General features: G+C 41.5%; 1 protein-coding gene across 2 annotated transcripts; it reads right to left on the bottom strand.

Annotated features, from left to right (window-relative positions):
• Positions 1-3,131: 3,131 nt before the first annotated feature.
• PRIMA1 (proline rich membrane anchor 1) lies at positions 3,132-75,289 on the bottom strand. Of its 2 annotated transcripts, none has more exons than XM_020802200.3 (5): positions 75,090-75,289; positions 73,173-73,303; positions 56,067-56,214; positions 25,586-25,715; positions 3,132-5,947 (listed from the first exon to the last, which is right to left on the bottom strand). In XM_020802200.3, the coding sequence occupies exons 1-5, from the start codon at positions 75,115-75,117 to the stop codon at positions 5,845-5,847; spliced, it is 540 nt and encodes a 179-aa protein (XP_020657859.1). In that variant the 5' UTR covers positions 75,118-75,289; the 3' UTR covers positions 3,132-5,844. The 2 variants fall into 2 exon arrangements, with proteins under 2 accessions (XP_020657859.1, XP_020657860.1); XM_020802201.3 differs by lacking the exon at positions 75,090-75,289 and adding an exon at positions 73,993-74,865.
• Between the last annotated feature and the right edge of the window lie 68,890 nt (positions 75,290-144,179).

Consider the following 144,179-nt stretch of genomic DNA (forward strand, 5'->3'; position numbering starts at 1 on the left):
ATGCAGAAAGATGCCTCTTCCCATGTCTTCTAGACTGGTCATATAGTCCAGTGGTTCTTAACCTTGGGTTACTCAGGTGTTTTTGGACTGCAACTCCCAGAAGCCTTCACCACCAGCTGTGCTGGCTGGGGTTTCTGGGAGCTGCAGTTCAAAAACACGTGAGTAACCCAAGGTTAAGAACCACTGATATAGTCCTAGGGCTGTATCACAATCCTCAAAATGTTTAGATCAGGTTTGACCTCTGAATTTAGCATATTATTCATCAGATTCTTCATAAACTTTAAAGCATGTGAAGCTAGTAGGATTTACTTAGTGTCTTGTAACAAAATCCTGAAGTCTATCGAATAGAACCAGGTACAAACGACATACACTCAGAATAAAATAATGTGAAGCCTCAGAGCAGCTGCTAAACACACAACCAACCTTCCACACAAAGATTTATTTCTGATTACCCATATCTTTCTTCATTTCAGTGAACATCCCTTGTTACTAACATAACCAATTGGCGCTATGGCCAATTGGCACTGATCTACTTTCTGCTTTATATATCCTAAGGGTTTTCTTCAGAAAAGTTGCTTTTTGGAGCACACTCCTATAATCCAATAGTTGTGAAATTCTGGAAGGCACAGTCCCAAAGGTTAACCCTTTCAAGCTCTGGACTCTTTTTGAGAAGCAACTGACAGTGGCTTTGCTCAAAATGCCATCGCACGCATTACAGGTCTGCTCCTACTCACCATGCAGTTACCCTTAGTGGTAGGTAAAATTTTAGGCAATTTTAGGCTGATGTTAGGATAGAGTGTATTTAGTGCTACACCATATTTGCTACTCTAGCTTTTATTGACAATTTATTATTTGAAACAAGATTCCTGTCAAAGTGCATATTTCAATAAGTGTTTAAACTTTTGGGGAATTACAGTTATTTTGGGGGACTACAGTTCTCAGATGCTATCAACTATGCTGGCTATGGAATTATAGAAGCAGAGTAACTTTCCCAAGCTCTAAGTCAATTGTCAGTGGAAAATTATTATATTACCCTCACATCTATACTAGGATCCTTGCCCTACCTGGTTTTATAAGCTACTGTGCATGCTCAGCAATACACACTGTAAGATATATTTTTGTATAGATGCTTGTGAGGACACGCCTAAGAGACTAAGAGAAATAGAAGTATCCCATGCATTCCAGAAGCACAGTCTTCAAAATTCCCAGCAAAATAGGAACAGGTGTCATTGTCTAATGTTTCTCTGAGGTTTGTTGTTTGAGAAGACAGAATAAAATCAGAATGGAATTTCAAACAATTTAAAGGCGCCCAGTAGTTTGTATGCTTAGCAGCTTATATTGAATAAACGCTGTGATAATAAGGACAATAATACAAATAAAAAGAATTTTTTTTATCTTAAGGGTAAGAAATAATTGACTTTTCCCATCTTTTTAACTATGGCTTCCACAACCTGTTATCACTGTTCATGCTGCCTGTAGGGCTAAAGATTCCTCAGCTTAGCTACTATGCAGCAGGACAGTCTTCATTACAAACATTTGACCGACACAATACATAATATTAGAATGCCTTTTTTAAAAACTTCAAGGTGCTTTCAAGGCAAGGTTAAACACATAAGACCATCTGTCTCTCCAGAGGCATTTTGAGTAATAATGAATTACTTGGACACTATAGATAGATGCTGCATCTGTAGACAACCAATGACAAGGTGCCAGTTTCACAGGAATCCATAATAATGATTCCCAACATTGGGTGCCCAGATGTTTTTGGACTAAAACTCCCAGAAGCCTTCACCGCTAAGCTGTACTGGCCAGGATTTCTGGAAGTTGCAAGTCCAAGAACATCTAGGGACCCATGGTTGGGAATCATTGCTTTACAACATTCTCCTTTTATTGAAGGAAATAACAGCCAACGTATTTGGCTGCGTAAGTGCCAAATTGAGAATGATTTCCAAGTTTCCCTTCTATGTATGCTGACTGAAATTCCTGTAGGCTTAAATCAGGAGTGATTTTATTTCCACAAGGGAGACTTCTACCATCTGTCACGACATGCTGAGTAGAAATGCTAGAAATTGTAATCCATCAACCTCAGAGGGCCAGAAATTGACTATTCTGGCTTGTAGGCAACTGACAGAGGGGATTTTTGCTGTGGTTAATATGAGAACAGCTCAGTGGTACAGATGATGTTCTGCACACAGAAAGACCCAAGGCCAAGCCTTGAGACCTTCAACTGAAAAGGTCACTTATGAAAAAGAGAAGCTTCTCTGCTCCAGTATAAGACTTTTCCTAATGTTGCATGGGAGACATCAAGACTGCCTTGCCTTTTGCTAACCAAAGTAATTAAGAGAACAAATTAAGGGCCAGATATGACCTTCACATTGGGACCATGTAACCCTGACCTTTCTGACACAGATGAACATTAGCTGACCCCTTCATAAGACTCATGCATAATAATTGTGCATACAATACAGTATTTCTCAAACCTATGAACACCATATGTGTTGGACTAGAATTCACATCACCCCAGGCAGCACATCCATAGTGACTCAAGGGGTGAGGATTGTAGCTTTAATCCCTCTGGGAGGCAATACACTAGAGATGGATGTCCCAACAAATTGAAAACTACACCTTTTAGAAAATAATCTAATGATTGCACCCAGAGATGGGAAATGTTACCTTTTTGGGTAATGATAGAGACAACTTATAAACAGCAACCACCACAGAAAGCATCAAGTTCTGCATAATCTAATTCGCAAATATTGAATTTCTAAGAAAACGTGGTGCATATTTTGAATAATTTGCAGTAAAAAGCTAATTCTCAGTCACTTTTACTGGAACCTGAAAATATCCATGAAACCTAAAGTACATAGGTTTACATTTGTAGCTGAAGGACTGATGCCCATGTTATAAAATAGTCTTTTACTACTCATGGTTTGCTTGCTGGGCCAGAACAGGAAGCTCCATTATACCAGGTCATACAATTTCCAATCTAGTCCTATACCATCTACTCTAACTGACATCAGCTCTCCAGGATTTCAGTATATAAGTCTTTCTGGTATATAGACTGGGAGGCATTTGTTCTCAGGTCCTTTTGCAAGCAGACCATGTGATCAACACAGCACTTGGAAAATTAGTTTTTCAAATTATAACTCTCACAACACCCCAGCCATGCTGGCTAAGGGATTCTGTGAAATGTAGTTTAAAAAAACTAATGTTTTCTATCTGAGTGTATGTGCCACCCACAAAACCAGAAATCACCTGGAGGAAATGATAACATCAAAATAAATTCTCAGTGTAATTTTTTTTAAAAAAACTGGGAAACACTATTTACAGCACTGAGAGGGAAAATGCAGTTCTAAATATAAACTACAATGGTCCTTTTAAAGTATCTTGGTTGACATGACTTATGTCAAAAATGGCAATTAATTTTTAGCAACTCTGTGTTTCAAGAACCCAAACAATCTCCTCTCAGTAAATGCAGAGAGCACTCTTGCACTTAAGTGATGGGAAAGAAAGGATATGCGTTCTCTGAGAAGAGTCAACAATATTTTCTAAAAAGTCTACCTTCAGCAAATCTTGACATTTGAAGGGTTGTAAAAATTCTTCCTGCCTATATTTCTAGATAGGGAAGAAAGGTCAGACAAGGAAATGATTGGACTTTTAAAGTCTGTGGATTTCTCTGTTCAAAGCGAATAGTAACTTCTTTTTCCCCCTATTACAGAACACACATATTTATACATATTCTACTACTATAGTTATAAAAATATGATTTTAAAAATATGTATTTGAACACCTGAAGACTTTCATGAAGGACAGAATCCCAAACCTAGTCAAAAATTCCTTTTAAATGTGATAATAACAGGTAAAAGGAGACATCCATTTGCCAACCTCTTTCGTTACCACTTTTTAAAAAATTCTAAGCAGTATATCCAGAAAGAGTACAATGTGAATAAGACTCTACATAAAGATATACATGACAGACCTGTGTTATTGGAGAGGAGATATACTAGCACTCAGCCTCCTTCCCTACTGTTGTATATATTGAATTTCCTAGTGAAAAATGGCGATGAAACTCTCAAGTCTCCAGATTTCACAATTGTTTTATCCACATGCTGAACAACTGGACACTTGAAAATTCACATTTGACATTACAGTCTCATCACCTTACCCAGGGGCAGTGTTAATCTTCTTACAAGAGTGCCCCATGTTCCTCCTTTGCCAACAGGATCGAACATCTCCATACACATGCATCTCAGGCATACATGGCCATAGACAGATTATCATTCAATTCTTTGGAGAGTCAACATAGGTTTTGTAGACTGGGCCCATTCATATGATAAAATGAATTGAAACAACAGCTTTTAGGCTCTAACAGGCTATTATTGACAAGATTGTGGTTCTACCCGATGGCACTGCGACAGCTTCTTTCAAATTGCTTGAATACACAAAGACGAAATCTCACTGAAACTTGACATCAAGACAAGATGCTGGAAATGGGCACATTTTTCTTTTTCTTTTCTGCTGGTGCAACTCTTGTAACAGTGACAGACGAAGGCATAGGAAGGGAAAAGACAGGAATGTTTCTAACATCTTAATTCGGGTGAGGGCAAACAAAGATGGCTGGACATTGACTTTTTAAAAATTAACGTGACAGAGCCTAATAGGGTACCAAGTGGAAATGGGATAACAGGTTTTTTAGTCCTTATCACAAAGTGGTACAGCACATAACTATCACATACAATTTGGCACAGTTGGCAGTCCCTTGTCAAGAGAGCTATCACAGCTTTCTCCTTAAAGTGGAGAGTCCCTCATTTAAGAAGTCTCTTGAAGAAACCAGAAAGCAGAAAGTTTCAGGAAATCTGAGCTTGAAAAGAGCATAAGGAGGACTGCAATTGATACTGTAGCTTGTCTTCCCCAACATTCATACCCAAATCTTTTAAAGCCATTCTAAAGAGATCCTCTCTACTCATCTATATTGTGTAAATCCATGTGCAAAATTGTGCAGAATTGAAACAAAGGAGCATAAATAAATGAGTTTTTATATCTAGGGCAAAAATACTATATGGTGATTAAAAAGGGAAATATAACTGGATGAAGAGTATTCAAAGCACCTTTAAACGTTACTATCATTAGTATTTTTTTTTCTTTGACTCGCCGATCTTACATCACTACAGATCTTATAGTGACTACTCTATATGAAAAAGTCTCCAGGCATGGAAATTGCAGTCACAAGGCTGTAGGTGTACTATCTCATAAGATCGTGCAATGTGAGAGAGGGGGAAGCCTGCCTTTGTGTCAATGGAAGCTTTCTTACTTTAACCACGTCACTGTGATAAAGCTTGGAAATGGCTGTGCTCTGGGAATGAAAAAAATGAAAATGCAAAGCCATGCTAGTAAGGCTTGAATTCTTCAGACCAACTACAGTACTGCTGCTGTCTTGGCCAAATCATCCTCCTCATCAAAGGATTCATACTGAAGCATTTTTAAAAAGCCACCATCAATCAAACCGAGGGAGGGAGGGAGGGAGGGAGAAAAGAAGGAAGAAAGATCAATAAATCTGGATGCATTACAATGTTGCTTTCCATGGGTGTGGCATGTAGAGAATATGCCTTTACTAGCGTGTTTTTTTTCCTCAGAGTAGCCCTGACTGGCAACTTTATCCCTCCCTTTGTGACAATCAGCAAGCCAAAGAGGAGTCATCCGCTTCTCTTCTCGGATTAACTGATGCGTGCGCTATTTCTGAAATGAAGTCTTCGGCCACAGAGCTCCTTTTGTTGCTGTATTTCACCCACCTTGCATATGCTGCATGTGCTTTTAATATTTACTACTCAAGGGAGGTCTCGGAAATTATACCACGGCATTGTTAGCCTCAACTGTCTTGTTGTTCTGGGCGGAGGTCATTGCATACTCAGCTTGACTTGTTCCATTCTCTTCTTTTCTCAGTGGTTTCCTTTGTTGATTGCCAGCAATAGTGATAATTTTTTAAAGTATGAGACAAGAAGGGAGGGGAAAAGAAGACAGAAAAGCACACGCATCAGTGAGAGTTAACATTTCAGAAGCATTCCTGTTCAAATTAGAGAAAAGGGTTGTTGGCCACAAACATCTATTGTTTTTGCTAGTTTTTTTGGGGGGGGAGGAGGTGCAGTTCCATACTTAGAGAAATTTTTGTCTGTTTCACTCCTAAAAGGCTGAGCTCTAACGGAGAACTCCAATGTTCTACAGCAAGACTTATGCAGAGTTCGAAAGAATCCCACTGAAGACATATATGGAAATCCAGAAACAACCCACCTAGTCCACAGTAATCCATTTCTGTTTGATTTGAAACAGACAAAAGAACAGGAAGCATAAAGCTGCATAAACCAGGCCTCCAGTAAGCATGCATATAGTTAATTCCTATCATCACTTTTCTGTTGAATTAATTTTAAGGAGCGCACACCAATTATAAATGGACCAACAGAAGACTTTCTTAAAGAGGGATCCATCCACATTACAAACACTGCATATCATTTATCTGTACAGTTGTGCCCCGCTTTAACTGCAGCATGCCAAGGGCACAGTGTTTTCCCCCCAATGCAGTCAAGAAACTTTTAGAATTCATGTTGTATAAGACGAGTCACGCCTGTCCGTCATATGGAGCTCTAGGGCAGGAGCCTATGGCAGGACAGGAGGGGCAGAGTCAAGAAGGACAGTTGGAGATTAGAAAAGAAGTTTCTGAAGTGTTAAGACAGAGATTGGAAAGTTGGTGTGTGTTAGAGAATAGATAAGAGATTAAAGTAATAGAAAATAGATAGACAGTCATAAGATATTGTTACAGTGGCTAATGTGAATGAATACAAACAAGCAAACGTGTAATCCTATCCAAGTTTAATGATTGAACAATAAAAGAACATCTATGACTTTACTTCTGTGATTTACCAATCAAACCATAAATAAACCTGTTATATTTGGCAGCCTGGGTCTAAGAAACATATTTGGTACAGGGTGGATAAAGATCCACTGGTGGCAGCATGCAAAGGGAGAAAATAGTACATCGTGTCCGAAGGTGGACCTGTGTTTGAGGGAGAACAAACAAAGGACACTGAGGGAATGCGGCAACAAGTCTAAAGATTGTCTTCATTCATTGTTATGTAGCACAATGTGTTTTTTCTTCAAGTCTGACTAGAACGCCGAAGCACATCTTAGTAGCAGTTAACAGAAATGCAAACCCCCCCCCCCCATTTTCTGAGCTAACCTGGACAGCACCATTTCTGTTGGGGGTTAAGTGCACCTTGCCATATCATCTGAATTCAAACCATGGTTAATTTTAATTATGATTATTGAAAAATTGCCAGCTTCAGACCAAACAGAGGAATGTGCATGAGTTCTAAGCTCACTGGTGCGCATGCTCAGCCAAAAGTAACACTCTCTGATACCTATAATCAGAAACATTAATGAAAGTTAGAACTCTGAAATGGGCTACTATAATTTACCCCGTTTAACAACAAATCCGCTTGATGGTGAGGTTTTTGCAATTGCTTTTGCAATCGCAAAACAATGGTTTGAATGGGGGTTTTCCGCTTTGTGATGATTGGTTCCCTGCTTCGGGAACCGATTTTCGCTTTACGAAGATCAAAAACAGCTAATTGTCGGGTTTCAAAATGGCCCCCCGCTGTGCTTAGGGATGGATTCCTCACTGCACAGGCACCGAAAATGGCTGCCCCTGTGGAGGATCTTCGCTGGATGGTGAGTTTTCAGCCCATTAGAATGCATTGAACGGGTTTCAATGCATCTCAATGGGCTTTTTTATTTCGTTTTACAACGTTTTCGCTCTACAGCAATTTCGCTGGAATGAATAAATGTCATAAAGTGAGGCACCACTGTAATGGCCTCAGCCAAACACAAGCACTTTAGGAGTTGTAGTTCAATGAGTATAGTTAAGACAGTTACAAAATAAGGACCCAAATCCTTCTGCCCGCACAAGCCTATGCTATCATTGGCTGCTGTCTTTTATCCCTCATTAAAAATTTCCTGTTCCACCTCTCTCTCTCCCCCTCTCCTCCAGGCTCCCAAAGGCTTTTAAAGGTCAGAGAGGGTCCCAAGGGAGCCTTGAAACTGGAGGATGGTGGAATAAGAAACTTTTAATGAGTGCTAAAGGCCCATGGCTAAGGACATCATAAGTTTGTATGGGCGAAACTCTACAGAAGAGAATGTTGGCACATTAAGTAATCACACAGAATTCTTCCAAGCTATACAAATGAAAAAACATGCATGTTAGCATATTCAACATAAGGCTGAGCAATCAACTCTGCTTCTCCTGGCCACGCTCTTCAACAGTGCACACAAAGCAAAGGTCTGTTGCAGATTTAATGCTTCCTCTCAATTTGTCTTCCCTGCCCTATGTTAATTTCTTCTATCCTGTCATCACGATAACCATAGATTTTTGTTTGCATCACTGCTAGCAACAGTTAATGCTAACAAAAACAAAACAGGGGTAGCAAAATCTGCCCCCACCCAGGTTTCCAAGACTCGTTATGAAACTGACAATGTAGGTTTCAAATATCCAAAGTAATTTCAAATATCCAAACTCTTTGCAGCAGCAATCCTATACCCGCTTACGTAGATAGGAGTCAGTTGCTTTTTCAGACTACAATTCCCAGGCTCCCAGATTTTGTAAGCTGACATCCAAAAATTAACTTTCTTTACCTGTGCTAGGAGCAAGCTTCATTGCACTCAGGGGGACCTCTGAGCATAAAAGCACTGTAAATATAGTATGCTTCAGTTGGAAGAGACTGTAAATATAGTATACTTCAGTGGGAAGAGACAACTGGATTCATAATTAATTAATACCAGGGATACTCGAAGTGACAGAGTGAGAGTGTCCCCTAATCAAATCTGAGAAGAATTTCTGCCTTCAAAACACCTTGCTGCCATTTTCTTGGCAAATCAGAACAATGGGCTAGTCATGTTAGTTTCAGTTTCAGATGTATAGGCCAGAATCCTGCTGGTATGTTACACCAGCAGATGTAAGGGAACAAATTATAGCAGTACCTTGCTGGTTAACAAGCTGCCACTTGCATTCTTCATCATGCAACTTACATGACTCCAAGGAGAGATGCAACTGGCAAATCATTAACTAGCAGTAATTTATTCCTGCACTTACACTAGTTTAGTTTGGTGATTTATGTGTAAATAAATTACAAACTAACGAGGTACCAGTCACATTAACAGGCACATATCTGATTGCACTACATGATTAGCAATGCACTGTACTAGGGGACAATATATTGAAATAATAAATAAATAAATACATAATACAACCAACATCTAATTAGTTAGTGGACATTTGTTGCAGTGACATTTGCTGCAAAAGTTATGCACATGTAAATCAACAACAGAATTCTGGTCTCAGAAATGGAACAGTACCGGACGAGGCAAATCGTAAAGCAATGGCCATCTTAAAAGAAATACTGGAAATGAAACATTATATTTTTAGATCTAATTCCTAATTAATTTTTTCCAAATTAAAGGGAACATATCAAACATGTTCTTTTTCCAGTCTTTGCCATAATGTACCCTTTATTTCACTACAAAAAATTTAAAGTTACTCAAAAGTATGAACATTTAAGTCCCTCCCACCTGTCAGATTTCTGAAAACATCATGCTTTATAGCATGGTTAAAAGTCAGTCTAAGGACTGAATTTGTAAGCAAGCTCTATGCTTTGCAAGTCATCTGCAGTTGCCTTTTATCTATGCAATTCTGAAATGTGGTTGTGAAAGTGTATTTTTATTCCTGCTATGTCTCTTTCTTCCTATTACATACATTCTCCTTATTGCTCTGAATTTACTTTGCTTTTCTGCCTACCCCAGAGCATTTTTAAAAGAGACAGATGCGATACAATTAGTATAGGTAAGTGTTAAGGATTCAGAAAATCTACAGTACTCACTGCATAGCTGGAAATACAGGTACAGTAATTCCTTACAATGCATTTCATCCATCTGCTATGAAGTTTTCTATTTTTGCTAACCAGAATGTCACTGACTGAAGCTTTGTATAAGTTTGTTTCAAATGAACAGAGTAATCAGACTCTAGATAAATGAAGCATTATAGTGCCCAGAAAAGATACTTTGGTATCTATAACCTCTTCAGCACTCACATGTATGAATGTCCATGAGCCCTAAAACCAAAAGAATATCATTCAGAAGACATTTTAATCCAATAGACCCAGTGGATTAATCCAATGGAACAACATTAAGGTGAATGTATATTTCTTCAATGTTGTCCTTCTTGGCATGCAAACGATTAAGTGCTGCAGAAATATCAGGCATATATTAAAAAGGCATTACATCCCTCAGTTGACCAATTGTAAATAAAAGCAAGTTAATTTACCATAAATAGATTGAAGCAAATACGTATCAGAATAAATACCAAGTCCTTTTCTTTTGAAGGTGCACTGATTCTAGATATGGAGTCAACATCTTTTCTAGTGATGGATGCCCTCTGCCTTATCAGCATATAACTAGGGGAAGGATTTCTATGATATTGCATGGTTTCTCTGCGACCTACATTTGAAGCCATAAACACATTCAAACATGCTTATGAGTAATCTGGCCTTTCTCACCAGATTACTCATAAACATGTTCAAACCCATCCATAAATTAAAGCATAGGTTGCGGGGGGGGGGGATGGCATGTCAATAGAAATCCTTCCCCCTGCATAGAACAAATCAGGTTTCAGAGAGACAGCTAAGAGGATATGCCACCAATCCTGAAAGCAATTGAACATGCATTTTATTTTACTCCTCTCCCTATTCCCCATGATATCAGAAAACAGCAGCACATGTGAATATTTTACTTATCTGGTTTGGCTAACAGAGATGAATTGGGCCCATAAGGCTGGAAAACTTTAATCATTTAAAGCAGAGAGAGGGCAGAAACTGCAAGTGATGTGTGTTTCCTATTCTGTGCTGTTGGGAAAGATAGGTTTGTAGTGTGTTTGAGCTGGAGAAGAACATCTGTGTTTAGCCCAACTGGAGGACATGTAGCAAGTTGCGTTAAACATTTCTTGTTAATGTGGAAATCCAATACTAATGATACCACCTTTTCAGAATTCTGCCTGTCTACCTGCATTTCCTATTCAGAGACAGTAACTGTCCATACTAATTCTCCAAATAGTTTAAAGACACATTTACTTTCAGCTGGCCTTTCAACGCCCTGACCTTAAACGACCTTTCGCTGTTTATGTGATAGGTGAAATTTACAGGAAACAGGCACATACCTTTAAAAAAACAACATGTGATTTTCACAAATAAGAATAAGGAGCTTAAGGTGTGTGCCTTTCAACCCCTCTGAGACAGGAAAAGAAGGCTGATGTATTCTCAAAGGCTTTCATGGCCGGGATCCGATGGTAGTTGTGAGTTTTCTGGGTTCTTTGGCCATGTTCTCAAGGTTTTTCTTCCTAACGTTTCACCAGTTTCTGTGGCTGGCATCTTCAGAGGACTGGAGTCAGAACTCTGTCTGTACTCTGGTGCAGTTTGCTTGGATAGTTGAGTATTTACAGCTGTGGGATCAAATTTTGTCCTGTTCAGGAGATTGGGTGATTATGCTGATCAGTGTTTTTTTTCTTGTGGGTGTATTGTTGTGATAAGGGGGAGAGATTATCTGTCACCATGATTGATGGGTGTTGTTAGCAGGTCTTTTGTATGCAGTGGTTTCTGTGGTTGGGTAGAGTTCACTGACCTTTTGCAGGCTGTATTTTTCAGTGCTGGGAGAAAGGCGATGTGGAGTTTTAAACTTTCTTCTTTTTTGAATTTTTCCAGTTGTTTTAGTCTGCAGGTGGAGTGGCCATGGGGAGCCCCCTCAGCCCAGTTATAGCAAACTTCTACATGGAACATTTTAAAAAACAGGCACTGGCTTCGGCACCCTTCACACCCACGGTCTGGTTCCAATATGTGGATGACACCTTCGCAATTTGGAACCACAGTGAAGAAAAACTGGGAGAATGTCCACCAGTGGTTCTTAACGTGGGCGATAATGCCCCCCAGGGGGCGATTTCATTTTTCAGGGGGGCGGTAGAACGAAAACCATCTCAATAGCATCCACCCAAATATACAATTGACCATGAAAAAAGAAATAGAGGACCAACTCCCTTTTCTTAGATGTCATGGTCATACACAAAACTGACCTCCTATGGAGACACAAGGTCTACAGGAAACCCACGCACACAGACCGGTACCTACACAAAAACTCCAACCACCACCCACAGCAAAAAAAAGAGGCATAATCAAAACACTGCTAGACTGTGCAAATTGGAACTGTGAAGCTCAGTTTCACAACACTGAACTCCACCATCTGAATTAGGCCCTACAAGCAAATGGCTACTCCAAGAATGATATCACATGAGCCATCAAATCAAGAAAACAACACCGAACTGAAGAGGAAACACACTCACCCACAAATTTCTGCCATACATCAAACAGGTCATGGATTGCATGGGGAAACTTTTGAAAAAACACAACCTACAAACAGTATTCAAGCCCACCACAAAAGTACAACAAATGTTACTGTCTGCAAAGGACAAAAGGCACCTCCTCAACACTGCAGGAGCAAACCGGATACCTTGCAGTTGCGGCCAGGTATATATTGGATCCACAAAACAAAGCATCCACACTAGAATCAAAGAACATGAGAGATACTGCAGACTAAAACCGGAAAAATTGGCAGTAGCTGAACATGCTCTAAAACAAGGTGGACACAAAATTCTATTTCAAAATACTGAAGTACTGCACAACACCAGCAATCGTTATGTTAAACTGCACAGGGAAACCACTGAAATCCACAAATGCCAGCAGAGCTTCAACGAAAAAGAAGGAAGTTTAAAACTCAACAAAGCCTGGCTCCCCGCACTGAAAAATACAGGCTGCAAAAGGACAATGAACTCTACCCAACCACAAAGACCACTGCACACAAAAGACCTGCTAACAACACCCATCAATCATGGTGACAGATAATCTCTCCCCCTTATCACAACAATACACCCATAACAAAAAAACACTGATCAGCATAATCACCCAATCTCCTGAACAGGACAAAATTTGATCCCACAGCTGTAAATACTCAACTATCCAAGCAAACTGCACCAGAGTACAGACAGAGTTCTGACTCAAGTCCTCTGAAAATGCCAGCCACAGAGACTGGCGAAACATTAGGAAGAAAAACCTTAAGAACACGGCCAAACAACCCAGAAAACCCACAACAACCAAAAGAAGGTTGTTGTTTTTTTCACTATAATACACTGTCATAATCTCATCTCAAATTAATTAAATAGCTTTAATGCATCTGCCGTGAATTCGAAGGCTACAAAGACTAATTTTATGTGACTGGAGATTGTTGAAGAGAGATGTGTACCCTTAAGCATATTTGGTAGGAAATAAATCTGGACAGCTCCAGCTAATTATGATATCCCGATGTGCTTCCCTTAGAGCCTGAAAAAGTTATATTTTGGTATAATGCTCACAATGTAAACCTGGGGTTAGTCCCAACTGAGCTTGTTATTGTTGTTTTGTGATAACAACTGGCCTGAGTTATGGCAACCTTATGTTCTCCAAAATGTCCTGTCCCCACCTCTTGCAAACTCAAGCCTGTGGATACTTCTGGGAGTCTTGTATTTCGTCTTGTATTTCATCTTCCTCCATTCCTACTGCCTTCATTCTGTCCAAGCATTTTCTTCTCATGGTATGCCTGACGTAGGACAGCCTCCCTGGTTATTTAACATATATGCAGAATACATAATGCAAAATCCTGGATAGAGGACGAGATGGTTGGGCAGTGTCATCAAAGCGACCAACATGAATTTGATCAAACTCCAGGAGGCAGAAGAAGACAGGAGGGCCTGGTGTGCTCTGGTCCATGGGGTCCCGAAGAGTTGGACCCGACTTTACAACTAAATAACAACAACAACAGGACAGCCTCAGTTTCATCATTCCTGTTGCCAGAAATAATTTAGGTTTGGAATTATCTAGGACCTATCTGCTTCTCTTTCTCGTAGTCCAGGGTATCTCCAAAGCAGTCCTCCAGGACATTTCAAATGAATATTTTTTTCCCTGTCAGCTTTCTTTACTGTGCACCTTCCACAACCATACACAGTGATTAGAAATATAAGAGTGTCAATTATCTTGGTCTCCAGTGACACATCCTTACACTTGATGATCTTTTCTCATTCCTTCCTTGCTACCATTCCTACTCTCAGTCTTCTTCTGATTTCCTGGATGCATTCTTCATTTGCATTGATGACTGAACCAAGGTATACAATATCTTTCACTATTTAAATTTCTTCACTGTGAACACTAAAGTTGTGCAGTTCTTCCTTTTAGTCTTCTTATGTTCAACTACAGTCTTGCTCTGGCACTTTGTTTCATGTTCACTAAAAATTATTTAAAGTCATTGTTGCTTTCTGCCACTAAGATGGTGTGATTTGCATATCTTAAATTATGGATATCTGTTCTACCAATTTTCACTGCTTCTTCATCTGAATTTAGTCTGACTTTCTGTGTATGTTTGATGTACAGATAAAAAAAGGTAAGGGTATAAAATGCACCCTTTTCTGACACCTTTGCCTAAAGGAAAGCTTTCTGCCTTTCCATATTCTGTCCTAACAGTACTTTCTTGTCCACAATACAGGGTATGTGCATCAAGACAATCAAGTGCTGAGGCATATGCATTTCTTTCAGAAACAACCCACAGTTTCTCATGCTCAACAAAGGCTTTGCTGTAGTCTATAAAGCATAAAGAAAGCTGACCACCGAAGAATTGATGCCTTTGAATTGTGGTGCTGGAGGAGACTCTTGATAGTCCCCTGGACTGCAAGGAGAACAAACCTATCCATTCTGAAGGAAATCAACCCTGAGTGCTCACTGGAAGGACAGATTCTGAAGATGAGGCTCCAGTACTTTAGCCATCTCATGAGAAGAGAAGACTCCCTGGAAAAGATGCTGAAGTTAGGAAAGCGTGAAGGCAGGAGGAGAAGGGGACAACAGAGGATGAGATGGTTGGACAGTGTCACTGAAGCTACCAACATGAATTTGACCCAACTCCGGGAGGCAGTGGAAGACAGGAGAGCCTGGCGTGCTCTGGTCCATGGGGTCACGAAGAGTCGGACACGACTAAATGACTAAACAACAACATAAAGCATAGACTTATCTTCTGAACTTCTTTTGTGTGGTCCAGTAGCCAGTGGATATTTGCAATATGATCTCAAGTTCCTTTTCAAAATACAGCTTGAACTTCAGGCGTTTCTTGCTCTATTTAGGGTAAAAGTCTTTGTTGTAATACCTTTAGCATCTATTGCTTGCATGAGAAATTAAAGTAATAGTCCTATAGCAGGGGTCCCCAACCCCCGGTCCGCGGCCCGGTGCCGGTCCGTGGGCTTGCCGGAACTGGGCCACCAACTCGGATCTCCGCCCCCCCACCATCCCACCCCCACGCCCCTTGCAAGTGTCCCTTTCCTGCTGGGAATCCGTCGCGGGCAGCTCACCCAGGAAGCGCCGACAGCCGGCCACCGGGATCGGCGCTGCCCCACCCACGGCTAGAGGCTGGGCGGGAGCGTGCGCACATGCGCGATCATGCTGCTTCCTGCCCGGCCAATTCTTCCCAGGCAGGAAAGTTTGGCCAGGCCCAACCGCATTGCTGCTCATCCGCGGAACTTCCAAGGTTCCGGCAGAGTGGGTTCCCCGCCGCCGCCGCCGCCGCCCCAGTGCATTCGTCTTCCGGTACCTCCGGTTGGGGCCTCGCTCCTGCCCTTGATCATGGCGGCCTTGCTCTGCTGCCCTTGCCTCCTCCTCTGGCAGGGGAAGCTTCCCGCGCCACCGGAGCCCCGCTTCCCTCGCTGACACAGGGCACTCAGCCGCTTGGGCAGGGAGGGGGACAAGCCTACCTTGGCCCCGAGATGCAGCCCTTGTGGTTGCTAGAGCAGGAGCAGCCCCACCTTGATCAGGGGTGTGTGTGCATTCGGGCAGCTGGCGTGAAGGAAGCGGTGGCTCTTTCCAGCACGACCCCCCCCCCCCGGCTAACAGCAGCAGACGCTGCTCCCGCCTGTGGGTCCTGGTCTTTCTCGTTGTCCTGCCCCTCTTGGCCCCGAGACACAGCCCTTGCAGTTGCTGGAGCAGGAGCAGCCCCGCCGTGAATGGGGGCCCATTCGGGCGGCTGGCGTGAACGACGCGAGCGACTTTGGATCTGGCAGGGCCGGGGGCCATGGGGCGGGAGCAGCGTCTGCTGCTGTTAGCCGGGGGGGGGTCGTGCTGGAAAGAGCCACCGCTTCCTTCACGCCAGCTGCCCGAATGCACACACACCCCTGATCAAGGTGGGGCTGCTCCTGCTCTAGCAACCACAAGGGCTGCATCTCGGGGCCAAGGTAGGCGCAGGCTGGAGCGGAGGGCGACGACCTCGCTTCCTCCCACGAACCGCTGCCCTGCTGGTGGCTGATAAAGCCTGACTAAGCCGGCGCCTCCGATCCTCCATTGGGGGTTAGCAGCACGGCTCTTCCGGGGTGCACCCTTCAAATTCAGGATCGCCCAAGAGGTGGGCATGTCATGCACGAGTGCAAGTGGCTTGTCATGCTTGCGCGCATGCGCACAAGCTTGACACGCCCCTCCACAAGCGTGACACGCCCACCTGTGAGTGCAGGGGTGTCCCCGCCCCCCAACCGGTCCGCGCACAGAGCCTGCACCCTCCCAACCAGGCCGTGGTTCTAAAAAGGTTGGTGACCACTGTCCTATAGGGACTGTACTTATTGGCATCTCTTTTTTGAAAATTAGGGATATACTGAACACTTCCAGTCTGTGGGCCATTGCTTTGTTTTCCATATTTGTTGGCACATTCTTGTTAGGATTTTGACAGATTCATTCTCTGCAGCTTGAAATAGTTCTATTGGTATTCTCATTTACCCCTGATGATTTATTTTTTCCTAGTGATATCAGAACAGTTTTTATTTCACTTTCTAAAATTGCAGGTTTTTTATTGTAAGATTTCTCTTCAAATCAGTTATCCTTTTATCTCTTCTGCATAGGTCTTCAGTATACTGCTTCCTCCTTCTCTTTATTTTCTCCTGGTCGAATAGATTGCTCCCCTTATATAAGCTTAAATTTTCCTTTGAATTATTGGATCTTCTGAAAGAAATCTTTTTTTCCTTTGTTATTTTCTATTTCTTTGCACTATTTGTAGTAGTAGCACTCTTGTCTCTAGATGATAATAGCTGAAAAAGTGCATTCAGGGTTCTGATACTATTTCTGTCATCTTTTACTTTTCACCTGTCCTTTAGAATTTTAAGTGTTTCCTCTGTTATCCATCTAGGCTTTTTTTATCACAGGATTTCCCCCCCTCCTTTCCTAATAATCCACAGTTCTTCTGGTTCACAATCAATCGAGTTTAGTAATGCAAATCTGTTCCTTACGTGGACTTTAAATTAATCAGGAATGTTGTTTAAATTAGATTTTGGCATGTGATTCTTTCAGTGTACTTTCCTCTAATGTTGGATATTAACAGTTCATGATCAGTTCCACAATCTGCTTCTGGTCTTGTTTTTGAGAATATACCTTCTCCACCCCCTGCTTCCAATTATGTAGTTTATTTGATTTCTACATCAACTAATTGAGGTAGAGCTACTGAACTGAATCAGTGGGACTTGTGTAACTCAAACCTACACAAAAGTAACACACTACAGCCAATGTAGTTATCAGTAATGCATTACTGCCACGTTCTGCACAACACTGTACTCCACAGTGTTTTTCACATATGCACAGAGCTGGTACAGTGCTCTCATCATTTCCATAGTGTCTGTGAGGGGCTGCATTTTAAGCCCTGCTGAAATGAAGATACTGCCTATAGCAATCACCCCATTTGGGCTCATAGAGGTTATTTGCATGTACCAGTGGGAGCTGTTGGGAGGCGGAGCCAGAGGGACTAGAAGGGAGAGGTGAGGAGAGGAGTTTTTGTCAGTTTGTGGGAGTTAGAGAGAGTGGTAGAGTGTGGAGTTAAGGGATGCAGTCAAGAGTGTGGAATCTATAGAGAGTTAAGAGTGAAACAAGTTATTACAAAACTACTGAATATTTGTCTTTGAAGAACCTGTTTAAGTGAACTATATCCAATAAACTTGGCTTTGTTAAACTTCACACTCAGCATGGATCTCAACCTTTCTAACTGCATCTTGTTGACAGAGATCAACAGGTGGCAGTGTAAAGGAGAGAACGTGTCATGAGCTTCAAGCTAGTGAAATAATCTAGGGACACTCAGGGGCACATCACACTGTTTATGGATCCAGTAAGACCTTCCTTGCTACAGTCATCTACTATCTGGAACTTCCGCCCATCATACTCATTAATATTATACAGTGGTACCCCACAAAACGATGTTAATCCGTTCCATTGAAATCACTGTTTAGCGAAAACATCGTCTTGTGAAAAGCGTTCCCCCATTGGAATGCATTGAAATCTGTTTAATGCATTCCAATGGGGAAAACAGTCGTCGTTTTGCGAAAATTGCCCATATGGAAGCCATTTTGCGAAGCGCCGATCAGCTCTTAAAATTGTCATCTTGCAAAGAATTGGCCCCAGGAAAAAAATGTCTTGCGAAGCACGGACCGAAACATCGTATAGCAAAAATTGCCCATAGGAAACACTGTTTTGCGATGCGCTATAGCGATAGCATCATGCGGATTTGTCGTTTTGCAGGGTAATCGTCTAGCGGGGCACCACTGTAGTACTACCAGTGTTCATAATGTTTTACTGAGAACACTACAGATTCCTGTTAGGAAGGCCAGTGCTTTGATGTGAATCCTGCTATCTATATTTCAAAATCAATTATAAATAATCTCAGGGACGGCATCTGCCTGAGATCCTGGGCTGCAGCTGTCAAGCAAATGAGCAGTGATGGTTAGATGTGCCCTAAGAAGCCTTGATACATGAGGAAGGAAACATGAGCCACTTAGTAAAACATATAGTGATAAACTCTTTTACAAAACCGGGGCACTGCATCTGTCTCCTGAGGAGAACACTCTTATTTTCCTAAATGGCTGGAGTGGTCTTTTTATAAAAAGGCTGTAGTTCGCTTTTTGCTGCTGCTACATGCCATCAAGTCACTTCCAAGTTATGGAAACCATACCAATTAGTGACCTCCAGAAAGTCCTATCCAACAGCCCCCTGAGCAATTGCAAAGTCAAGGCTGTAGCTTCCTTTAGTGAATCAATCCAATCTCTTATTCAGACTTCTGTTCTTGTTCCTTCAACTTTTCGTTGCCTTTCCCAATGCGTCCTGTCTTCTCATAAGGTGCCATTCATGTCTCAGGTTACCTAGTTATTTCTGCTTCTAAATAATAGTTCAAGCTTGATTTGATCTAGAATCTATTTATCTTTTTGGTGGTCCACAGTCTGTAAAGCTTTTCCCAGTTCCTTCACAGAAGCCCTTCCAACCTTCAGTCTTATGATTTCTTGGCTGCAGTCTCCATTTGATTTATTTTCTCCCCCCCCCTCTTTTTTATTTTATTATCTATTTTATTATTATTCATACATACAAAATAGCAGAGTAAAGCAAAACAAAAAACAACAAAAACAAAACATCCGTACTAAATATAGAGATCTGAGATTTTGCCATCATCTACGTAATATCATCAAAGGGGTTCTTGTAAGAACTAGTTTGCCACAATCTTATCTTCCCCTAATTTCCTGTCTCTTTCTAGGCCCAATTATACATCAGCTTCCAGCTTTCATTTATAAAATGTCTCGGTTGACCCTGTAATGCCTCTAAAAGCATGTCTAGTTCTGCAGTGTCCAATAGCTTCTTTAGTAGCTCCTCCATCGTTGGTCAGTCTCCATTTGACTGATGACTGAACCAGGATATAGAAAATCATTTAACTATTTCAGTGCCTTCACCATCAGCCCTAGTTCTGTAATTTTCCTGTGCTGCCTGATAGCTCACGAGTTAGCTATCTGGCTATGTAGCCAGAGGCTGAGAGTCTGATTCCCTACTGAGCCTTCCTGGAAAACAGAGCACCGATATACCCTTGAGCAAGCTACACAGTTCCAGAGTACCTCCAGAAGAAGGGAACGCTAAGCTATTTCTGAGTATGGAACACCTAAAAAACCTGATAAGGGTCACTACGAGTCAGAATTGACTTGATGGCATGCAAGTAATACTAACGTTTCTGTAGATAGAATTTTTATCTTGGAAAAAGTAGATTGGTGGCAGAGTGCAAATACATGGCATCCAGAAGGTTCCAGGATTAATTCCAGGCCATCTCGAGGTACACCTTGGAAATACCCTAAGGCCCAGTCCGAAACCCTTGAAAGCCACTGTCAGTCAAAAGTGACAATACCATGCTAGATGCCCTGACCTGGTATAAGGCAGCTGGACGGACCAGTACTTTGACTCAAGATGAAGTACTTTACAATGAGGCAAGGATTTTATTTGTAAACCATTTTACAGTAAGAATGCCACGCTTTGTGGCTCACATGAAGTTGGGTTGCTATGCAAAAATACACTTAAGTACAGAGCTTGGAAACATTGTTCTTGTTTACTACAACTTCCCCCTGGAATTCTGGGAGTTGTAGTATAAAAGGCAACTTTTCAAGGTCTGCTTTAACTCAAATAAGCATTTTTTCCAAGCTCTGCAGCCTAGCAAAACTTTACATGTGCAGGAAGTCCCTGATGTGAGACCGTTAATGCCCACATTCCTCCTGCTGACTTAGCAACAGTGTTCTTTATCAGCATATCCTTTGATCCACTACTTGAAAGCATAGTTATTCATTCCACGACAAATCCAGCAGGGTGAAGAAGTCACCTCCCTAGGTAAAACGGGTTGCTGAGAAAGTCATCTTTGGTAGTGTTATTCTAGTTCTCTCTGTTCTTAATAGTCCCTTTCTGGTACTAACACAAAATTAATTTGGAACATCTCCCATCAGTTCTACTAATCACTTGCAGGAATAAGTGCAGAAAGATTTAGGAAGTAGAGCTCTTACTATCCTTTTTATATCTCTGGAGACAGCTACTGTCGCTTGACTTTACATAAGAGATGGGTTTGTGTTCTTTTTGCTTTTACATAAGCATCTTATCACAATCAAATTTCATGGAGCCAACAAAATAAAGAGAGAAAAGGAATTACATGACCAAGACCCATTCTCTTGCCCCATATGTTACTTTAACTACATTTCTTAGCTATTTCCTCACTGTCTGCTTTCCCCTTAAATCTTTTTATCTGATTCTGACCCAAATACTTACATTTTTTAAAAAAAAAATCAGAAAACATTTTAAGAGACAAGATAACTGACTGTTCTAGTTGGTCTATGTACTGGCGGATAAAGCACTGTTTACAATATGCTGAATTTAAATGTAGGGGAACAATTATTCCTTCCAAGAGCCACAATATTGTTGGGATCACACTGCTCGGACAACAACCATAGTGTGAACGGTTTGACTTCTAAGGATCTTGGTGCAGGGAAGCACCTAAGAAGAGTTGGCCAACTATAATATGGATCTCTGCTTGCCTAAGGCCAAGTACAGGGGTACGAAAGATGTGGTCCATGGGCAATATGCAGTTTCCAGAGTCCTAATGCAGACCAAACCTGCCCCAATCTCTTCAAATTTTAAACCACTGACTCAAAAAGACCTCCCCCTGCTCTTTAGAGGGCACAGGGGCAATTTTCTCATGTTCTGAGGATCATTACCATGGGGAGGACTTACCAGACATCACAATGGGACTTTTTCATTTTGGGGGTGCAGAGTGGTGGGGATTGTCATGTATGGCCCTAAGCCTCAAGACTGCCCACCCTTTCTTTAGCGGCAAAGTGCTGGTGCTGAACAGGATTTACAGCCAAGGGGTTCGGTAGGACTCCCCTATGAAACATGATTTACTTCACCAGGTCCTTGATTGCAGGGATGGTTGATAAACAAAACGAAAGGGATGGCTTTCCTATATTGAATAAAAGATTGGCTGATGCTCCTAGTTACTGACATAACAGCTGGTTGTGTGATTGTGAGTATGTATGGTCTTTTCTTGTTTGAATTAATTTTGATTAGCTTTTGCCTGAAGGTGTGGACAAACTGCTTGGAAGCATGAGGCTAATGACATGCCTCTCTGACTCAAGTTAGTCAGAAAGCAGACTTTAGTTCAATTGGCAAAGGTTGTTGTTGTTGTTGTTTAGTTGTTAAGTCATGTCTCATTCTTCATGACCCCATGGACCAGAACACGCCAGGCCCTCCTGTCTTCCACTGCCTCGTGGAATTTGGTCAGAATCATATTGTTAGCTTCGATGACACTGTCCAACCATCTTGTCCTCTGTCATCCCCTTCTCCTCTTGCCTTCACACTTTCCCAACATGAGGGTCTTTTCCAGGGACTCTTCTCATGATATGGCCAAAGTATTGTAGCCTCAGCTTCAGGATCTGTCCTTCCAGTGAGCATCCAGGATTGATTTCCTTCAGAATGGATGGGTTTGATCTCCTTGCAGTCCAGGGGACTCTCAAGAGTGTCCTTCAGCACCACAATTCAAAAGCATCAATTCTTTGGCGGTCAGTCATCTTTATGGTCCAGCTCTCACTTCTATAAAACACTACTGGAAAAACCCTAGCTTTGACTATGCAGACCTTTATCGGCAAGGTGATGTCTCTGCTGTAACGACCAAGGTCCCCCCTAGAGGTTACCTAGTCGGCGGACAGAGAGTAATTAGGAGTTTGCACACCCTTAAAAGTGCTGAGTGAGTCCTGGATCTCAGCAAGGCGTGAGCCAAACACCTGCTTACAAGTCTGTCCTAATAACAACACTCTTGTACCTTAGGATATTTCAGATAGAAAACCATGTGGGTTTTGTAGTCCTTAGACATACTAAGCTCCACAGCTTAGGACTCATTAAGTAAAATTTGGCCGAAGCAATACCATCATGGATGACTTATGACAGTTTACTGTTCAAGAGACCAATTGATTTTTATAATCATTGTTTTATTAAAGAAAATAGAAAAGTCCATAAAGAAATAGTCAGTTTATGCAAAAGCATGCAAATGATCAGTTTCCAGGTTAGTTACAAATTGTAATGAAGTAAAGAATCCATGAAAAATATACAAGTATTAAAAATAGCTAAAAGTTCCAAAAATTCAAGAAAATAAGTAAAAACTGGTTAAGAAGGCAAAAAGGCAGGTGCCTCCCCTATAATCCAAAAAGGTAATCCATTAGGAAAAGCAAAATGTGGAAAATAATCCAAATAAGTGTGAAAGTCCAAAGTCCATCATTATCTTGTAAAAAGAGAAATCCTGTAAAAATCCTATTCTACTGCTAATAATCACATCTCTCTAAAAACTAATCCATATTGTCTGATCAATCTAAGCCATATTGTACCCTACTTCCTCATCATTGTCCATAGGCAAAAGTTCCTTTTTCAAGCTTAGCTATACTCTGAGCTATATTCTAAAGAGAATGCAGTAACCGAAGAGGCATTAAATAACATTAAGTGCTTGCCTGTCTTGGAAGAGTTGGACAGTGAACCAACTTTAGGATTGTTGGTTTAGGCCTTGGATTCCCTCACCTCCAGCAAGGCACCTGAGAAGGATAACATCCCTGTTGAAGTGCTGAAAAGAGACCATCACCACTGACCTGCATGAAATATTTTGTCTTTGCTGGAGGGAAGGTGGAGTACCACAGGACATGTAGGATGCAAACATCGTCGCATTGTATAAGAACAAAGGGGACAGGGGCAACTGCAATAACTACCGTGGCATCTCTCTTCTCAGAGTTGTGGGGAAACTGCTTGCTCGTGTTGTGCTGAAGAGGCTCCAGGTACTTGCAGAGAGAGTCTATCCAGAATCACAGTGTGGAGTTTGAGCTAATAGATCCACCATTGACATGGTATTTTCCCTCAAACAGTTGCAGGAGAAATGTAGGGAACAACAACAGCCACTCTTTGTGGCCTTCATAGATCTTACAAAGGCCTTTGATTTGGTTAGCAGTGATGGCCTTTTTAAAATACTTCCCAAGATTGGATGTCCACCTCGACTCCTTAATATCAGTTCCTTTCATGAGGAAATGAAGGGCACTGCAGTTTTTGATGGCTCAACAACCGATCCCTTTGACATCCGAAGCAGAGTGAAACAGGGCTGTGTCCTCGCGCTGACCCTGTTTTGGATCTTTTTTGCTGTCATGCTGAAGCACGCTTTTGGAACTGCAATGGAAAGCTCTTTAATCTCTCTAGATTGAGAGCGAGGTCCAAAGTCCAACTGAAATGCAAGCGGGACTTCCTCTTTGCCAATGATGCAGCTATTGTTGCCCACTCTGCTGAATATCTTCAACAACTCATAATCTTTTTAGCAAGGCCTGCCAAGATTTTGGACTAACAATCAGCCTGAAGAAAACACAAATCATGGGCCACGGCGTGGACTCGCCTCCCTCTATTACCATCTCCACACAAGAATTGGGGGTTGTTCATGACTTTGTGTACCTTGGCTCAACGATCTCTGACATTCTCTCCCTAGATGTCGAGCTGGATAAACATATTGGCAAAGCAGCTACCATGTTCTCTAGACTCACAAAGAGAGTATGGCTTAATAAGAAGCTGACGGCATATACCAAGATCCAGGTCTGTGTCCAGCCTGTGCCCTGAGCACACTCCTGTACTGCAGTGAGTCTTGGACCCTTTGTGCATGGCAGGAGAGGAAGCTGAACACATTCCATATGCTTTGTCTCCAACACATTTTTGGTATCACCTGGCAGGACAAAGTTCCAAACAGAGGAGTCCTAGAACAAGCTGGAATTTTTAGCATACATACATTACTGAAACAGCAATGTCTCCATTGGCTTGGACATGTCATGAGAAGGGCTGACAGTCAGATTCCAAAAGATCTCCTGTATGGAGAATTAGTGCAGGAAAGGCACCCCAGAGGGAGACCACAGCTGTGATACAAGGATATCTGCAAGTAAGATCTGAAGGCCTCAACTGATGGCAAACCTTGACATCTGAACGTTCAGCCTGGAGGCAGACGGCACACCATGGCCTCTCACATTTTGAAGAGACACTCGTCCAGCAGGCCAAGGCAAAGAGGCAGTCCCGAAACCAGCAAAAGCAGGGAGCTGGACAGGGGACAGATTGTATTTGTCTTCAGTGTGGAAGGGATTGTCACTCTCCAGCTGGCCTTCTCAGCCACACCAGACGCTGTTCCAAGACCTCTATTCAGAGCACGTTACCATAGTCTCTTGAGACTGAAGGATGTCTACACACTGATGGAGGGAGTTGGGCTAATGCATAGCATCAGCCTTTCTAACACTTAAATAGGGCTAAAACATCACATGATCTTACATGTCCACAGATGCAGCTAAATGAAACTCCCTTAGGACCGTCGTTTCATATAATACAAAAAGGACAGACCAAGAAAAATGGGGAAAGGAAGGAGAGAGATAGTGGAGATTGCTGGAGAAGTAGCAGCAAAGGCACTGGTTCTTTCACATTTATACAGCACTGCTAGGATTCAAAATGTTGACTGTCCTTTCTAGCAATTTGTAGCATCCACAACAGTTTGGTATCTGAATAGTAGCACTTCTACAAGAGACCTCATCTTGCAGCTCTGGAATATGCTTGCACAATCTTACCTTTTTATGGCCTTGTAGCAAATGATGAAAACTAGAAACAGGAGCACTGGTGTGGTGCAGCATGCTGCAATAATTATTACCGGGCCTGGCCACCAGGTCTCTCCAGGAGGACAACTGGGAGGAGTGGGAGCTGCAAAAGATAATGTGAAAAAGAACATTTAGCATTCAACTGAGTCCTTGCAAACAAGACATCTGTAATCTAGGAGCTCTGTTCACCCAGAATTTAGTATGGGACATTTTAAAGAAGTCAGTTTATACCCAAACGTTTTGTCTTACTCCAGCCTCTGGTAATAAACTCTGTTGTGCCTTCCTACTAAATACTACAATGAATCAGCCGAAAACAACTCTCAGAAAGCTGTCTTATACTGACTATTGGTCTGTTTAGCATCTACAACAGTCTCTGTTGTAAATCATTTTAGGAATCTTCCTGGGCAGAAAGGCCCAAAATGTTCTTGGATTGTAATTGCCAGAAGACTCTCACCAGTGTAGCTAATGATCAGAGTTTCTGGGAATTATAGTACAAGAATATGTACAGCCCTAAAACTGAGAACCACTGGTCTCTAATACAATTCTTCAAAAAGCCTCTGGTTTATGAATGTGGGATATTGTGCTTCTGTACCCATGATTCAATAAGCCAGGATACGGATTCACCATATTGTGCTCCTGGTGCCAGCAGGAAAAAGGATAACAAGCTTTCCAAAGCAAAAGGCAGTCTGAATATTGATAATACCAATAGCAACAGTCAAGATAGTTCACAGCATATCCTCTTGTGCTCACTACCATTCACAAAGTGACACCATACAAGGGGAAATCCCAGAAGCTGACTCCTTTTTAATTCAGTTAGCCACTTCTCACACATGAAGCAATTGTCAAGGCTGTTTTTCAACAAGTGTGAATATTATACTCTATTTTAAAAAAAATCTTTAAAAATATTTTCACAGAAAGGAGTTTAATGTTTTGTCAGGAAGGAATTAAATGTTTTATTTCATAGCCACAGACAGAGAAAAAAGGAGAGAAATTATAACTCAAAATCCCTTTTCCCAAATGTCTCCAAATGCCACATGCACAGAGCAAGAGCAGAGTTTCTGCTAAATCTGTACCAAAGGTGGTGCTGATCTAAGGTCCGGTTTTATAGTTATTTTTTGTCTGTTTGGGGCATCCCTATTTCTTCAGTAGGCTTACAGAATGCTGAATCCTGCTGTCAGCACAGTATATTGGCGCCTACCCAGAGACCAGTAATTACCCTATGTCTTTCTACATACAAAGCAGGTGCTCAATCACTGAGCTACAAGCTCACCCCTTAGACCTCTCCAAAGTGGGTTAAAAATGGCTTGGCAGCCAATATCTTTTGGTGGCTACCTATCAGATGTAGAACTCATGTTACTGAGTAAATGCTACATTGATATGTCAAACATCTAAATGTAATTACATTTTTTTTATCTAGTGCAAATGGCAAAGGCTGTAGAGTTGATATCACAATAACCTTGGGTAAAAAATAAGAAGTTTCAAAAAGGAGGGGATCAATTCTTGCCTCGTCCCACCCTCTTTATATCATAATAGGATTTCTCCTATTGTGTAGCCATTTGACAATATATCCCATGAATACATATATTATTATAACATTAACAGTAGATGGTTAGATCACTTTAATTTTGCTCTATTGTGTGTCTCTATGTAGGAGGCACGTGGTTACTGAATTTAATTATTTGCAACCTGTTGCATGGAAAGGGAGAAGGTTGGGGAGAGGTGCTTCCATGGACCTTCACAACTGAGCAGATACACTGATATGTCACATTAAAAAGGTAAAGGTAAAGGTTCCCCTCGACAATTTTTGTCCAGTCGTGTTCGACTCTAGGGGGCGGTGCTCATCCACGCTTCCAAGCCATAGAGCCAGCGTTTTTGTCTTCTGTTGTCACATGGCCAGTGCGACTTAGACACGGAACCCTGTTACCTTCCCACCGAGATGGTCCCTATTTATCTACTTGCATTTGCATGCTTTCGAACCGCTAGGTTGGCGGGATCTGGGACAAAGCAACGGGAGCTCACTCCATCGCGAGGATTCAATCTCACAACTGCTTGGGCTTCTGACCCTGCAGCACTGGCTTCTGCGGTTTAGCCCGCACCGCCACCATGTCCCTTTCGTCACATTAAAACCAACTGCTTAATATAGTGTATGTCCCCCTCAAGTTGCCAAAACAACTCTGATGCATGAACTCCACAAGAACATGTGCTGTGGTTTCTGGCACCAAGACATTAGCAGTAGGTCCTTTAAGTCCTGCAAGTTGCAACGTGGGGCTCCCATGGACTGGATTTGGTGTTCTATCTAGCACATCCCAGATCCCTAGAGACATCACCTTGCCAACAGAAGTCCGAATAGTTAAAGCTATGGTTTTTCCTGTCGTGATGTATGGTAGTGAGAGCTGGACCATAAAGAAAGCAGACCGCCAAAGAATTGATGCCTTTGAATTGTGGTGCTGGAGGAGGCTCTTGAGAATCCCCTGGACTGCAAGGAGAACAAACCTATCAGTTCTAAAGGAAATCAACCCTGAGTGTTCACTGGAAGGACAGATCCTGAAGCTGAGGCTCCAATACTTTGGCCATCTCATGAGAAGAAAAAACTCCCTGGAAAAGACCCTGATGTTAGGAAAGTGTGAAGGCAAGAGGAGAAGGGGACGACAGAGGATGAGATGGCTGGACAGTGTCTGCGAAGCAACCAACACGAAATTGACACAACTACAGGAAGCAGTGGAAGATAGGAGGGCCTGGCATGTGCTGGTCCATGGGGCCACGAATAGTCGGAATGACTAAATGACTAAATGAAATGACTAGCACATCCCATAAATGCTCAGTCTGATTGAGAGCCAGGGAATTTGGAAGCCAAAGCAACACTTAGAATTCTTTTTCATGTTCCTCAAACCATTCCTGAACAATTCTGGCAGATGTATACCTCCCTAAAATCAATGGAAATTCAACTAAATTTCATATATATAACACAGTAAGACCAGGGCCTAGTCTGAGTTTAAAGTTTTAAAAACATTCTTTAGATTGTTGCTGTTGTTGTTTAGTCATTAAGTTGTGTCTGACTCTTCATGATCCCATGGACCAGAGCACGCCAGGCCCTCCTGTCTTCCAGTGCCTCCACGAGTTTGGTCAAATTCATGTTGGTAGCTTCAGTGACACTGTCCAACCATTCATTAGATAGCCTTTCCCAATGTTTTCATGGCACAGACATGTCAGCTAGAGATGATGGAAGTTATATTCCAATACAACTGGAGAAACTAGATTGGAGAAAAAAGATTCAGTGCCTTGCTGGAAGAATGAATAAAGCACTAATCAGGGCAGCACAGCTGGGAATAGCACAAGAGCACTACATTCTTCGCAAATATGATCAAAGTTTGCTATTTAGAAAGTAAAAGCTATTCATTGAAGTCTTACCAAAAATTAGCATACTGTGGCTGAAATTCTATTGCTTAGTGTAAATTGTACTGTATTTGCCGGCGTATAAGGCGACTGGGCGTATAAGACAACCCCCCCCCCCCCCACTTGGAGGCATGTTTTTCAGGGCCAAAAAGTCATCTTGTACGCCAGCAAATACGGTAACTTTTTACCCATCCTTCCCAAATAAACAAATTGTCCCTACGACGATTCTCAGGAACACACACACACACACACACACACAGGCTTGGTTCCTGTGTGAATGTACCTCAAGAAGTACAGAGGGACTGCTTTGTTCACCAGGGAGGATCATGCTGATAATTTGACTTACTCTAAGGAACAGGGTTTCAGCCTATGAAAGGATCAAAGCAAACTTTGAGTACTTAACATAGAATCTCCGAGCCTGGATGCCCAGGTTTTGGCAGTGGCATCTGCACAATTAAAACTAGTGTGCCAGCAGTACCTATACCTTGAGAGATCTGAACTCACCATGGTGACACATGCCATCCTGGCTGGCTTACTGTAATGTGCTCTATGCGGGGCTTCCTATGGAAAATGCCCAGAAACTTCAATGGGTCCAAAATGCACCAGCCAAATTGCTGATTGGGCCTGGTTACAGGGATCATGTATCCCCCATTATACACAGCAGCTCCACTGGCTGCCAGTTCGCTTCCATGTACAATTCAAAGTGCTGGTTCTAACTTATAAAGACCTAAACAGTCTGGGTTCAAAACCTCACAGAACCACGAATACTTACTGAGATCATGAAACTGGCAAAACCATTTCTTAAATACCTCACTTACCTTGAAAGCCCTATTGTTTTTGCTTTAATCGTATTGGTTTTTAGTGTCTCTGTTTTTAACTGAACTGTTTTAATTGATGGTGCAAGCCACCCACAGACTCTTGGAGAGTGCAGGCAGCATACAAGTCAAACAAATATATAAAAAGTAATATAAATAAATAAATAAATAAATAAATAAATAAATAAATAAATAAATAAATAAATAAATAAATAAATAAATAAATAAATAAATAAATAAATAAATAAATAAATAAATAAATAAGGGTCATTATAGATTAGTTCTCGCTTGACAACATACCACAACAACAACACAAGTCAGTTTTAAGGCCTAAACTCTCACAGCCCTAGTCTCAGATTGGCAAATCCACCAGTTTCAATTTCTCTTACCTTAGAATTTTTTAAATCTCAAATTCCTTCCTGCAACCAAATGACAAACTTTGCAAATGTTGGTAAATTCTTATCAAAACCAAGCAGAACCTTTTTATTGAATTGTTTCTTTTTCCTCCTTTTTATATTGATATATTTGTATGCATAACCACAAGGTATCTATATCACTAGGCCTGTTCACATGGCTGTCAGTTCTATTAGTACATTTATTGATATCTGTACCCGAGCTGTAGGTTACACGTGCCCCCTCATATAAATTATTCATTTTCTGTCCTGTCTCTGGGTACCCGCTACCCTAAAATTTTCTTCTTTTTAAAAAAAGTGATATATCACTAAAATGGCATATACATTTGTGTGTAATTATGCACACAGTGGAAAGGCTCTTGCCTTTCCACTGGACCATTTCAGCGATGTGGAGAGGGGGGATTTGCTGCTTGGGTAACAGCCTATCCTCCATACTATTTTACCCAGGCTTCGTGCTCTGGAGAGGACACTCCAGCTTCGCATACAGCGTCGAAACAACACGGGAAGTAGCAGTTACCGGTTATAAGTCTCTGCTGAATTGGCGTAGAGCAGGACGCCAGGGGCTACTTCTGACGGTGGGAGAGGTCATTGCACCTCACTAGGTAGATACCGCCCGCCTTAAGCTGGGCAGCCCCCAGCTAGTAAGGTGCTACCTCGCCACGGTCTGTTAACCTCACGGGGTGCGTGGGGTTTAGGGTGAAACCCGACAAGCAGATCGACAACCGTGCACCATGCAACAATCGTAAGAAAACTTCTGCCCTAAAGCTGGGCACCTGGAATGTACGGACAATGACCCCTGGCTTTCCTGACTACGGCTTTCCTAACGACCTGCAAGAAATAGACGATGTGCGCAAGACAGCTGTCATTGACATGGAACTGAGTAGACTGCAGATGGACATTGTTGCCCTGCAAGAGACAAGACTGCCAGACTCGGGATCTGTCAAAGAAAAAAACTTCTCATTCTTCTGGCAGGGAAAACCATCGAATGAGACCAGGGAATATGGTGTTGGCTTTGCAGTCAGAAACACTCTCCTGAGATGCATTGTTCCACCCACTGTGGGGAGTGAAAGAATCCTGTCTCTGCAGCTCCACTCATCAGCAGGACCAGTAACCCTCATTAGTGCATATGCACCAACACTGTCATCCACTCCAGAAGTGAAAGACAAATTCTACGACGATCTGGCAGCTACTATCAAAAAAGTCCCTGAAAGAGAGTCACTGTTCATTCTTGGAGACTTTAATGCTAGAGTTGGTGCTGATCACAATTCTTGGCCCACTTGTCTAGGCCGTTTTGGCATTGGAAAGATGAACGAAAATGGCCAACGCTTACTGGAGTTTTGCTGTTACTATGGTCTCTGTGTCAGCAACACATTCTTTAATACGAAGCTGCAACACAGAGTTTCCTGGAGACATCCAAGATCCAAGCATTGGCATCAGCTTGATTTGATCCTCACTAGACGTTCTAGCCTTCCTAGTGTTACGATCACACGCAGCTACCAGAGTGCTGATTGCGATACTGATCACTCCCTGGTGTGTAGTAGAGTAAAACTGCGAACAAAGAAATTGTATCACATGAAAAAGGAAGGAAGACCACGTATTGACATCAACAAGACTCGCGATCAAAGAAAAGTGAAGGAATTTGCCCAAGCACTCGAGGAAACCCTTCCAGGTCCAGCTAATGTAAATGCACCTGAACGATGGGAACACTTCAAGAACACTGTCTACAACACCGCCTTGTCCACCTTCGGCAAGAAGACCAGAAAGATGGCTGACTGGTTCGAAGCCCATTCGGAGGAGTTAATGCCAGCCATTGAGGATAGCAGCATACAAAGCCTGTCCTAGCGAGTACAACCTGCAAGCTCTTCGAGCCGCTCGTAGCCAAGTCCAACAGGCTGCCAGGAGATGCTCCAATGACTATTGGCTTCAGCTTTGCTCTCAGATACAGATAGCAGCGGACACAGGTAACATCAAAGGAATGTATGATGGTATCAAGCAGGCCTTAGGTCCATTACAGAAGAAATCTGCTCCCTTAAAGTCTACTACAGGTGTGATCATCCAGGACCGAGCACAGCAGATGGAACGCTGGGTGCAGCACTACTCCGAGCTATATTCCAGAAAGAATGTAGTAACCGAAGAAGCATTAAATAACATTGAGTGCCTGCCTGTCTTGGAAGAGCTGGACAGCGAACCAACCCTAGCAGAAATAAATGCGGCCTTGGATTCCCTCACCTCTGGCAAGGCACCTGGAAGGGACAACATCCCTGTTGAAGTGCTGAAATGCGGTAAGGAGATCATCATCACCGAACTGTATGAAATCTTTTGTCTCTGCTGGAGGGAAGGTGGAGTACCACAGGACATGAAGGACGCAAACATTGTCACGTTGTACAAGAACAAAGGTGACAGGGGTGACTGCAATAACTACCGTGGTATCTCTCTTCTTAGCGTTGTAGGGAAGCTGCTTGCCCGTGTTGTGCTGAAGAGGCTCCAGGTGCTTGCAGACAGAGTCTATCCGGAATCACAGTGTGGATTTCGAGCAAATAGATCCACCACTGACATGGTATTCTCCCTCCGACAGTTGCAGGAGAAATGCAGGGAACAACAACAGCCACTCTTAGTGGCCTTCATAGACCTTACAAAAGCATTTGACTTGGTTAGCAGGGATGGCCTTTTCAAAATACTTCCCAAGATTGGATGTCCACCTCGTCTCCTTAACATCATCAGGTCCTTCCACGATGGAATGAAAGGCACTGTAGTTTTTGACGGCTCAACATCAGATCCCTTTGACATCCGAAGCGGAGTGAAACAGGGCTGTGTCCTCGCACCAACACTTTTTGGGATCTTTTTTGCTGTCATGCTGAAGCATGCCTTTGGAACTGCAACAGAAGGTGTCTATCTCCGGACTAGATCAGATGGAAAGCTCTTTAATCTCTCTAGATTGAGAGCGAAGACCAAAGTCCAACTGAAATGCATGAGGGACTTCCTCTTTGCAGACGATGCAGCCATTGTTGCCCACTCTGCTGAAGACCTCCAACAACTCATGAACCGTTTCAGCAAGGCCTGCCAAGACTTTGGACTAACAATCAGCCTGAAGAAAACACAAGTCATGGGCCAGGGTGTGGACTCACCTCCCTCTATTACCATCTCCACACAAGAATTGGAGGTTGTTCATGACTTTGTGTACCTTGGCTCAACCATCTCTGACACCCTCTCTCTAGATGTCGAGCTGGATAAACGCATTGGGAAAGCAGCCACCATGTTCTCTAGACTCACAAAGAGAGTATGGCTCAATAAGAAACTGACAACACATACCAAGATCCAGGTCTATAGAGCCTGTGTCCTGAGCACACTCCTGTACTGCAGCGAGTCCTGGACACTTTGTGCCCGGCAGGAGAGGAAGCTGAACACCTTCCATATGCGTTGCCTACGACGGATTTTTGGTATCACCTGGCAGGACAGAGTTCCAAATAGAGTAGTCCTAGAACGAGCTGGAATTTTCAGCATGCATACATTACTGAAACAGCGACGTCTACGCTGGCTTGGGCACGTTGTGAGAATGGCTGATGGTCGGATTCCAAAGGATCTCCTATATGGAGAATTAGTGCAGGGAAATCGCCCTAGAGGGAGACCACAGCTGCGATACAAGGACATCTGCAAGCGGGATCTGAAGGCCTTAGGAATAGACCTCAACAGATGGGAAACTCTGACATCTGATCGTTCAGCCTGGAGGCAGGCAGTACATCACGGCCTCTCCCAATTTGAAGAGACCCTTGTCCAGCAGGCTGAGGCAAAGAGGAAGTCACAAAGGAAGCAAAACCAGGGAGCTGGACAGGGGACAGATTGGATTTGTCTCCAGTGTGGAAGGGATTGTCACTCTCGAATTGGCCTCCTCAGCCACACTAGACGCTGTTCCAAGTCCTCCATACAGAGCACGATACCATAGTCTTTCGAGACTGAAGGATGCCTACATGCAAAAAAAAGCAGTATTGGAATGTGATTCATAAATCACACAAAAGTGGGAATGGTTACAAAAGGGATGACATTGGCAAAGTGAAACATTAGCAAACTGTTGTGGGGGAAAGTGTGTGTGTGTGTGTGTGTGTGTGTGTGTGTGTGTGTGTGTGTGTGTGTGTGTGCGTGCGTGTGCGTGCGTGTGTGTGCACGCGTGTGCATGCCCACAAGCACCTTTGGGAGGCCACCCCATTCTGTTTAATTTCATGGGTACCGATGGGGGCTTTTCTCCTTTGGCAAGGTGATTCTCGGTTTTTAAAAAAAATTTATGTCGTGCCCTCCCCCCGGCTTGGTGCTCCCTCCCTTCTCTGCTTCTTCGTCCTGCTGGTGGTGGTGGTGGTGGTAGTGAAGAAGGAGCCGGAAGGGGTCGTGGCTGGTGAGGAGGCCTCACACACCCCTCCTCCTCCTCGGAGCCCCAGCTGGGCTCAGGAAACTCCTGGGTGGCTTCCTCAGGCTCCTGCTCTGCTTGATGGAAAATCTGATGCGGCCCAGCCTCACCCAGACTCTGCCTCCAGCAGCCCCCAGGTAAATTGAGTTTGCGACCCCTGCTATAGAGCATGAGAACATGGGATAATAAGAGGAAACTGGACCTTCTGTTGAGTGGATCTAGCTTCTACATGACACAGAGAGTTTCCCTTTTCGCTTTTAAGGCAACCTCTCTTAGGAAGAAAGAGGAAGAAAAATAATGTGTCAGAGGCATAATTGGATGTCTATTTGAGAATGAAGATTTGATGAAATCTTGTATGTCTGATTTAGTGACTCTGAAATCCATCCATTCACTCATGGGCTGGGAGTCTGGTTTTTTATATACAGTATTATGTACAGTGTATTTGAAATGGTTTGAAGACCTCTTCAATAAACGTTATTCTAATTCTAATTCTATCACGCAGGTGTGCATGATCTCTGCATCATGGTCCTATGTGATTCATCATTGTTCCCTGAGTGACTCAAAAACAATGTCTCCCATAACCCAGATAATCAGTGGATACTGGGGAAAACACAGCTGTTCTGGGATAACGGGTTGGGGCTGCAAGTCTCTCCAAATTTACAGTGAACCTATTTCTAAGATTACTTTTATTTTCAGTAGCAGCAGCAGCAGTGCAGAAAGTGTTCTCAGCTGAGATTGCTAGAAGTGATGGCTTTCATTAGCATTCCTGTATCAATTCAAACCATTAATTGTTATGTGCTGTCAAGTCCAAACCAACTTATAGCTATCCTAATAGGACTTTCCAGGTAAGTGAGATATTTAAAAAGTGGTTTTATCAATTCCACACCCCTAGAGAGTTCCCATGGCTCAGCAGGGAACTGAACTCAGGCCTCCTAAGACCTAGTTCATCACTCTATCCACTATATCACACTGGGTCCAATTCAAATCAGAATCATGAACAAAACAATATCAACAGGCACTCTGAAAGAGCAATTCACAATGCAAGACCCAGCTTCTTTCATAGGCTGTGGTTGCTCCCAGGCTCATAGAAACTCTGGCTTCATGACAATCTACTCTCTTCAGAACATAACCACTTAAAGAAAACACCACATGTATATATTAACTTGTCAAACAACAAAGACATTAATTTTGGCATCTCTAGTACCTACTGTACAGAGATATAGGTGCAATGCCGCAGCAAATCTGGAGTCATTAATTTTAAAAGTGCACTGGTGTTATTTCTCTTGGCTTATTAATCAGTAACACCCCCGACCCAGAAGGATCTAAAAATAAATATAATGAATGATACATGGAGTTGCATTCACCACTTCAAAAGGATAAATATTATACTGTACAAGCAAAAGGGGCCAGATTAACAAACCCCTGGTGACAGAACCTCACAGTTCACAAAAGACACACTTTCAGGATAATCGGGGGCAAAATCTTGCTCCAGGGGAAAAAAATAAGCATACAATCACAATCTGAAAAGATGGTGGCAAAGAAACAATATTCTCCATAATAGCTACGTGCCAAAAACTTTCCCAAGCTGTAGTTCTGGCCCGCAGGATGAATTTCTGTTTATACTGTTGCCTACACTGTGCTCTCCATGTCATTTTTCTATTTTTTTCATATATATTTTTTAATGCTAGAATCTGCCTCTAAAAATTGAGGCTAAAAGGCAGTGTATGAATCGTTTTAAAAAACCAAGTAGGGTTGTTTTAAATGAACAAAATAACATTCGTTTCCCTGCTGCATTGGATATTACGCAGACCAGCTCTCCCCACCCCACATCCCAGTAGCTCTGGTCACATACAGGCAAAGTGTTTTGAGCCACGTGTCAAACAGGGAATATTGTTACACTAATTATTTAGAAATGCATGGAATGATATCGAGGCTGACAAGCTGTGGGAGCTGAAGACAGTAAGCAGACTTCGTATCCTCAACATGCTGAGGCAAGCTCGTTTTGTCCAGTTTAAGAGATGGATGATGTAAGCTGTCATCTTTTTCTTTGCTCTTCAGAAAGCAGTTATCTGCTCAGTCTGGAATATGGTAAATGCCTGGGTTAGAGCAGAAGTGCACTGCAACCCTCATGTTCCTACAGAGCAATCCTGCTAAAAGCTTCACATGCTTTGTACAGAGTACACTGAATGCTCAATACGTTCAGAAGATACAGTACACTAGTAGGGAAGCAAGGACAAAATCAAGTTCTCTCAAATAAATTACAGTTTTTTTCTCTTAAAAACTTACAAGGTCAAGACTGAGAGTACAACTGCAGAGCCCCAGGGCTTTGGAAAAAAAGAATGCAAGCCACAATTACTTTTCTCACTTGTGTCAAGCCCAGAACTAGGTATTCTAACAGCCATGCTTTTATTTAAAGTGTCGTCACTGTGCTTGCTCAACAGGGGTGCCAGTTCTCTGTTACGTTGCATGCCATCAAGTTGGAACAGTGACCCTAATAGGGCTTTCCCCCCCATCTGGAGATTTTTTCCCTCCACCATTAGGGCTTCTATGTTTTTGGAACTAAACGCATCTGCACCTGTTTAGGTGGTGTGACAGCTTGAGCCAATGTGGAGGAGGCTGAAGCCCTTGTATCATTGAAGCTGATACAGCAGCAGTAAGAGGGGCATGACAATGAGGAAACTAGCTGTCATTTGAATCTTCTCCTCTCCAGACTTGGTTCCTGGGTATTTCTTTCTAAGGTTTGTTATTCTATAGTAGGGCTGGACTTTTAAAACAGTCGGGAAATGGCTGGGACAGAGAAGGAAATGTTAAGGCAGCTCTGCTTTGACCATGCCTCTTGCAAATCTCAAAAAGCTGGAGCACAACTACTTTAACAAGCTGGAAACAAGGCTGACAGAAAATCAAAAACTTCTTCCTGTCTGTTTGCTGATTCTTTGCCCCCCCCCCACAACTCCTTTAGTCATCTGGCTATAGAGCTATAGATTTCCACATATCTAGATAAATATACAGTATCTTCAGGCCTTTGAACAGAAAAAAAGAAGTAATCTTGTTTTTCTATTTTAATACTGCTACTAGTTCTGTTTATTGTATCATACAATTTTAGGCTCCCTAATTTTAGACAGTTTCCTTTTAATTTATATTTCTTATTCTCAAGTGGATCATAAAGCTAGCCTCCTTCTTGCTGTCTTTTTGCAGGCGGGCAATGGCCTTTCTCTTCAGGCAGGTGTTTTCTCAATAACTGCTGCGTAAGGAAGGGGTTCTTAAAAATGAGTCTGAGAGTTTTTAATGGATTTTTAAAACAATGGTTTTAAACTATTTTTATTCACTAGTTTTTAATTTAATAGCTAATTCTTTTTAAAAATTGTAATAATTTTTAGGATTCAATATTATTTGTTTCAATATTGCAAGCCACCTTGAACTGTTGGGAGGGCAAGGGGGAGTATAAACAAACAAATAAACTGCTCTGACAACATTTATTCATTCATTCATGACACCTTTTTCTCCATAAGGGACCCAAGGTGGATCACAACTACTAAAACTATTTTTAAAAAAATCAACAGTTTTAAAATACCATATGAATATCATATTAAAAACAATTAAACATATATCAAGATTTTTAAAAATTTAAACACATTTTTAAAATATGTAAAATTAACAAAAACAAAAACAGAATTCCTGAGACACTTACCGTATTGCTTAAAACCCTGCCTGAAAAGGAAGGTTTTTGCCTGAAAAGAGAAAAACAAGAGGGAGGTGGCCAACCTGGCTTCTTGAGGTATCATATTCCAAAGCCTGGGAACAGCCACTGAGAAGGCGCTCTCTCGTGTCTTCACCAAATGAACTTGGGACGGTGAAAAGCCTCCCACCAAAATCTTATGAACCAAGAAGGTTCAATTGCGGTGATACGACCCTTCACACAGCCTGGACCCAAGCAGTATAGGGCTTTATAGGCATAACTAGCCCTTCGAATTGGGTCCGGGAACAGACTGGCAGCCAGAGAAGCTGCTCAGCAATCTGTCAGCAGCATTCCGAACCAGCTGAAGTTTCCGAGCACTCTTCATAGGCAGCCCAATAGAACGCTTTGCAGTAATCAATAAAAACAATATGAAACAGAAATAGAAAGCCACAGCACATACAGCTTTAACATAGGGGCAAGGGAAATCTAACTGACTAGATGTTGGTGGACTACAACAACCCCAACAACCTTAGGTAGATGTATTCACGAAGGCTTTCACGGCCGGGATCTAATGGTTGTTGTGGGTTTTTCATGCTCTTTGGCGTGTTCTGAAGGTTGTTCTTTTAACGTTTTGCCAGTCTCTGTGGCCGGCATCTTCAGAGCACAGAGAGTGCTGTCCTCTGAAGATGCCGGCCACAGAGACTGACGAAACGTTAGGAAGAACAACCTTCAGAACATGGCCAAAGAGCACGAAAAACCCACAACAACCAACCCTAGGTAGCATATCACATAGTGACAAATGGTGATTGCTGCAGTGCATGTACGTATACTAACTAGACAGAGATGTTGACGAATGTTTTAGCTTGCCTTGTAGAAACTCCTCATATTCCCATGAAATTCTTCAGATATTTTCCCAGAAAAAAAAGTCACTTTTTTTCCTTAGCCTGAAATGCGGGGATCTTAACTCTTTCTTTCTGGTGTTTAAATGATTCTAGTCTTACTTCTTAACTCTTGTCTAGCAGAGGACAACTATTATTTAAAAAAAACTGCTACCAGGGCAACTCGTTTGTGTAGGGACTAGAGAGCAATCAGGACAATAGTTTATATTTTGTTTCCAAGGGCTAGGCTTGTGCCAATTAAGATATATTTATTAAACTGTCAGAGTGAAGAACTGTTCTGTCCTCACCAAGGCCAGGAGAGTCTGCTGATTGCTTTGGACAGATATCAGAAGCATGTGACTCGTCAATAACTTCTCTGAAGCATCTGACCCTTTAGTCAGTTGAGAGAGTGGCATGAACAAATAAGATAATATTCTTTGTTTTTTTTTTAATTGAAACATTTAATACCCAAATGGATATTAAATGGATACACCAAAAATGAATGCTCTGTAAAAAGATAACTATGGAATTCTCTGTGTTATTTGATAGAGGTTAAATGAGTTAGGAAAGTACTGTAGCTTAAAAAGCAGAGACATCACCTTGCCGACAAAGGTCCGCACAATCAAAGCTATGATTTTTCCAGTAGCGATGTATGGAAGTGAGAGCTGAACCATAAAGAAGGCTGACTGCTGAAGAATTGATACTTTTGAATTGTGGTGCTGGAGGAGACTCTTGAGAGTCCCCTGGACTGCAAGGAGAACAAACCTATCCATTCTGAAGGAAATCAACCCTGAGTGCTCACTGGAAGGACAGATCCTGAAGCTCCAATACTTTGGAGCTCAGGCTCCAATACTTTGGCCATCTCATGAGAAGAGAAGACTCCCTGGAAAAGACCCTGGTGCTGGGAAAGTGTGAAGGCAAGAGGAGAAGGGGACGAGAGGACAAGATGGTTGGACAGTGTCATTGAAGCTGCCAACATGAATTTGACCAAACTCCGGGAGGCAGTGGAAGACAGGAGGGCCTGGCGTGCTCTGGTCCATGGGGTCACGAAGAGTCGGACACGACTAAACGACTAAACAACAACAACTACCTGTAAAGCAAGAGCTTGGGAGTTCGATTCCCCACTATATCTTCTATGACTACAGTCACCCTGTGTGGCGTTGGGCAAGCTACATAGCCCCAGGGTGCCCCCAGAAGGGAATCATTTGTGAGTATTCTATACCTGTAAAACCCTGGAAAGGGTAGCCATAAGTCAGAATTGACTTGATGGCACATGTTTATTATTGTTACGGGCAAAGGGCAGAATCCTCCCATTTATACTGAACACAGAGGGAAAACACACCAGTCCCTTCCTGACATTCTCCACAAATCAAACACAACTTCTGAATATGCTCTATGTTTGCACAGCTATACCTCAACAGATGCCTATATGATATCAGGAACCTTCAATATACCCGTGCCAGGGATGTTGCAGCATCAAAAGGTCTCAGGTTGAGAGCCCACAATATTTATAGATTCCATGGGGTCAGGAAGTAAGGAATGCAGGTTTTCATTGGGAGGAGCTGAAGTTATGTCACATATTGTGGTAGTGAGGCCTTTGACCTTCAAAGGTGCTACAACATCAGGACCACAGGAGGGATATAGCAGAAGAAGAAACAGGAAGAAGAGAGAGAGTTGAAAAGTCACAAAGCAATACTCAAAAATGCACCCAACAAATACCGACTTAAAAGTTTTATTAGCTTATAGAAAGAAGTGCTTATATTATCTTAAACATTCTACTTCAGCATTCTGAGTCTTTGCATTCTATGACATCACAGCAGCACAGGATATGTAGGCCTTCAATTATCTCATTACTTCCTTCAATGTCATGATTCTTGTAGAAATAACTGCCTGAAATGTCAGACCTGAAACTAAAGCTTCCGTTTACTATTCAACAAGTAAATATAAAACAAAGCTCATTGGAAGGCAAGACATGGTGCTGAGAGAAAATCTATGTTCTGCAGAAATACCTCTCACTTCTTAAGGAAGCTCTAACTCTAACACCCTACTAACCTGAGCGCCCAGTTTGTGTCTCAATCTAAAGCCAAAGAGATCCTCCAGATTTGCATATCAGCTCCAGTTAGGAAAACAGGAAGAAACGTCAGGCAGGTAGAACAAGATTGGATTTTTAGTGAGAAGATTATTTTGGAGGCACTAAGGAAACAGCCCAGAGAAATAGAAGGAAAAGGCAGAACAAACATGGCTGGAAAAAAATAAGGGCCAAATGAAAGGTAGGAGAGGCAGCCTTAAGGAAATGAAAGACTGGGGAAGGGAGGTGGAAAAAGGTTGGGATACTGTGGGGTAGTGGATAGAGTGATGGACTGGGATACTGGAGACCAAGGTTTGAATCCCCATTTGGCCATGGAATCTCACTGGAGATGTGGAACTGGTTAAAATACTGGTTAAACTACTTGTTAAACTACTTGTTAAATACTCCATTTGCTTTGAAAGCCATATCAGGGTCACTACAAGGTTTCAACTTGACAACACTTAACTAAATACAATATCTACACCTGTACCTCCTTCACAGATGGCTGCCTTGTCGTGGTGAAGGGGCTTGAGTAATTCAGAGAAGCTATGGGCTATGCAGTGCAGGGACACCCAAGACGGACAGGACATAGTGGAGAGGTCCGACTAAACGCGATCCACCTGGAGCAGGAACTGGCAAGCCACTCCAGTATCTTTGCCAAGAAAACTCCATGGACAGAAACAAAAGGCTAAAAGATATGACGCTGGAAGATGAGCCCCTCAGGTCGGAAGGCGTCCAACATGCTACTGAGGAAGAGCGGAGGACAAGTACAATGAGCTCCAGAGCTAATGAAGTGGTTGGGCCAAAGCCGATAGGACGCTCAGCTGCGGACGCAACTGAAAATGAAAGGAAAGTCCAATGCTGCAAAGAAAAATATTGCACAGGAACCTGGAATGTAAGATCTATGAACCTTGGTAAGCTGGATGTGGTCAAACAGGAGATGGCAAGAATAAACATTGACATCCTGGGCGTCAGTGAACTAAAATGGACGGGAATGGGCAAATTCAAGTGAGACAATTATCATATCTACTATTGTGGGCAAGAATATTGTTGGCCATTTCATGGGAAGAGAAGACTCCCAGGAAAAGATCCTGATGTTGGGAAAGAGTGAAGGCAAGAGTAGAAGGGGACGACAGAGGACAAGATGGTTAGAGAGTGTCATCGAAGCTACCAACATGAATTTGACCCAACTCCAGGAGGCAATGGAAGACAAGAGGGCCTGGTGTGCTCTAATTCATGGAGTCACGAAGAGTTGGACACGACTTAACGACAAAACAACAACACCTGTACACTGCAAATGTCTGTTAGGATACAGTACCAGACCAGCAAAGGCTACTTTCCTCCCATCAGCAATTCTGAAATGGCACCTTAAAATATTTATGAAGCTACACAATATACAATAAAATAGAATGGATAAAAAATAAATGATTTTTAAAAGCAAACTGATACAAATCACAATTTCAATCATTTGTTATTTAAATCATCAAAAATCAGAATTTAAATAAAATTGTGATTTAAATCCATCCTGAAATCAATTAATTCTTCCCTTGACATTTAGTTTTCGGTCATTCCATGAAAAAGTTATGTCAGAATGCCTTGAAAATGGCATAAAATGTCCTTAAATTATCCATTTTTAAACCAAGTACCTGTTATGTTACATCTAAAAATAATTTTGCAGCAACTAGTTTGCTGAAAATACTGCCCAAACATACCTCAAAATCAGGTAACTTGTAATTTGTTATTTCCAAATTCTAGACTGGAAAGACTGAATTTAAAGTTCCCATTCACTGAGTAAACTTGACCTTGGATGAGTCATGCTTTCTCAAACTGGCCCACTTCACATGTTTGCAATGATAAAATGGGGAGGAAAACAATGTACTGTACCTTTTGCTCCTTGGAGAAAACAAAGGATAAAAATATACAAAAGGAGTGAATGAATGAATGAAATGATGTGCAAAGGAAGTTGGGAGTAAGGGCAGGTCAAGAACTCAAGGAAACACAGATTTTTCAAGTTTACATCCAACAGGTTCTGGTACATTTAACATTAGGAGGAAAATTCCTGAAGTTGTACATTTATTTATTTATTTATTTATTTATTTATTTATTTATTTATTTATTTATTTATTTATTTGTTTGTTTGTTTGTTTGTTTGTTTGTTTGTTTGTTCACCTTGTCCATCTAGCAGTCAAGCCACTACTCTGGGCGGCTTAAAATAAAACAACACCATAAAATAAAATTCAACAATAGACACCTATTTAAAACATCAAACAAAGGGGAAAAACAATCCTATATTAACAATATATAAAAATCAGTACAAAAATAATAGTGAAATTCTCCCTTCTAGGCACAATTCTTCTATGGTGGATATAAAAAGGTTTACACACCCCTGTTAAAATGTCAAGTGATGTAAAAAAAATTAAGACAAAAATAAATCATTTCAGTACTTTTTCCACCTTTGATGAGACCTAGAGACCTATGAACTAACTGTACAACTCAGTTGAACAACAAAATAAATCTTTTAGGTGAAGGGAAGTATAAATAAAAAACTGAAATAAAATGGTTGCATCTGTGTGCACACCCTTAATACTCTGTCGAAGTACCTTTTGATTTTATTATAGCACTCAGAATTTTTTGGTGGGAGTCTATCAGCATGGCACATCTTGACTTGGCAACATTTGCCCACTCTTCTTTGCAAAAATGCTCCAAATCTGTCAGATTGCAAGGGCGTCCCTTGTGTACAGCCCTCTTCAGATCACCCCACAGATATTCAATCAGATTCAGGACTGGGCTCTGGCTGGGCCATTCAAAACGTTCTTCTTCTGGTGAAGCCATTCCTTTGTTGATTTGGATGTATGCTTTGGGTCGTTGTCATGCTGAAAGATGAAGTTCCTCCTCATGTTCAGCTTTCTGGCAGAAGTCTGATGGTTTTGTGCAATACTGACTGGTATTTGGAACTTTTCATAATTCCCTCTAGCTTGACTAAGGTCCCTGTCCCAGCTGAAGAAAAACCATGCCACCACCATGCTTCACTGTGGGTATGGTGTTCTTTTGGTGATGTGCAGTGTTGTTTTTGCGCCAAACAGATCTTTTGGAATTAGGGCCAAAAAATTCAACCTTGGTTTCATCAGACCATAACACTTTTCCTGCATGCTTTTGGGAGACTTCAGATGAGTTTTTGCAAAATTTAGCTGGGCCTGGATGCTTTTCTTCATAAGAAAAGGCTTCCGTCTTGCCACTCTACCCCATAGCCCAGACATATGAAGAATATGGGAGGTGGCTGTCACATGTACCACACAGCCAGTAATTGCCAGATATTCCTGCTGCTCCTTTAATGTTGCTGTAGGCCTCTTGGCAGCCTTCCTGACCAATTTTCTTCTAGTCTTTTCATCAATTTTGCAGGGATGTCCAGTTCTTGGTAATGTCACTGTCGTGCGATATTTTCTCCACTTGATGATGACTGTCTTCACTGTGTTCTATGGCATATCTAATGCCTTGGAAATTCTTTTGTACCCTTCTCCTGACTGATACCTTTTAACAACAAGATCCCTCTGATGCTTTCTTTGGAAGCTCTCTGGGGACCATGGCTTTTACTGTAGGATGTGACTAAGAAAATGTCATGAAAGACCTACTAGCACAGCTGATCTTTATTTGGGATTCCTCAGAGGCACTTTAAATGATGGCAGGGGTGTACTGACTCCTACTTAACATGAGCTTGAATGTGACAGTTTACTGCTGAATGTGATTGTTTACTACATCCCCGTTACAAGGACATCTGCAAGCGGGATCTGAAGGCCTTAGGAATGGACCTCAACAGATGGGAAACCTTGACGTCTGAGCGTTCAGCCTGGAGGCAGGCGGTGCATCATGGCCTCTCCCAATATGAAGAGACACTTGTACAGCAGACCGAGGCAAAGAGGCAGTCCCGAAACAGGCAAAACCAGGGAGCTGGACAGGGGACAGATTTGATTTGTCTCCAGTGTGGAAGGGATTGTCACTCTCGCATTGGCCTTCTCAGCCACACAAGACACTGTTCCAAGACCTCCATACAGAGCACGATACCATAATCTCTCGAGACTGAAGGATGCCTACACTACATCCCCAGTTATAAGAAGGGTGTGCACACAGATGCAACCATATTATTTGAGTGTTTTATTTTTACTTCCCTCCATCTAAAATATTTCACTTTGTTGTTCAACTGAGTTGTTCAGTTTATAGGTCTCATTAAAGGTGGAAAAAGTTCTGAAATGATTTATCTTTGTCTCTTTTTTTTACATCACAGACACTTGACATATTAACAGGGGTGTGTAAACCTTTTATATCCACTGTAGGCACAGCCCACAGACTAATACTAATAAATGGGTATAATGGCAGTCTTGAAAAAACCATGCCATTTCAATTTTCCTTCTTGAACTTCTAGCAAACACTACCAGTTACACAAATTGAACTGTACACTTTGTGCTGGCATGGATGCCAAGTAATTACTCTGTTACTTCTGTTGTGGCTTCTTCTTCTTCTTTTTTAAGATGGCATTTGGCCAAGTACAAATCACTAACAAATTAGGTCCATTCTTGTGGCACAGACTCAAAACCTTCAGTTCCAGAGATAAAAAAGATTACCTTCTGGGGGAAAAACAAAACAAACAATATAGTAGAAGTAGAAGCAGATTAAGAGTGCTAGCTAAGGTTCCCTCGAAGCCGGGCATGCAGACAACTCCGCATCCTCTGTGCAGCTCTCTCCCTCCTACACACAATGATAGCATTTGGTTCCGGTCATGACGGAACTTTGTGCATGAGGGGGGCAGAAGCTGCACAAGAGAGAGACAGAGCCCCACCTAGCAGGGCTGAAAATTAGAAGGCACGCTGATCCTAGCCCATCATGATAATTCTGTTTGGACTATAGTTATTTTTATTATTATGTTTATTATATTAACTGAGAACTGGCTTTGCTGAGTTCACAAGGCTATAAAGAACTAAACAAGATATATATCAAGAAGAGACACTTTACACAGCTAAGCTGTATGAGAAGAAGCCTGAAGCTTAAATGAACCGTACCTGCTTCCCTGGTGTGACCATAAGGAAAAGCATCAGTTTCCACTTTCTAAATGAATATGATTTCTTGTTGCCACCAATGCAAGAAATGATGGTTAGCTGTGAACAATGCAGGGTTGTAAACCATAGCTTGATCCTGGCATAGCTGAACAAATGCCTAGCATTCAGCAACAAGATACTAGTTCAGTGGTTCTCAACCAGTTGTACATACTGTACATCACTGTAGGATGTTGAATTAAGTCTGTTACTAATTACTAACAATTACTCATTGATTAGCTGAACTACATGAAAATACCTCATATGGGGAATACTACTGCATCACTATTTTGACGCCCTTCCAGGCTCCTTTCCTCCCTCTTTCCATCTCTATTCATTCCAGGTTCCTTTCCTCTCCCTTTCCATCTCCACCCCTTCAAAACATCTTTCCAATCCCTCTCCTTTTCCCACCCCTTTTATACTCTTTTCCGTGCCCGAAAAACACAGTAATCTATGCACCTGGGTAGATGGGGCTCATTAGCCTTGGAAGGCAGCCCATCTAGGGGAAGGAAAACTCCAATTTCAAACTCTACTGCCACCGATGGAAAAGGCTTCAGGAGTAAACCTTGAGGCAAAATCCAGAGCCGGAGTCCCGGAGGCAATTCTTGACTGTGTACAGTCACACTCTGGCAACTCCTGCGACATCACTGGAATCAGTTGTATTGGCTCTTGGCTTTCCATTGGACTATTTCAGTGAATTGGAGAGGGGGATTTGCTGCTTGGGTAAAGGTCTACCCTCCATATTATTTTACCAAAGCTTCGTGCTCAGGAGAGGACACTCCAGCATCGCATACAGCGTTGAAACAACACAGGAAGTAACAGTTACCAGTTATAAGTCTTTGCTTGACTGGTGTAGAGCTTGACGCCAGGGGCTACTTCCAACAGTGGGAGAGGTCATTGCACCTCCCTAGGTAGCTACCATCCACCTTAAGCTGGGCAACCCCCAGCCAGTAAGGTGCTGCCTCACCATGGTCTGTTAACCTCACGGGGTGCATGGGGTTTAGGGTGAAAGCTGACAAGCACCATGCAACAACCATAAGAAAACTTCTGCCCTAAAGTTGGGCACCTGGAATGTTCAGACAATGACCCTGGCTTTTTTGACGACCTGCAGGAAATAGACAATGCGCGCAAGACAGTGTCATTGACATGGAACTGAGTAGACTGCAGATGGACATTGTTGCCCTGCAAGAGCTGAGATTGCCAGACTTGGGATCTGTCAAAGAAAAAAAAATCTCATTCTTCTGGCAGGGAAAACCATTGAATGAGACCATAGAATATGGTGTTGGCTTTGCAGTCATCTAAATGTCATCTACAACAGAAGTCAAAGACAAATTCTATGAAGATCTGACAGCTACTATCAAAAAAATCCCGGAGAGAGCGCCACTGTTCATTTTTGGAGATTTTAACGCTAGAATTGGTGCTGATCACAATTCTTGGCCCACTTGTCTAGGTTGTTTTGGCATTGGGAAGATCAACGAAAATAGCCAAGGCTTGCTGGAGTTTTGCTGTTATTATGGTCTTTGTGTCAGCAACACATTCTTTAATACGAAGCTTCGACACAGAGTCTCTTGGAGACATCCAAGATCAAAGCATTGGCATCAGATCGATTTGATCCTCACAAGACGTTCTAGCCTTCCTAGAATTACGATCACACACAGTTATCAGAGTTCTGATTGCGATACTGATCACTCCCTGGTGTGAAGTAGAGTAAAACTGCGAGCAAAGAGATGGTATCACATGAAAAAGGAAGGAAGACCACATATTGACATCAGCAAGACTCACGATCAAAGAAAAGTGGAGGAATTTGCCCAAGCGCTTGAGGAAACTCTTCCAGGCCCAGCTGGTGCAAATGCACCTGAACGATGGGGACATTTCAAGAATGCTGTTTATAGTACCACCTTCTCCACATTTGGCAAGAAGGGCTGCCGGTGACACATACCACCAAGTTGTACATCAATTAACATTTGGAAGTGACAGGAAAATAGTGATATATCACTTCCAATTTTTTTTAAATAAAAATTCTGGGACCCCCAGAAACAGGATGGCAAATCCTATACACTATTTAGGGTAGCGGGTGTTACATACAGCACTGATGTTACCTGTCTGTCATGGGTTTGGAGGGAAAGTTCCATCCTATGGGGAGTGGAAGGCGGGACATCAGGAGGAGGGGCTGTACTGTATATATATGTGGAGCGTGTGTGGTGAAGAGACACTGTGAGACACTGTGAGACACTGGGATGTGACGAAGCAGCAGCTGGGAAGAAGAAGCTGTTGTGGGAGTCTGTGTGTCAGACAGGGTACTTCTGTGTGTCAGAGTACCAACCTGATAGGTTCAGGTGTCTGTTGGTTAGCCAGAACTGATAGGTTCAGGGTCTGTGCTTCAAGTTAAGGGTTCTGTGTGAACCAAACTGTGTGTATGTATGAGTGAGAATAAGCCACGTTACTATATTTTATTCACCTGATTGTTTTATTTTTCCTGTGTGTGTTTAAATAAACCTTATTCTTTTTGTTGTTTAAAAATCCATCCCTGGTCTGTGTGACTTCTTATAGGGAATGGTTGGTGGCAGCTTAGTGTAAACGTGTGGCAGATCCCAGTAGGTCTGGGTTTGTCACAGCGGGTACCCAAAGACAGGATGGAAAATGAATACATTTATATGAGATGGTACATGTAGCCTACAGAACTGGCACAAATAGCAAGAAATGTACCAACTCAACTGACAGCCATGTGAATAAGCCCAGCAGTATATACTACATGCCTGCATGTAAAAATGTATTGATTCCTGGAGGGGGCGCAAATGAAACAATTCTTTTAGCATGTGTGATAGAGCCCTATGATTTATTTTATTGGGTGATAACCCATACGGCTCACACAGCTTTGCATGACCAAGGCTGTGTTACTCTTACAGTAAGTTCTAACTGGAAACTAAGAGAGTGAGTTTCTAGGTTATTACTTCATAGGGCCGCCATAAGATGAAAACACATCACAACATGACCCCTAGTAGGCAGAAGCACTTTCTGCTTGCAGGTAGCTCTCTGCATGCACTAAACATACTGGAAAGAGTCTGGAATTTTAGAAATAAAAGGAAAAGGGAAGGTCTACATGTTTGGAAACCTTCTGTCTTCCATCTTTGGGATGTTACAAAGTTTCCTTCCCGGCACTAACCTAATTTCAGTTTTCAAAGCTACGGTATCAATATACAGCATCCTTGACAAATAAATACTGTCACTTGTTCCTTGTTTTACACCCTGTTGTGTGACATAGATACAGAAAAATACTCCTTGGCAAAATGCACAAAAAGAAACAAGAAAAACTTAAAACAGAAGGTAATCCTTTTTTTCCCAAAAGGACGGATCTGCTTCTTTCATTCTCTGCAGTAGCAGTCCTTCAACATATCTTCCTCAATAGGTTTGTTAAACCCTTTTTGTAGCCTTTAACTTTATTTATTTATAAAAGTATTTCTGAATTCCCTTTCAGCACAGAAGGAGTTCCAAGAGGGCTTACAGTTTAAATCTTCAAAATATTTTCAAAAAGCATTTCTGTTTATCAGAGTATTTTTAGGATACAGCTGCACACTCATACAACATTGCCAAATGAAGGTCCTTGAAAGGAACGAGCAGCATAATGTAGATGAGAAATAAAAGTAAACAATAGAAAACAGAACTCTTAAGGAACAGATACAAAGAATGCTGCCAACTGGAATAAATCAGAGCAGTTGCAGCGAAGAGAAAAGTGCAAGCATTTCTGCTATACAACTATCTGATGCTCAAAAATGCATAAGATAATTTCACTTGCACTCCAGAAGGACTGAAGGCGGTCAAATCTGCAAATGAACACATAATAAAAGGCATGCCTTATTGTCCCCTATGTTATAAATATCTTACATTATAGGTAGGACTGTTTTACAGAGCTGGTATCTAGATTCTGTCAATCCACTTCTGTTTATATAGTGCCTCGACTTCTGAAGAGAGGAGATCTCTAGTTTTGCTGTGCCAGAAGCATCCTACTCTGTGTTCGGTGCTTTAAGATTTTCTTTTCATATATAAGCAGACCCCCTCCCCCAACTATAATTTGAGAGATTAATTTGTGAACCTTCTGTAATAAAGAGGCTATGATATAGAGCAGTGGCCCACAATCTCACTGCTTCTCCATCAGATAAAACAATAACAGGTTTTGTGGCATCTTAAAAATGAATGCATTCCAGCAAATAGTTATCTCTGCTTTGCTAACAGCCTGAGCAGTCTGCAAGGCCACATACAAATCACTTTGGACAAGGCTTGTCCCTGATAAGATTAATTGACATAGTTGTCCAAACTGGGTTCTACTGATTCTCTGAAATGCTCAAATATGATTTTCATACTATTCTCAAGCCCATAGAGTAGCCACACATCTGGTCCACCAGCCATGTATCTATGCTAGACACCTGACCTTGATTTTCAAAATGCTTTTGTTCTATTAACAGATATTGTCCAGAACTGTTCAAACAATGCAAAAATCATAGATGCTCTTTCCTGATATTAAAATAATTCAGAAAATACAAAATACAAAGCACACTGCACCGTTAAAGAATGAAGGAGCTTTTAAACCAGAGAAAATTTTAAAACCATATGATAACAAAGATGTTTTAACAGACTGTCTAAGCTAAGCAAAAGAGAGATCTATGGCCCAAGGGCCACATGCATGCATCCATCATGTCTTGGTAGCCTCTCAAGGAAGCTATGAGTTCCTTTGTTCAATTCCCAAGGTACTGTTAATTATCCACTGATTTCATAGAGACCACTAATTCTGACTACAGTGCTTTTCTAACCCAAAATTAGGAAATCTAGTGGGGCTTAGCAAGTGTAGGGGGAAAGGGATCAAAGCACTGCAGGATTGCTTTGATCCCTGCTTTCACCCTTCATGTTAAGCCCTGTGGGGCTTAGCAAAAGGAGGGGGGAAGGGATCCAAGCTATCCCATGACTGCATGATTGTTTTGATCCCTTTCCCCCTTATACAGCCATGGGATTGCTTTCCCCCTCCTTTTGCTAAGCCCCATGGGACTTAGTAAGCAGAGGGGAAAGCAAGGATCAAAGTGATCCTGCAGCACTTTGATCCCTGCTTTTCTTTTGCTAAGGCTTAGCAAGTGGAGGGGAAAACAGGGATCAAAGCCCTGTAGGATCATTTTGATCCCTACTTTCCCCTCTATTTGTTTTTTTCTCTACTCAGCTTACTTCTGTGTATAAAAAGGTAAAGGTTCCCCTGTGTATAAGACGACCCTCAATTTTAGTCTAAAGACTTTAGACAATAGTCGTATACATGGGAAAAATACGGTATTTGTATCAAGATTGCTAGGAAAGAGGACAGAGAGAAGGACCTCCACTCACTTCCCAAGCAATCCTCATCCACTTCCTCCCAGTGACAGGATGGCTGGTGCCTACTGCATTCACATGTATGTGCATGTTATGTGCAGCTTCTGCACTAGCATGACCTGTGGCCTTTGAGGTCAAAAATGTTGTGCATCCCTGGTCTAGGGTGTGAGGACCACCAGCACCTTAAATTTTCACTGAACGTAAAGTGACAGACAGTAACCTTGATCATGGTTTGGTCTAATACCACATACAAGGGAAAAATACTCTTGCTACTGAATTTTATACTTCAAAGGCAGCCCCTTGTAGAGTACATTTAGAAAAAGAAGGGGTCCTATTTTTTAAAAAAATTGAAAGTAAGACAAATAGGGTTTTCACACCAGGAGATGAGAACTGGCATAAGAAATTGGCAATGGGTGCCATAAAATAAATTATTTTCTGCACATATAGTGATATAAGGATTTAAAAAGTCATATTCCTGTCAAAATTGGGAGGTATAAATGGTACACGCTCTGACAAAGTGACTAAGCAGGCAACTGGGCAATTTGCTGTTACAATACAAGGCTTTCTTGTGAAAGCCTTTAATTTTTTATTTGGCTGCGCTTCTGACCTAGTAGGCACCTCTCCCACTGTGCAGTGAGAAAACACCCTACAGACCTCGGTGATGACACAATAAATTGAGATCAAATGCTCTGGCAATTATTATTAATGACACCAATTATTAGGACAATGCTTCCACATTCATGATAGCAAGCAGCTCCAGCTGCCTAACCAGTTAAGCACACACAGAGCTCTTGAATGCCTGGCAACTCCACTATACAGTTTACCCAAATGGTATCTGACTCACACAGTTTATATGGTTTGTTTCATTCCATCTTGAACAGGGCATATACCTTCATCCATCATTAGAGAATATGTGCATGTTTCTTATTCTTTGTGGCTGTGCTGTTAAGTTGAATGTGAAAAATCACTGAAATGAATGAGCTGGCAACAACAACAACAAAAAGGGTTAAATCTGTCCTCGCCGTCCTTCTTTGCAGCCACGTGTTTGATAGCCCTGAAGGCAAGAAGAGTGACTTTTGGGGCCACAGATCTAGGATCTCCCAGAGGATTCTATAAGTTATTGTCTAAAATGGTAAATTTTCCAGCCTCTGGGAGGAATAATGCTCACTGGAGTTTCCACCATTTTAATTCCTGTCCAGAAGGTCTATACTGTGGGCAGGCAGGAAACACAGCCCTCACTCTTACCGGTTTCGTGACAGCACCGCATCCCTCAGCATCACCAATCCTAAAGGAGGGCATTTCAATTCAGCCCCAGAAAAAACAGTAAGGAATTCTTTTATGAACGAATTAAATATGGCAACAGTTTCCAGGTCTGCAGATGCACGGTGCTTTATCTGTAATATTCTTCAGGGTGTTTCCCACACACACACTCCTTTAAGTTACTTTTTTGGATTACAATTTCGGGAATATCAGCTCAGAGTGGAGAATTCTGGGAGCTATAGCAAAGAAACAGTAGTTTCTTTGCTAATACATTAAACAGTATTATCAAATGCATTCGCGAATGCATTAAACAGTAGTTTATTCATGTTTGGGAGGATGCATGAACAGACACACACATAAATACTGAGAACAAAACCTTAACAATGGGGCCCAAAAGGCAAGACATGTCTGAATACATTTGCATTCATAGCTACAGTATATCTATGCAAGAGAAAGACAGAGTGGTCAATTCAAAACAGCAATCACTGGTGATAATGCTGTCTTTCTTACCATACTGATTTGGCACCTAAAAAAACAACATATTATGTTCTGAAGCGGAAAAGATAATTTTAGCTCATTCAATCTGAAATTCAAGATTAACTAAGAAATTATAGTTTAGTAGTTTTACACTGGAGTAACGCTTTTGAGTAGGGATGAGCAAATAATAACTTTTTTAGGCTATAGGTTAGCTTATCCTATCTCTATTTTGAAAAAAAAATTCTTGAAACATGGTGTGCAACTAGATGAGGCAATTTTAGGTAATCTGGGTTGCATTTAAAAGGCTCTTATCTTTGGTGCAGTCTATTTTATCTTGCCCTTGAGGAATCCTCCCATTCACATGGGACATGTTTGTTCTCCCATGAGAAGGATCCAGACTGCTTCAATTTCTCTTCCTTTTGTTAACTGATGCCCCACCCTCAGCTTTTATCATGGCTGTCATTCTGGAGACCACAGCAATTTCTCTTTAAGGTTCCTTAATTTATTAAGTGGCACAGTGCTACAGCAATATATCTACCTAGCATGAGCACACTCTTATATCTGAAATAGTGCTACATCACTTTGGAGAATATTTTTTAAAATGCTCAGAAGAGGAAAATAGAGGAGAGGGTCATACATTATAGGGTTGTCACTGAAGAGAATGTCACCCACAGTTTTATTTGGTAGCAAATATAGTAACCACACAGACTGGAGAATGGAATAATCAGGAGCACTCCCAATTACATCAAATAAACTGCAGCCCTAGTGTTGTGCCAGAAAGGAGCAGAACAGAGGCTTGAGAGATCACTCTTACTTGAAATACATGTGTTCATCAGAAAATACAGCAAACCAAACTCCACCAAAACTGAACCAAATGGCAAGCTATATGAATCCCCCCATTGTTATTTCTGATAGTGAATAACCAAGTGATCTGGCAGACGGACATGTTCTCTCACTGCTTTTCAATGTGGCCTGTTTTGGTGTAAGATTTATGCCCATTTATACTTTTGCATATAGGCTGCTGAAGTAGGCAGAGATCAACAAAAACTCATATTTCAAAGTCTAGAATAGTAGATATTTCTCACTGATGTCTGCATATAATCTAGGCATTCATATTTCCCAGTCCCAAAAAGAAATCTCATCAGATTCTGAATATTATCCTCACAAAATCAGGACAGAAGAAAATACTATTCCTGTGACAAAAAAATTCTAAGCTGTCTACTTCAGAATTACACCCAAGCTTCCCACTAACTTCCCACTTCTTCTCCAGTTTAGTAATTTGCTTCTTCCTTCCTGAGACATATGAGCTTCTTAGGTCCACATTATATTGCTGCTATTGCCATATGTCCATCTGTAGAAGTCATACGGTAAGGAGTATCAAAGATGTGGCCACTGCAGCCCTCCAGATGTTTTGAGCCTACAACTTTTGTTAATCCTGGCCAGCACAGCAAATGATGAGAGATGATGAGACCTGCCATCCAAAAACATCTCGATGGTCACAGTTCTCCAGCATTGGGAGCATCCTACCCAACCAGCACTATATCTTGATCATGTCACATTAGAAGCCATGGTAACCACATGTCCAACTACTACATCTTAATTACAAGAGCCACAAATAATGATTCTGACGTTCCAACTATATTGTAGTAAAAACATCTTCAGATTACAAATTAATGGAAGTTGATCACTCCAGTGCTCGTCTGGGGTTGAGCACAGTTATTTACACAGAGCTAAACTAAATGCTACAAAGTTCATGGCAATATTGTTCTTTCTCTTTCTCAGATATTCAGCATGCACAGTGGTGCCTCACTTAACGAGCACACCGTTTAACAACGAATCTGCATAGCAACACGTTTTTGCGATCGCTAATGTGATCGCATTGTGATGTTTTAGAAAGGGAAAACATCGCATTGCGATGATTGGTAAGCGTTTCGCTTACCGATCTTCGCATTGCGATGTTTTATAAACAGCTGATTGGCGGTTCCAAAATGGCCGCCGGGTCAACAAAATGGCCACCCGCACCGTTTTCGCGCCCTGCCCTCGCTTACTGGGTGGCGAAAATGGCGGCCGGATGGAGGATTCTCTGCATAGCGGCGAGTTTTTCCCCAATAGGAATACATTAAACGGAGTTTAATGCGTTCCTATGGGTTACCCCCCCCCACATAGCGATGAATCCGGATAGCGATGTTAACGGATTAACGTCACTATGTGGGGCACCACTGTACTCATCCATATGTGTACATGCACGCACATATATGATCAGTTGTGTGTGGAAGTGAATTTGTTTGAATGTGTGTAGTGAAAACAAACCCATCTAAATGATGCATCATGAAATACTTAGCACATGTTAATGCAGATCATAAGACAACATTGGAAATGAATGAATGATTAGCTCTGATGCTAATGAGATGCTTTGAGAAAAGAACCATATGGTTTAGAACAAGACGAATTTGTCTGGCTCCTTGGAAGAAATCCCTGTTCAGCGAGCCAAAATATTTTTCATCTTTAGTTAGAATACTTTCCAATCATCCATTAGAAAATTGCAAGTTCAGTAAAATTAGCTCCCCCCCTCCAGTTACACTCTGTCACTCGTAATCTGTCAACCGCCATTTTGGACACAAAGAGAAAAGGTAGCAGTCTCTACTTACGTGAGACCCCAAGCAACCTTGGTGGTGGTGGAGGAGGTGGTGGAGGTGGTAAGGGAGGTGGTCTACACTGACAGATCTGTTGGCAACTATCTGTAACCTTTTCTGCTACAGGCTTGGAGCATGACTTCTGGGGTTCACCATGAGTGATCTGTAAAGGAAAACTAGTGAAATTATTTGCTGATTGCATAACACCTGTTTTAAAACATAAACAAATTGTTAAATGGCATTTCATCCTCAGTTTTCTGCAGACAATATCTATGAATCGAGTTCATAATGTCTGTCCTCAAATCTCTACCCTATGTTCCGTACAACTTCTGGGGCTGGTGCAGGTTCCCTGTTCTTATTTTTAAAGCTCACCACTGCCTTGTTCATTTTACCTTTCTCTCTTCTTTTGCAATATGTCCTCCCTAAGGATCAAACTCGTGGAGAGATGCAAAATGTTCCTTTGGGGGTAGTTTGTAATTCCCATAATAGCTTAGCCATTAGCCATGTCAACTGAAGCATTCTCTGACCTGTAGTGTCCAAACATAACAATTCTTCCTCTGTGAACGAGATAAGATGTTATTCATACAATTCCCAAGTGTGTCAACGCATTATAATACCTTATAAAAGTACTTTGTAGACTTGTCCTGCTGATCAGGACATGATGGTGGCTAACAGCAGCTGCTCACTCTTTCCAGCATTCTATAGTATCCATCTGAACCATGAGGGTCTCTACAGCTAGTATTTGTCCAGTGGCCAGTGCTTCTATTTGTGCCAATCATGTGAATGGCTTTATGTCGCATTTAGCACCAAAACTGCTATTCCAAATGCCCTGCCTCAAAATCTCTGTTCTCTTAACTGCCTGAACCCCTTCTTCCTTGCTGCCCTGTTCTTGAATTTTCAATCTGAATGAATATCTGATGTCACCTCAATACCATCTTAATCTCCTCACAAAACCAAACTTTCCTATTAAGTGTTCTCTTTAATTCCCTGACCCCTATCCCCCAACTGTAACCCTGTAATGGCATTTTATTATGTTAGCAGGATGCAATGCCATGATTTACACTGACCAAACAGACTACATCATAGTGAGAAAGCTGATTTGTGCTGAGCCGTAATTAATCTGTTGACACCTTTTCAAATTAGGTGAGAGATTTATTATTCAACAGATAAGGAGAACTCTAGCACAGAAATATTTTAGTGGAAGTAGTCCATACATACTAATGATGAAGACTATCACGACAAGCATTTCATAAAATGCCTCTATAATCCATACCATTTCTGTAGCTCAAGTAAACACAACAAAAAAGAAAGATCTTCATGGCATTAGAAAGTACCCTAAGCAGAGGAATTTTATATTTAGCTTTCCAGATAACGCATTTCTTTTGTGAAAATGACAAATCTACATGTCCCATTCATTGAACAAGGTTGCGAGGAAAAAGGTAACTTCCTTCAAAAAAATAAAACCATAACCAAAAAGTATTTCCTAGCCCAGTTTTATTTTCAAAATCTTACTGGCTTCAGTAATGATGTTATTAAAATCAATTTATAAAGCTATGCTCTTTTGTTACAATATCTGCCCCACATTCCTTCTTACTAGCTTTATTTCCATGTCTATTCTAAGGTATTCAAGATGTTACACATGGTCTTCACTCTGACATTTTACCTTCTCAGCAACTTCACGAGACAGCTAAATTGAGATCTACACAATGCCAACCTGTGGGTCACATGGCTGAGTGGATAACTGAACTCAAGTCTCTCCATCCCAGTCTGATACGTCCTAGTTTGATACAATAAAAGCTATATCACACTCAGAAAAGTTTCTAGTTTTGTGACACATTTATTTCCCTGGCTTCCTTCTCTTAAACAACTTCCACCATGGCAGGACTCAACATGGTCTCAACTATGCTTCCTCTCAGGACCTGGAAGAGAAAAGGTTCTACCATCTTTGCTTTGACTTGGGTGAATTCACAGTGTAATATATTCCACACACAACAGAAACTTTTCAATCATGACAACAGCAGATGGGAGCCAGTTCCTGTTTGAAGCAACCACTGAGTTTTCATGCCATCTCTAGTTTGCTGCAGTGGAACCTGCCACCTTCAAAATAAGGCTCCTCGCTTGGACCAGGGGGTAGTGAATACTGCTTAACACAAGCTCTGTAACTTCTTGTGCAGTGGACCATTGCTCTGCTTCCTCAACTATATTTATCACAACTTCCATATAAAGCAAAGCAAAGCATGCTGCTTATATACCTCCCCATAGTGCTTCAAGCACACTCTGGGCGGTTATCAAGTTAATTATGCAGGCTACACATTGCCCTCCCCCAGCGAGCTGGATACTCATTTTACCGACCTCGGATAGAAGGCTGAGTCAATCTTGAGCCGGCTACCTGGGATTGAACCCTGGGTCATGAGCACAGTTTTAGCTGCAGAACAGCGGTTTAACCACTGCGCCAGAGTGTGCCTAATCATGTCTAGCTATGGTTCTTTCATTTTAAAAAATCCTTCACTGGAATGCTTCTGAAATGGTTTTTTTGAAATGAATACACACAGAAAATGTACATTAAAACTGGGTAACTTCTTGAAGGAAGATTTACAGAAATGTTACCAATCTGCTAGGGTCAGGATCTCACTAGTCTCGACATAACAGTCTTCACTTGCAATTGTAAGGTATCAGCTCAAAACCAAACTTGCACAGACACAATCATGGACCATGATGGACTATGTAGATAGTGATTGGGCCAACAACGTGACTAACAGGAAATCAGTATCGGGTTTCACAATGTTTGCTGAGACATTGGTGGGATGGAAATCAAGGAAGCAAGGTTCTGTTGCCACATCCACTGCTGAGACAGAGTTTACTGCTCTTTCAGAAGTGTGTTCAGAGCCGGTATGATATAAGCAAGTCCTTATAGATCTGAAAATTAAAGTGGATCAGGCCATAACAGTGTTTGAGGACAACACTACATGTATACAGATGGCAACCACAGATAAAATGAGAAGCAGAAGCAAACACATCAATATTAAATATCACAATGTTAGAGAGGCAGTAGAAGAAAAACTAATTCAACTGCAGTATTGTGAAACAGAGAAGAACGTAGCAGACATTCTAACTAAACCACTGAGTGTGCAGAGACACAGAGAACTAGCTAAAGATTTGGGAGTGCGTTCTGCTCAGCTGTAAATTAGGAGGGGTGTCAAGGATAATTTCCACGCTGAGGCAGAACCAGGCCTATGATGAGCAGCAGCCATATTGGACAGGTGAGCGAAATGCTGAATCATGCTGGATGTGTATTAAAATGAAGTAGTGTTTGGGCTGATGCAATGTCCTTACTGATTGGCTATATGTAAATGTACACCTGTATACATGTGTGGACATGTGAAGAAGATGTAGGAACTCTTCTGACGAATGTCATGCTGCCAGTTTGTACTGATAGAACTTCTGTACATATTGTAAATATACTGTATGTGGTGTTGGGAAGAAGCTGACTGTATATGTTATTCAGCTGGACTGCCTGAACTGGCACAAAACTCTGCTAAATGCTGCAAATTTGCTCCAACAGAAATATGTAAAGAATGGTATTAAGTAGTGACCTCTCTAGTCATTTTAGTTGAACTTAAATATTATTCTTATATAAAGTTGATCTTTTGAAAAGGAACCAGTGTGGTTTCTTTAGCTACCTTGCTAACAGTATTAAAATTACATACATAGGATGTAAACTCCTACTCTAGTCAAGTAAAATAGAACAGAAAGAAAAGAAAGCCTAATAAATCCACTACGTGTGTAGAGTACAATGCAGATCATCACATGTCCAGATGCAGAAATGTAAAGCATTATTTCACTGATGCCTTGGAGATAACATTCTGTACTTCAAAGACCCGAGGGAAAGCTGTGTTTTTTTAAAAGGAAAATGCTATACTTAGCGGAACTGCAAAGAGCCTCCAAACATCAGACGTAAAAAACTTTCAGTACTTTAAATAGCTTGTCAAAGCCTATTACCAAACATAGGAAAGACCACATTTACTCACATGAACCATGTCAACCTTTCTCTTATGGTTGCAGTAAAATAAAATAAAAAAGCTATAGCTTAAAAAAGTCTGCAAGAACTGTGGAAGATGTTTTGAATGCTTGCAGACACAATACTGTTGTTCTCACCATCCAAGCTTTGAAAGGGGGGGGGGTTTGGACTACAACTCATACAATTCTCAGCCAACAAGGCCAGGGGCTTTGGGAAGCAAAAATCCAAAAACACTAAATTTTCCAAACTCTTAACCATGGTTTTAAAAAAAGGAAAAGAGTAAGCCACAGGTGCATAGACAGAGAGTCTCTATTAGAGAACTGCTGGTTGATGCTGGTTTGTTTATCAGCTGTAAAAGTGTTCAGTGCTTCAAACCCCCACCTCTTCCAGTAGGCACCTGCTCAGAGGCAGCACACAGAGGAGGTGAGGCAAGGAAGGTGGGTGCTGCCTTGAAGTGGTTGCCTGCCAGAGGAGGCAGGGCTCTGAAGCACCAAACACCTGTTCAGTCAATAAATGAACCATCACGAACTGCCAAATCAGTGGTCTATGCCTATCTCTAGTCCCTGTCCATACACCTGTAGACTTTAAGATGATGACAGCTAGCACTAAACCAACCCTATACTACTTGTAGTGTAACCGCATGTCCTATTTTGCAGAGGAAACACCTCTTTCAAGGCTTCTCAAAGCATAGTCCTTAGTCTGAATATGTTCTCTTCCTGACAGTCTAACGATTGAGGTAGATTTCCAAGAAAAAACGGAATTGAACATTTTTTCTTAAACAGTTTCCTGATAATTTCCCAGTGCCCTGCAATTGGATTTAGCACACTTCTTTGATTTATATTTACTAGTCAGAGCTCTATGATGTCCCTAAAACCCAAAAGTACTTCAGCTGCAATATGTGGTTTAGTAAATAGAGCATCAGACTAGAATAGAATTTGATTTGATAATCCCCACTGGTTCTAATCTCCACTTGAGATCGATGAGTGAGTGTGTTTTTTTGCAGGGAGGCTTCAGGCTGCCTGGTAAGGTAAGGTGCTGTTTTCTGCTTTTTAAAAACTGTTCTGGGTGTTTCTGCAGTGTGGTTTTGAGCTGGGGGGGTTATGTTTCTGTGCTGTGATGGGTCTTGGGGTTTTTTTGGTGTTCGGCTCCCCCCAATTTCCGATGGGTCATGGGGGGGGGTTGTTGCTTTTTGGAGTGTTTTTCCCATTTCCAATGGGTCTTGGGGGGTTTGTTTGTTTTTTGGGGGGTTTCCCCATTTCCGATTAGTCTTGGGGGGCTGTGGGGTTTTTTGCTTTCTCCATTTCTGATGGTTCTTGGGGGGGTTGGTTGCTTTTTTGGGGGGTTCCCCATTTCCAATGGGTCTTGCATGCTTCCCTTGATTTTCCCTTTGTTTTCTTTGCATTTCCAACCTGTCTGCTTTGTTCTCTGTCCATTTCCAATCTGCTTGTTTGTTTTCTGTGCATTTCCAATGGGTCTTGCATGCTTGATTGCTTTTCTCCCTCCCCCCTTCGGCTGCAAGGGATTAATCACAATTCCAATGAGTCTTCCAGTGATATTTTGGGGGTGATTTTTTTTCCTATGGCCGAAACAGATTAATTGCATTTCTATGCATTCCTATGGGAAATGGTGTTTTGACTTATGGCCATTTCAAGTTATGCCCATCTTCTGGAACAGATTATGGTCGTAAATTGAAGCACTACTGTATGCCACAGAAAAATTAAGCACTGGATAATTTCCCACCCTATGTTACTGCAAATAAGCGTTCTTAAATTTCCTCTTTAAAAGAATAATCCAATTAGTTTGCAGGCATAACTAACAACTAATGTAAATCTTTACAACAATTGCTGCTTACAATTATCACTGAACCTTCAAAAGATTTCAGTAATGAAAAATGATTAGGTTTGCTACAGAGTTTATCAAGGAATGAACTATATCAGTCATTTTCAGTGGTGGCCATATGTCCCCCTGTGAGCCATGGCACATTTGAAGGGAGTCATAGACTGGAAACAGTTTTTCACACCCTACCTTATAAGGTTCATTATGTGACATACAATCCTGATTCAGCCTATATTTCTTTCATATTGTGCTTAGGGCAACCATTGAGGTTGAGAATGGCTGATCTATATTATTCTAGGTCACACACACTCTTGTGTGTGGTAACAATATAGCAATACAGTTTTCCTTGGCTCCTACACCATTTCTCTGCATGAAAATTTGTATCAGAGACACTGTAAGCTAAAGCAGCAGTCAGGCTTGCTCACTATTGCCTACTCTGACTAGAAACGGCATTCCAGCCTTTCAAGTGCTAAAGATACTTTCTGAGGCCTTTCAGATAGAAATCACTGGAGGACAGAACCACAGCTTTGAGAATTTCATTATGAACCACCATTCTAAGAATCCCTTTCAGTGGTTACAGTGACGAGGGCATTCTGGTACTGCAAAAAAAGTAACTTTTTCAGGATGCACATTGACTGCAATACCTTCCCCCTGGCCAGCAACAGGTTCTTCCTGGTAAATAATAAGCTGTTGCAGAAAATAGCATTAGAAATAAATAGCTGATACCGGACTCTGATGGAAATGGTGGTTTTACAGTGAGATGAAATGTGGGACTTGAAAAAATGGTGCCAAAGTAATCAAAAGGGAGTCACTAGGTGAGGGTTCTGGAACCCTGTGTTTGGATCTGAAGCAAAAAGCAAATGAAATCTGTGTCAGACCTACTTACTTTGCATGTTATCTCAAGGTCCCTCAAGTTAGAGCATTCAGGGAAAGCTGTTAATTCTTCTGACAGTAAAAGGGATCCTCCCTGGGCTTCTTTATACAAAACTGAAGATATAGTATCAGTAGAAATCATGTTGGAAATGTGAGGAAGACTGGCACTCTCACGAAGCATGATGTGACTCACTGCATGTGTAATTGCTCTTTTCTTTCTCTAAAGCCTATATAAGCTACTTTCAGATGAGAAGGCAACAAAGCTTTGCTCTCTGATTGAAAATTCAGCTAAATATAGGCTCATTGTATATCTTATAGCTCATTTTATCTTTTAACAATCTACCGAACCAATAGGTGGCTGTGTTCATTCAAATTACTGTTTTTAAAACAGAAGTGATAGTAGACTGTTTCAGCATGAGGTCACTCATAGTCTGTGTGTGAGAAGCCACCAGGGCTAGTCTTTTGATGATATTCCTTGGTAGAGGACTAGACTCGGTATATTGTCCCATCAGTTTGTCTGAGATGGTTATCTCAGTAGTACACACGAAAAGAAACTTGGAGTCTTAGTAAACTACAAGCTAGTTTGAGTCACCAGTGCAAAGTGGCGGCCAAAAAAAAAAAAGGAAAAAAAAGGAAATGCTATACTCAGATGCATTAACACTACTGTATATGTTTAGATCCAGTAAATCAGCATCACTGTTTATTCTGCTTTCGTCAGGTATCACCTGGGACACTGTCTAGCTCTGGGAACAAAAATGTAAGGATGTCAGTAAGCTGAAATGTGTCTAGAAGAGGGCATCCATTGTATAAAAAGACTGGAAATCAAGCCCTATGAAGAACAGTTGAGGGAGCTGTGGAGATTTAGCCTGGAGAACACTCAGTGGCGATACGACAGCCATCTTCAAATATTTCAACGGTTGCCATGTGAAAGATGGAGTTTGTTATAGTAAATTAAAACATTATCCATTCATTCAAAAAACAAATGTCCTCACAACAAGAGGTGACTAATAGTGGAACAGACTGTATCAGACAGAGATTTCCTGCTTTGGCAAGGGCTTGGACTTGATGACCCAAGGGGTCCCATTCAGCTCTACCATTCTACGATTCTAGGAGGTGGGATATGCCTTTAGTCTCCTTCTGTGTTCTTATGAAATACTGTTCACATTGAATGAAATTGCAACACAGAACTGCAGGGCTGGCAGGTCTGAACAGCTCTCAAAATATGATCCTTAAAATATCAACCCACATTGCTACCTTTGCAGATGAACCCATGTCATGGACACTGTAAGATAAGCAAGAAAAGGTACAAATGAGAGATCCTTGAAGGTATGCAAGCTGATTTACACTAACGAGTCCTACAAATCATGATCAAACAAGAACTTCGAAATGTTGCTCTTTTTTCGGAGTGGAATTCTGGGCGTTAATACTCCAAAATTCTCCAAGTTCTGATCTCAATAATACTCTTTGCAACAAAACCATCATTTCAGCAACACATTTTACAACTTATCAACAGATGTGCTTATGTTGAGCTGGGATTGTGAGGTTTGATCACTTCATACTACTGTTCAGGATCTTTCTATGTGTTTATGATAGCAAGTGTTTTGTGATTCACATTCATGGCTGGGAAAAATAAAAATGTTTTGAATTTTCTGGAGTAAATCCCTTTTCAGGCATTCAAAAAAGGGTTAATGTGAGTGTGTGAGGAGAGGGAAGAGTGCTAGGTCCATCCCTTCCACTGTAACCCTCTAGATCTGGTTAATGTATGGGTTTTGGCTATATTCTTCTGGAGGGTCTGGGGGGGGGACTTCAAAACACGGTGTGGAGGTTGAATATAGCCCACAGGGTATACCTTCGCTCCATAAGACGCACCTTTCCATAAGACGCACCAATTTTTTAGGAGAAGAAAACAGGAAAATATAATCTGTTTTCTTCACTCCATAAGATGCACAGACTTTCCACCCCCCTGTTTTGTGGGAAAAAAGTGAGTCTTATGGTGCAAAAAATACAGTACTTTGTCCACCCTGGAATAGAGACACTGAAGACCTCATGAGAAAGAGACCATAGGCTTCCCTACCTTGCTGTCACTGAGCCTCCATTCTCAGTATCTTCAATATTCAGAATAACCATAAGTATTCTAGAAAAAAGGCATAGTTTTCAGCTACCAGCCTAGACCAGAAAGGTATGCAATTTTTTTAAAGTGATTCTACTGGAGGCAGCTGTGACTTACAAGTTCTGGAAGTCTCATACTAGCTCAAGCAATAGTGCTTTTGAATCTGAAAGATAGTCTCCACTTCAACCAGTTTTTCTTTTCCAAAACTCACATGTCTTTTTGGAAAAACAGCTAGAGATTTGGGGTTTGTTTAATCTCCTCTTTTACTTTTGGCAAAAGATAAAAACCAACAAATCTTACAACCTATTTCAGTAGCTCTACCATTATGGTAAATACTTTTAACAGCTCATCTACACATACTATGGCATTTATTGTATATCAGTATAATGATTCAAAACTATCTTGGAAGGACTTCCCCCATCATTATTGATATTGGCGATCTACCAAAACAAGCAACCAAACAAAAAAAATTGTGGAGGGAGAAACAAGAAAAGCATGTGGTTTCACACGGAACTGAAGCTGCAGTGTCCTAAACCAAAAACCCATAAAGACTTCCTTAAAGCTAAATACAGTGGTGCCTTGACTTATGAACTTAATCTGTAATGGAATGATGTTCGTAAGTCAAAATGTTCGTAAGTCAAAGCACCATTTCCCATAGGAATGCACTGAAAACCCATTAATTCGTTCATTCATACAAAAATAATAATAAAAATAAAACACTGCAAGTTGCACGCTGGGACTGCAAAAAAAAAAACCCACCAAAAAAACAAAACACAGATACATACCCCCCCAGCCCAAACCTACCCTCCCAAACCCACCCAGAACAACTTTTTTAACAGAAAAAAGCAGCATCTTACCAGTCCGAATTCTCCCAGGTGTCCCCCACCGCTGCCGATCGCTGCCTTCGGAGGCCTCCCGGGGCTTTCTCGCTGCCGCCGATTGCCACCTTCAGGCTTTCTCGGGGGGAGGGTAGACCGGGCCTACCAGGGGAAGCCCTCCCCTGGTGAACCAGTCCTACCAGGGGAGGGCTTCCCCTGGTAGGCCCGGTCTACCCCCTGGGAAAGCCTGAAGGCGGCTATAGGTGGCGGCGGGGGATCCCCGGGAGGTCTCCCATGATGGCGGGGAAGCCCCAGGAGGCCTCCAAAGGCAGCGATGCTGGAAGCCTGGGAAGCTAAGCCTCCCTTTCCCTAACCATTACGGCAAAAGAACTACAAAGAAGCAGCCTCTTTGCCACCAACAGTTAGGTTTTTTAATTTCCCGCCTTTTTCCTCTTTCTTTTTTTTGTTTGTAAATCAAAGCTCCGGCCGCAAGTCAAAGCAAAATTTTGCGGCCAGAGCTGTTCGTAAATCAAATTGTTCGTAGGTCAGGGCGTTCATAAGTCAAGGCACCACTGTACTGTAATAACAATAACACCACCACATAAATACAGAACAAGTAATTCAAAAAGATTTTTCAGAAGGCAATCTATGTGCAGCAACTGACGATTATCAACAGAATGTCAGTATCAATAATATAGCAGATCTCTCACCTTTCAACCTCAGTGCTAAGCCATGCCATTAAAGATAATCTGGAACTCTGGGAGGAGAGCAAACAGTTTTCAATCGAAGCCAAAATAATATATTTAACTGTTTACTCTCTCCTTCTGCCTGCCCAAACAAAGTACAGTATGACCTTAAATGGATATTTGCATAAAAGGTGCACTCTTGAAAACAGAAACAAAAAAACGCCCAACAGTTGATCCTGCAGATGATTGCTACTTTCAAGTTTTTTATTTGGCATCAGGTGGAGACTTCCTCCCGATGCAGAAACAGTAGTGTCAAGGGGGAAGGGTTAAACCCATCTGTTCCCCTTGTATTGCAACTCCATCTTCCAGCAGTTGCAGCTTGCTTATTTAAAAGTTTCCAGTTAAATGCCAAACTGTACTATTAGTGCACATGACCCTGGAAAGTAAAAAAAAAGGGGTTAAGTTACAAAGGGATAACAGAGTTCTTATTTTCAACCAAGCTTCTCTCAGATATGGAGACTACATATACATAGTTATTCATTAATTACAATTACATCCCTCCAAGGAGATCAAAGTAGTATATATGACTCTATTGCTCCCTACTCCATCTTCAGAATAACCCTGAATGGGCCCTGGGAGGAAGGTCAGACTGACAGCCAAAGTCAGACACAGAGGTAAATGGCTCAGTGGAGACTTGAATCTGGATTCCCCAAGTTCCAGTCTGACACTTTGGCACTACCTCTCCACAGTGGGAAAGAGAGCAAGGCGGCAGCAGTGGTGATTTTGGTATACCAGTAGTGCTGTCTACAGGTAACACAGCTGTGTAAACAAATGAAAGGCAGGTCTCTTCCCATTTTGGCACCATTCACTTGAGTGGTTGCTTATATCATAAGGTGCACATGAAAACTGATACATTAGTCAGTTAGACGTTGGCTATGGCTCAGATACCGTTAGCTGTCTCATCAGATGATGTTTAGGAAACTGCTGGACTACCACCAACACTCAGCTATCATCGCCCAGCTCTGCCCCTGCCTAGACAAGGGATCTCTCAGGGATCTCTCCAAGATCAACTACTGTAGCACTCTCTATGCGGGGCTTCCCTTGAGAATGACCCAGATACTGTAGGTATAGAATGCAATCACCAGGCTAGTGGCAGGTGCGAGTAAATTTGATCACATCTGAGTCTTGGCCCACCTGCACTACTTGTGACGTCCTGGATCAAGTTCAAGGATTTGGTGCTCACCGATAAAGCGCTCCATGGTTTGCAACCATTGTTCCCACTAAGCTGGGCATGTGCGCACAACTCCACTTCCCTCCATGCAGCTCTCTTCTCTTCCTCCACACAGTGATTGTGTTAGTTTCCGGTCATGACAGAACCCAGTGAACGGGGGGGGGGGGGGGCAGAGTCACATGCGCACGCAGAGGTGAAGCCATGAGAAAGAGAGAGGAGGAGCCCCATCCAGTGGGGCTGAAAATTAGAGGGTATGTTGTTTGGGACCCTGTCACTTCTCTGAGCTTCTTTCTCCAAGATCATCTACCCAAACCACCAGACAACGTACCTTCTAATTTCCAGCCCCGCTGGGCAGGGCTCTGCCTCTCTCACATGCAACTTCACCTGTGTGCGCCTCTGATCCCCGCATGCGCAGGGCTCCGCCGCAACCAGCTGAACGTGATCGCTGTGCGGAGGAAGAAGATAGCTGCACATAGGGAGGCAGAGTCATGCGCACCCGGCTTAGAGGGAACCTTGCCACCAGGTCCCTCCTCCACGTGGCCACCATGAAGGAGCTCAGGAAAATATCAACAAGAAGCTGGTCCTTCTCTATTGTAGAACCACCCTTTTGGAACTGGCTTGCCGTTGAGCTCCACCTGACTCCCTCCCTGTCCACCTTGAAGAGACTGCTAGATGCTGCTTTTCTGAGGGGTCGCTGGAAGCAACTTTGTTTGAATTTTCTTTCCCTTGAGCTCTGCCACTTTATTGCAAAAGTGTTCCGCTGCCATTTTGATAACTGAATCATTTTGTCTTGTATTTCTGTAAATGATTTTCACTGTTGTTTTCTTTGCTATTCCTTGCCTGGTTTTAGTGTCTGTTATTGTACTAACGGGGTGGTATATAAATCAATGAATTAAAACATAAAATAAAATAAATATTCCCAGCATTGTTTGCTATAGGACTTGACAATATGACATGACACTGATCTTAAAGTTTTTAGTTACCCTACTGGAATTGAGTAGTATTATAACATAATTAAAACCCTACAGAAAACTGCTTCACTTAATTGATTTTTAATAGGTGTGACTCTGTCATGAGAGTCTAAAGTAGAATGGAAGACCACACCAATAAAACACCAACTCTGCATGGCAGGTATTGTGTAAGATGTAGTCTTCCACGTGTGGTCAACCTACGTTTCAGAATTCTTCACTACTGGCTATCTTGGCTAAGGCGAGTGAGCACTGCAGTCCAACAATGTCTGGAAGGCAACATTTTGCCAACCCCTGCTGGCTAAGGATAACATAATACAAGGGCAGGCTCTGGTTTATATCACATTAAAGCCCCTCTAGAGCACTCACTCTGTGTACTTATGTATTTTGAGGATCAGTGGAACAAATTATACACACATATACAAATATATACATACACATATACCCCTTGAATCAATCAAGGAATATTATAAATGATTGATTAATGGGGATTTCTACAATATAAAACAATGCAATTTATTTAATTCAATGTTTAATTGATTTATATATCCCCTACAAGGGGATAAAGTGTGCATATGTAAAGTCATGGCAGTGGACAGAGTGATTAGAGGATGTAAGCTTTTAAAAACAAAAACACATCTTTTTCAAATAATTACATTTGCCTTTAAAACATACCCAGCATCAATTACCATACACAAGCAGCCAGTTTCAAGGGTACGCCAGGCAACAAAATGAAAGCCTAATTTTGCAGTTGGACGGCTGACAGATCTTAAGGCATGAAAGGCAAAAAGTTAAGCCAAGAAGCATCAACAACAAAAACATGGAATCTGCCAAGTTTAGAACAGAAGGAAAAGAACAGCACTTTCTGGTACTTGCAGGACTCAGCTTATCAATGACTATTTCAGTCCTAAGTAATAAACAAAGCATTAGCTTTCAAAAGAAATGTATACACCTTATTAGGACTTCATGGTTGCAACTTCCTGAATGGAAATACTATTGTCCCATTTTCTACAGGTACATACTTGTGTAAACTTCACTGCAGTCACTCATATTTAAACAATTTTGTTGTAGCTTCTGCAACTGCCTCTGTGTGCATTCACTATGACTGCTAGTCCTCACCGCACATAACTACCAAGGTCAAATTGTATGGCAAATCAAAATTGATAGCCGACAAAGCTGATTCAGCCTATACTCAGCGGGTGTCGAGTTTATAGTCACATCAGACAGTGCCAAACTGTTAATAAAATTAGGCTATTTGGAGAGACCTTGTTTTGCACACATTGCCACCTACAGTCATAAGGTTTGGAAAACCCTCTTCCCTGTCAGCACATTCAAGAAGAATGAAATCCTGCTCCAAATGAACAAGCTGAATTTTACAGGCACCAAGTTCAGTGGTATTGTTCATTTCAAAGTGTGTGGCAAAAGATTCAAATCATGTAACTCTCAAAGAATACAGATAATTACCAACAGCCATTGCTATAGTTTTTGTGTTTCAAATACCATTTAGAAAATATTTAGAAATGGGAGACATGTGGGCTTTTTTTCGGGGGGGGGCGGAGAGATTACGAATCTATTTTCATGTAGTAACAAAACGTAAATGAAGGGATCTAGAATGTAAAAAAACAGGTACAATTAATGCTCAAAAGTATATACCATTGCAAACATATGGATTCATCACTTTTATAATTTCTCTCACAGAAACACCAAGTTGTGCCAGAGATGAATGTAATTTCTCAGTAAATCTAAGTGAGCTATTTGTTTGAAAAAAAATCACCACAACATATGCAATAGAAACATTGCTAAGTTTTGTGTTGCTTCAAATTGTGGGACTTCCCACAAAGACATACAAAGACTCTGTACATACTTAGAAAAATATTAGAATTATTACAATGTGCAGACAGTCTTCAACTAACACCACGCTCTCAGTGATGCAAGAGGATATTCTGAGATACAAACACTCATCATAAAGAGATTATAAAAAACACAGACAGCTGTGAGGGATATCTCACAACAATATACTGTCACTGAGAAGATCTGTCTTAATTACAATTAGGACTAGTGCCAGGATAAACAGGGAAAGTCCCAGTGCTTCAACCCTGCAACCCCCTTCATTCCATCATACCATTACATCTCCCCAGGGAGAATGTAACTTAAAATCACATCTAAGTTAAACTACTAAGTAGTTTCCAGAGCAACTCATTGATGTACTGGAAAGACATGACAGACACACAGAAATGACTGAAGAAAAAGAGGTCCAGAACATTGGTCTAGCCATACTATGTGAACCTCTGAATGATACTCTTCATTGGATCATCGTAATCTTAAGAACTCCGAAACATTTCTGGATCACCAAGTGTAGCACAAAGTACAGTACTTCAACCAAAATCCACGATTTCCAGAATTAAAACATTCTTACAAAAAATGCAACTGAGGGTAGCAACTCCATCTTGCTTCACAGAAACAAGCAGAAAGCATTTCCTAACAACTACCTTAAATCTCCTCTGCCATATGGTGGTGCCACTGCTTCTTGGGCTCCCCTTTATATCCACTCCCTTATTTATGGTGTACTTTACAGTGGAATACTATGGGCATTTCCTTGGAAGTAATCCTCAGTCAGTTCATCCGAACTGCCTTCCATGCAAATGAGCATAAAATTACGCCCTTAGATACTCTGGAGATGCATGCAAACTCCTCTATAGGCAGCAAGCCTAAACATAATGTAAATCATATTTTTCCTAAGGGTAAAAGAACACCCTTCGTACTTCCATAGCCTAAAGTGTATTCCATAAGTGCTTGAAAAGTTTGGGGTCTAAAGCTGACATGTGTGGTTTATGTTTTTAAAGATCAAGCTACACATTAAAGAAAATTTGTATTTTCCTCTTATTACAGTGCTTTTCTCCAGGCCCATGCTTTGCATCTGAGCAAATGCCTTTGTAAATGAGGCCAGTGTCTACCTGTTAATTACCAATTACAAAACAAAAGCAAGCTAATTTGCAACATGTGGAGAGGAAAAGCTTGCCTGGAATAAACAGGCATCTTTTATTTGTAGCAATGCTATCTGTACCATCTAATTTGAGCCTAACTTGCTTACTAACCCTTGCATTACCTTAAAAGTGAACAAGTTTTATTTGGTACAAGTTTCACAAGGTTTACAGTCTACAAACGCGGATGCCAAATATAAACGTATTAATCACGAAACTGCCACAGGATTCCTCACTGTTTCTGCTGCAACAGACTTAACACAGCTACCCTTTACTACTGTTCATTATGGCATGACTTAACCAGAAGTCAACAGGAAAAGCAGGAGGCCTTTTACATTACAGATAACCTGAGGCACAATGGGGAAGACATTAAAATTAGTCAGTTGGGAAGTAACAATTGTGACTGTGCCCCCCCCAAAAAAAAACCCTCAAGGGATAATATTTAAACAGCTTGGATTTTGTCATTATTATGCTCAAAGAAATTGAAAACACAAGTTCTGATCATATCCAGACATTAACGGGCTCCTTTCCCACCACCTTCCCTATTCACAACTGTTGCCAAAATCATGTTAATTCCCAAACGATAGCCACAGTAGTCTGTAGCAAAAACAACAGGAGGTGTGGGACCTTAAAGACTACCAGATTTATTAAGGCATATGTTGGATGGACTGAAGTTTCACTGGTTGGCAAGAAAACATCAGTACAGATAAGGATGGGAAATAATTGTATACAAAGGGCAATGAAATCCAAAAATTTCAATCAGTGACCACTCTATGAGAAGTTTAAGACAAAGTGGCCATTCAAAATAGCTATAATCAGCAATAACACAATCCTCCTAGCAGTGCTAAACTCATATTGAATGTTTAGCTGTTTCAGAGTCACTACAGCTGCTTGTTTCCCTTCCTGTAACAATCCTGTGTCCTACATAGCTCAAGAAGATAAACTGCAATCACAAGAGCAGCCCCACAATGATGCTGCTGAACACCAAGAAAACCCTATGGATATGTTTTTGACTACCCTCTTAATAGAGCTTGGAAAACTTATATTTTTGGACTACACTTCCCAGAGTCCCCTGGCCAGTACAGACAACGGACATTCCAGCTGGATCCTGGAGCCCATCATCCAAAAAAGTATCCTTAAACAATACTTCAAAAAGGAGCATTTTGCTGCAGCCATAACTTTGGCAGGGAGGAATTTTGAATGCACCCTTTCCAAACTGCCAGCTTGGATCGGCTCTCCAGGGCAACACAGCCAGTTTTTAATGTATTTTTATTTAAAATATTTTCACCCTGCCTTTCTCTTTAAAAATGACCCAAGGCGATTTACATCATTCAAGGACAGTGTTTAAAGCTAACAGCAGTGAGTATACAAATACTAAAAAGGATCTGACCAATACCACAATCAAAATAAGTGAACAAAAGCAACATCAAAACACAGTCCAAGCAGCAAGGCACAACAACCCATTTAAAAAAACCCACCGGTTTGGTCCTTAAGTAAACTATTTGGCTGTGCAAGTTAGTTCCAGACTAGAAAGCTAAGGGGTGCTCAAAAATCTTCACACACAAGGAATCTGAAGAGGGAGGAAATGATGAAGTTTTACCTGAATGAAGCCCCAGATAGGATGGAGGGTCCACTGCAGCAGCAGGGACGGCCAGCAGCACTGAAGGAGCAGCAGGACTTCTCTGATGAGCATCCCTTGTCTGAAGGAAAGAAGGATCTTCGCCTCACAACCTGTGCAAGTGGAAAGAGGGAGAAAGAGATCGAACAGGAGGGACCCTTTCCCCAGCAGAGGCAAAGACACCCCCCACCAGCCTGCTTCTCATAAATCACCAACCTACACTGGACTGGGTTGAGAAAAGAGAGGGGTTGCCTTCAGAAAAGCACAGGGCACAAGAAGAGGCTTGGGGTGTGTGGAAATTACCCTCCAGCCGGAACCCCAAGCAGAAATCAAGCCCTAACTTCCCCACTCCACGTACAGGGCTGTCATGTGGATAAAATATTGGGAAACAGGAATCATCATAAATCATCCTGGCGACACTCTCTGGTCGTTCCTCCGGAGGGAAAACCTAGGAACAGCCTTCGACGCAAAACGAAACTTCCTATTCGTCATGTAGTACAAACCGCTCTCCCGTGAAACCCAGAGCCAACTACCTCGTGAAACTAGGCAGGTATCAGGCAAACCGCGATCGATCCCCCCCCACCCCGCCAAAAAAAAGGGGGCTGGCGGCGAGGGAGACCCTCCGGGTAGCACGAACAGGGGTGGGAGGGGGGACCCGGTGCTGCAGAGGGGAGATGGCGCGCCATTCTGAGCAAGCCAGAAACAACCCCGTTTACTGCCGCCGATGCAGGGGCTGCAGCTGAAGGGGAGGCTTTTAAAAACAATAGCAATCATCATCATCACTGGTGCTCGTTTCCCTTACCCTTGGGGGTATACAAGGAGCCAAGTCCCAACAGAAAGCGGCCGCGGCGGTGCACTTCCTTTTTTTTTTTTTACATGCTGGAGTGGAGCTGCTAAAAAGAGGTGGTTTGGAAGGAAAAAAAAAGTTTGCAAGCCAAGCCGATGGATCTGCTGAAGAGTTCCCCCCTTCCGCTGGGTCTTCCTAAGCGCTGGGGAAGCCCACACGTCGGAAAAGGAATTGGGAACAGGGGGAAAACTCCTTCCTCGGGAGAGAAGTGTGTTTCCTCTCCAACCCAACGCGTGTTGATGGGGTGGCAAGCCAATCTTCTCTTACGTATCCCCGGAGAGGCGGAGAAAGGCGTCTCGATGGAGAGAGAGAGGGAAAAAAAAAAGAATAGGTGGATCCGACACACACAGAGAGAGAGGGAGGCTCAAAGCCTCTCTTGCAAAATAGAAAAGTTAAAAAAAAAAGGACACAGGCCCGATCGCAGAGTAAGAAGGGGAAATATCCAAGAGAAAAAAAAAAATCTTAAGTCCCGATTCCACCTTGCTAAGTCTCTCCAACGGCGGCAGCCTTTCCCCTCTCAAAAAAAAACTGAAAAGGGACCGCCTTCGGAAAGACTAGAAAGAAAAGTCCCAGGGAAGGCACTCTTCCCTCGGCCGTGTGGATCTCCCCCCCAAGAGAAAAAGAGAGAGAGAGGAATTGCCTCCCGCCCGTTGCCAAGCTCTTCCCTTCCTCCCCTCGGTAGGGGTAGGAGCAGCGCTCGCTCCCGTCTCGGTGCACCAGCTGGAAAGAGAGGACCCGACCCTTCGCTACCCCTCCGCCTGCAGAGCTTCGAAGCAGCAGCAGCAGCAGCCGCGGGAGAAGAGGAGCGCAGAACTCCTGGGATGGAGCGGGGAGGGAAGGAGGGAGGGAGGGAGGCGGGGGGAGGAGGAGGAGGAGGAGGAAGGCGACGACAGGGCTGGAGAGGAGCAGGAGCGGTACACATGCAGAAGGAAGGGCCGAGGAGAAGGTTGTGGCGGCGGGAGGGGGGGGGTGAAGAGCCTGTGCGGACGAAGCCCCGAGGTTTCCCGCCTCGCTTGCGAATTCCCTCTCCTCCCGCTTCCCTGGGCCGTTACCGCTTCTGCAGTGATTTTTCATCTCCATCTAGCCGCCGGTCTGGGGCACCGCTTGGCTCGAGGGGGGCTGACACGCTGGGGCGGGGGGGGGTGCTACCCTCACGACCGGTCGGCTCTCCCCCCCTCCAACTCCACACCGCCCTCAGAGGGTGCTCTTCGGGGAGGGTGGAAAGAGCTGGGAGGGGAGACTCTTCCTTCCCCAGCTCCTTCGTCCTCAGCGGGGCTGGAGGCAGGCTCGAGGCGCTCGGGATCTCGGGGGCTGCTCCAGGCGGCTGCGCGCCTGCGGAACCGCCTGCTCGCAGGGCAAGGCGCTGGTCGAGCACGCCTAAGCCTCCTCCTGCTCGGTAGGGCAGCCGCTAGACGTTAAAATTAAAGGTTCCAAGAATTGATGCCTTTGAATTGTGGTGCTGGAGGAGGCTCTTGAGAGTCCCCTGGATTGCAAGGAGAACAAACCTATCCATTCTAAAGGAAATCAAGCCTGAGTGCTCACTGGAAGGAGAGATCCTGAAGCTGAGGCTCCAGTACTTTGGCCATCTCATGAGAAGAGAAGACTCCTTGGAAGAGACCTTGGTGTTGGGAAAGTGTAAAGGCAAGAGGAGAAGGGGACGACAGGATGAGATGGCTGGACAGTGTCATTGAAGCGACCAACATGAATTTGACACAACTCCGGGAGGCAGTGGAAGATAGGAGGGCCTGGCGTGCTCTGGTCCATGAGGTTATGAAGAGTCGGACATGACTAAACGGACAACAACAACGTCGTCGTCACCATCTGCAGTGACCATGGAGCCCAAGAAAGTAAAATCGGTCACTGCCTCCATATCTTCCCCTTCTATTTGCCAGGATGTGATGGGGCCAGTGGCCATGATCTTCGTTTTTTTGATGTTGAGTTTAAGACCGTTTTTTGCACTCTCCTCTTTCACCCTCATTACAAGGTTCTTTAGTTCCTCCTCACTTTCTGCCATCAGAGTGGTATCATCTGCATATCGGAGGTTGTTGATATTTCTTCCGGCAATCTTGATTCCAGCTTGGGATTCCTCCAGTCCGGCCTTTCGCATGATGTATTCTGCATATAAGTTAAATAAGCAGGGAGACAATATACAGCCTTGTCATACTCCTTTCCCGATTTTGAACCAATCAGTTCCATATCCAGTTCTAACTGTTGCTTCCTGTCCCACATATATGTTTCTCAGGAGATAGGTAAGGTGGTCAGGCACGCCCATTTCTTTAAGGACTTGCCATAGTTTGCTGTGATCCACACAGTCAAAGGCTTTTGCGTAATCAATGAAATAGAAGTAGATGTTTTTCTGGAACTCTCTGGCTTTCTCCATAATACAGTGCATGTTACACCTATGCGCAAACCAACAGATTGAGAGAGGTTTGGGATGGTGCCGCACTAAGAGAAAATGTGATGGTTAATGATTCAGATGTTATGTGGAACAATTTGCCAATGTTTAATAGTCCAGTTGGATCCACTGAAGTTGTAGTTTATCCCTGCCCTCCTCATAATACAAACAGTCTGGTTAAAGAAAATATATCTCTTGTCCTTATTCACAAAGAAAGAGGGGAACTGCCACTATCACAAGTTGAACCCGATCACACCAAATCCCCACTGGTTCAATAGGCTTACTACTGTTAGATTTCATCCAGGCCTGAGATCGCAAGAATTGAGCAAGGCTGTTGAAGATAGGTCATTTTGGAGATCACTTATTCATGTGCTCACCATAAGCAGAGGACAGCTTGGTAGCACGTATACCAAAAAATGACAGTTATTCCCTGGCCTTCTATTACACTAGTGGAGAATGTCCTTTTGCATTGTTGGTGAATTAAAATTCAACTACCTGTCTGGACAGCTTCTTCTGTTGGAATAAGGTGGAGCATCTTGTCCATCTGAAGTAGCAAAATGCCTTGAGTTGGCTCTGGTCAAAATGCTTTATTTGGAACTTTCAATGCAGGAATGGACAACTTCCCTGGGCCTTGGAGAGCTGCTCCATAACCATACCACATTTTTTTTAGAAGTCAAATTTTTAAAAAACCCTGAAATAGCCCCCTTGAGCCCTCAAGTGGCCAATCTAAAATTAGGCAGGCTTTCCTTGAGTGAATGGCTGCCGGGTGAGGTTTTTAAAATGGATTGTTGTACATTATTACATTGAATGTACTTTGGTGTTGCTTAATTTTATTTGTATTCTATTAATTTATCCTTTCAATATTTTATAATCATAATTAACCTAAATATTGTCTTTTAATTGTTGTAACCACCACGAGCCCTTTATAAGAAGAAAAGCAAGTTGAAAATATTTTAAATAAATGAATAAATAAAATTAAATAAATAAATAAATTGAGGTGATGACCAGGATTGCTGGTGTGCCTTGAAACATAGCAGGATTGATCCAACTCTTTGTAGAGGGGCACAAGGGGACTTTTCCAGCTAATCTCAGAATTTCTTTTTAAATGGAGGAGGTGGTGGGAGCTGTATTGTTTTAATGGGAAAGAACTTTGAAAGTAAAACAGTTGGCCACAACATTATGTGATTTTCCTGTAATATAAATAATTTACAAGAGCTGAGCAGGTGTGTTGAGGACAGGACATTTTGGAAATTGCGCATTCATAGGGTCACCATAAATCGGAGGTAACGTGACACCATGTAACAAGAAGTAATTACCAGGCCTATATAGAATGGGTACCAGAAGCAATTTCTGATACCCCAGGAACGGAGGCCTTTGAGCCTGCTTGTTGACTACAGATATAAGGTCTACACACCAGTTCTTCTGTGGCTGAGGTGATTAGAGAAGCCATTCCCAAGGCCTCAGAGGAGAACCTTGCTTCTCCCTTTGTGCTCTGAGACAAAGATTTCCACTTCTGGCTGGAAGCAGCAGCTGAAATTAGGGCTGAGTGAGGCCTAGTGATGGTGTGTGTGTGTGTGAGAGAGAGACAGACAGAGAGAGATGAAATAGCAGTACATAATTGTACTAGGAGCACTTGTCCATGCGCTCATAGTCTCAAGAACTGTAATGCACTCTACGTGGGACTTCCTTTGAAACTGATGCAGAAGCTTCTAATGGTCCAGAACACGGCGGCCAGGTTATTAACGGGTGAAGAGATTCCATCACCTTTCCCCCATCCTGGCTGCCTTACACTGGTTACCTATCCACTTCCGCATCGATTTCAAGGTTCTGTTACATACAAAGCCCTAAACAGTTTAGGGCCTCGATACTTGGCAGAGTGCCTTCTTCTGCTTAGTTCCACCCTTTCCAACCAGGCTGGGCTGTTGAGGGTCCTAACACTGAGAGAGGCCTGAAGGGAAAAAACTAAAAACCGGGCCTTCTCGCCAGTGGCCCCTCATCTTTGGAACAACTTACCAATAGAAATCTGGCTGGCCCCCTCACTGAGGGCCTTCAAGAGCAACCTAAAGACCTGGCTCTAAAAGTAGGCCTTGTCAACCGCCATTACTTAGCTTTAACTCTTCTTTTTCCTTTTTCCCATCTTGGACTTTTGTAGTAAAATTGGGCCTCATTTTTAATGCATTCATGTTTTCATTTATTATATTTGGATCTTTGGGTTTTTGCATTTTGTGTAAGCCACCTAGAGTAGACATGTTTTAGAGATGGACAGTATATAAGTCTAATAAAAAATAACAGTAAACAATCATTGTTTAAATTTTTTATCATGTTTGTATTTTTACTGCCAGGAAGCAAGGAAAATAAGTGCTTGTAGGTTTGTCTCAGGTGGCTGAATAACTTGGGTGGCCTTAGGTACAATGCACCTTGATTGAGGAAGAGAGGGTGCTATGTTTTTTGGCCTAAGGCTGCAAGATGTTAGGGGCTGGCCTTGAGCACACACAGGCCACTGAGTAATTCACCAACAGCTGCCACTCAGTGATGAGTGAAATGATCTGAAAAGGAGTGAAAATAACTATAGCATCGTATGCAAACATAACAAGCCAACATGACTGAGAGCCAACTGAGGCAAGACTAGGCCAGCTGAAGCTGTGTTGAATCAAAAGCCCAGTAAACCTGCAGGAGATGGAAATTACTTAAGACTACCCTTGTATTGGCCAAACTTCGTGGTAGTATAGCACTCCCTGTTCTATTATAGCTGAAAACAAAATACTGCAAAAAGTTTTTTAAAAGTGGCATCTTAAAGATGAACTTTTTTTTTAATGTGAGATTTCTGGACAAGTTCACTTCATCATCAGACATAAGAGAATGAGATATAACATGGCAAACATTTATACATGGCATCTCTGTTCTATGGGGTTCTGTGTGTTTAAATAAGTATTGTAAAGACAGAATTACAAGAATGTTTATAGCCAGATTACTAGCTGGGGAGAGACACAGGGATCACACAACCGTCCATTACAGCAGATCCACTGGCTACTGATTTGTTTTCGGGCAGACTTCAAAGTGATGGTTCTAATATACGAAACCTTAAATGGCTTGGGTTCAAGCGCTCTCAAGGACTGCATCTTCCTCTATGATCCTGCCAAGGCTTTAAGATCATCAGGGGAGGCCTTTTGCACAGTCCCATCACCCTTACAGGTGCCTTTGGTGGGGACACAGGAGAGGGGTGTTCCTCTTTTGCTGCTTCCAGACTTTGGAACTCCCTTCCACAGAAAACCAGACTGGCTCTTACTGTCCATTTGCAAGCAGATGAAGACCTTTCTCTGCAGTCAAGCTTCCCATGAATGAATCACTGCTGAGGGTTTGGGTTTTTTTAATGGAATGTACTTTAATGCACTGAATATATTTTGATGTTGCATTTTTTGGTATTGCATTTATTGATCCTTTTAGTATTGTTACTAACTTGTTGTTTAGTTGTGTCCGACTCTTCGTGACCCCATGGACCAGAGCACGCCAGGCCCTCTTATCTTCCATTGCCTCCCAAAGTTGTGGCAAATTCATGTTGGTTGGTTGTTGTGGGTTTTTCGGGCTCTTTGGCCGTGTTCTGAAGGTTGTTCTTCATAACATTTCGCCAGTCTCTGTGGCCAGCATCTTCAGAGGACAACTCATGTTGGTTGCTTCGATGATACTGTCCAACCATCTCATCCTCTGTCGTCCCATTCTCCTCTTGCCTTCAAACTTTCCTAACATCAAGGTCTTTTCCAAAGAGTCTTTTCTTAAATACTGTTACTAACTTAAATACTTAAGTTACTAATTTAAATACTGCCTTTTAATTGTTGTAAGTCACCTTGGGTCCTCTTTAAGGAAAAAGGTAGGATAAGTATTTTAAATCCATCAATATCTAACTGTAACACAACAACAGTGATATAAACACAGCCCTAAACTGGATGCTACAGTTTGTACACCTTGAATTATTTTCACAGCACCAGAGCACAAATTGCTTGAGGAAACAAGAAAGAATACAGATGTCTGCTCAAAGTCAAATAAGAATCAAATCCCAAATATATTTATCAGTCAAGGTAGGAGAGCCACAACACAAAGGAAGAAGCTCCAAGTATATAGTCTTTAAAACACTACATTAATAAAATTAACTACTTATATGCTTATATAAGCCCGTACTACTTATAATTCTTTTTCAGTAACAAGTACAGTATGTAACTAAATTGCAATTGCAATTTAAGGAGAAATAACTTTAATTCTTGCTGCAGTATAAAGAACTGTTTTATTTGTATAAAGCATTAAGCACTACAGGAGGGTATCACATGGTTAAAGTGCTGGCTTGTGATGTATCTAATGCTCTGGTTGATGTTCAGTTGTAATACTGAACATCAAGCACAGCATTAGATACATTGATGAGATGGAAGGGCAGAGTGACTAATATTCAGATTTTTTTTAATCGAATATTTTACCTAGCTAAAATAAATGGAAAACAGTGTTTGGTCTTTGTGCAAAATCCAAAAAACACAGATAGGTGATACCTTTATTAGAGCACTATAATATCAGAACCACGTGTATTGGAAGCCTGCAGGAGTCTTCATCAGATTTGGCACTATAAAGTTAGATATTGAGGGAGGGAGGTAGGAGAAGCAAAAAAGTCACAAAATTATCTTGGTTAGATGCTGAAGTTTCAAAATATGTAAAGCAAAAAAGCAAAGTGTGCTGCTTATATATCACCCCACAGTGTTTGCCCTAGTCAAACTAAGTTTGCACCCTTGATCTTGAAATTTCAAAGAATTGAGGTGTTTTTATTTGTTTATTTGTTTATTTGATTTTTACCACCACCACCCGGACAATGTCTGCTTGGGGCAGCTTACATGGATAAAAACACAACAATATAACATGTATAAAAATCATCAAAGACACAGTTATGTTAATAGTAAAAAGAGGGCAGAGCACTCTGAATGGGACAATCCTTCTCAAATGATAATAGATCTTGGTTTGATTGTACATCCTAACTTATGTAATGACTACATCCTATTGGAGGTTGAACATCATCATAGCTATTTTGACTCTGAATGTGAGAGCTCTAAAAGAATGGTGTGGCATCTGAACCAGTCTCACAATATTTGCAGCCAATAATTTATTGTCTTTCCTCCCTATGTGTCTTCATTTATTTTTACTTTGAATGATCAGCTGTAAGAATCTGTACTTAATGTTTCTCATTACATTATCAAAATATTTTAGTTTTTTGCTTGTTACACATTTTATGATTTCCTGGACTTTAGTCACTAGTTTTAGTACTTTTTTTCACTGGTCACTCTCTTGATCCAAGGAATTCTTAACATTCTACAATAAATCTGAATTTAAAATGCTTCTATATTTTTCACAGGTCAGGAATTCAATTCCCTACTGTGTCTTCAAGGGAAAAAAGCCAGCCAGTATAGCTTTGGTCAATGCAATCCTAGAGTGCCCCTGGAGGAAGGGAATAGTATATCTGAGTGCTGTATATCTAGAAAACCCTATAAATGTCACCATTGGTTGGCATAAACTTGACGGCACATTATTTTTTATAATTTATAAGACCATAATTCCAAGCTATACAGTAGAACTGAGAATAATGGCTTACAATGCATGATTTTAAAGCCAATTTGAAGGTGGGTTTTTTTTTTGCATTGCCTGACTTGGGCAGCTTCATTAAAATAAACAATCTCTTCTAACATATAGTGCTTGGCCGTGCTCCCACGTTTCAGATGATCAGATTCCATTGTGCCCATTTTGTCAATGCGCTCCATATTTTCATATTGTGTTTTCAACTGCATTTTGGGGTTATTAATTACCATGAACCAGGTTTGCTTAACATTAGTTTTTTGACCATGTTCATTGCTGACTTTACTAACTTGATAAAGTAACTTTTCCTTGACATTCTATAAAGAATCTTCACTTCTGAAGTCGAATGGCAACCATTTCTGTTAGTCCATTATCTTTAGTAAGGAGGTAGAGATTTTTGAGCAGCAACTGATGGTGGACAGCATCATGTGCTACTGTAAGATATTTGGCTGTGGAACACCAGAGGTTGGAAGGCTGATTCCCCACTGAGCCTTCTGTGAGTAGAGCCCACATGTTTGGCCTTGGGCAAGCTGCACTGAGTAGACAGCGCATTATTATTATTAAGGTTGAAAAATGTTGCTCCAGTAATTTAATACAGCTCTTGCCAGGTCTAAAGCCCACCAGTTCTGGAATAAGAAGAGTTTAAATTTTATGGGTTAAACTGGTTAATATCATTAATTCAAACACTGTGTATAAGTGATATAGTAGAGAGATTGGCCTGTATCTTTTGGGGCCTGATGATTCTTTGCTTGGTTTTAGTATAGCTATTACTTTTATTTTCTGCCATATTTTTGGAATTTGTGTGCTTGTCCAGCAGTTATTAAAGAGCTGAAGGAGCCATTTCTATGTGTTTTGCCCAAAATATTTAATTTGTTCAACTCAGATACCATAGAATCCCGCAGCTTTGCCATTCCCACATCTTCTTATGGCTTCCTCTGGTTCCATTAATATGAAGACAATAGAAAGTGGGTTCATCCTGAATATCCATTTGATGTTTTATTTTTATTATGCATTGGTTGGTCTTCCCTGCCAGGAGCAGTTGGTGTGCTATCTGGTTGGGGATTATACAGTAACTTTTTGTCTGGATCATTGTTTAGTTTATCAGTAGTCTTCAAACTTTCTGGCTGCTTCTTGCTGTTATAATGTCTATCCAACAATTTCAAGATCGAATTCTCTCAGCTTTTACTCTATGTTCACTAAAAGGATTTTATTCAAATACAAAATATTATCTATGTACTGGACATGCATTTCTGGAGTGAGACTTGGGATGTAGTTGGTGTGGCACCCTCTTGGAATGGAGGCACAAGAACATTCCAAAATAGAAGTTACTGATTGATCATAGTTCTCTGGCTGAGGGGCAATCAGAAGCACAGCTGCATCTGTCACGGTTGTAAACTTTTTGCAGTTCGCTTTTTTGAAATTATACCTCCTGTGAAATAGTTTAGATTGAGGTTGGATGGCTGAGTAAACCTGACATAGAAAAGGTCTGTGCTGAGTGTTCAGGATTGGATCACCTATGCTCTTAATGCACTGTTTAGCTATAGGATCAGTAACAAAAATTAGATCTAGATTGTAGCTTTTTTGCCTCCTGCCATTGTTAAATGAACTAGTTTACGATCATGCATTCTACTCATTTTATAATGGCTTCACCATTTTTGGCATCATATTCATAGCCCCAAATATGGCTATGGTTGTTGAACTCTCCAACTTTTTGTATTAGATGGCTTCTTAAAGCAAAATAGTATATTAGGTGTTTTATAAATCAGTGTTACTATACACATAGCCAGTTTAACCATCAAGATTTCTATGTTGTTCTCTTCAGTAAAGTCTGTTGAGTGTACTATAATAACTGGTCTTACAAAAATGGAACTTCTGTATCGATTGTAGGGTCTCTCAGGAACAAGACGTACCCCAGGAACCTTTGGCTTACTTTGACCAGTTCCTTTGTGGGTTTCTTGAACACAAATGACGTCACATTTCCATTTGTGGCAAAGTGAATCCAAGAATTCCTCTTTAGATGAAGAGATCCCCTCTAAAATGGACAACCTAGAAATTATTGTCATTTGTGGTTCTAGAAATTGGCAGTGACTACGATTTGAATTAGCAAGTAATTCTTTCTTCTTTCCTCTCCCCCATATTTCTCTGTGTTCTGAAAGGACACTTTGTGACCTCCATTTGTACTGCCATTCTGTAATAATGAAAACATCGAGAACATTTAACAGTGCTTGCCGGGAAGCAAATAACAGTCTTTTGTTGTTAAAGTGCTACCACAGTCTTATCTCATTACAAACACAGAAGCAATGCAAATGTAGAAAAGAAAAAACAACTCAACCAGTGTGTTAATGAGAAAATTGCAGGGAAGCCTGCAATTTGTAAATGGGGCTGCAGTTGCAGAAGTTAAATTTATCTCATGTTATAGTATTGTTTGCAACAGCTTACAGTGTTGACAGCTGGAGTCACAGTTTTCATGTCACTTTGTTCGCATTAAATATACAAACTGGGTATAACTGATCCTCTGTATGTGTTCTCGTTACCTGCCATAGAGTTGCCTCCAACTTATGGCAACCTTATAAATGAGAGATCTTCAAAATGTCCTATCCTCAGCAGCCTGGCTCAGCGTCCTTAAACTAAAGTTTGTGTCTTCCTTTAGGAAGTCAATCATTTTTTACTCCACAGATAGTTTAGGCTTGATTTACTCTAGGCCTCACTTGTTCATCTTTCCACCAATCCATGGTATCTGCAAAGCTCTCCTCCAGTCTTCTAATTTCTTGGCTGCAGTCTCCATTTGGATGGTTAATTGAACCAAGGTAAACAAAATCTTTAGCAATTTCTTCATTGTCAGTATTAAAGTTGTGTAGTTTTTCTGTATTCATGATTTTTGTCTTCATAATGTTCCACAGCAATCCTGCTTTGAAAGAACTTTCTTTCATTTTCATTACAAGTTGTTTCAAGTCATTGCTGCTCTATGCCAGTAAGATAGTGTCAGCTGCATATCTTAAATTATTGATAGTTTCTTCCACCTATTTTCACTCCTCATTAATCTGAATCTAGTCTGGCTTTCCATATGATATGTTCTGTGTATGGATTGTACAGATAAATGGATAAAATGCCCCCTTCTCAACAGCCTTGCCTACAGGAAACCATTCTATCTCTTCATATTCTGTTGTAATGGTAGCTTCTTGTCCACAATACGGGACATCTGTTCTGCAGTTGTGGGCTCACTGGTTGGGAGCGCAGAGATGGCAGAGTGAAGGGTGCCTTCTAACAAGACTTCAAGTTCCAGCCATCCCAGGATGTGCAACTTGTGGCTTCTAGATTGCAGTTCTCAGAAACCCAAATGCAGGCTTTGGTATACCTACCCGCTACCCCTACCGCATTTGTTAAGAAACGATTTTTAAAATAAAAATTAAGAAAACTGAAAGGGAATGTGGCCAAGTCACATATATGTTCTTCCAGGATCCAGGGATGGTCATGTGCAGCCCCTGGACCTTTGGAGATTTCTTACACCCATACCAGAACTAGGTCAAATTACTCCTTTGGACCACGGTACTCAAAGTCCCCATGCCAGCTTGGCCACTGTTCTAGTGGCCATACTGGCTTGAGGTATAATGAGAGCTTTAGTCTAAATAGGTAACTCTGCCTGGTATTTAGTATATTGTCTGGCAGCTGGTGTACAGGGTCTCAGCAGCAATTTTGACATTGCTGCCATACCTGATCCTTTTAACTGCAAATCCTCAAGTTTTGAACTTAGGACTTTCTACACATGAAATATGTCCTTTACTGGGTAAGCTGTGCCCTCTCCCCCACCTTGGAAGCATACAGTCCATCATATGGAAAACTGATTTTGTGTAATAACACACTTATGAGGGCTAGCATTATTATCTTAGCAAAACAGAAAACCCTCCACATAGCCTTCATTTGTGTCCTTAAATATGTCATATACCTTTAAAACCCTATTAAGGTTGCCGTAAGTTGGATGTGACTTGATACCACAATACAGACGCACTTGCACAGTGTGGAAGTATCCTTCATGGAAGGCTAAAGATTGTAATCTTGTACTGGAACAAAAAGTGTATGGGAGTGTGAAGATTAAAACAATGATAATGTGTAAAGTGGTATACAGAAAAATAAAATAAAGTAATAATACTGTGTATGTAATAGAGATAAAGAAGGGATCTTTTTAGCCAAATATACAAATATGTAATAATAAAGGTACTTTAAATGTGAGCTTAGAAAAAAGGGTTGCAGATATAATGACCTTGGATATAAATGTTAATTGCAATCTATAATGACATTGAATGACCATTGAAACTTCCCCATTCCTTTCACACAAATTTACCTTGTTACCCATCGCGCTTACCAAATTGTAGTTAATTCAGTTACAGGCCTTGTGAGCCAGAGAAATTAGGGATCTTTTGCTTTTCAAGCTTTCTTCTGATTTCCTGAAGGTATTTCTGCACTTGGTCTTAGTATAGAAATAATACATTATACTCTCTGTGTACAATCATTCTTGGTTCCTGAAAGAACGAGAGATAAAGCTTTAGGCACTGTTCAGTCAAAAACTACAAAAACACAGTCTTTCTATTTCTTTCTGTATTTACAGTGACTTGTAGCAAAATTTTGTATATGTCCATGCAGAAATAAGCTGCACTCAGTTTAGTGGGGCTCTTACTCCAACATAAATTGGTATAGCATTACAGTTTCAACATAAAAATTGCTATAAATGTTCTAGCAGTTAATTCAAGTATTGGGACTCTGGTGGTGGGCTGTGAAGCAACAAGAGAAAGGGGGTCGTCTCTACTATTAAGGTGAATGAGGCAGCTGCCTCAGGTAGTGGATTTTGGATGGTATGAAAAGGCAGCAAATAGTTGTTTTTTATCACCAGGAATCTGAAGTGATGTTTGTTGGCCATTGTGCTCATGACCCTTAATACTCAGGCTGGCTTTGGGTATTCCGAAGCTTGATTTGGGTGGGTTGACTTTTGCTACCCTGCCTCACACAACAGAAAGCCTTGGCTGGGCCTCAACAGGACATATAAGGCATGTAAAAAGCTGTCATATATTGACCTATATTCAGCTCTTCTACCCCGTGTTGTTAGTAGTGACCAACAGCAGTGCTCCAGGATTTCAAAGAGAATCTTTTCCTCCTCTCCACCTCAGAAGTGAGCAGCCTCCAGAAGTCCAAAGCCGTATCTACCCATCCCCTGGATCTTGGAGGGCCACACCGTTTTTCTTTATACGTAACAAGTTTGTCTTTATTTAAGCCAAAAGAGTCCCCATGTACTCTTCAGTGGGAAAAAAATGGGCAGGCTATAGAAGGCTTTCGAAAATTGCATCAAGGGGCTTTTTGAGCCAGTTTTAAAGTCTCTGAAATTTTGAGAATGTACAGAGGTACTGACAGAGATGTGCTGGGGGGCACATTTGGATACTATCCATGCCTTACTCAGAGATGCTGATGATTCAGCCTGGAACCTCCTGCATGCAAATCCTGGGTTCTACTTCTGAGAACTGGAGGGATGGTCATTTTCTTTCATGTCTACAGGCAAAATCTATAGCCAGCAAAGCTGTGTTATAAATATTCTGAAGGGGCTGACAAATGTGATCTGTTTTCCAACTGAAAAAAAAGTGAATTAATAGTACTTTAAATATTCATAATCCTAGTTTTAAAACCAAATGTTCAAAAACAGAAGAAACTATAATGACGATAATTCTATTGATGTTTGCATAAGGTTTACATAATTTGCCACAATTAATTTCAGCCTACTGACAGGATGCTGGGGTGCATCTTAGCATGCAGTTCGGCATGTTACCAGATAGGCAACCAAGATGTGCCCCAGCACCTTGACAGCTAAACATGTCCAGTTATTGAAACCTTATGCAAATATCAATAGGATTCTGACCAATACCTGTTAATCTTACAGAGCTAATATTTCTGGAGGGATAATGTAATTTGAATATAATTTTCACTATATGTTTGTTTGAGCATTTAAAATTATATTTAATGTGTCTGCTTTGATTTCTTTATACAGCACCTATAATGTGGGACTTGGGAAATTTGGATCAGGTCTTAAGTGCATAGAGAGGAAAAGCTGTGCTCCTTACTTTCAGTGCCATTGTCCTGGTGAAAACTGCATATTCTCCTGAATCAATTAAATCCAGCAAATGTTGGATGGTGTTTATTACTGAGAAGCACCACCCAGCACCAATTTTCAAATGAATGGAGGGATGGTTGTGATATTATGTAATAAATATCTTGAAGACTGAACTATTGCAAAAAATAATATATTGCATGAATATTCACGACAGCATTTTTTAAAGAGGAAGAGACAGGCAAAGCATTGGAAACAGAATCTAAAGTATGGCCTTTCAAACACTGTTACTTGAATAGTCTCTTTTGGTTTAATACAAATGTTCTTGTAATTCAACTCCCAGAAATCCTGGCCAGCACAGCTAGTGGCAAAGGCTTCTGGGAGTTTTAGTCCAAGAACCTTTGGGGACCCAAGATTGAAACAAAAATTGGTCTACAGAAAAACCCAAAGCAGTTTCAACACCCCACTGACATCAGGGTCATCAGCAACCACTGGCAAAGAGAAAACATTTAATTATCAATTACTTAAATACACAAGAGATTATGGCCAGACTCTTACTGGTGTTTGTGTAAGCCCTGTGTAACTTGCATCAGCCAATGGTAACTGAGTGATGAGGTCCAAGGGCATGTCTTGGTCATGTGTGTGGTCACATACTGACTGCACAACTGAGATGTGCCTCACACCTCATCAATTAGTTCTAATTAGTTACAATAAGTTACACAAACCATACATATACACAAATAGGTTTCCAGCCTATGTGTCTTTATTTTATTTGCAAAAGGAATCCTATACAACAGAATATCAACCCTGTGATTTAATGCATTGACTTGTCTTGAGATTTTCTTTGTGTTATCTCTCCAAAATTGACAGTGCAATCTTGAATCAAAGACACACCAGTTGTAGGAGATTAAGGATAGGTGGAAACTCTTGTGCTGGCAGAATCCTTATCTGCCAGTTTGTCTCAGACATCTGCTGGCAGAAGAGCCAAATAAAAAGGGAAGAGAGAAGCTGAGTCATGCCAGATCTAAATTTCCTCAAACCTGGTGACACAGCCAAACTGCTGGCACAAAGATAGGCCAATGCCATGGCTTCTCTGCCCCACCTGCTTTGGGCACTGCCTCTGAGTGGGCACCTGCCAGAGGAGGGTGTAGCGAACAGCCCTGCCCTCACCTGTCCATCACAGCTGAGCAGTGGAGAAGGAGCCAATGAGAGGACGGAAGGCGGTGCCAAAGGGGGAGGGGGCTGGATATAAAAGGCTGGTGTATGGAGTTTGAAAGAAGATTGAGAAATTCTGTGAGGGTGTGTGAGTGAGAGACTGTGTGAGACTTAAGAGTGAACTAAGAGTGAGATAGAGATCTGTAAGGACGCTGAATGGAACAGAGAGTTGATAGAACTTGAAAGTTAAAGTGGAATTGATTTAGATTCATGTGATTAGCAACCTGTGATTTACTTATCAAATATTAATCAGTTGTTAACCTCCCTGATCAAATAAATAACTTAAGTTTTACAATCACACATGTCTCCTTGATTAAGTGGTGTTAAAGCAGTAATACCTGGTGGCAGCGAAGAAGGAAGAAGGCGAGAACCTTGTGAAGGCCTGGGGAATAGGGGCTTCAGAGGAGATCGCCACAGAGGAGGGTCTGGGAAGTGCCAAATACCTGTTTATCTGAAGGACGAACTGGCATATACTGCCGAAACCGTGGTTCGTGCCCATCTCTAATGGGAAGATCTAGTGGTTGGAAGCAGATGTTTTCTTTGGTTTGCAATCCTGCTTGGCTGGTGTAAAAAGTCCATATTGTTTTTTAGATGGTGCTCTTGGAGGCTATTCAGGGTATCTTCCACAGTCCAGAAAAACAAATCAATAAAGCTGGCCACATAGGAACCTTGAGTTTCTAAAGGGGTGGGCAGTGCTGAATCCCTGGCATCTCTCTTGTTTGATGCATAATTTTGTTTCGTGCACAGCCTGATGAAGATTGGCATCTGTCGAAAGCCAGCAAATTTTAAATTATTTTTGGTGTTTTAACAAAGGTATCACCTTTCCTTGCTTTTGCTAAACTGGTTAAAGAATAAGAAACTGGAATTGCCCCCAAACAAGGAAGAAAAGATCCCTAAGAGTACAATTTTGTTTGTGTATCTAGAAAAGACAGAGGTGGAAAAGCCCTCTGTATATCTGCCTACAGCCACTCCTCCCCTGCCAGTTCAGATCACTCACTACACAGTCTATGTACTATATACAAGTACTATGTACAGTACTTGAATCTACGTACTATGTTCCAATACACTCTTACCAGCCCTTACCGTGGAATGATGATATTGCTGTTCCTATAATGGTTTAGGGGAAAATCAGTGTTCCTGCACAGCAGCCTCTCACCTTCATCTCAAGAAGCAGTGCATACATTCAATACGGGACTTCAATTAAATAAGGCTCATTTCAGCTTCTCTTATATGACACAGTTTAAAGCATCACTGATTTAATTTCACTTTCATTTATTTTTGAGTGCTCAGCCCTGAACAAAGCAGATCCTCTCAGATAATGTGTTGTAGCTTATCTTGGTGAGCAAAATAAGATGCTCAATCATTGCAGTCTGAATGTGAGATGCAAAAATACGCTTCTAACAGCTTTAATTACAGACGTGATTTGGTGCTGCCTCCCATTTTCCACTGAAAAGATACATTCACCTGCTTCTTCTTACCTACCAACAGAATCAAAGTATAGATATCTCTTACAGTAATTAAAAGGAATTGAGAAAGAATAGCAATCACACAAACAAAGGTAATGCAATGAAGACAGTCAGATAAACTGACACAGGTATAGGGTTACTAGCTTGGATCATACAACAAGGGTGGGCAAAAGTATGGCTTTGAGAGGTACTTGTGGCTTCCCAACACTGCTTGTATCTGCTCTGGTCCCAGATTCCTCCCCCCCCACACACACACATCTGCAAAAAAAATGTTTTTCCAGCAAAACCTAAAATGTATTAGACTTCTTGGGAGATCTGCAATTTACCTTTTAAATAGGTAAGTGGGCAGCTACCTTATTTAACAATCCTAAATGCTTCTGAGATTTTGCCATTTTTGGATAGTCCATATGGTTCCTGGAACTAGTTGGATAGTTCAGTGGTTTAGGAATCCGGTTGCAGAGCCGAAGGTTGGGAGTTTATTTCCCACTGTACCTCTTGCAAGAAGAGCCAGTCTGTGTGGCCTTGGGCAAGCTCCACAGCCCCAGGTTCCCCCCGGAAGAAGGGAATGGTAAAGCATTTCTGAGTATTTTTCGCCTGGAAACCCCTGAAAAGGATTGCTGTAAGAGAGGGCACTTACTGCAGTTGGCCGGATTGGGTCCACAGTTGTTGCCTGGGTGCCCCAGATTCCATGCCCATATCTAATGACCATTAATTTCACTTCACCTAGTGGCTAGACTAAATTTTATTCCCAATTCCCTGATGGGAGGTTTCTCACTTCTTTATAACCCTTTCCCCTCGCCAAATAGGAGCTTTGAGTTTCAAAAGAAGGCAATAGGGAATGGAAACGCAGAATGTTGGCAACTGTTTAGAGGAGTTGGGAGAGAAAATATCCAACCAACAGCCACCAGGGTGGAACAGGAAACCCGCATTCCTGACTTGTGTTTGCAGCTTACTTTTTGTAACTCATCTTTAAGAAACAGACCTGGCGTGGACATCTGCCATGACTTTGGGACTTTCATATGTTTTCTTTCTGCACCATTCACAACATATTGGTGCACAGCCTGATGGAAGCTCACAAAATGTTTTTTTTTTTAATGGTCTAATAAAGGTATTGCCTGTCTTTATTGAGTAAGGACCACCTGGCTTTGTCTCCCCTGCCCCTCTGGACTATGGAGGATATCTATTTTAGCAGAAATGGGAAAATCTGTAGAAAAGGCTTAAAAGGTTAGTGAGAGCCCACTAACAGTTGACGGCTAATTATCTTCCACAAGTTTCCCATTTCTTCATTTTAGTTAGAGGCACAGACCTGCTAACATGGAAGCCAGATCCAGATGATGCTATACTGAACTTTAAAAACCTTTCCTCTGGCACTATGTGTAAATTGATTTCTTAAGTCAGTAAGTAAGTTTCCTTCCGGCTTTTATTCCAGTTTTCAGAGTGGTTATACTTGCTCAGTAGTCACAGGCTCAGCACTAGTTTGTGGTACTCCAGAAATAAAAATGCTAGATAATCCTAACAAGCATATGAATGCAGAAAGATTTCTACTTCTGTCTGCACTATAGCTGATGGCCATAAAGGAATCTTAAAAGTCTCACTATTGCAAATAAAACAGTATGCTATCCTTAAGCCATGACAGAGTAGGCAAAAGTTGGTAGGATCAGAACTTGTAAATGTTACTTCCTCAGACTACTGTTCCCAAAACCTCCCAACCAGGTGCAGAATTTGTAGTCCCCCAAAAGTAGTACTGTATTCCCAAGATGGCAGGCAGCACTATTAACTGAGTACTATTGCACAATTGCAACCCACTGATTGGTGAGCACTGTGCCTCAAAATGGGAAGCAGAACCACAGTGCGGCATCTGATTGATTCTATTGCTTAAAGAATTTTATGATATTTTAAATGGCAAGGAAAGCTTTAATAATATATGAAATGATTTAATAATTGATATCAGTCATCAGAAACTCTCAGCTGAGTTACAGCATTATAAATATGATCTAGCAGAACTGTTTTCAATACAGTTTAGTGTGTACAGTATTTGTGTTTGCACATCCTTTGAAGAAAACATGAAAGCAGGTATAAAAAATCCATTGCACACTTTAAAATAATTTTCTCTTAAAACATGGTGACTTGAAGGCATCTAGGGAAACCCACTTGTAGCAAGTAGCATGTCCTTGCACAATGAAAAGCAGTAGCTAATGAACCTCATTGCCACTAGGACAAATAAAGGATTAGCCAGATTTGTAGATGATTATTTATTTATTTATTTAAACATTTATAGCCAGCCCTATATCATAGGACTTCAGAGCAGGTTACAAAGCTGTATGGAACAATTTTTAAATATAAGATATTTCAAACAATTTAAAATCAATCTGCAAAAATCCAAAACATTCAAGTATTTGAAAACATAAATACATTGCAACTATTGAGGATATAAGACTGACCCAATACATTTTGCAGTCTGAAGCACAGCAGCAAATTTCCCCCTCCCCCAACTCGGTTTAAAATGCATAGTACAATGGTGCCCCTCTAGACGGTTACCCTGCTTGACGATGAATCTGCTGTACGATGAGTTTTTTGCGATTGCTATAGCGATTGCAAAACAATAATTCAAAGGTTTTTTTCTGCTTAATGACAATTCAAAATAGCTGATCGGCGGGTCGCAAAATGGCTCCCCGCTGTGTTCAGGACGGATTCTTCACAAGACAAGGACCGCAAAATGGCCGCCGCATGGAGGATTTTCGCTGCACGAGCAAGTATTTCCCACATTGGAACGCATTGACCGGTTTTCAATGCATTTTAATGGGTTTTTTTTTTCTTGACGACGATTTCGCTCTACACCGATTTTGCTGGAACGGATTATCATTGTAAAGCGGGGCACCACTGTACCCAATTCCAGCCAAATTGTTTTGGCGCATGAATAAAAAAACAAAAACAAACCACAAGAATCTCTTGGCAGTAAAAAAAGCAACTAACAGTTCATCATCACGTGCCATAAAGTCAATTCTGACTTACGCTGACTCTCTTCAGGGTTTTCCAGGTACAGAATACTCAGAAGTGGATTATCATTCTCTTCTTCTGGGAGCACAGTGGGACTGTGCGACTTGTCCAAGACCACAGAGTAGGCACATTAGGGAATCAAACTCCCAACCTTTGGCTCCACAGCCAGATTCCTAAACCACTGAGCTATCCAGCCAGCTCCAGAAACAATATGGATTATCAAAAAAAGGCCAAAATCTCGGAAGTACTTTGGAGAGTTAAACAAGGTACCTGCCCACTTACTTATTTAAAACGTAAATTGCAGATTTCCCAATAAATCTAACACATTTTGTTTTTTGCTGGAAAATCAAGTGTTTTTTGGCAGTGGTGGGGAGAAGGAATCTTGGACCATAGCAGATAAAAGCAGTGTTGGGGAGCCACAAGTGCCTCTCAAAGCCATACTTTTGCCCACCCCTATTGTATGATCCAAGCTAGTAACCCTATACCTGTGTCAGTTTATCTGTCTTCATTGCATTACCTTTGTTTGTGTGATTGCTGTTCTTTCTCAATTCCTTTCAATTACTGTAAGAGATATTTATACTTTGATTGTGTTGGGGGACCTTTGCTGGGAGAAAGACAGGGGGAATGCATCCCTGTTGATTCTCCTGGACCTCTCAGCAGATTTCGACACCATTGACAATGGTGTCCTTCTGGACAAATTGGCTGTGATGGGAACGGGATGCACCGTTTTACGATGGTTCCACTTCTACCTGGCTGATTGAGTCCAGAAGGTGGTGCTGGGGGACAGTAGCTCTGATCCATGGCAGTTGCGTCATGGGGTTCCTCAGGGCTCTATACTGTCCCCCATGCTACTTAATATCTACATGAAACCACTGGGGGAGGTCGTTAGGAGGTTTGTGCTGAGGAGTCAGCAATATGTTGATGACACCCAGCTCTAACTCTCATTCTCTACCGATCCATGTGTGGCAGTCACCGTCCTGAACTCGTGCCTGGACTCAATAATGGACTGGATGAGTGTCAATAAACTGAGACTCAATCCAGACAAGTTGGAAGTGCTGCTGGTAGGTGCTCTGCCAGATAGGTTAAAGGGCCATTTCCCTGCCTTAGACAGGGTTACACTCCCCCTAAAGGACAGGGTCCACAGCTTGGGGGTGCTCCTTGACCCAGGTCTGGTCTTGGAAGCCCAGGTGGACTTGGTGTCCAGAGGTGCCTTCTTACAGCTGCGGGGGATTTATCAACTTTGCCCTTACCTGGATGAGCAGAGCCTGGTAACAGTCACACATGCACTGGTAACAACCAGACTGGACTACTGCAATGTGCTATACATGGGGCAGCCTTTGAAGACAGTCTGGCGACTGTAACTGGCACAGAACCAGGCTGCGCGGCTGGTAAGTGGTGCCACCACATGGGCTCATATCATGCCGGTTCTGAAAAATTTACACTGGCTGCCGGTTGCTGCTCGAGCCCAAATCAAAGTCCTTACTTTGACATATAAAGCCCTAAACGACTTAGGACCTGGTTACCTAAAGGACCGCCTTCTTCCGTACGAGCCTGCCTGTCATCTAAGATCAGGCCAGGAGGCCCTTCTGAAGGTGCCATCCTTGAAAGAAGTGAGGGGGATGGCTTGTCAAAATAGGGCCTTCTCGGCTGTTGGCCCCCAACTTTGGAAGGCCCGCCCTATAGAGATCCGCCTGTCTCCAACACTTTTGGCTTTTCGGCTCCAGGCAAAGACCTTTCTGTTTAGCCAGCATTTTAACTAATAGTAATCTTTAGCTGGCCATATGAGCAGCAGAATTTATTAATATTAATGTTTTCATGATTGTTTTTAATATAGTATATCTTTATAATATTGCCTATTTTTAATGGTTCTAATGCTTTTAAAGTTTTAATATTGTTATGCGCCACTCAGAGAGGTAATGACGCAGCTAAAAAATCTTGTAAATAAAATAAAGTAAAATAAATAATTAAAGCTGTTAGAAGCGTATTTTTGCATTTCATATTCAGACTGCTCACCAAGATAAGCTACTATACGTAATCTGAGAGGATCTTATGGCCTCTTTCTGAGTACATAAAGGGCATTTGGAGTTGTGTAATTCTCAAACAGCAGCCCTTGGTATCACATAGCAAAGTATGTTCCAGGTCAAAACAAATATACTTAGTAGAAGAATTACAAACACACGATTGTTTCAGAATTATCAGAATGCAAAGTTCCTGATAATCACAAATAATGGGAGATCAGACATGCTCAAGAGATGGGGATTGAACAACATTCAGTACCTGAGGATTCTCTGCTTCTAACAGACAAAATCTTTGTAGTGTCCAGTTTGACCTTTTCAGGAGGAGTTACCAATAAATCATAGCAGTCATCAGAGGGGAAACATTCACATCCAAAATCCTGCTGGGCATGCTCAGGTTAGCTCATCAGCTCCTGGTCCATGTGCAGGAGGGAAAATGGCACTCACAAGAGTTTCCTGCAATATGATCTACGAGTCCCAGATGGCTTCACAACAGATGGTGATCTGTAGGTCCCACTTACTGTGCTATAGTAGAAGCAAGGAAAGAAAAAGTACAGATCATTCTCTCCCCTTCTTCTGCATCTGTGAAGTGACTCACATATTTGCATTTATGCCAGTGGCATGTTATGGTGACTGGGGTGTAACTTTCCATACAAGAAGAGTACAGTTCAGCCAGTAGCTACGATTAAAGCTCTCTGGCAAAATATACATGAAAATCAAAATACAAACAGTTCACATCTACATTATATCCATAACCATTTTACACCATATCCAGCAGTTTGTGATTCCAGCAATAACTTCATAAAATAATTATTCTGGAGTGAGAACTCAGTAAGCATGACTGATGGTGCTTGTCATACACAAAACTTCAGTAATGTGATTTTGAATTATATTTTATGCTATCTCTTTCATGGAGACAGATTTTGTTTAGGTTCTTGAAATAGCCCTATAGGATTACTAACTTCAAATAATAGACAAGAAAAGTTAGATCACTGATGGTTTGGTACATGCTTACAGTTGATATTATTTAGTGGCAAAAGCCTATTGCAATACACAAATACACAAAAGGCACTTTAAGTCCAAAAGTGGCCAAGTGTCAAGAGTGAAGTACTAGCTTGTTTTAGAGGTAACTGGAAACTTTGGTGCAGCTTTAGGGTCAGGATTAGAAGTTTTTGTTTCCAGTTTCAGCCAACCACAGTTTAACTTTACAAGACCCAAACTGCGGTTAATCTTTACTACAGTTAGCTGAAACAAATCGACCTTTAAAGTGATGATTTGAGAATGGCATGCTTCAAATAGCCATAATTAAGATTAAACACAGTTTCTCCAAGGCACAATTCTTAACTATAGTCAGTCTAAGATGGCAGTGAAAGATTTCAATCTCTTATTTGCAGCTACATCAGAAGAGAAGAAGGAAGCATATGAACCCAAGGCTTGTTCCCAGAAAATTACCGTACATCTTAATAAAACTATTGGAAAAGCCCCCTGACATTGGGAAAGTGTGAGGGCAAGAGGAGAAGGGGACGACAGAGGATGGGATGGTTGGACAGTGTCATCGAAGCTACCAACATGAATTTAACCAAACTCCAGGAGGCAGTGGAAGACAGGAGGGCCTGGCGTGCTCTGGTCCATGGGGCCACGAAGAGTCGGACACAACTTGACGTCTAAACAACAACAACAAAAACTATTGGGAATGTAATGGGGTACCATCACATGTTTATGAAAGCTTTCAGTCCTTTATATTTCTATATAATTTAGAATAATAAATCAAATATTGAGTATCAAGCCTTATATTTGCCCATAGTTGAAGCATGCCCTCTTCTGTTGACTATTATGGGAAACTACCTGCCTCAAATCTACAGAGGTCTGTGAATGTATGTGGTGGGAGGAAATGTATACTCAAGAACTGAAAAACAATAACACAGATATTTTGGCATTTTTCATACTAGACATTAATAACAGGAATAATAGCCTGACAAAGTAAAATGGATTTTTCCATTTGAAACACGCACCAGAGACATTTGGTTAAAAATAATGTTTGCATTGATTGTCAAATAGATAAATGGCTGTTTATATTTCATTCTGGGGGAGAACAATTCTGAGATAATGAGGTTTGCATATAAAATAAGTCAAGACAATGATGTAACTTGAAAGGGTCTTTGGTTCTCTGAAGATGGAAAAGTTCAAAAAGTTACTTTTTGGGGCTATATTTCCCAGAATCCTGCAGGTAGTAAAGTTTAATTTTTAGCCCAAAAAGCAGGCTTTCCAAAGGCTGAATGCAAAACAAAGAAAGAAACAAGTAACCAAACAAAGGAAATTTCAACAGAGATTAATGTCAAGTGCTGCATTTAGGAAGGGATAATGAGATTCTCAAATACCAGATGAGTGATACCTTGTTTGGCAGTAGTATGTGTAGAAGGAAGCCAAGATTCTTAATAGACTGTAAAATAAGTCAGTTGCATGCTAAGTCAACAATGTGAGGCAGTGGCAAAAAAAGACTATTGCAATACACAGCTACATTAACAGAAGTATAGCATTCACATAAAGCAAAGTAATGGTACAAATGTATCCTGATATAGTCAACCTCACCTGGGGAACTGGATCCAGTTCTCACCTGAAGAATTGCATCAAGATTTAAAATGAGTTTTGACAAGCTGGAACATATCTAGAAGACGGCTTGCAAGATAGTAAACAATCTGGAAGCCAAGACCAATGAAGAGCAATCCAAGGATCTGAGTATGTTTATCTTGGAGGAGAAGTGATATGTTGGCTAAATGCAAATATCTATGTTACATAGAGGATAATATACATTTATTTTCTAGTGCTCCAGAATGTTGGACTTGAACCAGGGGATTTAAATTAAAAGTAAGGAGTTTTTGTCTAAACATTAAGAAGACCTTGATGGTGGAAATGATTTTACAGTAACATGGACTGGCACAATTATTGTTTTTAAGCAAAGGTTGGATGGAATGTTCTAGGTGTGATTTTCTTGCATTGACAGAGGGTTGACCTAGATGACCCCAACTCTACAATTCTCTGATTCTATGAAATGTAGTAGATGGCAATTAGAAGTATAAAACACTGCCTTTTACCTGGCCGGACCCATTCTTCCATCTAGCTCTGTATTATCAACAATGACTGACAACAGCTTTTAATGGTTTCCAGACAGGAGACTTCACCAGCACTATTTGCTGATACAAGAGAATGGACCCGAGAGATTTTGCATTTCATGTACATGCTTTATCATTTGAACTATATCCCTTCCTTGTTGAATCGGAATTCTTTGTAGATTTAAGAATGGGATTCTCAGATTGCATGGACTTCCAGTCCCAGAATTCTAGGACTAAGAGAGAAAAAAACAGAAGGCAAAAGAGATGTCTCATTACCCCTACTTTTGTGTTCTCTCCATTTTCATTGGGTGGGAAGAAGGGAATGGCCATTCAGTCTCACTGCTTTCTGGGAAACACTCCATCGCTTTATGGAGAAGATAGTATCACTGCCCATTAAATTCTATGGGGAAAGTGCTCATAGAATTACCTTCTCCGTTGAGGATAAGATGGAGGTAGAAAGACATCTCTTTTGCCTCTTAGTCTTTCCTCTCCAGGTCCCAGAATTCTGCCTGGGAAATTCTAGGCAAGTTTGGGGACTGCAAGTCCCTGCAATCCAGAATCCCACCCACAAGCTTGATGTTGAATTAAAAGGTTAGTACTTAAAACAATATCTCAAGTTCCAAAATAAGAAGTGGGATTTGAAAGGCTAATATTAAAAATATGATTAATAGGCACTGTTCAGTTCAGAGAATAATACATGAAAAGGCAGCCTTGCTCTTCACATTGCAACGCTTGACGCTTTGGAACATTGCTTTACCAGATGTTGTTAATTCTTCCTCATTCTGGTTGGACTATGAAGCGCCGAAAGCTTCTCATTCAATCAGCAATAGATACTGATATAATTTGTCATATAAATGTTTTTCATGGATGTTGTCAGTTCTGAAACACTTTATACAAGCAGAACACAAATAGGGTGAAGGGCCTCCCACTAGCATCTCACCTGACCAATTTGCAGCATTTTTTAAATCCAAAGTGGAGGCCATCCGCCGTGACCTTTCTCCTTTTTTAAATACAATGGATCGAGCAGAGATGTCCAGCGCTCCGTCTTGCCTGGTTATTCTCGACTCCTTTCAGCCTGTAACACCAGATTTGGTAGGCAAGGCGCTTGATCGCTGTCGGGCCACCATCTCTTCTCTCGACCCTTGCCCGGCCTGGCTAATCAAAGCAGCCAGGCCGGTAACAACTGAATGGGCCACTGCAATAATTAATGGGTCTCTCCAGGAGGGCAAGGTTCCCCTCGCCCTCAAGGAGACACTCATTAGGCCCATTAGGAAGAAACCAAATTTGGCGGCGGATGAAATTGGCAATTATAGGCCCGTCGCCAATGTTTCCTTCCTCAGCAAAGTGGTTGAGAGGGTGGTGGCTCCAGGCGCTCTTGGACGAAACCAATGCTCTGGACCCATTTCAGTCGGGCTTCAGGCCGCGCTATGGTACAGAGACGGCACTGGTCGCACTGTTGGATGACCTGTTGAGGGAGGCCGATGGGGGCAACATGTCCTTGTTGGTCCTCCTCGACATCTCAGCTGCCTTTGATACCGTCGACCACGGTATCCTCCTGGGGAGACTCTCCGAGTTGGGAGTCGGTGGCCTGGCACTCGACTGGCTCCGCTCCTTCCTGGAGGACCGCCCCCAGAGAGTACAGCTTGGGGAGAGAGTCTCGGCCCCGTGGAATCTCAATTGTGGGGTTCCACAGGGGTCGATCATCTCCCCAATGCTGTTTAATATCTATATGAGGCCGCTGGGCGGGGTCATCAGGGGGTGTGGGGCATCGTGTCATCAGTACGCTGATGACACACAGCTCTACATCTCCTTTACACCAACTTCAGTGGATGCCGTCCGGTCCCTGCAGCGCTGCCTGGACACTGTACTGGAATGGATGCAGTCAAATGGACTGAGGCTGAACCCGGACAAGACGGAGGTCTTGAGGGTGGGCGGCCCTTCCGTCAGCGGCATAGGTGACTCCCTCTCCTTTGGAGGGACGACCCTTGCCGCAAAGAGTGAGGTCCGCAGCTTGGGAATACATCTGGACCCGGCGCTTACCATGGAAACCCAGGTGGCGTCCGTGGTCCGCTCCGCCTATTTTCATCTATGGCGGATTGCCCAGCTGCGACCATATCTTGATCGGGGGGCCCTCACTACTCTAGTCCATGCGCTCGTAATCTCGAGATTAGACCATTGTAATGCACTCTACGTGGGGCTGCCTTTGAGGCTGACGCGGAAACTTCAGATGGTCCAGAATGCAGCAGCCAGGCTCCTTAGTGGGGTGAGAAAACACCAGCATATCTCCCCCACCCTGGCTGCTTTGCACTGGTTACCCATCCGTTTCCGCGTTGACTTCAAAGTGCTAATGATCACTTATAAAGCCCTAAACGGTTTGGGACCTCAATATTTGGCAGACCGTCTTCTCCCACCCAGATCTACCCGAATCACCCGACATAGCCAGCAGGGGCGGCTGAGGGGTCTGACGCCGAGAGAGGCCCGGAAGGAAAAAACAAGAAACCGGGCCTTCTCGGCGGTGGCCCCTCGGCTGTGGAATGCCCTCCCAACAGAAATTCGGCTGGCACCCTCGCTGGGTGTTTTTAAAAGCCAGTTAAAAACTTGGTTATTCAAGCAGGCCTTCCCTCCAGTCAATTAAGTCTTTCTCTTTTTCTTTTTCTTTGCTATTCCATCTTGGTAGTCCTCTCTTTAAATTAATTGTTTTAAATTGAAACTGTAGTTGTAATTTTTATGATTTTATATATTTTTATACTGTTTTGTTTTATTTTGTAAGCCGCCCCGAGTAGACATGGTCTAGAGGGGCGGGGTAAAAATCAAATAAATAAATAAATAAATAAATAAATAAATAGAAAATTCTATGCCTCGGTTCTTGTTATGAATCTGTCTCTGTAAAGAAAAAGAAATATACAGAGACCAAGACCCCATCCATTTATTAATGGAATTGCTTCTGTCAATAGATCCAGAAAGGCAGACAATTCCTTCTCCCTGCCCTCTTCAGCCCTTTATAAAAATCCAAAAGACAATGCAAAACAATACTTTTCTTCTCACTCAGGGTTAAGCGAATGACAAAAACTTGAGAAAATCCTGTTAAAATATATCTAAAATGCCTGGACTCCTAGCGAAGTCACCAAAGGCGGAATGGTCACAGATGAGGCACCAGACTAAAATGTATCCACCCTTTTTGGGAGTAATGGCCACATTAGCAGACGAGAAAGGAGAGTAGTAAGGGTGATGGGGTGGAGAAACTTCTGAAGGACAGCTACTGGGCAGAAGGTCATGCTGGTGAAAGATCTTTCACAGACAATACTCAAGCTAACTTTTGTTAGTACTGTGCAGAAGAAGGCCATGATAAACCCCTGTTGAACTTCTCTTACTATAAAAACCCTGCGATGAGATTGATTGTTTATTGTTTTGATTTATATACAATCCCATCCTACTTAGAGTACTCTCTAGGTGGTACAACATAATTAAGCAAGGAACACTTTGCCCTTCAGCAAGCTGAGTACTCATTTTGCCAATCTGGGAAGGATAGAAGACTGAGTCAACCATGAGCTGGTTACCTGAATCCATTGGAATTGAATTCAATTTGTGAGCAGAGGCTTGACTGTAGTACTGCAGTTTAATTCCCGCAACATGGGGCTTGCAAAATGAAATGAGAATTAGTGCTGGAAGATCAGACTCCCAAGTCAGAAGGCACTCAATCAGCTACTAGGGAAGAGTAAAGGACATGTACAAATAGTGCTGTTCCTAATTACACAACTAGATTAAAACTGAAAGGACATCTAGTGGCTGACATGAAAAGAGGTGAAAGGAAAGTCTGATGCTGCACAGCACATACAATTGGAACATGGAATGTGAGAGGTATGTATCAAGGTAAATTGGAAACAGTGAAGCAAGAAATGGAATTTTTGAACATTGAAATGATTGGTGACAGTGAACTAAAGTGCAGCGGAACTGGACATTTTAGACCACTGATTCTTAACCTTGGGTTACTCAGGAGTTTTGGACTGCAACTCCCAGAAGCCTTCACCACCAACTGTGCTGGCTGGGGTTTCTGGGAGTTGCAGTTCAAAAACATCCGCGTAACAAAGGTTAAGAACCACTGTTTTAGACAACTACAACATCTTTTATTCTGGAAATGACAAGCTGATTGAAGTAACATCAATAACTTAAAATATGCAGATAACACCATCTTACTGGCAGAAAGCAGCAATGATCTGAAACAAATTTTGGTGAAAGTAAAAAAAATACTAAAGCAGGACTGCAGGTGAACATTATGAAGACAAAAATTATGACTACAGGAGAACTATACAGCTTTAAAACTGACAGTGGAGAGATTGAAATTGTTAAAAATTGTTAGGAAAAAACTAATTCATTTGAAATATGGTGCTGGAGGAGAGCTTTGTTCATGCCCTGGACTGCCAGAAAAACAGGTCCTAGAGCAAATGAAGCCCAAACTATCTGTGGAGCCAAAAAGGATGAAACTGAGGCTGCCATATTTTAGGCACATCATAAGAAGATGAGATTCACTTGAAAAGATAGTCATGCTAGGGAAAGGCCTAGGCAGCAGGAAAAGAGGAAGATAAAATATGAGGTAGCCTAACTCCCTAAAGGAACCACAGCATTGAGTTTACAAGAACTTAGCAAGCTGTTGAGGATAGGACATTTTGGAGGCCATTCATTCATAGGGCTGTCATAAGTCAGAGGCGACTTGATGTCATGTAGCAACAACAATATCAATAAAATAACATTATTATTTCTTTTTTTAGGCTTTCAGATACAGCATCATAATATCACCTTCAAAAAGTAACTGATCCTAGTAATTATATTACTTCCAAGCTCTTGACATCTTATGTGATACACTAGTTTTTGGACTATAATTCCTTCAATCTGTGAGCTGTAGTCCAAAAACTTAGCTTTTCTTAAGCTCTGCCTTGGTGTTATGGTTGGAGAAGACCCACTGATCTGAAGAATAGTTGCTCTCATTTGAACCAGCGAGCCTCAGTGTGGGACTCTGACTTGGTACTCTGTCATTGTTAATGGTTCTGCTGTTGTGCCTCTGAAATATGAAGTCTTTCTCTTCCATTCAGAAAATATATTACAGTTCTGTCTGCAGCCCAGAAGGGAGACCCATCTGTTTTCCAGTTGTTAGTAATGGAAGCTGCCAGAAGGTGCTACCTCTATACAAGTCGCTGTGTGATCTATGTTTGGAGACACTAGTGCTGACACAACAGAATGGATTGTAACTGAGTTGGTCACGGTCACCATTCAAGGGTATATTTTTGTCAGACATTCTGTGCTTCTGTAGAGTAAAAGAAGGGAAACACCTAAGCAAGTGGATTCTGCTCTGAAACATACACCAAGTATCTTTTCCAGTCTCTCAATTTTTTGACTTAGACCTCTTTTTTTTCATTTGTGGTTTGGATGTTGGATTAGGACTGAGTTAAATCAAAGTCCAAATCCCTACACAGCCAAGATGAGGGAGAGAAAACCATGTAATTCAGATCCTTAGCAGAAAGATGGGATATAAATGGACACATTGGTTGAATAAATATGAATCATTCTGTATAAGGAGTAGCAATTTTAACAACTATTATGAATTCTTTCGAGCTTTTGAGAGAAGTACTTAAGGTGCACTGGATAAGCACAATTTCTGAAGCACTTGATCTCCCTCAAAATTGGCTCAGCAAACCATATTCCAAAGGACTTTTAGATTTTTGGAAAATTCAAAATGGCTACTGGCACAAAAACATCTATGTCACTGCCCGGTGCTGCCACTATAATGGACAACAGCTAACTCAGCAGAGAATACATAGTACAAGCATATAAGAATATGGATGATTCTTCCTTGGAGTTCATTTCAAGTGAGAGGTAATGTATGCCATTTTATACAGGTCTGTTTTTAATCCCATCTAGAGAAAATGATTTTTTTTAATGGTTGGTTTATTTTTTTACCGAACAATTTCTTGTCAAATTACTGGGTCAGTTTCACACAATAGTGATGAAACTACTGTTTCTCTTCAGCCCTAAACTTTATATTTGCTTTAGATTAGAAGATGCTCATTGCTTTTAAAGTTGCCCAATAAGCAACAAATGCATTATTATGCTGGTTTAATATTTTCATGGGAAACCATGCAAATGTTCAAAATCTTCTATAAATCCTTTCGAGTACTGCCATGGTGAAATACAGCACATTTTTAAAATACAGAAATAATGAGTTTAATCTTTTTGAGCCAACAAATATTGGTTTCTGGACTGGAAACCATGGTTCAGTGCAAGGAACAGGAACCTGTAGAAAGTCCTAGTCTGAAATGCTCAGTTCTGGGGCAGGCTTTCTCCTTACCCTTTATCAATCTCCTCCCCATCTGAAGCTCCAGTCCTAGAATGGGAAGGATTCCCAGAAGCTGACTCCTTTTTTTTAATCAATTAACCACTTCTCACCCAAACTCAAAGGAATTGTCAGGGCTGTTTTTCAACAAGTGTGAATGATAGTGAGGAGAACATAATGGAAAAGATAATGTTGCTAGGAAAGGAAAGACAGCAGGAAGACAGAACAACCTAATATGAGATGCTGTTGGTTTCCAAGATCTGGGCAGAGATGTTAATGACGGGATGTTTGGAAGATCATTAACTCATATAGTTATTACACATCAGAACTGTAATATAAGGTCTTTGGAACATGCTCCCCCCTGAGATTCGTCTGGCCCCCTTGCTGGGCATTTTCAAAAACCAACTCAAGACCTGGTTATATAGACAGGCCTTCCATCCAGACACTACGTAATTCTCTTTCTTTCTTTATTCTGTTTTGTGTTAATGTAAGAAACTGTTACTTTATATTAATTGTTTTTATTACGTGTTTGTGAGCCGCCCAGAGTAACTATGTCTAAATGGGTGGCATATAAGCTCAATAAATAAATAAATAAATTTGGATTTTTTTTCCTAATTACCAGACAATTGTATAGTGAGAAGATGGGTGGAATGATTGAAGCTATGACAAGATATAGGCACCAAATCTCTGCTAACATTGAGGGAAACCATTCCCAGTCACAAAGGAAAACAATATATTAATTTTACAGCTTAAATGCACGAATTCTGAATATCTGTTTTCTATTCATTTTTAAAAGACTTTAAAATATTTGTACAAAACACAGAATCCCTTTGACAGCACAAACACCTGTTTGGTCAGGAAGTAGTTAAAATATTGTCCTTCTGGGAGTTAGCTAGTTGGGACCTGACTGGCAGAGTCAAAAGTTTAGATTTTAGCTTTCAAAACTAATGTCAGGAGCCTGGCTTCAGAAATCCTGAGATAATTTTTATTGAAACCACTCATGGCTGAGACAAAAACCACTGTTCTCTGCTTTTGTGATGCAGAAATATTTGGAATATGTCTTACACAATTGTGTGCTAATTCCTTGGAGATGAATGGCAAAATGCCCCCTTTCTAGAAGGCTACAACTTCACTATTTTCTTTAAAGCAAGCATATTTTTAACTCTTCAAAGAAAACCTGTATTTTGACTGTTTCTGTGACCTTTCATTGCCATCCAAACGTCTCCCTTTTTGGGACAACAAACGTATCTACTTTAGAACTTTCTTGCTGGTAAGCCTGTCCTACACACACTCAGTCTTATAAAACAAGGGATTGTTTTTCCCTTTTTGTAATGATCATGAAACTTAAAGAAAGGCTAATTATGAAGGTGGTCTTAACCGACTAGATAAGCGGGATATAAATTAAATAAATAAAATAAATCAATAAATAAGGTGATCACAGAACAAAGAGAAAGCAATTAACTTTAGAGAGAAGTTAATGAGAAGAGTCGACACAGATGTCCACCAGCGGAGTTCCTAGGGCAACGCTGCAAAAACTCCCATTTATTAACCTTAACAAGCTTACAGATTGTTGACATAATCAAAACAAAACATCAGTTACCTAATGGCCATTTAGGATTGGCCAGAGAAAGCCTTTGAAGTTATACTCTGACTCTAAGGGGAAAGAGGCAGAATGAGTGAGTCACCCCTCCTTTATCAGAAACCGCTGTCACCGTACCAGGAGAGTGTGCTCTGCACTGAAGAACAGATGTCAGCTAGTGATCTTGAGGAGAACGCTCCCACACCTTTTGAAAGGCCTTTTTTGAGAATCAGTATTTCAGCCTCTGCAGCCTGGATTCTTTCCAAATTTAAAAAAGGTGGAACCAACCATTCTCTTTCAAAACAAACAAGAGGGGGCTTTTCAATTTGTATGAACTATTTTAAATCTGAGGACATTTACAGTTGCTTGTTTCTGCACAGGGGGTGAGTAAAACAGTTTACATTTTTCTCATAACTGACCAAACTTCCCAAATTTGGCACAGAGCAAGAGCAGACTGTTTGCATCTGTGACAACTTTGATGCTGATCTGAAGCCTAGTTTATAATTTTTTGTTCGGGTTGTCACCATTTTAGAGTTACATTGTAGAATGTTGATTTCCCTTCTGCACAATAACATACGAAGGGATTATTGATTTTGTTGAAAAGAATGAAACACAGTAAAAAAAAAAACCCTCCCCACAAAAAAACCCCACCGGATTGTCCCAGACAAGCAAAACCCTAGATGAAACTCACCCACCAGGTTTTATCTGTGTTCATCATTAATTATTTCTTGGGAACTTTTTTCTTTTAATTTTTTTTAATTTTAACTATAACATAAAAATATACATAAAATACGTAAACCAAAATACAAATTAACTGTGTTCCCCACTACCATAGACGGGACCTCTTGCAATAATCTTTTTCTTCCTCAATGTATATTTTTCTTTTATTGTCCTCTTCTCCAGAACTGCATTGATTCTTGATTTGGAGCTTTCCCTTTTCCTCTTGTTAATACATATTCCAAAAATCTGCCCCATATGAACTTTTTTTTTTCTGGGCAATTTATAAAACATTTCTCTCCACACTCTGAATGATGCTGTTATCCTTATGATTTAATTGAGGGTTCAGTTTGCCCAAAAGTATCTGCCAGAGCCTCAGGAAATAGGTCTGTAATCTTGGCTGTTACGTAACACATGCTGTACATATATCTGTATATATATATATATTTATATATATGAAGAGAACAATTTCCTTTCTCCCAGAGAGAAACTCTGTGCTACTTTTTAATCATTACTAGATGTCAGCTTATATTCAGTTAGACCCTTTCTGGATTCCTAAATTTGTCACCTCCTCATGTTTAATGTTTGAGTATGAAATCCTTGCTGAGCTCAAGTCCACAGCAAAAGATTTCATCCTGAATTTGCAAAACATGGTTTGACATATTCTTTGATGCTGGCATTTATCCCAGGGTATTCCAAGTATTTGTAAGGTCTTCTAATGATAAGCATTTTGTAAATGCAAAGTGTTATGAGAACTTTAAATCTTGGCAGCTAGATCAGGTCTGGAATTTGAGCACACACTTTCTTGTCTCAGGCATGAATAATAAAATACAGTATACACATGGTATTTCTTTGCAATATTCCTACCTATCAATATGAGGCTTAAAACAATTGCTTAAAGCAGCTATTACAGTAGATTCTTGAGCTTAATTCCATAACTGTCTGTAAAGTATCTAATGGTGACAAGTAGCATATTGTTGGGATATGTTTCTGAGTGCTTATGGATCCCAAATATTACTAAGAAAAGAGATAGTTACATCTAATCTACAGCTGGATTGCTTTTCCTGCATCCAGGGCAGGCCCTTCAGCCTGTTTTCTTTTGCTCCAGAACTGGAATATGTGCAAATTTTAATTTAGTTCTTGTTTAGTAAATGTTTATTAAAATCTGCAAAGAGCTTCCTATTTGAGGCTGGAAGAAGCTGTGATCTTTTGAAAATCAATCAAGTGTGGCAGAAACTGAGGGATAAAATATAGGAGGTAGCAACTTTGCAATTAACAGCAAAGCTTTGTTAAGAAGGATTTCGTTTTTGTTTTTAAACCCTACTGCAAGACTTCCACAAATCTAAACAATGGGATCCATGTGCAGGTTGATTGTTCAGAGAGGCAATAAAGGCCTACTGGCTGGGGGAATATTATATTATCATCAAAATGAGAAGCTGATGTATAGTTTGGCCAACACAATGAGATATATTTTTCCTCCATCAACTCAAGGAAGTACATATGTTTCTTCTCCTTTCCGATGTATTCTTAAAACAACGCTGTGAGGTTATACACTCTGACAGAACCCCAATAAATTGACAGGGATTTAAACCATCTCTCCTGAGTCCTAGTCTTCTAACCATTATGTTGCACTAGTTAAGGTTTACAGGACACTACCCCAATCTTACTGAAAAGATCCATGTGCAAACAAGTTTCCCTTCTTGTAACATTGACAAATAACAATACAGTATCACAAGGTTGATAATAATAATAGTAGAACAAAGAAATGTCTGGATCATTGACATTGCAATTCCAGGGGATGCCAGAGTTGAAAAGAAATAATTGGAAAAAGTAACCAAGTACAGAGTCCTGGCTATTGAAACATCTCACCTCTGGAAGAAACACACTTCAGTGGTCCCCATAGTCATTGGGGCTTTGAGAAAAATATCAAGAAATATTACACACTACTAGAAGCAGTTGCAGATCTCAGAAATCACACCACCAGAGGTATACCGGCAGTATTAGGAACAGCATACCTACTTCACCAATATCTAGCAGATACTTAGGTTTTTGGTTAAAACAGGTATCTGTTATATAATACTAGTCAATGTTTTTATAATTTTGACTGTGCCTGTTGTTTTTTAAATAATAATAATAATAATAATAATAATAATAATAATAATAATAATAAGAAGAAGAAGAAGAAGAAGAAGAAGAAGAAGAAGAAGAAGAAGAAGAAGAAGAAGAAGAAGAAGAAGAAGAAGAAGAAGAAGAAGAAGAAGAAGAAAGAAAGAACAAAAAATAATTTTTAAGCCCCATGAGGCAGGTTTTGAAGGTGAAGGGAGGGGAAGACTGCTCGGGGTAGGGCAACTCCCCCACTCCCCACCTTTAGTGATGAAAAAAGTTCCACCAGCAGAACCTTCCAAAAGCCTGATCAAGTGAAATATTTCAACCATGCCACTTCTAGCATGGTTCCATTTTGTTGCCAGGAAATTAAGAGATGGCTGTGTGTTTCCAAACTCAATCAAGAGTTCTGGGTATGGCCTACAATGCATGTGTTGTATTTTGTCAAGTTGATTTGAATTATGATTATCCTAACAGGGTTGTCAAAGCATGTCAAATTTTTAAGGAATGGTTTTAATATTGCCCCCACCCCAGTGTGTTTCCATGGCGAAGCAAGAATTTGAACCCTAATCTCCTGAATTGTAATCTGATACTCTATCTACTGTACCACAGAAGCCCTGCCGGATTTGGGGCCAGGATCTCCAAAGCCCATAAATATCTGAAGGCCTTCAGCCTCGGCAGGTTTTGACAGTGTCAGGAGAGGGGAAGCTACTCTGTTGGTCCCACCATGTCCACTTTCACAAGCACACCAGATGAGAGGCTCTTTAGAGTGGCTACTCCAAAGCTATGAAGCTTCCTTTCAGACTGGCCTTCTCCTGACTGGATTTCTGTGGCAGGTGAAGACATTCCCGCTCAGGCAAACTGTTGGCAACTTAAATGACTGCAAAAAAGTGAGTTTTTGGCAGGGAAGAATGCTACTTTTTTCTTTTTTATGTTTGCACACATATATGTGTGCACATGTGTGTGTTTACATTTTTCAGTGGTTTTAGGGTAAGATTTATTAATATTATTATATGTTTAATTGCAGTTTTTTCTTCCTAATGTTTCACCAATCTCTGTGGCTAGCATCTGGTGTAGTGTGTAGGATTGTTGAGTATTTGTAGCTGTGGGATCAGCTTTTTGTCATTTTCAGAGAGTATGGCTTAATCTGCAGGATATCTGCAAGCAGTATCTGAAGGCCTTAGCAATGGACCTCAACAGATGGGAAACCTTGACCTCTGAGCGTTCAGCCTGGAGGCAGGTGGTGCTTCATGGCCTCTCCCAATTTGAAGAGACCCTTGTCCAGCAGGCCGAGGCAAAGAGGCAGTCCCAAAACCAGCAAAATCAGGGAACTGGGCAGGGGACGGATTATATTTGTCTTAAGTGTGGAAGGGATTGTCACTCTCGAATTGGCTTTCTCAGCCACACTAGACGCTGTTCCAAGTCCTCGATACAGAGCACATTACCATAGTCTCTCAAGACTGAAGGATGCCTAATTCTAGTCCTGCAGTTGTGGCCAGGTATATATTGGGGCCACAAAACACAGTATCCACACCAGAATCAAGGACATGAGAGACACTGCTGACTAAAACAACCGGAAAAATTGGCAGTAGCTGAACATGCCCTGAAACAAGCTGGACATGAAATTCTATTTCAAAACACAGAAATACAGTACTGGACAACACCAGCAATCATTATGTTAGACTGCACAGGGAAGCAAATCCACAAACACCAGCAGAGTTTCAACAAAAAAGAAGAAAGTCTAAAACTCAACAAAGCCTGGCTCCCAGCACGGAAAAATACAGCCTGCGAAAGGTCAACAAACTCTATCCAGCCATAAGGACTGGTGACCACTGCACACAAAAGACTAGCTAACAACACCCTTCAATCACAGTGACAGATCATCTCGCCCCTTATCACAACAATACACCTGTTACATACAGCACTGATGTTACCTGTCTGTCATGGGTTTGGAGGGAAAGTTCCATCCTATGGGGAGTGGAAGGCGGGACATCAGGAGGAGGGGCTGTACTGTATATATATATGTGGAGCGTGTGTGGTGAGGGAGAGATACTGAGAGACACTGAGAGACACTGGGATGTGACGAAGCAGCAGCTGGGAAGAAGAAGCTGTTGTGGGAGTCTGTGTGTCAGACAGGGTACTACTGTGTGTCAGAGTACCAACCTGATAGGTTCAGGTGTCTGTTGGTGAGCCAGAACTGATAGGTTCAGGGTCTGTGCTTCAAGTTAAGGGTTCTGTGTGAACCAAACTGTATGCTTGTATGAGTGAGAATAAGCCACGTTACTTTATCCTATTCACCTGATTATTTTATTTTCCTGTGTGTTGTGTTTAAATAAACCTTATTCTTTTATTGTTTAAAAATCCATCCCTGGTCTGTGTGACTTCTTAAAGGGAATGGTTGGTGGCAGCTTAGTGTAACTGTGTGGCAGATCCCAGTAGGTCTGGGTTTGTCACATTGATTGGTGTCCAGCGTGTGGGATACGACTGGTCCAGTTGTCCAGTGGTCCAGCAAAGCCTTGGCAAGTGTGCCCAGAGCAAGGGGGGTCTAGTCAGGGACAGTCTGAGGCGCGTAGGTAATCTTCTAGGTGTACCTCACGGGGAGGTGCGCTAGTAGAAGAACGTGCCAACTGGGGAGACTTAGATTAAGGTGCTCTGAGGCAGCCTAGTTTTGGCGGGAAAAAGCTGAGGCAAAACTGCGTAGTAACAGTGATCTAGCCTGCCAGCTGAGAGGCCCAGCAGAGGGGGGTAGGCTCTGACTCGATACTGTTGCAAGTTTAGTGCTGAAGAACAGCAGCAATCTCTAGGGAAAGCTGGTTCTGAGGCAAGAAGGAAAAAAGTGGTCGTTTTATTCTGAGGCTTGACTTTGTAAAGCAGCCTGTTCTGAGGGGGGATTATGCCCTTGACTCGAAGCCAGATGGCCGAAATGAGTGAAGTGAAAGACCCCCAGATTGACCAAGGTTCTGAGGATGAATTTGGCTCAGTGCAAGGTGACAGCACAGGAGAACAGAACCCAGAGCTCAGAAAATTGCTCATAGCCCAACAGCATGAACTGAGGATGAGGCAATTTGAAGTGGAGGAAAGGTTAGAGAGAGAAAAAATGGAGGAAAGGGAAAGAGAGAAACAGCGGCAATTTGAATTAGAGAGAGAGAGAATGGAGAGGGAAGAAAGATTAGAGAGAGAAAATTGCTCTGGAAAAAGAAAGGATGGCGTATGAGTTAAGAAAATTGGAAATGATGAACCAGAACAATAATAACAATAGGGATTCTGAGGGAGGCCAATTGTCTAAAGCTGACCTGAAGAAATTCCCTGTGTACCACAAGGGAGATTGTCCTGAAGTGTTCTTTTCCTTAGTGGAAAGAGCGTTTGTGGACTTCTCAGTGAGGGAAACTGAGAAGATGACCATCATGCGATCTTTAATCAGTGGTAGCCTGGCTGAGGTTTATGCCGAGATGCCTGAGGAACTGATGAAAGATTTTGCAGAGTTTAAGAAACTGGTGTTTGCCAGACATGGGATAAATGCAGAGCAGCTGAGACAAAGATTCAGGTCCCTCACCAAGAAGCCAGAGCAGACTTTTACCCAAGTGGGGGCCCAATTGGTGAGGCTGCTTGAGAAATGGCTATCGCAGGAGGGGACAGAGACCTATGAGCAGCTTAAAGACTTGATAGCACTGGAACAGTTCTATTCAGTCCTGCAGGGGGAATTGAAATTCCAGGTGAGGGAAAGGAAACCGAAATCTGTGGCAGAAGCCGCGGAGGTCGCAGATTTTATTTCCCAAATAAGAAAGCCCTTGGGTGAGGGGAAATCTGTAGGTAAACCCAAAGAAACCTACAGCAAGTACTCTCAGGGACCAGGGAAAAGCCAGCAAGGGGGAGGGGCCCATGGTGAAGGGAAGCCCTCAGACATGAAACCAAGACCTCAGATTTTGGAGGGAAAACCAAAACAAGATGAGAGAGAATCAAAATACACCAGAAAATGTTATTTCTGTCAGGGAAAGAGTCATCTAATCTCAGAGTGTGAGAAATTAAAGCAGCTAAAAGGAATGGTGCCTCAGAATGCTAGTGGGACCAAGCCAAAAGCTGTGTTCTGTGTCCAGAAAGAGCAAGGCTCAGTGTCACTGAGGGAGCCTGTTGCCATGGCTACTCAGTCTGGAACAGCTACCTCTGCTGATCAGGCTGAGGAAAATGGTCCTCTTGTGGAGGTAAAACGCTGCTTGCTGGTGAAAACAGATTCTCAGTTGTTTGAGACAGCCGGGGTGGACGTAGGAATACTTGACCGTCAGTATAGGGGGCTGCGGGACACTTGTTCCCAGGTAACCCTGTGCCATCCAGATATTATTCCTAGGGAGTTTATAATCCCAAATGAGAGCATGAAGGTGGCAGGGATTGAGGGGCAGGTAATCTCTCTGCCAGTAGCAGAGGTACCTGTCAACTTTCAAGGCTGGAGGGGAGATTGGCGGCTAGCGATTTCATCGACTCTACCAGCAGCCGTGCTCGTGGGAAATGACCTGGCTGAACATGTGAAACGGGTGCTAGTGATTACACGCTCACAAGCCACCACGGGGACAGTTCAGGGGGGTAATGATGAGCCAGAGACGGAAGCAGAGGGGAGTTCAGAAGCTGTGGTGGAAACCTTAACCACAGACAGCAGATTTGGACAGGAGCAAAAGGCAGACGCCACTCTCCAAAAGTGTTTTGAACAGGTGACTGACGCCCAGCTAACACCTGAAACCCCAGTGAGATTTCTGGAGAAAAAGGGGATTTTATATAGAGAAACCCTGAGGAATATCTCAAAAGGGGGAGATGGGATCAGAAGTCAGCTGGTGGTGCCTGAAAAGTATCGCCCCATGATCTTACAAAGGGGTCACTCTGACATGTTTGCTGCACACTTAGGGGTGAAAGGGCCCCTTGATTTGATCAAGCAAGATGGGGAGCAGATCACCCAGGATGACCCACAAGACGTTGTGACTTACATAGACACCTTGATGAATGACCTAAGGAGAAATCTAGAGCTGGCAGCAGAAAACCTGCAAGCTCAGAAGGTCAGACAGAAAACATGGTATGACCACAAAGCTAGAGAGAGGCACTTTGACCCAGGGGAGGAAGTGCTTTGGCTTAGGCCCTGCAGAGAGAATAAACTGCAGCTCAAATGGGCAGGACCATATAGGGTCATTTCCAAGATGTCAGACCTGAACTACCTAATAGAGCAGGAGGAGAACCAAGCAAGGAGGGTGGTTCATGTGAATGCCCTAAAACCCTACTACAGAGGGGAACAGAGGGTTTTATTCGCGATAAAAGCAGCTGAGAGTGAGGAAGCTGAATTACCCTTCTGGGAGGGTAGAGGGGAAGTAAAATACAACCCAGAGGAGGTAAAGATCAGTCCTGCACTCACCCAAGACCAGCAGCAAGAACTAAAAATGCTGCTTAGTAAATATCAACAGGTGTTTTCCAACAAGCCGGGGATAGTGAAGGGAGTGATGCATCGGATCCACACAGGGGATGCACCCCCGCAGGCAGTATCCCCATACCGAGTAACGGGACCCTATAGGGACAAGGTGCGGAAGGAGCTGGACGAGATGCTGAGGGAGAACATAATCGTCCCCTCTTCTAGTCCTTGGTCCTCTCCGATAGTCCTTGTGGACAAGCCTGATGGGAGCATTAGGTTTTGTGTCGATTACAGGAAATTAAACCGTGTAACCACTCCTGATGCCTACCCAATGCCCAGGCTAGACAACCTGATTGAAACCATAGGGGGTTGTCGGTTCATCTCATCATTGGACCTGGTAAAGGGATATTGGCAATTAAGAATTGATCCCAGGGATCAAGAAAAGACTGCCTTTTGCAGCCCTTTTGGTCTCTATGAGTTTCGAGTCCTGAGCTTTGGTCTCAGAAATGCACCAGCCACATTCCAAAGGCTGATGGACCAGACCTTGGCAGGGCTCAGTGACTTTACAGTGGCCTACATTGACGACATAGGGATCTTCAGTAATACCTGGGAAGATCACCTGATACACCTGGAGTTAGTGCTGCAGAGGTTAAGTGCAGCAGGGCTAACAGTAAAGGCCAGCAAGTGTCAGCTGGGTAGCCCAGAAATAAAATACTTGGGTCACATGGTAGGGGGAGGAGTGATAAAACCCCTGGAGGCCAAAATAGAAGCTGTTCGTGATTGGCCTAGACCCAACACCAAGAAAAAAGTCAAATCATTTCTTGGGTTGGTGGGCTACTACAGAAAGTTCATCCCGAGGTTTAGCGAGATTGCGGCTCCGCTGACCGATCTGACGAGGAAGAAGGCTGATGACCGCATCCCGTGGACCAGCGACTGTGAGGCGGCGTTCCAGAGGTTGAAGGAGGCGTTAATCAACTATCCTGTCCTGCGTGCTCCAGACTTCGACCGGGAGTTCATCATCTACACCGATGCGTCTAACAGCGGGGTAGGAGCAGTTCTGTGCCAGGAGGATGAGAATGGTGACCAGCATCCAGTGTCCTACCTGAGTAGGAAACTTCAAAAAGGTGAGAGACATTTGGCAACCGTGGAGAAGGAGTGTTTGGCCATAGTCTACGCGATCCAGAAGGCCAAGCCTTACATCTGGGGAAGACATTTTATTCTGTGTACTGACCATTCACCATTGCAATGGTTAAAGACAATGAAAACCCACAATAGCAAACTTATGAGGTGGGCTTTAAACCTACAGGACTATGACTTTGAAGTGAAGGTGGTCAGAGGGTCAGTGAACTGTGTTGCTGACGCCTTATCAAGAAGACCTGAAGAATGAAGACGGCGAAAGAACATGGATTATGTGTATATATGATGACAAAAAGTTAAATGTACCTGTTTTTTGAATTGGTTTGTATGAATAAAGATAAATTGATGTAATGTATATGGTAAATGTTTAAATGCCTATTTGCTATGGTTAACTTAGAATGTAAGTATGAGTAAGTATAATATGGTATGTATAACTGTTGTTGTGTATTTTATACAGGTTGTTTTTTGGTGAAAAGCACCTTAGCTTTCCCCCTACAAAACAACTTATAAAGAGGGGAGGTGTTACATACAGCACTGATGTTACCTGTCTGTCATGGGTTTGGAGGGAAAGTTCCATCCTATGGGGAGTGGAAGGCGGGACATCAGGAGGAGGGGCTGTACTGTATATATATATGTGGAGCGTGTGTGGTGAGGGAGAGATACTGAGAGACACTGAGAGACACTGGGATGTGACGAAGCAGCAGCTGGGAAGAAGAAGCTGTTGTGGGAGTCTGTGTGTCAGACAGGGTACTACTGTGTGTCAGAGTACCAACCTGATAGGTTCAGGTGTCTGTTGGTGAGCCAGAACTGATAGGTTCAGGGTCTGTGCTTCAAGTTAAGGGTTCTGTGTGAACCAAACTGTATGCTTGTATGAGTGAGAATAAGCCACGTTACTTTATCCTATTCACCTGATTATTTTATTTTCCTGTGTGTTGTGTTTAAATAAACCTTATTCTTTTATTGTTTAAAAATCCATCCCTGGTCTGTGTGACTTCTTAAAGGGAATGGTTGGTGGCAGCTTAGTGTAACTGTGTGGCAGATCCCAGTAGGTCTGGGTTTGTCACAACACCCATAACAAAAAACACCCTGATTACCATAATCACCTAATCTCCTGAAAAGGACAAAAAGCTGATCCCACAGCTACAAATACTCAACTCTCCCACACACTACATCAGAACACAGAGTTCTAACTCCTGTCCTCTGAAGATGCCAGCCACAGAGACTGGCAAAACATTAGGAAGAAAAATCTTCAGAACATGGCCAAACAGCCTGAAAAACTGACAACAACCAATAAAATAATTGTTTCCCATTTGCCATTGGCTTTCTATGTTGCCAAACCCATGTTGGTGTGTGTTCCTCTTTGAGACCACAACAATTAAAAGGAAACCTGACTCAAATTTTGTCTCTTTCCTGATGTTTATTTGGGCTAAAGTAGAGATTCTATTTGACAGGAACGTTATTGACTCCTGACCCAACAAAGGTGACTTAGTGTTGGTTATTTATAGATGACTTAAATAATGTAATTCTCTCAAAGGCTGGCTGCGCAGAGATAAACCAAACATACCTCATATACACCAATGCCATATACACCAATGACTCATGCACATCAAACAGCGGGAGAGTGGATTCACTGGGTTTTAGTGACCTCTAAAGCCATTCAGTTACATTGTGTTAAGATTTAAAGCCATTGCTCCATTTTCTTCGTCTGTCTTGTCTTCCTGGAATGGTTTAGCTTCTTGCCCTATAACGGCCAAAGGAAGGGGGAAAGGCTTATGCTTTACTATAAATGTTCTCTGAGTGAACTAAATCAGGAACTGGCTGAGCAACATCCTGAAATTTTGACTGTACAAGTCAAATGTCGACCCATTCTAGAACATTTTTCATAGTGCCTCTGATTAAGTGCCATATTGATATAACTTGTGACTAATCACATATATTATGGGATACAGTCATTCTTTTCTGTCTGTTTGCTCTGATCTACTTTCATCTGATTTACGCCAGTCTCCTTAGTTTACAATGTAGACAGTGTTTGTTTTTTATGAAAATATAAAGTTCACAGATAAATTTACTGGCTCAGGGACATTTAATAGAGACATCTTTCCCCTTTTCAAAATACATTTCCCTATCGCTAGTTAAATGTTTACTTTGCACTGATATTTTTTAAAAATCATCATTAAATAATTCTTTCAACTGTTTAATTTTTAAACTGATCACATTGTGATATAGTTGATTTATAAAGCACACTGTGCATTCATATATCCTTCCTTAGTATTCTTCATTTTACTATATATCAATTTTGCATATTTTCCTTGCATATTTTCTAACAGTAGATTCAGTAACGGATATATGAATTCATCCTTTATTAGTAGTCTACATTTTAGAATATATCAATCTTGTATTTTTGTATGGCTGCTGTCAACATTTCTAAGCTAGTGAACATTGGGTCATGTTCTGAAGGATCCTGTGGTTTACTGAAAATCTATCATGATGGTCTCAAGAAAATGACCTTGGAAACATTTTATGTTGGAGTACAAACTTCCAGGATGTTTGACTGGAAAGTCAACAGCCAGATAACCAGTGGCTGTACTAGCTAGGGAATTCTGGGGGATGTAGTCCAAGGTTTGAGAATCATATAAGGTTATGCTCTGCATTCATGCAGTCCAGTATTGTCTTTCTGCTTGGAATAGTAATACCTCTACAGAATCTCAGGTACATGTTATTAGATCTTAAACAGCAACCAAAAGCTAGAGATACTTGGAACTTTGAACATACAAGGCAAGTACAGCGGTGCCTCGACTTACAAATGTCTTGACTTGTGACCAATTTGAGTTACGACCAGCTGTGGTCGCAACATTTTGGTTTGACTTGCGACCAGCGCTGTGAGATACGCCCAGAAAAAAGTCTCCCTCCCTTTTTTCCTGCCTTCCCTCCTGTCAACTACGGATTTCTTTGCTTTGCTATTTATTATTTATTTATTCCTGCACTATTTGTTATTGTTGTATGCTAATGTTTTTATGTTTTTAAAAAAATGTTTTTGATATTCTGTAAATCGCCCAGAGTGGTAGAATATACCAGATGGGCGGGATATAAATTGAATAAACAAACAAACAAACAAACAAATAAATAAATGCTCTGGGTGGGTAACAACATGACACATAACAATTTACAATTTAAAATGACAATATATTATTTAAAAAACCCACAATGGGTGAAGATGGAAGAAACACAAAAAACAAAAATTCAGACAGTGGATGGAGGGAAGGCTTGCTTGAACAACCAGGTTTTCAATTGGCATTTGAAGATGCCTAGGGAAGGGGCCATGCGAATCTCAGGAGGAAGATTTTTCCAGAGACGAGGAGCCACCGCCGTCAAGGCCCGGTTTCTTGTTTTTTCCCTCCGGGCCTCCCTCGGCGTTAGGCTCCTCAGTCTCACCTCCTGGCTAGAATACTCTAGGGCCTACTTAATTAACACAGTGACAGTGCAATGCCACATAACCAGAAATTTATCTATATGATGACATTATTAGTTTTCTGTAATGGTTTGAACATTAGACTAGGATTTAGAAAATCTGGATTCAAATCCCACTTGGAAGTGAAGCTACTGAGTGACTTTAGTCCAGTCAATATCTTAGCTTGCCTCACCTCAAAGTACTGTTGTGAGGATGTAGTAGGAAGGAGAGATCCATGAGCTTCAGGATGGAAGAGCACCTTGCTATCACGCCATGCTCTGCAATGGATTAACCACCCCTGGTTGGAGGCAGGATGACAAGCCTCTCTGCCAGGTCGCAGAGTGGCTAATCCATTGCAGACAACAGCGCGATAGGAAGGCACTGCTGCAGCCAAACAGTGATTGGACAATACCACTCCGTGGTCCCTGACCCTCATTATTTCCACCTGTGGGGGGGTTGTATTCATCTATGAATGTGAATACCCCCATCTCTAGTCCAGACCCTTGGAGAGGTGAAGGCTACCACATTTCTGCTGGATCCCTGTCCTTTCTGGCTCATAAAAGCTTCAAGAAAGGGACAGATTGAGTGGTTAGGAGGAGTGATAAACACCTCCTTGCAACAGGGTAAGATCCCATCATACTTAAAAGAGGCAATAGGAAGACCATTCTTAAAGAAGCCCTCTTGGAATCCCACAATACTGAATAATTACCGACCAGTCTCTAATATTCCATTCTTGGACAAGGTGCTAGAGCAAATTGTGGCCTCTTGGCTCCAGAGGTTCCTGAACGAGACAAACTATTTCCATTTTAATCGAACTTCAGATCTGGTTCTGGGATTGAAACTGGTTGCCTTGGTAGATGACCTGTGCCAGGAACTGGATAAGGAGTGTGTGACTCTACTGGTTATTCTGGACTGTGATCATGCCGCTTGTCATCTATCTCCCCTTTCTTTACTTTGTCTAAGGAAGAATTAGTCACATCCAGTTCTTCTAATAAAGCTGGTTTATTATTTAACATGGCTTCTTTGATATTTTATGTATTGCAAAAGTAATTAGTTGCAATTAACTGGATTGTTTGTAACTAGTTACTTCAAAGCCATACTACAATCACAGCTAGTATATAATGAGGAAGATAATGGGAACAGAGTTTATTATATTTATATGGCTCAATGACAGTGGTACAAAACAATATGCTGAAAAGCTGTAGCCTATTCTATTCAGCTATGTCCAGTACTGAAAACATCACCTGGGAAGCACAACACACAGAAGCCAAAATGATAAATTATAGAAGATGTCATGTGGCTACATCAAATCAGTCTCTCCAAATATTTTTAGCACATACTAGGTTCTCCCAACTTCACTTAGCAACTCAACAGCAGTTCTTCTGTCTCATCTGGCATTCTTAATACTAAGCTGAGTTGGTGAAAATGAAGGACACAAACAACGCAAATACTTTTTTGTTAACTAATTTATTCCCCTAATCTTGAAATGAAATTGGAGCAGGTCTGTGAGTCAACAGAGCTGGTGTCTAGATTCAGACTCACATAAAGCCTTCTGAAGTAACTCAGAGGTGGACAATATGTAGCCTATGGAGCCTCAAGAATCTGAACGAAGCTCCTCAACGCCTGCATACACCCCTACATTTTTTTAAAAATTCAAGTAAAGTAATTCCAAAAAAGCTCCATGCCCCCAAAATTTAAAACAGGCATGTGCAGCTCTTTGACTCCAAGATGTCACACCCTGAATTAGACAACATATTTTGCATATTATTAGATGCAGAATTCACTTAAGAGTCATCTTGTTAGACTCATACAAGCTTTTCTTACTTTGCATGAAGTGAAACTGCCTTTCATTTTGTTACTAGTTATTGGGTGGCAAACATAGATTTTATTTACTCGTCTAGTTGCTTAGACATGCAGTTTTGAAGGAATTGAGTGTCTTGGAGAAAATAAGAGCAACGAATGCACATTTCACTTAACATGTAATTTTGCTTTCAAGGGACAGCTGGCAAGGATTTAGAACACGTGCCACAGGCCAGCTTTGGTCAAAGAGAGGGACTTCAGGATGATGGCCTAAGAAGCTTGCTGTGCTAACAGTATCAGCCCTTCCCAGGCTTAAGACACCACTGTTTCTCAAAATGCATTATTTTTCTCTTTTGCATGCTCTGTCTCTCCCCATACTCCTTGATTGCTGCCTAAGAACCAAGGCTTTGTTGTTTTTTCTTAGAAGGCTTTGTTATTATCTCCTGGAAGAGACATATCAATACTGAAATATGCATAGCTTGAAGCCATGTTTAATAGCTCATGCTTGTGACACCCACAGACATTGTGTTTTGATGTGCAAGCCACAGGCTAGACTTCCAGTGACAAAGACAGAGTATTGTGATGAATGGCATTTTGAAATTGGCTTGACCGGCCTAGCGATATATCCAGAATTTATAGCCTCTGCTGCCTGAATGGCAGGGTCGTTTTTTAAGATGTGAAATTGCCATCCTGACAAAGACAAACACCTTTCAGTGACAAGCCTAACATCTTGCACAAAATGTTAGCATCCTGTAATTAAGATTTGGATTTCAAAATAAATAAATAAACTCAGCAGCAATATAATGCTATAAATTTGAAAGTCATCTCATCCAATTGTCTCTTATCCTCTCCCTGACCATTCAGCATCTCTGAGCCATGAAATATCACCCAGCAGTTACTTGGCAAGGGCCAACCAACTATATTTTCTCAATTACTGAAGGCAAAGTTCTTATTTATGGACCTTCCTGAGTTTTATGGGTGGCCTGGCAGCACTTCTCACTGCTATGATGAATTTGCAGAAATTCCAGCATATGGCATGCACACTATTTTCCCTGTAACACTAACAGCATTTCTATTTCTCAGAAGCAAATTAACAAAGTCTACAGGAGATCTAGGACCAAATCTCCCACACCTTTTTAAATAATTAAGTGAAGTGGGGGGGGGGGACTGTATTGTGAATGCAGCCCTGAAAGAGTTTCTTCCTGTTTAGTTTTCCTTCACCAAATGGCTTCCATCTCAGCAAAGATTCCCTTACCAACTGTTTGCAGTAGGAGGGTGCAATCTGGATAAAAATAATCCCCTTGGGCCCCATTTAAATCAGGCTTAATTAAGGCCCCCTCCAGATTCTAATCAAAGATCTCTCGTAAGATGTATGGGAAATTGATGAAAGATCTGGATAATTCAGTTATGAGAAAAGGAGATGAAATAGAGATACAGTAGCTGTCTTCAAATATCTGAACAGCACAAGAGCCACACATAAGTTAATAGTAATCATCTTAGAACTGCAGAGCTGGAGGGAACCCTATAAATCATTAAGTCCAGCCCCTGTCAAGGAGTCACAATGGGGAATCAAACTCCCAACTTCTGGCTCCGCAGCCAGATAACTAAACCACAGTAGTTCTTGGAACAAACTTAGTCCATGGTCACACTAGAGAAATGACCCTGTTTTTTTCTTGAGTCTTCTGCTTCCTGTATAGTCACACATTGTGGTCACATGACATACATCCTGTGACAGTGGTTCATATAGTTTTTAACTGTTCCGCTTTTTGGGGGTGAATTAGATGTGATACGTTTGTCTACATACCCCTTGAGCAGGACATATCCCCTTCCTTTTCCTGTGCCTTTCTCTGTCCCCCTTTCCTCTTTCCCTCTTCTCTTTTAAAATTGTGTGGATATATCGCTGTCTCAGCAAAATGCGCTTTTAGGCCACGTACTGATCTGGGCCATTTCTTTCTATTTCCATGCTTCGTCACCCTCTATGAAAGAGAACCCACAGTACACTGCAGTGATCAAAAGACAGGAGAGGGACTAACGCTCTGCATTTAACAAAAGTATACCAAACTGGTGACGTTCCTGTTTGAAAATTTGTAAAAATTAAGGAAGTCGAATGACAGTGGATCAGAGAGGTGGGACCGCATGCCAGATGCACAGGAAATGCATCAGTTTTGGAGTACACATTCAATGGGATGTCAGTTGTATTGCACAATGAAACATGGAACAAATATAGTAATAGCCTCCAAGTAGGCTGGATTTGATGTGGAAATAGCACGGAGGGGGAGCAAAAGAATCAAGAATGGCCTTGCATCATCTGACAGGGCAAAGAAATGAAGGCAGTATCCATGTTAAAATCAGATTTAGAGCCTCATCAAAATGGTTCTAGAAGAGTACCTTGATCTTATCATACATAAACTTTGTCCAGGAAATAGTCACTGGCCTACAATTATTCTTTTCTTCCGCTGTTGTCCATATAGTGGTTTATTTTTCCAGCTGTTTAATTTCTTTTAAAATGTTGTTTCTTATATTGAGCCTTTGTTTCTGTTGTTTTCAAAATACTCTCCATTTTCACTGCCTTAAGTAATTTTTCTCTGCTTGCACTGATATAATCATTTAGGCTTCTTTTCTTCTTTCTTCTTCCTCTACTATCTGCTATATTTGCAGTAATCCACGGCCTCCAATTTTTTGTCGTAAATATAATCTGTCCACATCACTTTTTGGATGCAGTGAGTGATGCATGTCCATAAGTTTCCATGTTCTATGATCCACTTCTTCTAATTCGTTTTGAGTCCAATCTATTATTCCAGCTGGGTATCAAATTACTGGAACAGGCCCATGTATTTATGGCTTTAATTGTATTTCCCCCATTTAATTTTGAATTTAAGATTTTCCACAGTCTTTTGATATATTCTCTTTCTGTCAGTTCTTTAACTATTGTGTGCACGATGTTGTCTGCTTTTTCTATTCCAAGGTATTTATAATTTTCACCACTTAATAGCGATTTTATAATAATGCAATTTTAAAATTCTATTCCATCTACTTTTTGGATCCTGCCATGGTGTATAGACAGAGCTGCACATTTGTCAATTCCAAATTTAATTTGGATATCTTCACTAAATATTAACACTGTGTTTAGCAGTGATTCTATCTCTGTTGAACTTTTTCCATATAGTTTTAGGTCATTCATGTATAAGAAATAATTGATTTTTCCAGATTGTTGTGAAATATGGTAGCCCAATCCAATTTTATTTAAAACTACTGACATGGGGATTAGTGATATGTTAAACAGCAGTGGTGACAAAGAATCCCCCTGAAATATTCCTCTTTTGATGCTGATTTCCCCAATTTCTTCACCATGGGCTATTAAGACGGTTTTCCATGTTTCCATGTTTTTCTTGAGGAACTTCTGAATGTTTTTCCTAATCCCAAACATTTTTAGGCAGGTGCTAATCCATCTGTGTGGTAATGAGTCAAATACCTTTTTATAGACTATCCAGGCTATGTTAAAGTTTGTTTTTCATCAAGGAATTAGCAATTTTTAAACGAAATTCCTGGTTTGTTTTTTAGTTTTGTGCCCATTTCTGCTCCTAACTACTAGGAGAAGCTCTGCAGGGGACACAATGACAGTGTGCATCCATGCATCCCATTACGCTGTCAGTCTGCTTCATTTCTTTCAGATTGGATGTACCAAAGAATAGAACAGGCCCTGGAAAGCCATGGCAATTATGTCAGTAGCCTATGTTCTCTCCATACTCCACAAAGTGACCAGAGCTTTCTCAGTTATGCCCACTGAAATAACCTTCTGGAATCTGTTTAGCCTCTGGGGTCACACTATCCAAAAAGGTCATCCATTTCTGCAGCAAAGAGTGCTCCGTGTCAGAATGACTGAGAGGAAACAGGGGCAAAAGGTTGTCGCTCTATCCCAGTAAGGAAAGAGGATTCCTGGGATCTGTGTGTGAGTGAGTGGGCATGTAGGTGTGAGTACATGAGTGAATTTATCCAGTCTCTAGCTTCCCAATCAGCCTCCCATGCTGCCTTCAGGACTGAAAAGCTTGTACACAATTGCTTTACTAAGTAATGTGAAGGACCTTTCATTGCTTAAAGTTTTGAGGAGCTGGGCTGAGGAAATGACAATGGCCAGAATCACCAAGACAACATAGATCTGGGCCTTGCTAGCAGGGGATTTATGGGAGTTGCAGTTGAAAACGGCAACTTTTTCCAGTTTTGTTGAAGATTCACCACCAGAAAGCTCACAATATTGAGCTATTGGAGACATAGTTTAATGCTGATTCTGTGTCCCTGGCATGCCTCTAAGAATTTAGTTTCAATTGTAAATTATAGAGAAGATATTAATCAAAAGTGTTGGGAGGGGGGAGAACAAGAAAATCCTGCAATGCAACCCATTAAAATTACATTTTATTTGCAGGTCTGTTTAATGGAGATGGAAGGAAAGCATATATTAGTTGACTGACATTCTAATCAACTTCAAAATGTAGTTCACGTCTTTTTGGATTGAGGCTTTAATTCATAGTACTCTTGCTTTTAAATAGTGGGTAATAATTTACTGAGAATGGTTTAGGAGGACAACTTTTATAGGCAGCTGAAACCTTTTTGAATTGGTCATGCTCCTTACAAAGTGGTTTGCCACTGTATTAAGCAACAAGATATTTTTTGTAATTGCCCTTTGTTAATGCTTACTTCTTCTTTTCATCTTCTTCTCCACCCTTTCCCCCCACAAAATGTAACAAAGTAGCCAAGAGAAATACATAATAAGCTGATTGGGCTGTCAGACCTGATAATATAGATATTTTGTGCTACGAGGGGGTGCTGACAAGTATTGAGCCTTACCCAGAAAAAAAATTGCTACAAAGCTGTAACTGCCACACTATTCTACACATTCCCCCAGGACATGCAACATCTATCTTGCAGCTTCTTAAATCACTGCAAATAAAATTCTTCTGATTGCCAGTGTAACCGCTCATTTGCAGTATTAGTTGCCTCCAGAATACTCCTAAATTGTTGTCCTTTTAGGTGTTTTTTGAGTTTGGGGGACAGATGATAGTCAGAAGGAGCCAGGTCGGGAGAATAGGGTGAATGGGCATCACTTAAAAGCCTAAGGACATCAGTTTTGCCATTGTTTCACCTGCAGTGTGTGACGAGGCATTGCCATGTAACAGGATGACACCTTTGGAGAGCTTTCCTTGACATTTTTCCTTGATGTTTTTTGCTTCAGCTTTGTCAATAAAGCACAGTAATATTTTGCATTGATGGTTGAACCCTGTTGGAGGTAGTCCACCAGCATAATTCCCTTCTTATCCCCCAAAAAAGGTTGCCATTTGCTTCTGCACCGAACTTTGCACTCTGAAATTCTTTGGCCTGGGGGAACCACTGTGCCTCCATTCCTTAGACCATTCCTTTGTCTCAGAATCGTAACAGTAGATCCATGTCTCATCACCAGTTTGCCCAGGAAATCTGACTCATTTCTTGCAAAATGTTCCAAAACAGCCACCGATGACTCCAAACGTTTCCTCTTTTGTTCGGTTGTCAAAAGTTTGGGGATCCACTTTGCTGCCAGCTTTCTCATTTCCAGGTCATTGTGGATAATGGCACCAACTCTCTCACGGGATATTCCCAGATATGTAGCAATACTTTTGGCTGATATTCAGCAATCCTCCACGATCATGTCATGGCTGGCTTTCACATTTGCAGGCACAGACACAGAAACAGGCCTTCCACTGGGTTTCTTACTTTCAACACCGAAATGGCCAGTTTTAAAATTGACAACCCAGTGTTTAACTGTTGCATATGAAGGGTCACGGTCACCCATAGTTTGTGATACTTCATCATGGATCTGCTTTGCACCTTTCCCTTGGAGAAACAGGAACTTGATTATGATCCTATGCTCTTCCACACTGAACTTTCCTGGAGATGCTGCCATGTTCACTTTGGACCTGAACATGAAAGACAAGTTAAAATCATAGGTAGTTGGTTTTTGCACCATTGAATATAGACAAATTGGCCAATACACCCTGCAATTTACAGCTTCCTTGCTCAATGTTTTCTGGGTAAAGCTTGATACTTGTCAGCACCCCCTCTTATTAACTTTTAAAAACCTGGCCATTTAATGTCCCCTCTAAATATATTTGGAGCTCTCCAAATTTTAATTTGCTTAATGGTTTCCATTCAAATCCACTGCAAAGGGAGTTATTGTTAAGAGATAATCACCCTCCTGTAGGGAGAAAATGTGTGAGATGCAGATGAGTTGTTGAGACCCCTGTGGTGGAATTAACAGCAGTTACCACTTTTGTGGAAAAGTCTTTGTTATTTCAAAATCTGTGTGTTTCTCCATGCGTGATTGAAATGAATAACTATGAAGGATGAAAACTCCAATTTGCTACTTCTGAAGTAAAACTGCATGTAAAAAGGCAAGGTGAGGTTGCTGCCACAGATGGACAATTTGGGAAAGTGCCAACCCTACCATTAGGCAGAGTGTGATGAAGAGTTATATGCTTCTTTAGGGCAGAAGTTTATGATTGTTGCACGGTGCAGGGTTCTTCTTCATGTTCTCTGTGAATGCACACAAATGGGTCTTGTCTGCGCCTGCGCTGACGTTCTCGGAAGATTCTAGAGCTAAAAGTAACAATTTTGTGGGGTGACCCCCCATGAGACACATGCTCCTCCCACCCAAGATTCCCCTCAGTTCCTAAAATTTGTCTGCCGGACAGAGGTGTTACATAATAAATAAGGTATGCGTGACAGACAGAGGGGAGGATGGGTGGGTAGTGTGAATTCATAGAGGACCACTAGAAGAACTATGGTTACAGGTAAGTAACCTCCTTTTCTTCTTTGTGGCCTCTGTGAATGCACACAAATGGGTGACTAGCAAGCTTCACTTACCGGCAGGTGGGACATCATGGTAGGAAGATGCCAACACAGCTCTGCCAAATCCAGCATATTGTTGCGTGCTCTCACATCTAAGCAATAGTGCCTGATAAAAGTTGATCGAGTGGACCATGTTGCAGCATGGCAGATATCAGGAACTTTAGTACCATACTGGAAGGCAGTCGAGGTGGACAGCGCTCTGGTGGAATGAGCTTTCAGTTGATCAGGTGGTGCTTTGCCTGACGGCTTGTAAACCAGAGATATAGTCTGGACTATCCATCTGGAGATGGATTGAGATGAAGCTGGACCTCCCTTATGAGGACCGTGAAAGCACACAAAGAGTCCATTAGTTGTTCGGAAATCTCTAGTCCAGTCCAGATAAAATGCCAGAGTCTTATGTTGATATTGTGAAGCATGTGCTCTAGAGGAGATGAGGGTGATTTGAAAAATGATGGTAGTGTGATGGGTTGATTAATATGAAAGTCTGACACATTCTTAGGCAAGAAGGAGACATCGAAATACAAAGTCACTTTATCAGGGTGGAACTGGATAAAGGGTGGATCAGATCAAAGGGTGGCAAGCTCACTGGCTCTCTTAGCAGAAGTGATATCCACTCGGAAAACTGTTTTATAAGAAAGGAACTTCAGGTTTGAAGAGGACATAGGCTTGAATGGTGGGCGCATCAGCACATTTAGGACGATTTGGAGAGACCATTGTGGAACGATACGTTGGTGCGGGGGACGGATGTTATTGAGTCCTTTAAGAAATTTTGTAACTGTAGGGTGTGATAAAAGTCTTGCTGAGGTAGAGTTATCTGGTTGATGGGCAACAATGGCTGATATATAAACCTTCAAAGTTGAGAGAGAAAGTACAAAATCAAAAAGATTCAGTAAAAAGTTAATGTTTTTAAAGAGACGGGTATAGCAGGTAAGTTATTCACTTCCGTATATTTAATAAAAGATTTCCACTTGTTTCCATAAAGGAGTCGAGTTAATGGTTTTCAGGCTCGATCTAGAATGGACCTCAAGGCAGGAGTATCCTCCAGGCTGTCAAGTTCAGGGATGGAAGGTCCACATGGTAGACCATCCCCTCGTTCAACGCGAGGAGGTTGGGAACCAGAGGGAGCTGAAACATGTCTGTCGACATCGACCTCAGGTAAGTGAACCAGGGTTGTCTCGGCCACCAAGGAGCTATGAGGATCACGTTTGACTGGAAGTGATGGAGGCGAATGACTGTCCGTTGAATGAGTGGTATCGGTGAGAAAAGATATAGAAATTCCCGGTCCAATCCATCATGAACATGACCCCAATAGAGTTCTTGTCTGCTCTGGCTTGAGAGCAGTAGACCCTGCACTTGGTGTTTGAACCTGAAGCAAAGACATTGATGGCAGGTATCCCCCAATGCCGACACAGTTGGTGAAAGACTGTATCCTTGAAAGACCATTTGTGGGTCCTCGATGTCATGCGGCTTAGCTGGTCAGCCAGGTAATTGTCGTCTGTGGAAATATGAACTGCAACAGGGAATATATGGTGCTGGCATCACCATTCTCATAGGTCAATGGCTAGATACAGGAGGGATAAAGAGTGTGTGCCTCCTTGCTTGTTCACATAGTAAAGGGCAGTTGTATTATCCGTCACCAACTGTACTACTTGACCCTTGATGATTGGAAGAAGGGCATGAAAAGCTTTTATAATCGCCATGAGTTCTAGATGATTGATGTGGAGCAATCTCCCTTGTTTCATCCATAGCCCATGACTCTTGTGACTGAGACAATGTGCTCCCCATCTGATGGGCTGGCGTTGGTGGTGACCTGCACCATCAGTTGAAGGGCTCTGAACAGACGTCTGACCCGGAGATTCGGCATGGAAATCCACCCAAGTAAGTTGGGCAGCTAACTCTGGCATGACTCACAGACTCATAAGCTGGTGGTCCATGACAGGGTCGAACAGCGAGAGGTACCACGATTAGAGTGATCTCAGACTTCGGCTCAAGCCTGTGCGAAACACCTAAGAAAAAGAAAGACAAATCAATCCTTTTGAAAAAGACAAAACAAGTTAAGTCGGTCTATATTAACCCTCCGCAACCGACTCTGCCATGACCAGTTATGAATTAACAGACTGTGGAGAGGTAGCACCTTACTGGCCAAAATCCTATTGTGCAGCTTTGCATATGCAACTCAAGGTTGTGTGCGTGGTAGCTGCACTAGGGCCAAGGTGGAAGTGTATCTCTGAAGGACTTCCGCCAGTGCACCGCACTACCAGTAGTGATGGGGACTCACAGTCAAATGTGCAATTCCATAGCACAACTTTTTATTGCCAATCGTAATGCTAGCACAGGGGTTGAAATAGTCTGTTTTCTCATTCGAATTTGCAAAGTTGCCAAAACTTAAGTCCTTTGTATCTTAACATCTTTCAAGAGTTTGGAAATGTGACTTTTTGGAGTACATGCCCAGAATCCCAGGCAGCATGCCATGTCATGCTGGAGTTGCTGGAAACTATAGTAAGAAGAAAATTATGTTTTTCCAAGCTCTGGTCTTATCCTGCATTATTTGGCCTCTCCAGGCTTGTAAAAGCACTTTGGATTAATAGATAACTGAAAAATGGGTCTGTTTCTAAGAAATGAAATGTAACCAATACTCCAGATCTGCTGACTTAATAGAGAAGCTTAACATCATTATAGCTATATTAATAACAGGACTAGCCAGCCATTAGCAAGAGATGTTCATTTATTGTCTCTTCTGGATAGTTTCCAATGTATTCCCACCTATCCTTTCTCTTTCGGCAAATGAATGTTGTTTGCTCCCATTTTCCTTTTAGCTAATTCACATTAGCAAGATTAAGATATAGCTGAAGGACCTTATTTTTCTGTTCTTCTGATTTACCCCTGTTAACTGGGTGACACTGGAAAATAACATTACATTGCAAAAGTGGAAGAGAAACATGAAGAGAATATTGGAGAAATCAGCAGGCTGAGCAGAGAAGATTATATAATCTAACTGTGTCACTGTATTAACTTGAGGAAGTGAGAGAGAACAGCTGAAACATGTCTTTTCTGTGCTTACTGAACATATAATTTGCTAACATAGCCATGTGATGAACTGGCTTCCTTTCACACACAAAAGATGAAAATTAACACAGTAATGGCTCAGTCTGTTCCTTGTTTCAAATGCAGGGGTTCCCCACTTTTCTCCAGTTTTTTTTCAGCGTAATGACATCAATCAGGTCCATTATGTATGTTCTATCATCTGCTGGCTGTTGAGGGATGTATTGAGTGCTTGATTTATGCTTAAATGAAAGAAACTATAATTTAAGAACTTCAGATAATGTTGTTATGTGCCACTAAGTTGTTTCTGGTTTCTGGTGATTCTAAATACATTTTTGAAATATGATAGATGTTCAAAGACTGGTTTACCATAGTTACACATCCCCAGTGAGTTTCCGTAGTCACCTGGGGATTTGAATCTAGGTCTGCGGAGTCCTAATCCATTGCTCTGTCCAGCACACCACACTGGCTCTCAGAGTGCAGCAAATACCTTTTCTACAATACCAAAAAAGAAGCTGCTAACAATAATTATAATTTTAAAAATACTTTTCACTTTTGGTGGGAAGTTGTGCTGTGAGATCTGTCAAGCCTGTCAAGCCTGTCATAGTTTAAGGTCCTAGTATGTCCGCCCAGAGACCTTTGGGTAGTGTGGGCGGCATATAAATTAAATAAATAAATAAATAAAAATGTCTTAATTCTGCCCTATCTGGATTTCTTGTTGGGATGATGTGAGAGAGGAGGCATACCAGTGGTAGATGAGGTGACAGCCCGTACGGACTGGGGCTAGTTTGTAAAGTATGTGGCAGCTTTCCATCACTCACTTTCTGTCACCTCTTCTGTCTCTTGAGAAAGATGTTTCTCTGTTCTTACTAGTGCCAGAGAATGCTCCTGTTTCATATTTCCAATTCCTTAATGTTAAACAAGATATTTGTTCATGTGGAACCAAGGTAACTGAAGCCCTTGAACACCTTTTCTCCCTTCAGAAGACTACAGATTTGCCTCTTAGTTTCTCTGATTGAAAGAGTCAATCGGAGGCCAGATGAGGAGCCAAATTGTTCTGCATGAAAGCAAGAGAGCAGAGTTTTGAAAAGGTACCTATGAGATTATAGTCTCCAACAATTTTCCATTTCTAAAATTAGTAGGAGTGTCACTGACAGTCAGTGCAGACAACTCTGGACTGGATGGACAAATCTAAGTCAACTTCCTCTAACCTATTTAAGGTACAATCAGCAGACTGGAACACTCACTCAAATGCCCCACTTGCTCCTGCCCCATTGCACTTAGGATCAAACGATGACATTAGTTTTCCATGTTCTTTCATTTAAACACTGGAGTGCTTAATGAAACATTCAGTCTTTAGAGGGCTGCCAAGAGACATAATAACACTGTCTAAAATCATAGGCAGCTACTATATTTGGCAGGTTAGAATCTTAACTGGTATAAACAGGTTTGACTTAAAAGGCTTCAGTGGAGTTATGCTAATCTAGATGGATCTTCTTGTCTGTGAGAGACAGACTGTGCCAAAATAAACTGGAAATCAATGAGAGTTGTTAAGAGGATGAAGTTCAGTGTATTTGACACATGAAACACATATACAATGAGACAACTAGAGGAACCTAATCTTGTTCCATGTCATGGATACAGAGTGGTAACCACAAAATAAGTTGCATATAAACCAGTGGTGAAATTGATTATCAGAATATGCTGATAGACAAACCACTATTCTAACAGATGAGCAAGCTAGTACTGTATTCCATTTCTCAATGCTCCATTGCATCCTTTCTCAGCCTGGACTACAGTTTTCATCATTCCTGAATACAGGCACAGGGGTGGGGGGATGGAGCTGCGCTATTGCTTGTGAACAACCACGACAAGCATTCTCTGCCTGAAAGTAAGGATTCTGCTAAGGCACTGATATTCAACTTGAATTCTCAACCTACTTTCCAATAAAAAAACAAAAAAACTCATTTGTTATTGAAACAGAGGCACAGAGGTTTACCTATTGCTGACTATTTGACAGAGAGAAACCTCTGCCTCATCTTATAATGCACAGCAGCACACCTATTACCTTTCCTGTATATTTTTTAATCTGAGTTGCACTATAATTAATGTTAAAAGACTAATATATGTATAATGCATTATAAATATATTTATAAATTTTTTTGTATCCCACCTTTCTCCCAGAACTAGAACCCAAGGCAATCCCCTCCTGTATTTACACAGTATTTGCAATTTCAGATAACTCAGATAAAATTATTGGGGAAGCGGGTCTGAAGGGCAGCACAATATGTTTTTGTTTATCTAAAATGTTTTTAAAAGGTTGGAAGCACTGTGATTGTGTTAGTTTTTAAAATTTTAGTATTATTTCACACAGATCAACAGCAACAGTCAGAAATACAAGCTGGCCAGCTGATTTAGTTTGGGGGTGACAGGAGGGTAAAGTCCTGTTAGAAATAAGTTGAAACTTAAACCTATCTCTACTTATGTTACTTATCATTTTAAAGAAGGGCCAAGAAACAACTGTTTCTACTGACACCCTCCTATCACTCTTCAGAAGGTGGCAGAGTTTGAGAAGCAAAAGTTGCAGGCAGACTCTCTCCCCAATCCCTCCTAAACAGTTCAGTTCCCAGAGGAGGGGAAGAAGGAAAAGCTCACATGTGCTTCAGGGCTGGGCTTGAGTTTTGATTGCTTTTGTTGTTATAAGTTGTATTCATGGTACACATGATAACTATTTCTGTGAATGAAACAAATTATGCAGAATTGGCAACTGGTAGAGATGGGCACAAACCTTGGTTCGGAGGTTTGTGCCATTTCATACACATGGCACCACGGGTGCTGCATTTTCCCTTCCCTCAATGGCCCACTTACCAGTTGGAGTGCGCTCCTCTCCTCCTCCTCTTTGGCTGTTCAACCAGTACCTGGCAGGAGCACAGGTTTGCCTATCCTGCTTCTTTGTCTGAGTGGGTGGGGGAATGGGTTTGTAACCATCTCTAGTCACTGGATCAGGGCTGTATGGTTTGAACCTTTTATTCCTGGGTGCTGCTCAAGTTAGGGAGATGAGATCCACCAGGAGCTTATGTTTCAGCTACTTGGGGATATCCTCCTTGAACTCATGTTGGGCACAAGTTCCTATGCAACATCTTCTGCCATCTCTCCATGCAGCAATGTCTTTCTACCAAAGTCTTCCAAAGTATGTGAGGGGGACAGGATCTGGGAACCTTTGTTCCCTTTTCCCTAAGGGTGTTGCCTTTTTTCTAGTTGAGAACAGAATATGTGCAGATATACCTTAGCAATTGTGTTCATATCTAGATTATAAAAAGGCTGAATCTCCCTTCACTTTTTACATAGCATCCTTATACATGGAATGGGGACTAAAGTCAATAAAAGTACAATCCATTGTATTTCTACTCAGAGGTAGGCCTCAGTAAGTTCAATGGGGCCTCGTCCCAGGTGAACAGATCCATCCATCCATCCATCCATCCATCCATCCATCCATCCATCCATCCATCCATCCATCCATCCATCCATCCATCCATCCATTCATTCATTAGATTTGTATCCCGCCCATCTAGTCTATGTCTACTCTGGGCGGCTTACAGCAAAATTAGGAAAAACAACATATAAACAATTAAAACGACAATTTAAATCAGTAATATTAGTGGCTTTTAAGATGGAAAAACAAAATGAGAGTTAGGATAGAAAAGAAAATCAAGTAATGACCGGAGGGAAGGCCTGCCTAAAGAGTCAGGTTTTAAGTTGGCTCTTAAAAACACCCAGTGAGGGTGCCAGGCGAATTTCTGATGGGAGTTTGTTCCAGTGTCGAGGGGCCACTGCCGAGAAGGCCCGTTCTTTTTGTTCTTTTTTCCTGGGCCACCCTCGGTGTTAGGCCCCTCAACCACCTTTCTTGGCTGTATTGAGTGATTCGAGTAGATCTAGGTGGGAGAAGGTGTTCTGCTAGGTATCTAGATTTAGTATTGCAGCCTTAATTAATTATGACTACTTAGTTGCAAGACCTAAGCAGAGCTGTTACTCATAGAACCTTTGGGACGACATTCATTTATAAGGTTACCATAAATTGAGGAAAACATGATGGCACATAACAGCGACAAGACTTAAACAGGGAATGGGTTGTGGTGCAGCCTGGCACAATAATTTATCTAACAGAATCAATTTATCTTATTAAAAAAAATTAAATCCAGTACACATCTACTCTGAAGTAAGTCACACTATAATCAATGGAGTTTACTCCCAGGTATATCATTTGAGGTTGGGGCTTTTGTGTTAACATTAGTAAGGTGGAGGTGAACTAAATAGGCTTTTATTTTTGTTTTCTGTGTTCTTTTGTTCATTACTGGTATACTTCTGCAGTGGTGAGAGGGTCTGTTTTGTCCTTTGCTACCCATAAAATTTGTTGTGTTTTTGTGATGGGCCTGAATACTGTTTGTAGGTTGTGTTTTTTCAAGAGTTTCCCCATGCGGTCCCCTTTGATGTATGGCAGAAATACTTTATTTGTGGGTGGCTGTTTTTCCTCTTCAGTTTGGGCAAAATGAACCTCCTCACAACTGCAGGAGTATACTGGATACTGTGCAATTGTGGCCAGGTATATACTGAAATCACAAAATGCAGCATCCACACCAGAATCAAAGAACACGAGACACACTGCAGACTAAAACAGCCAGGAAAATCGGTAGTAGCTGAACATGCCCTGAAACAAGCTGGACATGAAATTCTATTTCAAAACACAGAAGTACTGGACAACACCAGCAATCTTTACTTTAGACTGCACAAGGAAGCCACTGAAATCCACAAACACCAGCAGAGCTTCAATAAAAAACAAGAAAGTCTAAAACTCAACAAAGCCTGGCTCCCAGCACTGAAAAACACAGTCTGCAAAAGGTCGACAAACTCTATCCACCCACAAGGACCAGTGATCACTGCACAGAAAAGGCCAGCTAACGACACCCAACAATCACAGTGACAGATGATTTCTCCCCCTTATCACAAAAATACATCCAGAATAAAAAAACCTGCTGATCACCATGATCACCCAATTTCCTGAAAAGGACAAAAACCTGATCCCACAGCTATAAATACTCAACTATCCCACAAACAGCACCAGAGCACAGACAAGAGTTCTGACTCCTGTCCTCTGAAGATGCCAGCCACAGAGACTGGCAAAATGCTAGGAAGAAAAACCTCAAGAACACAACCAGACAGCCCGAAAAACCTACAACACCCATCAGATTCTGACTGTGAAAGCCTTTGAGAATACATAAAAGAAAACAGTTGAAAACCAGGATTGCAGTTGAACTAGGAAAAAAAATCACATCTACAGAAGAATTACATAACTTTAATGTAGACCAGTGGTTCTTAACGTGGGCGATAATGCCCCCCAGGGGGCGATTTCATTTTTCAGGGGGGCGGTAGAACGAAAAGGGGCGGTGTGGGGGCGCTGGAACAGAAGGGGGCGGTAGGGGGGCGCTGGAGCAAGCCAAACCTGTGAAGATGGCTGCAGCCTTTTTACAATGTGCATGAATATATATTTTCCTCCAATCTTAATTTAGTTTCAGAGTTTTCGTCTTGAAATTTTTAGTTTCTGCATTGCGGTTTGTTTTTATGCCCTTTTTATATTTCTTTTTGCGTCTTAAAATTCGCTTGCAGCTAAATCATTAAATGTTACTTTTGGGGGGCATTTCATTTTCTTGGAATTGAATTTTGTTTTCAGGGGTCATTGGATTTAAGTGTCTTAAGTAAATAAATAAATAAATAAATAAATAAATAAATAAATAAATAAATAAATAAATAAATAAATAAATAAGATATCATCACCGTGGGGAGGGGGGGCGATGATAACTTCCTCAATGGCTCAAGGGGGCGTTTCTTTCAAAAAGGTTAAGAACCACTGATGTAGACAATGAAGAAATTAAAGAATTATTAATCAAAATGAGACGGCAGTCAAGAAATCAGAAGTCAGAGACCTAGAAATACAATCATGAAAAAAGTAGAAAAGATCCTTAGATACAAGAAGGTGTTCCTGGAGATCAGGGAAAAATTGTCTGCACTATGGTAATACAAATTACTATATGTGGATGTGAAAACTGGAGGGTGGAGAGATCCTCCCGAATTTTAAAAAAGGGCAAAAAAGGAAATGATTCAAAATGGAGGGAGAGACCAGCAGCAACAAAAGAAAACCAAGATGGACAGCAAGAGGGACAGAAGCAAACAACAACACTCCTCACTGGATTCCAAGCCCCTTTACAGATATTTTTTTAAAAATCTGCTTCCCATGGCAACTCTAATCAGATGCTGACATTCTTCATAGGTGATACCACTATGTCTTTGACTAAAAATGGCTTTATTAATAGGTACCACTTATTTTCAGGGGAGGGGAGTTAACTCATGTTCATTTGGATGTATCAATTCATTTTGCTTGAACAGAAATGTAAGAGCAGAATAAGTAAATGGGTGGTCAAAATAAACCAAACGAACAGATTTGCTTTATTAATTCTGTAGGATGTCATTCAAGAACTTGTAAGGAATTCTGAAGGAATTCTTCATTGTAGCATTCATCTGGTATTTAATGAGTGATTTCTGAACATTACTGCAGAATCTTTATCAATGGCATTGATTTACACAAGATCTGCATAACCCATGAAGAAAATGAAACAAGTCCTATAATTGAGATAGGGGTTCTTGAACAATATTTTATGTATACAAAGAAACAAACTGTGTTTGAAGAGCCCAGAAATAACAATGGACATACTTAGATATTATTGAGGTGAGCCAGCTATAAAAGAATTATGGATGAATTCCTAATAAGCTGGAACTTGTATTGTTGCAAAGACTATTGAGCAAATTTTTTCTGTTAAGCTGACCTTTCCTAATGATTAGACTGCTAGAGCTAATGGTTAAGATTTGTGTGCATGAATGTATGCGTGTGTGTAAAAAAATTAGCCTTCCAGTTTCAGGATAGTCCGTCAGAACAGTACCCTATGTGTGAGTCAGGATAAAACAACATGCTGAGCTATAAGTATATAAGTATAATGTGAAGCAAACTATACTTTCTTTTTCACTCTGAAGGAAGGACTAAATGTTTGGTATAGATCACAGGTTCACCATCTCATCTGGGTGGGCATTTAAACCTCTCTTCAGCATGCTTTTGTTTGCTTGCTTGTTTTAGTAAATTTGTCCAACCCTACATGGGCATGACGGGTTGGAGATATGGTAATTTATGATGTGTCTGAGTGGCCTTAAGTTGTGGACTGAAAGTATTTGGTTATTTTCTCTTCAGAGTCTATCCTGTAGTGGGCTGCTTTTGGGTATCCATCTTGCTTTGTTAATTTGTTCCTTAATCATATTGGATGGGTATTGCAGTCTAAGCAATGCATTTTGTAGATCCTCGAGTTTGGAGTCTCTGTTTTGTGGGTCCAAGCAAACGTGATTGTATCTGAGGGCTTGACTGTAAAACAATGGATTTTGTCATGTGTTCAGGATGGAAGCTGGGGGCATGCAAGCAGGTACATATAATCTCTCCCTGTAGCCAGTGGGGGATGTGGATCATAAAGGGTTTTTCACTTTAAGTCCCTAGGGCAGTGATGGCGAACCTATGGCACATGTGACACAGCTGCCATGCAGAGCTCTCTCTGTGGGCACATGAGCCATAAGTCACCACTGAGAAATACTTACCAGTCCTCTGATCCCAGATTTTGGCACTCCCTTCTGCTGGTGCAGTGGTCCAGCGGAAGGGTGCAATCGCGGCCATGTAGCCTGATGGGGGAAGACTGGGAAGTATTTCTCTGTTAATATCGCCCCGGGGGGGGGGGGAAAGCATTTAACCCTTGCACTGCAGAGGCAGTTGTTTTTTCTAAACTAAAACCTCAATATTCAGGTTTAATTGTAGTGCTGGCACTTTGAAATAAATAAGTTTGTTTTGTGTTGCAGTCTGGGCACTCAGGCTCAAAAAAGTTCACCATAACTGCCCTAGGGGATGTAGACTTCTTGTTCGCATTCAGTGTGGAACATGTCTCTTTGTACCTGTGCAAGTTTCTTCACGAAGTTGATGGATTTCCACTGAATTCAGATAAATAAAGGGACTTCCATAGTAGTAGTTTTAGAGACTAGCCAAGTTCGTCTGTGCTAGCTTATCAGGCAAAAACAAAAGAAAAATAAAACATAAAGACAGAAACATTGTGGTACCTTGAAGACTAACTGCTACATTTTGTTGTATCTGCTGAAATTCCAAGCTGCAGTGGTGCCTCGACTTACGAATGTCCCTATTTATGACCATTTGAAGTTACGACCAGCTCTAGCCGCAAAATTTTGCTTCTACTTGTGACCGGAGCTTCCACTTATGAACAGAAAAAGGCAGGGAAAAAAGGTGGGAAATTCAAATTTCTAACTGTAAGTGGCAACGAGGCTGCTTCTTTGCAGTTCTTTTGCCCCAGCAGTTAGAGAGTGTGCGATCGGAGGAGGCTTGGGACTGCCTCACTTCTGCTTCTGAGTGAGTGTATGTGTGTTTGCAGGGAGGCTTTGAGCTGCCTTGTAAGGTGAGGTGCTGTTTTCTGCTTTTTAAAAACTGTTCTGGGTGTTTTGCAGCGTGGTTTTGGGCTGAGGGGGTTATGTTTCTGTGCTATGATGGGTCTTGGGGGGTTTGTTTTTTCCCCATTTCTGATGGGTCTTGAGGTGTTTGTTTTTTGGCTTCTCCTCATTTCCTATGGGTCTTGGGGGGTTTGGTTGCTTTTTTGGGGGTTCCCCCAATTTCCAATGGGTCTTGGGGGGTTTGTTTGTTTTTTGTTTCTCCCCATTTCCAATGGTCTTGGGGGGTTTGGTTGCTTTTTGGGTCCCCCCATTTCTGATGGGTCCTGCATGCTTCCCTTGCTTTTTCCTTTCTTTGCATTTCCGACTTGCCCCCTTTGTTCTCTGTGCCTTTCTGATCTGCGCCGTTTGTTTTCTATGCATTTCCAATGGATCTTGCATGCTTGATTGCTTTTCTCCCCCCCCCTTTGGGATTAATCGCGTATCCAATGAGTCTTGCAGTGATTTTTTGTTGTAGTTGATTTTTTTTTCTTTGGCCGGAACGGATTAATTGCATTTCAATGCATTCCTTTGGGAAATGGTGCTTCGACTTACGACCACTTCGAGTTACATCCATCTTCTGGAACAGATTATCGTCATAAGTCGAGGCACCACTATATGTATGTATGTATGTATGTATGTATGTATGTATGTATGTATGTATGTATGTATGTATGTATGTATGTATGTATGTATGTATGTATGTATGTATGTATGTATGTATGTATGTATGTATGTATGTATGTATGTATGTATGTATGTATGTATGTATGTATGTATGTATGTAGTGGGTTTACCAGACATTCTTTGCTTTGTAATTGGATAGACCACAAATTATTTGCTCTGTACTTCTATTTTGCATTTTATTTCTTTAGAAAGGACCACATTCAGCATGAAGATTTTGCTTGCTTAAACACAATGAAATTTCATGTACATGTCATCCTTTATCATATGGACTATTTCTTCTAGTTGTTAATCAAACAAAAAATTCAAAGGCTTTTGAAAAGACTGTTTTGTGGGGACACAGACATGTAGATTTTGCCTTACATAATGGTAGCTTCCCTTCATCCCCCTTAAATCTCCTTATCCGTCAAGCAGATTTACATTGCATACAGAGGGAGTTTCTTAGGCCTAGCCACTTGTCTACTAACTTGTCACATATCTTATATTTTAGGGGAAACTGCATAATTCCATAAACATGTCCCTAGCCCACACTTCCCTGCTGCCAAACATGGCAAGATCTAACAGAAGCAGGCACTTTTTTGAATCTTGGGGGCTTATGTTCATTTGGAAGGGACTCTTAGCTGCTAATCAGTTATTGGTCATTAAAAGCTACAATTGGTTTTCAGTCTTTCTAATGAATGAAAGCATGATTTTACTGCAAAATAAATCTTAGGAAATATATATGGAAGACAGAGAAGTTCTTTTCATGGGTAATACTCTTCCCATCTTTCTCTATTTTGCATTATTTATACAGCACCCTCTTCTGTTGCTGAGATGCATTTATTAGAAAACATCGAAACGTGGCTTCCTATAATAGCTTTTTCGTGTTGTACATGAGCTATCTGTATTATGCAGAGTCAGGTATGACAGCCTTTTGGCTAAAGATGAGAAGCATTTTTGTCACAATCACATTTGCAGTTTATACAAATTATATATAACCATAAAGTTGCAGCATAGTATTCACACCAGCTAGGCATCTGCTTCAAAAAAGCTGTCCAAGGGTAAGAAGTTACCAGTTAACCAATTCAGACCTTGAACTATCCCAGTTTTGAGCTAGGATTGTTAGTGAAATGGGGTTTATGCTGGTCAAGACGTTTCTAAGTTCTTGTTGAAGAACGTAACCACAAATCCAAAAGTACACACATACCAAACTTGGAAAGGTTCTCTTTTGGACTACAATTCTCATAATCCCTCAGCCAGCATGGTTGTGGCTGTGGTTTCTGACTAGAGAATTCTGGGAATTGTCTAGGAAAAAAAAGTTTTTTAAAAGTTGTTTTTAAGCTCGGCAAATACAACAGGGCCAAGGTAGAGCCATTACACCTTGCTTTATCCACCCCCCCCCCAAGAAGTGTATGAAAGCTATTCCCTTTTTCTTCAATTTTCCACCAGAACACTTTGTAAAAACTTCCCTGTTTATTTGGTACTAATCTTGATACCCATTTCCTTTCTTCACTCATCACAAAGTCTACGGTCTGTTATATACATTTACGGTGATCCAGTGGAGCATGGACTTGCAAAATGTAGTGAAGGTTGATTACTTTGCCACCATCACTTCTCACCCAAGCTTCCCTGATTCCCCTGAGTTTATCTGCAATCCTTACTGGAGTTTCATCAGCCGCAGTCTCACACCCTCCCCTGTGGAATTTCCCCAGCAATTGAGCTATTTCCATTACACAAAATATTTTGGAGTAGCTTGGTCTTAAATGGGGAATTAAGACCAATTATCTTTACAAAGAACCTGCTCCCAGTGGAGAGGAAAACAGAATAAGTCTGTTGATATGAAGTCATCTGCATGCAATGTTAAGTGCTCCTTGAAGAACATGGGTCTCCTTGAAGAACATGGGTCTGCATGGGTCTGTTAGGGCAAGCATCTGAAATTCAATATTTTAGCATTATGCTATCACCCCCTTTAAATGTGATGTGCTTTATAGTTGCCCTTAAGATTTTATCAATTACATTACAATACTGTGTCTAATAAGGCTGATATCTAGGATATAGGTTCTTAATCTGTGATCTGCAGACCCCTGGGAGGCTACAATGTCCTCACAGGGGGTCCACAAAGGCTTGAAGAAAATGTTATGATCTTTTGTAGTTAAAATAGAATGAATAGATGAAAGAGAGAAAGAGGGAGAGAGAGAGAGAGAAAGGAAGGAAGGAAGGAAGGAAGGAAGGAAGGAAGGACAAGATCTTAATTTCCTTTGCTCGTTTGCATAAAACTTGTTTTTTTAACCTACTGCCTCCATTAAAAAATAAAAGTAAAAATCAGTTATGAAAATAACTTTTTGATAGCAAATAACTGATATTTCTGCACATAATGAAAACATGCAAGCTAATGATGCTGAGTGGTTGAGAGACAGCATGTGACATTTCTTGCTACTGCGCAGACAGTCAGAAGGCTCAGGAAGAGAGAGTCAGAATCAGTGTGAATTAGTGTTTGGACAGACTTCATGATCCTGTTTCTTCAATTTCTGCTAATAAAACTGTGGTGTAAAGTGACTTTTCAATATTATCACAGTGAATTTTGTAACAATACATTTTGGCTGAGCCTCAGAATGGAACACTGGCTGAATCTGAACTATAAAAGAACTGATGATGTTGATGACAGTGCATCCTGTTCAAAGCAAAATAAAGCTTATTTCGGGCATCTCAAAAATGTTGCCATTATAGCAAGGAATATCTGCTGACTGGCTTTATGCGTACACATCTCAAAGACAAGCAACTACCACAGTGTGTGTTTTACAAGATACAGTTGTGCCCCGCATGACAACGATAATCCGTTCCAGGAAAATCGCTGTTAAGCGAAATCATCGTCATGCGAAAATTCTTTCCCCATTGGAATGCATTGAAACTTGTTTAATGCATTCCAGTGTGAAAATTACCTTGTCGTCCAGCAAAGATTGCCCATAGGGGAAGCCATTTTCCAAGTGTCGATCAGCTGTTAAAGTGGCTGCCCTGCAAAGCATGGGTCTGGAAAACACAGGCAGCCATTTTGCAGAGCCAGAAAAATCGTTGTCTTGTGAACAAACGGTTCGCGAAGCACGGACCTAATCAACGTCCAGTGGAATTTCCCCATAGGAACAACTGCTTTGCGAATTGCTATAGCGATCGCAAAAAAGTCACCGTCCTGCGGGGTCATTGTCTAGTGGGGTACCACTGTATTCTCCAACAAGGCCATGAAACTGTCAAAACTGCGATGTCTCGATACTAAAAATAAAGAATATGCCACAAAGGAGCATGAGCTTTGCGAAAGTAAGAAAATTGTAAAAATGACTGCACCTGGTTGTAACAATGACAATCCAGTGAGGGCCTCATTTGAAGTTTCTGCACTAATACCAAAAACTGGAAAACCACACACAATAGCTGAAGAACTTATATTACCTGCTGCAGAAATCATGGTTTCTGCATTGATCAGTGAGAAAGCTGCCAAAGACCTTTCCTTAATACCTTTTTCAAATGACACAGTTTAGAAGCAAATCAACAGTTTGTAACCCAGTACAAAGGAACAATTATTAGAAAAAAAGTCTCCCTACTTTGTACTTCAATTGAAT

The sequence above is a fragment of the Pogona vitticeps genome, chromosome 1, assembly GCF_051106095.1.
Source record: "Pogona vitticeps strain Pit_001003342236 chromosome 1, PviZW2.1, whole genome shotgun sequence".
Lineage (NCBI taxonomy): Eukaryota > Metazoa > Chordata > Lepidosauria > Squamata > Agamidae > Pogona > Pogona vitticeps.

Coding starts and splice junctions, on each gene's coding strand:
- PRIMA1 (XM_020802200.3), bottom strand. CDS start 75,117: ATGGAGATGAAAAATCACTGCAGAAGCG. Junction 73,304..75,089: donor GAAAAATCACTGCAGAAGCG/GTAACGGCCCAG, acceptor CCACTTGCACAG/GTTGTGAGGCGAAGATCCTT. Junction 25,716..56,066: donor AAGGTTGCTTGGGGTCTCAC/GTAAGTAGAGAC, acceptor TATCTTTTGCAG/CTCCCACTCCTCCCAGTTGT.